General features: G+C 38.8%; 3 protein-coding genes across 8 annotated transcripts; 2 read left to right on the forward strand and 1 right to left on the reverse strand.

Moving 5' to 3' along the window:
* The first annotated feature begins 9,635 nt into the window (after window positions 1-9,635).
* Window positions 9,636-15,966, forward strand: LOC102804540 (carbohydrate sulfotransferase 14-like). The gene is made up of 3 exons (XM_006812650.3): window positions 9,636-9,744; window positions 12,144-12,217; window positions 13,183-15,966. Exons 1-3 carry the CDS (start codon window positions 9,639-9,641, stop codon window positions 13,924-13,926), a joined length of 924 nt encoding a protein of 307 aa, XP_006812713.1. The 5' UTR covers window positions 9,636-9,638; the 3' UTR covers window positions 13,927-15,966.
* LOC102804647 (uncharacterized) lies at window positions 14,700-106,667 on the reverse strand. Of its 5 annotated transcripts, none has more exons than XM_085506330.1 (27): window positions 106,476-106,667; window positions 72,009-72,292; window positions 71,429-71,636; window positions 70,062-70,178; window positions 68,189-68,290; window positions 67,517-67,773; window positions 65,603-65,860; window positions 64,905-65,235; window positions 56,253-56,400; window positions 55,763-55,965; window positions 55,459-55,640; window positions 55,002-55,193; window positions 50,897-52,258; window positions 50,240-50,441; window positions 49,069-49,157; window positions 44,942-45,249; window positions 44,712-44,851; window positions 40,704-44,396; window positions 39,999-40,153; window positions 36,473-36,496; window positions 20,839-21,046; window positions 20,243-20,263; window positions 18,650-18,670; window positions 18,424-18,520; window positions 17,103-17,176; window positions 16,554-16,668; window positions 14,700-15,998 (listed from the first exon to the last, which is right to left on the reverse strand). In XM_085506330.1, the coding sequence occupies exons 2-27, from the start codon at window positions 72,267-72,269 to the stop codon at window positions 15,905-15,907; spliced, it is 8,862 nt and encodes a 2,953-aa protein (XP_085362456.1). In that variant the 5' UTR covers window positions 72,270-72,292; window positions 106,476-106,667; the 3' UTR covers window positions 14,700-15,904. The 5 variants fall into 5 exon arrangements, with proteins under 5 accessions (XP_085362456.1, XP_085362455.1, XP_085362459.1 ...); XM_085506329.1 differs by having other exon boundaries at window positions 55,002-55,196; XM_085506333.1 differs by lacking the exon at window positions 50,897-52,258 and having other exon boundaries at window positions 55,002-55,196.
* Window positions 82,151-115,051, forward strand: LOC102806092 (uncharacterized). Of its 2 annotated transcripts, none has more exons than XM_085506336.1 (7): window positions 82,151-82,213; window positions 107,783-107,992; window positions 108,162-108,267; window positions 108,527-108,598; window positions 113,819-113,914; window positions 114,264-114,356; window positions 114,464-115,051. In XM_085506336.1, the coding sequence occupies exons 2-7, from the start codon at window positions 107,798-107,800 to the stop codon at window positions 114,583-114,585; spliced, it is 684 nt and encodes a 227-aa protein (XP_085362462.1). In that variant the 5' UTR covers window positions 82,151-82,213; window positions 107,783-107,797; the 3' UTR covers window positions 114,586-115,051. The 2 variants fall into 2 exon arrangements, with proteins under 2 accessions (XP_085362462.1, XP_085362461.1); XM_085506335.1 differs by having other exon boundaries at window positions 82,152-82,213; window positions 107,779-107,992.
* The last annotated feature ends 29,128 nt before the right edge of the window (window positions 115,052-144,179 follow it).

The following is a 144,179-nucleotide window of genomic DNA, read 5'->3' on the forward strand; positions in this document are numbered from 1 at the left end:
CACTCAATTAACTAAGTTGTTGATTTGTGATGGAATGCATGGTCATGTCTCACTATGACACATATTATTATCAGGTATGTGTGATATGTACATGTGATCAACTTTTCTATACATTACCAGTACAAGAGAAGTTGGTCAGAGCTTTGTTAAATAAAATATTTATTCAATTACCGGTACATAGTGGAATTTACAGTACATAGATGCTCATTTCAAATTGACCCTCCATATAGGTGCTTTGATTTCATTTAACATTGAGTACATCAGTGTATTTATCAATTATCAGTTAACAATTTATAACAATGTTGAAAAAAATGGTTTCTATATTTGTGCTGCTTGTTCTAATCGGCCGAGGCTTTTAATATTTGGCATATCCCACTGGCTGAGTTCTTACTTGCTTCATAGTCTCATTTCTACTGGCCAACAGAAATATATAACAGCCATTTTTGGAGTCCTTGGTGTTATACTTTAATATTGTCAACAATGTTAAAGGATAATTGTTGAATGAGATTCATCTCGTTTGAGATCGAGTACCAGAAAATATTTTTATGAATTTTTAGCACTAATATTAAACAATTAATTAAACAGAGCTTTCATTCATATTGTTACGTTCTCACTGTGTCGCAAAATATCTTTTTTTCAACTGAATCAGTAAAGTACATATGACAGCAGTTATGAATAATAATTAGAATAAGATATTTAAAATATCCTGCAAAACAATGATATCCACCATGAGCGATATCAGCACGTCCTCTAGTGGTGGCTGCTAAATACACAATCATTGCAAACCCCCCCCCCCCACAAAAAACAAAAAAAAACACTGGCTTGTGACTGCGAGAATATGTTTATCGGGGGTACCTCATCAACGAAAGCTAATATTTGCAATGGGGTCCCACAAGGGTCAGTCCTAGGTCCCACACTCTTTCTCATTTATATAAATGACCTACCTAATTCTTCAATTTTCTATTATTTCCATCTTCTCGCCGATGATTCCAATCTTTTTCATACTTATTCAGAAACAACAGGTGATATTGATCTTACTCTTGTGATATCAGAACCAAATAAGGTACAATTATGGTGCGACTCAAATAGATTAACGATCAACTGTAAAAAAAAACAAATTTCATTATTTTCAGGGGAAAAAAGGAAAACACCTTAATTAGACTGTCTGGCTTTGTTATTATCCAAGGAACTGAAATAAATGAGGTAGATGATGTTACATTCGTGGGGGAAAGTTTTAGATAAATGCCTTACTTGGACAAATCACATTAGTAAAATTAATAAACAGATCCGAATGAAATGTGGTATTTTATATAGACTCCGTCATATACAATGTATTACCCCTTAATGTTCTTTTGTACAATTCATTTATACTTCCCTATATCACTTATGGCTTAGAGGTTTGGGGTAGTACCTATTCCACGCATTTAAATTGTTTATTGGGTGCCCACTAGTATATAGTCCGTATAATGTAGTTTAAGCCACACAATGAAAATTCAGCTAATCGTTTTTCACACCTACATGTTCTTGATATTTCTAAACTTGATAAACTCTTAGTCGCTCTATTCATTCATAACCTTACTTATCAAGATTCACCCCATTCATTGTGTGATTACTTTCGACCACTTGAACATCACCACGACACTAGACAAAAACGCCAACAACATTTCTATCTTGACAGAGCTAACACAACGTCGGGACAGTTTGCTACTTACTTTACAGGAGCAAAAATCTGGAACAGTATCCCCCTCCACATATGATCAATACCTAATGTATCGAAATTTAGAAAACTTTTAAAATTACATTTATTGCATGAAAATAATTGAAGTTAATTATTAGCCATTATTTATTTCATTTATTCATTCTTTCCGGTCGCTGGGAGCATAGTGGTTGTCGCATCAGACTCATGATCAGTAGACCCAAGTTCAAATCCTACCTCGGGCTGAACATCAAAAGGGTCGACCCTTACTCAGGGTGAGTGTGCCACAGACTCAATGGGAAGGCCAATTCACTGGCCGAGATTCATTAACGAATGCAAAGTTGACCGGCCTTGGTTTGCAGCTAGTCTAGGGGAAGGCTAGGCCCATGTCCGACAACAGTGGTTTGCGACAGGAAGGGCATCCGGCAGTAAAAACCCCATGCCAAACAAAATACGATGCGGAAATATTATCCGCACCGGCGACCCCAGCAACTTGGAATAAAGCTGTAGAAGAAGAAGAAGATTCATTCATTCATTTATTTATTTATTCACTTACTACCTAAAATACTGCAAGTCCCTCACATACTTAGTTTTGTTTACAAAGGCTGGGCTCAGACAAGACTAGCTACATGAATAACTATTTTCTGAAGCCCCTTTCATCCATTTTCTGTGACATAGAATTGTATCATACCAAATATTGTATTTTTTACTTCTTACTTCAGGATAAATAAACGTATTATTATTATTATTATTATTATTATTATTATGATTATACTTTCCGTGATTCAGAAATCTGGCAAAGCCCTTGGCTGTTATGCAGGAAATGCCGCCCTCAAGCGACCGAATGCCACCACCTGTTGAATGATTTTATCTCTTGTACGTATTAATTATAAACTTTTTGGGGAATGAATATTTGGCCTTTTTGGCGTGTGTGCACCAAGATGGCGGAGACCCAGATGACTTCAACAGCATTTTATCTATTCAGTCTGAATGGTATATATTTATGCATGATCGGAATGCTATATGTGGGCTCACCGCCGCGGATTTACAGTGGACAATCTCAGCGACTTGCACAGCTATGTGGTTCAAGTCTAATTGCCTTGGGTTTAATTTCGTGGTTTGCTCGTAGTTGGCCACATGCGGCACACATTCTATCACCTGTGATGGGGTTCTACAATCTTGCTTACTGTATGTTTATCGGAGCTCTCCGTCAGGAATCAGCGAACAGTGACGACAAGTTCCAGGCCACAATGAGTGGTGTATTTGCTCTGCTATTTTCTTTATATGTAACTGGGTTTATGAAGTAGTCGTCAAAGCTGGCGGACTGTCACCACGTGACATTGTTGGATGTGTATGGAGTGTATGTGATTATCACTTGCAAGAACTGTGAACATCCGGGTACCATCAGCTCAGATACCTAAATCGTGATATATTGACAATAAAACAATGTAAGTCTGTTGAATGACGCGCGACCACTGGTACTAATGAGGCATATTGGTCGTATTGGAATCTGTCAAACATGGAATGGAACGAGTCATTGACACCAATATTTATCATCAATAATTTACAACCGAATGAACGTTCACGTGACGACGGCTATTTCAAGTTGCAAGATGAATATACATGTATAGAGTTTCACACTAAAATAAAATATAAACACATTTTCAAATGAATTTGGATAATTTGATGACTAGTTTCGGGGCTCTTCAAGCAAGCCGCCAATGACAATCAAATTCCATATTTGTGGTCACGTGATTAAGATTGAGCCTACGACACGATATAGTAATAAACAAGGAAGAAATTCGTTTTGTTGTGATAACATGCACATTTGTTTCTTGGCTAGATTGGTTTACAGTAAGTGGTTTGGTAAATTCACAATTGAAAGAGGAAATGCAAATTAGAAAACATTTGGGAAAAAATCTCAATGTACTACATTTACTAATGACAGAGAGGGCGTAGTGCTTATACGTGAGATGACAAACTGAACTAGGACAATGAAAAAAACACAAACGCGCAATGACTACCAACTAACATTTCCAGTTTTCACGTAAAGGCAGTGGTCGGCCAGGGCGGTCGTTGCGAAGCCTCGTGTTTGATCCATAGTATACAACGTGTGTAAATTAGTTTCCGTTTACTGCGACAGACGTTTGGTCTACGCCTTTTTCGTAATATACTAGACTTCGCAGCGAGCTGAAAATCAACTACATCGTCTATATAAAGAATGGATCATTAATTCCGCAGGGGTGGTAGGTTAGTATTTGATCACATGAACAAAACATATAGCTGTAAAGGAAAACAAAACAAAACAAGTGTCCGGTGAAAACTACAATAATAAAAAATGACTTTATTACACAACAATACATTCAGAGGATCTCTGATAAATCCCTCTGGTAAAACAAGAACTACAACATTTAAAACTGCAACAACTTATGAAATCACAGGGTACTACCGTTCTCGGGAGAAGTGCTTATCTAATAGTATCTATCAGGTTATTAGAAATAAACACAATCATATTTTTCGTCTTCATCAATATTGGATTGACATTTTTTGCATTTTTTCTCAGGTTCAATTTTAGGTTTATTTTTTCGACCCAATATTATTTTTCAGGTAATAATACTGTAAACCACTTTGTTGCTACTCGCTATTTTAGCGAATGCCAAAATTAGTAGAATCTTAATCTAACTAAAGTGCCAACAGTTTCATTGCAAAATAAAAAAAAATGAAAATTGACTCAAACTTTGTTTGCTACAAAATTGGAGTTCATTTCCAGAAATATTAAAGATTATAAAAAAAAAAGTGCAGAAAATTTGTGGGCAATTAAGTCTGTTGGTGAAAAGATTGATACAAAATTACGAGCCCAAAACTGTTTTTTAATGGTCTCAAACATATTTAATGGAGGAGACCATTTACAAGCTTGCTACGGCAGTATGCAGTTTACTTATGGTGTGTATAAAATGTATTTGTGGACATACACAAGACATTTCACAATATTTTTGAGTATTTCTTTTTTCAAAATTGTATGAAGAGGTGGTGGTAGATCAGAATATTGTCATACCACGCGATAAAAGTTGGCCCCACCCATTACCAAAATGAACTCATCCATGCTCTAGATCTCGAATAGTGAAGTGTTTCTGTGTTGCTGTTGTAAGGAATGGTAATAGCTTTTTATTCAACGCATTTACCAATTGTGTTGGAAATACGGTCATACCGCGGCCATGTCTGGTAAGTAGGGCAAGATGTACTGCTATCATAGCGTACTTGATGGCAAGATGTACTGCTATCATAGCGTACTTGATGGCAAGATGTACTGCTATCATAGCGTACTTGATGGCAAGATGTACTGCTATCATAGCGTACTTGATGGCAAGATGTACTGCTATCATAGCGTACTTGATGGCAAGATGTACTGCTATCATAGCGTACTTGATGCCAAGATGTACTGCTATCATAGCGTACTTGATGGCAAGATGTACTGCTATCATAGCGTACTTGATGGCAAGATGTACTGCTATCATAGCGTACTTGATGGCAAGATGTACTGCTATCATAGCGTACTTGATGCCAAGATGTACTGCTATCATAGCGTACTTGATGGCAAGATGTACTGCTATCATAGCGTACTTGATGCCAAGATGTACTGCTATCATAGCGTACTTGATGGCAAGATGTACTGCTATCATAGCGTACTTGATGCCAAGATGTACTGCTATCATAGCGTACTTGATGGCAAGATGTACTGCTATCATAGCGTACTTGATGGCAAGATGTACTGCTATCATAGCGTACTTGATGGCAAGATGTACTGCTATCATAGCGTACTTGATGGCAAGATGTACTGCTATCATAGCGTACTTGATGCCAAGATGTACTGCTATCATAGCGTACTTGATGGCAAGATGTACTGCTATCATAGCGTACTTGATGGCAAGATGTACTGCTATCATAGCGTACTTGATGCCAAGATGTACTGCTATCATAGCGTACTTGATGGCAAGATGTACTGCTATCATAGCGTACTTGATGCCAAGATGTACTGCTATCATAGCGTACTTGATGGCAAGATGTACTGCTATCATAGCGTACTTGATGGCAAAACAACCAGGGTCGTTCTCCGGGGTCGTTTATTGTAAGCACGGGTCGTTCTGTTTTTACTGCTTTTATTCGTCTTCCATATTTTATTCAGATGGTTGTCTGCATTGTATATTTTGGACATATATAATTTGCCAACCATGGGCAGTGTTTTATTTTCTGATGGTCCACAGTCGAGGGACGACTGTGAATGGCCCAACCCTACCCCCGAGCCGCCTGGGCCATATGTCGTCTGCGTGCGATGACGTCATTATAGCGCTAAGTATAGCTACAGGAGGGAAGGCCGATCTCTTAGCGAATGCTTATTCGACAGTGAATAAACTAGAGTGTATTGTAGAAGGGCAACCACACACGTGTTAAGGTTTGGGAGAATGGACCTCTATGAGACGAGGGCGATACTAGTAACTTGTTTGTTCCTAGCTGTGCAGCATGGTATGGGCACATGAACTATAAGTTTTTATCGGTTGTCTTCTGCATTGTTCTCCCAGAATAGGGTAACAGGGGCACATTGTGATTGTCATTGTAATTTCGGAATGCCTTTTTATGTCGGTCAGTTAGTATGATAATTTTAACATATATATATTGTCAATCATTGTTTACTGTATATACTGCAGAAATCGAAATAAAATTAGGGAATTAGTGCAATTGTTGAACTTCCTAATGAAAGCTTCTAAACTGCTTGGCATACGTTCTATGCCACAATAGTATCATAAAATGTATTTTCTCTTTAATTTCCTCTTGCTATCAAATGCCCGGTTTTACATGTGACTAGGGGGGTATGGATGACTTCTTTCTCTGGTTACTTTATTAACTGAAAACAATACACAGTCACCCCAAAACCTGTCATATGATAAACAAATTTTATTTATTGTTTACTAGAATTCTCTAAGATACTGATTAAGCTACCGGTAATACTCTCCCTAGTATATTATTAGACCAGCTGTTACTGGAAATATAAAATTTGGGCTAAATAGAAAAATATTATACAAATAATTCAGGTTTGTGAATTCTTATTTTGAATTATGAAACCATTTTACCAACTGAATATTATATAAATATTTGTTTAGCATTTTCACAATAGTGGATACAATATGGTCAGAGATTAAGAGACCATTCAATTTACTCACTGGCTTGTCATTAATGTTGAATTTTTGTTTCATTGTTTTTTTTCTATTAATAATATGGACATATTTGGAAAAAAAACAAATGTTGTTGTTGTCACAAACAATTTAGTAAATAAAAAATTGATTTTAGTTTGTCAAATTGGAGAAGCTTATTTCCTAGAAAATTACCCCTACCCCACCCATAATTTGTGGTTCTGTATAATACAACAAAAATGTATTTGACTGATGTAATCTACATTGAGTCAATTCAGCTTTAATGGTGGTGATGTGACATGTGATGGTATGAATGTGACATGTGATGGTATGAATGTGACATGTGATGGTATGAATGTGACATGTGATGGTATGAATGTGACATGTGATGAATGTGACATGTGATGTGATGAATGCGACATGTGATGGTATGAATGTGACATGTGATGTGATGAATGTGACATGTGATGGTATGAATGTGACATGTGATGGTATGAATGTGACATGTGATGGTATGAATGTGACATGTGATGTGATGAATGTGACATGTGATGGTATGAATTTGACATGTGATGGTATGAATGTGACATGTGATGGTATGAATTTGACATGTGATGGTATGAATGTGACATGTGATGTGATGAATGTGACATGTGATGGTATGAATTTGACATGTGATAGTATGAATGTGACATGTGATGGTATGAATGTGACACATGATGGTATGAATGTGACATGTGATGGTATGAATGTGACATGTGATGGTATGAATGTGACACATGATAGTATGAATGTGACATGTGATGGTATAAATGTGACATGTGCTGTGATGAATGTGACATGTGATGGTATGAATGTGACGTGATGGTATGAATGTGACATGTGATGGTATGAATGTGACATGGGATGGTATGAATGTGACATGTGATGGTATGAATGTGACATGTAATGGTATGAATGTGACATGTGCTGGTATAAATGTGACATGTGATGGTATGAATGTGACATGTAATAGTATGAATGTGACATGTGATGGTATGAATGTGACATGTGATGGTATGAATGTGACATGTAATAGTATAAATGTGACATGTGGTGGTATGAATGTGACATGTGATGGTATGAATGTGGCATGTGATAGTATGAATGTGACATGTGATGGTATGAATGTGACATGTGATGTGATGAATGTGACATGTGATGGTATGAATTTGACATGTGATGGTATGAATGTGACATGTGATGTGATGAATGTGACATGTGATGGTATGAATTTGACATGTGATAGTATGAATGTGACATGTGATGGTATGAATGTGACACATGATGGTATGAATGTGACATGTGATGGTATGAATGTGACATGTGATGGTATGAATGCGACACATGATAGTATGAATGTGACATGTGATGGTATAAATGTGACATGTGATGTGATGAATGTGACATGTGATGGTATGAATGTGACGTGATGGTATGAATGTGACATGTGATGGTGTGAATGTGACATGGGATGGTATGAATGTGACATGTGATGGTATGAATGTGACATGTAATGGTATGAATGTGACATGTGATGGTATAAATGTGACATGTGATGGTATGAATGTGACATGTAATAGTATGAATGTGACATGTGATGGTATGAATGTGACATGTGATGGTATGAATGTGACATGTAATAGTATAAATGTGACATGTGGTGGTATGAATGTGACATGTGATGGTATGAATGTGGCATGTGATGGTGTGAATGTGACATGTAATGGTATGAATGTGACATGTGATGGTATGAATGTGACATGTGATGGTATGAATGTGACATGGGATGGTATGAATGTGACACGTGATGGTATGAATGTGACATGTGATAGTATGAATGTGACATGTGATAGTATGAATGTGACAGTATAAATGTGACATGTGATGGTATGAATGTGACATGTGATGGTATGAATGTGACATGTGATGTGATGAATGTGACATGTGATGGTATGAATGTGACATGTGATGGTGTGAATGTGACATGTGATGTGATGAATGTGACATGTGATGGTATGAATTTGACATGTGATGGTATGAATGTGACATGTGATGTGATGAATGTGACATGTGATGGTATGAATTTGACATGTGATGGTATGAATGTGACATGTAATGGTATGAATGTGACACATGATGGTATGAATGTGACATGTGATGGTATGAATGTGACATGTGATGGTATGAATGTGACATGTGATATGAATGTGACATGTAATAGTATAAATGTGACATGTGATGGTATGAATGTGACGTGTGATGGTATGAATGTGACATGTGATGGTATGAATGTGACACATGATGGTATGAATGTGACATGTAATAGTATAAATGTGACATGTAATGGTATGAATGTGACATGTGATGGTATGAATGTGACATGTAATAGTATAAATGTGACATGTGATGGTATGAATGTGACATGTGATGGTATGAATGTGACATGATGGTATGAATGTGACATGTGATAGTATGAATGTGACATGTGATGGTATGAATGTGACACATGATGGTATGAATGTGACATGTAATAGTATAAATGTGACATGTGATGGTATAAATGTGACATGTGATGGTATGAATGTGAAATGTGATGGTATGAATGTGATCAAAATTTGCCCTGCAGCATAAATCTTTGTAATTCAATAATCTGTATTTATCTTTCAAGTACATGTATGAATGATGCAAAAACATCTTGGTGACAAGTGAACACCATGGCAGTGTTGCCATTTGAAGCACGTAATGGCGGCAGATTTTGTTTGCTGATGTTGTTAGGTATGACGATGGGAGTCTTCATGATGATCTATATTTCAATGTCAGGTGAGTTCACTAATATGTTCTGTTGTCCCTTCATTTCCATGGCATTTTCACAAAATTAATCAGGTTTGTCTGTCGAAAATGGCCTTGGCACTAAAATGTATCTTCTGAACACAGTAACACAAGTGATTAGGGAAGCAGTGCTATTAAGGTGGTGAGAAAAGAATTTGGTGACGTTTTTAAATAAAGCATTCTCTGATTGTTGTCTCATTCAAATCTGTAAATTAGTGTATATGTTCCAAAAGCCTAAGTATAGAGGGGCAAGTTCGCACAAACTGGACAGTCATTGTTTGCATAATTATCACATAACAACAAAAATGGCGAATCTTGTAAAAATGACTAAATTCGTGGACTTTCAGGGTGAAATTTGCGTTGATAATAAATTTATTTTTCTATCCCCTAATTATTTCATACTTGGCACCTTCAACAGACTATTAGTCAAAGTACTTTCTTTTAAAGTATTTTATGCATTTTGCACCATCATTATCTTGTGAACGACTATGGAAGTGCCTGAATGCACTAAGTTTGACGGCGATCCCAATAAGACATGCTCAATCAAAACCTAAAGTCGAGAAAATGTGTAAAGACTGTTTAGGATAATAAAATACTGCAGATTTGAACAATTCTCCAATTTCATCCAATTTGTAAGGTACTGGATGCAAGTTTGATCCATGTACGCTAATATATACGGTGGTGAAATGCGATCCTATAGCATTGATCAGAGTTATGTCATTATCATGTTTAATTCGGAAGAATCAGTAGTCAAAAAATAGAATAGCAACAAGCGTAGAACTGTTGTGGTAATACTGTTGCAATGCAATGAAGTAGTAACTTGAAATCATTAAAAGTCATTGAAAAATATCATAAAATTAATGCAGTTGGTTTTTTTTTTTTTGTGCCAGGCGACAGTCTCGGACATTGAATGTCACTGTTGTCTCTCCTGACTTTTTTTTTGTATGTGCAAATTGCAAGTGCTAGTGATGACACATAGTGCATTTTTGCCACAGAAGTCATATTCATATTTGGGACTACACAGGGCTGTGTGGCCATCTCTCTATAAAATAGCAATTTTAACGCGCTATCCTGGCGTCAACCAGGCTCGGTCGAACACAGGCACCTGCGTTCCCTCAAAGTCGCATTTGTGAGTGAATGTATCTCCCATTGAATCTGTGGCACACTCACCCAGGGTAGGGGTCGACCCTTTTTGATGTTCAGCCTAAGGTAGGATTCGAACTTGGGTCTACTGGTCATGAGTCTGATGCGACAACCACTAGGCTACCAGTGACCGGTAATGCAGTTGGGGTTAAAAAGACCTTTATCGCCTGCAAATGTTGTCGTTATTTCTCGTAGATACTAACTTATTACGGAACATAATTTGAAATTCTGCAAATTGGTAAAAAAAGTCAGATTGTTAATATAAACATTGATGCAAATTATCTTTGTTATGGTGCCATATTTTCAACATTATTTAAATATATTTTATTTCACTTATCGATGTCTTCAACATGTGTTTTTATAGTGTAAAATCATAATGCATTCAAAACATACTTTATAAATGTGCAAGACACCGAAAATATTTGTTGGTAATTTTATAAACTGGCTTGGCAATTCCTAGCCCAATTAGATAGTGTCACAGCATTCCGGCTATTTTTTTTAGCAAATCCAGAATCACTCTTGATAATTTTGTTTCTATAGCATGTGTACTATGATTGTATTTGATGTTTTGATAATCCAAATCCAAATAATACATACAATGAACAAAAATACCCATAAAATATTAATAAAAGAATTTATTATATAACCTGGACAAAAGAAAGCATTATTTTTCCCTTGTCATAATGATGCATTTTCCCTGATTAGTGTAACTTCATGTGGAAATCCTAATAAATATATGAGACTTAAAGTTACAACTGGCGGTTGAATTCATTAATTCAGTCCAGCAGTTAAATAGGTTATTTATTAGAGACATCCGGGAACCAAAATTTGCAATGTATACCACTATGGCTATGAAAAATCAGCAATAATAGCCAAGGGGATGAGGGACTGAATTTCAAAAACATATTTTATATACAAATATATAATTTTGATTAGATTATATATATTTATATTTGTTAAGAGAAATCATGGTTGTTAATCATTTCAAATACATAGTTTCATTCATACTGACGAGAACGCAATCAAATAAAATGTTCATAAGCATTGAAAATTATATGATCATGATGACTTTGTTAATCTGACTGATAGCAACAAACCAAATGTACCAAACTGAATAAATCACTTGTCGGTGTTTGTGTGGGATTATTGTCTATCTCTGTTTTCTATGTTCTGTAACAAATCTTTCCATCCAAAGGCTCAAACCAAGTTTTATTTCATTTTACTGATATTTCAATTTTCTTTAATAGATCATGAGACACCCAAGCCTAGAAGCAGAGTAACATTAAATCACATAAAGACAACTAACATAATGGATGTAAAGGTGAAAAAGGATTTATCTGATGATCAGTTTGATACCATTTGTGCACAGCTCAATTCTTAGCACAAGCTTAGAGGTTAATTGTAGTCAATGTTCATTTAGAAGATTATATTTATAACTATTCATTTCAGTATGCCATTTCTTACACTTCCCATTGGAATTCAGTGTATTGTCAAGTTAAGGTTGGGAGAATTACACTTCCCATGGAATTCAGTGTATTGTCAAGTTAAGGTTGGGAGAATTACACTTCCCATGGAATTCAGTGTATTGTCAAGTTAAGGTTGGGAGAATTACACTTCCCATGGAATTCAGTGTATTGTCAAGTTAAGGTTGGGAGAATTACACTTCCCATTGGAATTCAGTGTATTGTCAAGTTAAGGTTGGGAGAATTACACTTCCCATGGAATTCAGTGTATTGTCAAGTTAAGGTTGGGAGAATTACACTTCCCATGGAATTCAGTGTATTGTCAAGTTAAGGTTGGGAGAATTACACTTCCCATGGAATTCAGTGTATTGTCAAGTTAAGGTTGGGAGAATTACACTTCCCATGGAATTCAGTGTATTGTCAAGTTAAGGTTGGGAAAATTACACTTCCCATGGAATTCAGTGTATTGTCAAGTTAAGGTTGGAAGAATTACACTTCCTATGGGAATTAAGTGTGTTGTGAAGTTAAGGTTGGGAGAATTACACTTCCCATGGGAATTCAGTGTTTTGTCAAGTTAAGGTTGGGAGAATCACACTTCCCATGGGAATTCAGTGTATTGTCAAGTTAAGGTTGGGAGAATTACTCTTCCCATGGGAATTAAGTGTGTTGTGAAGTTAAGGTTGGAAGAATTACACTTCCCATGGGAATTCAGTGTGTTGTAAAGTTAAGGTTGGGAGAATTACACTTCCCATGGGAACTCAGTATATTGTACCAATATATTTGAGTATGATTTCAAATTATTACTGTGTTTTTTTACATTCAGAGAGAAACTAACGTAAGCAGAGAAGTCCCCAATCATACCTACATGGACAGACTGAATTTAGTAGAATCCAATTGTAATACACCTACAGTGGAACTGCCAGTGTATAAACTCCAACAACTTATTGTTGATGATGAATATAAATTCATATACTGCTGGATTCCAAAAGTTGCGAGTGGAAACTGGAAAGTGGTATTAAAGAACCTAAAAGAATTTTACACCAATAAAGACTGGAAACCAAATTTACGAGATCGCAATATGGGTCTACCAACACTGAACAAGTATTCATCAGTGGGGATAAAGACCCGCTTGAAAAGTTATTATAAATATGTGTTTGTACGTCACCCTTTAGAAAGGCTGCTATCGGCTTATAGGGATCGCTTTGAGAGACGAAGGACAAACATAAGCAGATTGCCTATTACAAATTTAAGTAGCTTTGTTAACTATATTAAGGATACAATGAATATTCACTGGAGTCCAATGACAGACTTATGTGATCCATGTGATATTAAGTTTGATTTTATTGGACATTTTGAAACTCTCAGAAAGGATGTAGACTATCTTTTAAATTTATTCAATATAAGTTCTGTTGCGAGTTTCCGATCTGTTAGTAGCTATGCTACCAACAGTTCTGATCAATCACTGCTACATAAATACTATTCATCTCTGTCAGAGGATGACATGCTCTTTTTACAAGGTCTTTATGCAAAAGATTATCAACTTTTTGGATATGATCCTCAAATCTGAACAAGATCAATTTTGGATTTTAAATCTTTTCTTAGAATAATTCTGAATGTGTGTTTTGTTCTGAAACCTATAAAGCTGTGATAAATGGCATAAATGGTTGTAATGCTATGCAAATATTACAAGCAGACAATCACACTGCACCATGTTAGTATTAATAACACCATAATGTGTCAGGATATTTTGTATTCTTTCTACCTAACAGTGATGTATTGTTTGCAATACATTTATTTTAAATTATTATTTGAATCAAGGAACATCTCAAGTAGCAGATGAATTTAGTTCCAGACAAAGAAGCCTGATCTGCATTGAGTCATAATAGAAAGTAGCCAATCAGTAAATCCACTACTTTTTGCAATGATAACTGCACATAAATGAAAAAAAAAAAAAAATGGTTGACCAACTGCCAAAACATTAGTAAATGTTTCTGTAAATATCTTCAGTGATTCAATACCAATACGTGTTTAGTTTCTCACAATTTAATTTCATTGTATTAGCATTCAAAGCTATAAAAATGAATCATGTGTTTGATTTGGTCAGTAAATGTTAGGGTCTGGGTCATTAGTCTTGCAAAAATCAAGTGGTGAGGCATTTAAAAAAAAATATTTGACAGAGCAAAAATATCACAAGTTTAATCAAGAAAGGGTGTCAGAAGTTGGTAATGAAGTGGCTTATATAAAATTACTATTATCAAATTCCATTTCAGATAATGTTAGTGAAATTATTGAATTAATCAGTCTGGAACACAGCACAATCTTGAATTAATCAGTCTGGAACACAGCACAATCTTCTACTTTTATTGTACAATAATGCAATTTACATTGTAAATATTTTTTTTTACAAAAAATGGCAACAAACAGTTTGAAATAATTTTGTGGGGACAAATGGTAGGTACTTAGGCCATCATAAAATAACGTTGCAAATAAGGAAAGACAATGCCCAAATAAGGAAATACAAATTTGAAAGTATACACAATTTAAAACACACAAATACACTTTATATTAAATGTAAATCTAGATAAACTACATAGCGTTATTAAAAGCCATAACCTGTCTGAATTAAACTGTTTTTCCAGACAATTCTCAATTTATAAAAAAAAATCTTTTGGTGTTCATTTCAAACACATTACACAGTTACCTTCAGTCTGATTAAAATTAGATCTTAGTTTGGGCTTTTTTATTTTCATTCAATATGTATTTATTTTTTCATATATTTCTATTTTATTTTGTTTCAATTTATTATTTTCTAACTGATTTTGGCTTTTGCAATTACCAAAACTTGACCAGTAAATAAATTGAAATAAAATATATGGGAAAAAAAGTTAATCAAAAAGTTTAATCAAATTGAGATTATTTGAAACAAGTATATTGGCAGTGAGGGTGAGATGACTGGAAGTAGTATGCTAGATTATTGTAAAATACATGATTGAATAGCTCATTAAGAACATTCATAAATTCAAAATTACTATTTCTTTCATAAAAGCATTGTTAGTCGCTAAGCTTGTTTTCACTAGTATTGTTAAAATATAAATAATTAGCACCACACTTTTCACTAGTAACTATAACAATGTGTTACAGATAAGATTCAACCACAAGGACATTTGAATCTATGCTTAATTAATATTTGTGCTCTGAGGTGTGCCCTCTGTGGCTGGGGTGAAACAGACTGTAGAGGGCGCCATATACCAGTTAGGTGTGACATGAGTAAAATCAACATGCATAAATTAAGAGAAACGCACATTATTACGAAAGTCTCTTAAGCTGAAAAATTTATCTTTAACAAAACCACTTCTGAGAAAAAAAATAGATTAAAAAAAATGGATATTTGAAAAATCACAAAAATGTCCTATTTTTCAAATTGACATACATGTATGAGTACATATATATGCCTTCTATAACAAAACCAATCACTGAATTGAAACATCACATGACAACAATCAGCCAATCATGCAACAACTGCAGTCATACTATTATGTAAATATTCACTGCTCTTCAATGCTCTGCTTTTTCTCTGAAGTAATATTAAATCCTTTTTTCAACATAACAGTCTCAATACTTTTGTCTTGGTCTTTTTCTCTGTAGCAAACAAACAAACACATAAATTATACAGTAGGCCACTCACAAAGCAAGCTCTATAGATAACATGTATATATTGAAGAGTGTGGAAGGAATCTATATACCCTAAGAGTTTGAAAACAGTAAATGGGTGGCACCACTTTGTTTCACAAATTATTCAAAGTGAGACGGCTCATTCATGATAAAGCACCTTCAGAATTTGGTTCAATAATATGGCAATCATTTTCTGGCAACGGACTGAGAATAGTTCAACTTTGAATAGTGTTTTGGGTCATTTCGACCAGCAGTGACACGTGAATCATGCGAATAGTTACGTCAGTTCTATTTTTAGTAACTCGATAAACTGCTCGGCTGCATGCCAGGCATTGCCTGCTATATGTAATTACACATGTACCAACATTCTCCACTTCATCTTGTATTTAAAAAGCTGTGTGGATAACTCTGAACATTTCTATAACATTCTAAGAAATTCAATTAATATACATGAAAATTGCGGCACAAAAACTAGCATGACAAATTATGGAGTTGATAGATTAAGTGTGGTATGTGACATACTTTAGTCGTTCCTCCTCCAACAAAGCAACAAGTGCATCTCTTTGTTCAACAACTTCTAACATCTCAGCCAACAATTTTTTCTCTTCATCTAATTCCTTTTTGCTTTTCTTGGAATCTGAAACGAACATACAAGAGGTTACCAAAGCCTTTGGACATGATTTGACTTACTGTCAGATAACATCGCAACACAGCATTCAACTATTCATCCACAAACGTTTTTTGATCACTGGTAGTGGTAATCCAACGTTGGTTGAACACCAAAAAGGGTCTATCTCTACCCTGGGTGAGTGCGCCACAGACTCAATGGTTAGTCCAAATTCACTGGCAGAAATTCATTCGCTTTGTGTTTCAAAGAAAAAACAACACCGGCATGCAATGGCTGAAACTGTAATTAGGCACAAACATATTATTTAAAAAGCAAAACACATAACCCATGACTCTTTGGAAAAGAATGATGGAATGTTTGATTTATATCTTTACAGAATTGTAAACCATAGTCAAGGAACTGAACAATAGAAATAATATTTGAACCAATCTAATTGTACTCACCCTGTGTGGACATTTTGTCTCTCAATTCTTGTTGTAATCTACTGTGTCTGTCTTCTAACTCCAATTCTTTGGCTCTGTCAAATAAAGGATTGGAAAAAACAGTCATGTTGTTGCACGTGACCATCTGATGTTGCACATATCCATCTGATGTTGCACATAGCCATTCGATGTTGCATATAGCCATCTGATGTTGCACATAGCCATCTGATGTTGCACATAGCCATCTGATGTTGCACATAGCCATCTGATGTTGCACATAGCCATCTGATGTTGCACATAGCCATTCGATGTTGCACATAGCCATTCGATGTTGCACATAGCCATCTGATGTTGCACATAACCATCTGATGTTGCACATAGCCATCTGATGTTGCAGCCGTCTGATGTTGCACATAGCCGTCTGATGTTGCACATAGCCATCTGATGTTGCACATAGCCATCTGATGTTGCACATAGCCATCTGATGTTGCACGTAGCCATCTGATGTTGCACGTAGCCATCTGATGTTGCACATAGCCATCTGATGTTGCACATAGCCGTCTGATGTTGCACATAGCCATCTGATGTTGCACGTAGCCATCTGATGTTGCACGTAGCCATCTGATGTTGCACATAGCCATCTGATGTTGCACATAGCCATCTGATGTTGCACATAGCCATTCGATGTTGCACATAGCCATCTGATGTTGCACATAGCCATCTGATGTTGCACATAGCCATCTGATGTTGTACATAGCCATCTGATGTTGTAGCCGTCTGATGTTGCACGTAGCCATCTGATGTTGCACGTAGCCATCTGATGTTGCACGTAGCCATCTGATGTTGCACATAGCCATCTGATGTTGCACATAGCCATCTGATGTTGCACGTAGCCATCTGATGTTGCACGTAGCCATCTGATGTTGCACATAGCCATCTGATGTTGCACATAGCCATCTGATGTTTTAGCCGTCTGATGTTGCACGTAGCCATCTGATGTTGCACGTAGCCATCTGATGTTGCACGTAGCCATCTGATGTTGCACGTAGCCATCTGATGTTGCACGTAGCCATCTGATGTTGCACGTAGCCATCTGATGTTGCACATAGCCATCTGATGTTGCACATAGCCATTCGATGTTGCACATAGCCATCTGATGTTGCATATAGCCATCTGATGTTGCACATAACCATCTGATGTTGCACATAGCCATCTGATGTTGTACATAGCCATATGATGTTGCACATAGTCATCTGATGTTGCATATAGCCATTCGATGTTGCAAGTAGACATCATGTTGTAGTTATTTAGTGTTTGTTGACATGAAAATGATAAGACTCACCTTATAGATAATTCTTGTTCAACTCTGACCAAAGCATTCTTTTCATTCACTAATGTGAACCATTCCTGCATCAAAACTGTTTCATCTTTTTCTCCCACTGAAAAAAATGAGAATGTAATGTTTCCAAAATAAAAAAAAATATGAAATCATGTGGATATCTCCAAACACGGACATGTCAAAACACACAGGCAGATAGGGAACTGATAGAGATAGAAAGAGAACTCACCAGGTGAAGAAGGTACTTCATCTTTATATATAGAAAAGGCAAATAGAAATGAACAGAAATTTAAAGAAATAATATTGAAATGACAACAACAATGAGAGAACATGGATAGCCATAGAAATTGTGGATTGGATTGCATGTACAAGAATACTTTAATCATAATTTTGTAATTTATATAATGCTTATTTTTTTACAACATGACTACATATTGTACTCTATCACATGTTTATCACATTAGTGTTACATCATATACTGCCTGAATGTTGTCCCAAGCTTCCGGGGGTTATATATGGTCTAATAACCACAGATTATTTTGGCAAGCTCAAGTATGTATTTTCGAAATTATTATTCAGTTATTAGGAATTTAAAAAAAACCTAATGAATTTAAGAAATTATTACGAACAAGCAGAATCACCACACAGCGCATGCAAAATGTTCTTGTGAAATAGAAGTGTGGAGTGAACAAAATTAGCATATGAGAAGAGCACAATGATATATTATATTAGTATTCGGTATTATTAGTTTCACTTTTAACAAGGTATTGTTTCATTTTTTTGGAATGTGGAATAATGATTTTGATGAATATATAATCCCATGATATTTTCTCAGTTTGGCATCAGGAGACATGTGTGATTATTGCCATGGTAACCCAAGGCTTGGATTGATACACTGGCAGTAATTATTCATGTCTGCTAATGGCAATTTAAAAGAAAATATCGTGGGATTATATATAAATATACACCTCAATATAACCCATTCTTTACAAGTTGACTACACATTATACTCTATATACACCTCAATATAACCCATTCTTTACAAGTTGACTACACATTATACTCTATATACACCTCAATATAACCCATTCTTTACAAGTTGACTACACATTATACTCTATAGACACCTCAATATAACCAATTCTTTACAAGTTGACTACACATTATACTCTATATACACCTCAATATAACCAATTCTTTACAAGTTGACTACACATTATACTCTATATACACCTCAATATAACCAATTCTTTACAAGTTGACTACACATTATACTCTATATACACCTCAATATAACCAATTCTTTACAAGTTGACTACACATTATACTCTATATACACCTCAATATAACCAATTCTTTACAAGTTGACTACACATTATACTCTATATACACCTCAATATAACCAATTCTTTACAAGTTGACTACACATTATACTCTATATACACCTCAATATAACCCATTCTTTGCAAGTTGACTACACATTATACTCTATATACACCTCAATATAACCCATTCTTTGCAAGTTGGCTAAACATTATATTCTATATTCAAACAAACTATTTTAGAGTTATACATGTGATAATATTCAAACGTGACATCCAAATTTATTCCTGAAGAAGAGTTTTATGGACATTGAGCATACACACAGAATGTGAATATTTAAAACCTTTAATTAGCTAATTTAATTAGCATAAACAAAATGGTGGATTTGATGACATACTCTAACAAGTACATCATTTGACACCAGTCATTGGCTGCATATATAGCCATATAAATGTTCAAATCAAGGATATAATTTAGATATTGTGTTTTGAGTACTCACCAGGTGAAGAAGATACTTCATCTTTATATTTTGAAAAGGCAAATATACATGAAAGTTAAAAATGCGATAAACAGGAATTTCAGAAAATGAAATGGAAATATAAAAGAATGGGTGGACATGACTAAGGACAATGTTTACAACTCAGTTTGCAATGGCAGAAAGTACTGAGATATAGAAGAGGAAAGGCACTTTAAATGCAAACAAGAACCATGCATCAATTTGTAATTATGAAAAAAACATTGGAAAAAATGTGTATTAATTAACTATTAATTAATGGTTATCAAATATTACAATATTCTAATGAAGAGGAATTCCCATAGAGTATGTACTATAGAGAGTGAATGTTCTAACTATGAAATGATTGGGTCTCTGAAAGTGTAAAACAAATGATTTTCCATGCAGTGTCTTTGAGATAATCAATCTTAACACATTGTTGATTACTGCCATCTATAACCTGAATTAGAATTAGAAAAGATTTACAAGTACACTGTAGACAAAATATTAAAGTAGTGATTTTAAATAATCACAATTTGAGTGACAGATGACACCAATCACAGGTATGAATGTGCCTGCTGTTTATGTGATAAATTACAAACCTGACTCGCCCCGTAATGTCTTCTCAACTTCAACACCTCTTACTTCTAACTGTTTTTGTTTGACTTCCACCTCCTGTAACTGTCGTTGTATCTCTTGTGCCAGTCGTAACCGTTTTAGCTCCTCTTGTCTATGCTGTTTTTTAACAGCTTTCTGCACCCTTTTTGTTAACTTGGCATTCACCTCAGAGTCAGAAAGCTGTGGTTTGCCCTAAGTGTAGAAAATCAAATAAGTCAGTAATTCCATTTCAGTAAACAAGCCTCTATACTTTTTCAACAACTGGGACCTATAGTAAAGAGCGTTACATCAATTTATGGTTATAAATACTGGACAATGAATTGATAATAAAAAAGTATTGAAATATTTTTTCCTATGCAGCATTGTCTATATCTCATGTCTCCATCTGAATCTACATAGCAATGTCTCTATGTCAAGTCTCTATCTGCCCCTGTGCAGCATTGTCTCTATGTCAAGTCTCTATCTGAACCTGTGCAGCATTGTCTATCTGAACCAGTGCAGCACTGTCTCTATGTCAAGTCTCTATCTGAACCTGTGCAGAATTGTCTCTATGTCAAGTCTCCATCTGAACCTGTGCAGCATTGTCTCTATGTCAAGTCTCCATCTGAACCTGTGCAGCATTGTCTCTATGTCAAGTCTCTATCTGAACCTGTGCAGAATTGTCTCTATGTCAAGTCTCTATCTGAACCTGTGCAGAATTGTCTCCATGTCAAGTCTCCATCTGAACCTGTGCAGCATTGTCTCTATGTCAAGTCTCCATCTGAACCTGTGCAGCATTGTCTCTATGTCATGTGTCCATCTGAACCTGTGCAGCATTGTCTCTATGTCTAGTCTCTATCTGAACCTGTGCAGAATTGTCTCTATGTCAAGTCTCCATCTGAACCTGTGCAGCATTGTCTCTATGTCTAGTCTCTATCTGAACCTGTGCAGCATTGTCTCTATGTCATGTGTCCATCTGAACCTGTGCAGCATTGTCTCTATCTGACCTGTGCAGCATTGTCTCTATGTCAAGTCTCCATCTGAACATGTGCAGCATTGTCTCTATGTCAAGTCTCCATCTGAACATGTGCAGCATTGTCTCTATGTCAAGTCTCCATCTGAACATGTGCAGCATTGTCTCTGTTAAGGCCAAATCAACATTTTAATGTGTATTTAATTGCTATTATATATTTTGTATTTACTGCATGCTATGCTATATATTATTCACTGTAAACTTGGATAAATTCCATGTGGCGAATAGCGCCACCCAGAGTTATTTGTGAAAGTTATTAATAGTATTAAGGTCAGTTCTTATCTGAGATTAAAAACTGATGAGTTGGCAGTGTGACTCAGCTAACTGTACGGTACGGATGTACGCTTTTGAGGTCCATCAATACCTTGATATTGCAAACTGTTTCACTTGGAATTGATTGGCTAGGAAGGTCTACAAACACGGTGAGTGTTTAATGAATCACATGTGTTCTTTTGGCAGTTTAATTTTAGTGCCATTATGGTGCAAATATATCGTACACTGTTTACTGTGCCATCACATTGATTTTTAAGTGTAAATAACTTCACTATAGCCAGAACAACCAAGATTTCAGTATAGATTTGAATAAGTTTGAATAAGTTTGAATAAGTTTTATTATACTCGTTTAGTTTGCATAGTTTATGTTAGGAAACTTTGTTCGTTTCAAGTACAACCATTGTTAGTGTACTAGTTGCACTGTCTATTTCTCAGAGCTATTTATAGAACTTAAACTTGTCCATGCATGCATATAGATATTAGGTTACTTGGAAGAGTCATTTCACTCATATTACAATTATACAGTGTCTTCGTTTAAGACAGGCTGAGCATTATAAGCCATGAAGTACTATGTGTATTTTTAGATATTTTACACTGTGTGTACATCACTAGAAATGTATTTGCTTTATTTTATCATTGTATGTGTATTTATTATTTTGTTTGTGTTACATTTCAGTTAATCGTCATTCTACATTCTTTGTATGGAATAAAGAGTCGTGATACAGAAAACAGACTTTTGTTCAATTAGTGTGGAAGAACGCATTGGTGAGGGGATGACTTCCTGGTGTAATCAATACATAGTGGCAAGCTTATTCACTGTGTCAGCCATTAATTAGGCGTTATACGGGACCAGTAAAACTTGGAGTTTGCTTGTGCACTACAGTCTCTATGTCAAGTCTCCATCTGAACATGTGCAGCATTGTCTCTATGTCAAGTCTCCATCTGAACCTGTGCAGCATTGTCTCTATGTCAAGTCTCTATCTGAATCTGTGCAGCATTGTCTCTATCTGAACCTGTGCAGCATTGTCTCTATGTCAAGTCTCCATCTGAACATGTGCAGCATTGTCTCTATGTCAAGTCTCCATCTGAACATGCGCAGCATTGTCTCTATCTGAACCTGTGCAGCATTGTCTCTATGTCAAGTATCCATCTGAACCTGTGCAGCATTGTCTCTATCTGAACCTGTGCAGCATTGTCTCTATGTCAAGTCTCCATCTGAACATGTGCAGCATTGTCTCTATGTCAAGTCTCCATCTGAATCTGTGCAGCATTGTCTCTATCTGAACCTGTGCAGCATTGTCTCTATGTCAAGTATCCATCTGAACCTGTGCAGCATTGTCTCTATCTGAACCTGTGCAGCATTGTCTCTATGTCAAGTCTCCATCTGAACATGTGCAGCATTGTCTCTATGTCAAGTCTCTATCTGAATCTGTGCAGCATTGTCTCTATCTGAATCTGTGCAGCATTGTCTCTATCTGAACCTGTGCAGCATTGTCTCTATGTCAAGTCTCCATCTGAACATGTGCAGCATTGTCTCTATGTCAAGTCTCCATCTGAACATGTGCAGCATTGTCTCTATGTCAAGTCTCTATCTGAATCTGTGCAGCATTGTCTCTATCTGAACCTGTGCAGCATTGTCTCTATGTCAAGTCTCCATCTGAACCTGTGCAGCATTGTCTCTATGTCAAGTCTCTATCTGAACATGTGCAGCATTGTCTCTATGTCAAGTCTCTATCTGAACCTGTGCAGCATTGTCTCTATGTCAAGTCTCCAACTGAACCTGTGCAGCATTGTCTCTATGTCAAGTCTCTATCTGAATCTGTGCAGCATTGTCTCTATCTGAACCTGTGCAGCATTGTCTCTATCTGAACCTGTGCAGCATTGTCTCTATGTCAAGTCTCCATCTGAACCTGTGCAGCATTGTCTCTATGTCAAGTCTCTATCTGAATCTGTGCAGCATTGTCTCTATCTGAACCTGTGCAGCATTGTCTCTATGTCAAGTCTCCATCTGAACCTGTGTAGCATTGTCTCTATGTCAAGTCTCTATCTGAATCTGTGCAGCATTGTCTCTATCTGAACCTGTGCAGCATTGTCTCTATGTCAAGTCCCCATCTGAACATGTGCAGCATTGTCTCTATGTCAAGTCTCCATCTGAACATGTGCAGCATTGTCTCTATGTCAAGTCTCTATCTGAATCTGTGCAGCATTGTCTCTATCTGAACCTGTGCAGCACTGTCTCTATGTCAAGTCTCCATCTGAACCTGTGCAGCATTGTTTCTATGTCAAGTCTCTATCTGAACATGTGCAGCATTGTCTCTATGTCAAGTCTCTATCTGAACCTGTGCAGCATTGTCTCTATGTCAAGTCTCCAACTGAACCTGTGCAGCATTGTCTCTATGTCAAGTCTCTATCTGAATCTGTGCAGCATTGTCTCTATCTGAACCTGTGCAGCATTGTCTCTATCTGAACCTGTGCAGCATTGTCTCTATGTCAAGTCTCCATCTGAACCTGTGCAGCATTGTCTCTATGTCAAGTCTCCATCTGAACCTGTGCAGCATTGTCTCTATGTCAAGTCTCCATCTGAACCTGTGCAGCATTGTCTCTATGTCAAGTCTCCATCTGAACCTGTGCAGCATTGTCTCTATGTCAGGTCTCTATCTGAACCTGTGTAGCATTGTCCATCTGAACCTGTGCAGCATTGTCTCTATGTCAAGTCTCTATCTGAACCTGTGTAGCATTGTCTATCTGAACCCGTGCAGCACTGTCTCTATGTCAAGTCTCTATCTGAACCCGTGCAGCACTGTCTCTATGTCAAGTCTCTATCTGAACCCGTGCAGCATTGTCTCTATCTGAAACTGTGCAGCATTGTCTCCATCTGAACCTGTGCAACATTGTCTCTATGTCTAGTCTTTATCTGAACCTGTGCAGCATTGTCTCTATGTAAAGTCTCCATCTGAAACTGTGCAACATTGTCTCTATGTCTAGTCTTTATCTGAACCTGTGCAACATTGTCTCTATCTGAACATGTGCAGCATTGTCTCTATCTGAACCTGTGCAACATTGTCTCTATGTCTAGTCTTTATCTGAACCTGTGCAGCATTGTCTCTATGTAAAGTCTCCATCTGAAACTGTGCAACATTGTCTCTATGTCTAGTCTTTATCTGAACCTGTGCAACATTGTCTCTATCTGAACCTGTGCAACATTGTCTCTATGTCTAGTCTTTATCTGAAACTGTGCAACATTGTCTCTATGTCTAGTCTCTATCTGAACATGTGCAGCATTGTCTCTATCTGAACCTGTGCAACATTGTCTCTATGTCTAGTCTTTATCTGAACCTGTGCAGCATTGTCTCTATGTAAAGTCTCCATCTGAAACTGTGCAACATTGTCTCTATGTCTAGTCTTTATCTGAACCTGTGCAACATTGTCTCTATCTGAACCTGTGCAACATTGTCTCTATGTCTAGTCTTTATCTGAAACTGTGCAACATTGTCTCTATGTCTAGTCTCTATCTGAACATGTGCAGCATTGTCTCTATCTGAACCTGTGCAACATTGTCTCTATGTCTAGTCTTTATCTGAACCTGTGCAGCATTGTCTCTATGTAAAGTCTCCATCTGAAACTGTGCAACATTGTCTCTATGTCTAGTCTTTATCTGAACCTGTGCAACATTGTCTCTATCTGAACCTGTGCAACATTGTCTCTATGTCTAGTCTTTATCTGAAACTGTGCAACATTGTCTCTATGTCTAGTCTCTATCTGAACCTTGCAACATTGTCTCTATCTCAACATGTGCAGCATTGTCTCTATCTGAACCTGTGCAACATTGTCTCTATGTCTAGTCTTTATCTGAACCTGTGCAACATTGTCTCTATCTGAACCTGTGCAACATTGTCTCTATGTCTAGTCTTTATCTGAAACTGTGCAACATTGTCTCTATGTCTAGTCTCTATCTGAACCTTGCAACATTGTCTCTATCTCAACATGTGCAGCATTGTCTCTATCTGAACCTGTGCAACATTGTCTCTATGTCTAGTCTTTATCTGAACCTGTGCAGCATTGTCTCTGTCATGTGTCTATCTGAACCTACATAGCATTGTCTTTATGTCAAGTTTCCATTTGAGCCTTTTCATTCATTATTAGATTTCACATCTCATATGTAATTTAAAAGTGCATCCAATTAAAGGCACATGGAAGCCATATATGTTGGTTAGACCTAACTACTAGAATAGAATTCAATAATTTACAAAAATACATGAATGTGATTTGAAATTCATTCTATTCTATCTTTTAAAAAGGGCATTTCCACAAGTACATAAAGTTTGGAGCGAGCAAATACAGTACTGTTGACTACTCACCCTGTTACAAAAAACTAAAGCATTATGTGCAAATACACTGTGCAGATTAGCGTGCAATAGACATGCAAAAGACAGACAAAATGCATCTCATCACATCATTGATTGTTGGTATAGTTTGGATTTGCATCACCTGACTGCAATAAGTGAATGAAGGTTAGTCAAACAGTGTTTTCAAGTCCTCATTCCTCCATTAAAACAGCATGACAAATAATGAATTTCTTAGACATAGTTGGCAAAACCTGCTAAACCTTTCATTCCATCTATCATGTTGTCTTGCACTTAATTTCTATTAATTTGTATAACTGACCATACCTGTTGAAAAGGCAGTTGGCCACTCACGTGTCTTTAGTAAAGTGTACAGACTTTGAAGAGTACACAACCAACACATTCTGTAAGGGTAAAATCTCTTCACAGTCACAAGTTCATTGACAGTGATAACCTACATTCAACCCAATTGTCATACATGTCAAAGGTCACTTTAAGGTCAGTGTTTCTTCGCTGTCAGCAAACCAAATGACATATACATACGCTGTTCATGATTAGATATAAACTAAATAATATCATCAACATACAGCTCCAAAGTCAGAAGAATTCTTATGTCAACAATAAAATACAGGTGAATGGTCACCTCAAAGTCAGCTATACACAAACTAAATTGACCCACATGTCAAACCATGTAAATAGAATATAAGCAAACCACAACTTTAGCATCCCACTTTCTGTGGTATCAGCAAACATGTCTAGTCACATGCTTTCAGTCATCTTTCTGTGCAATCAGCTAGTATGTCTAGTCACATGCTTTCAGTCGTCTTTCTGTGCAATCAGCAAGCATGTCTAGTCACATGCTTTCAGTCATCTATCTGTGCAATCAGCAAGCATGCCTAGTCACATGCTTTCAGTCATCTTTCTGTGCAATCAGCTAGTATGTCTAGTCACATGCTTTCAGTCGTCTTTCTGTGCAATCAGCAAGCATGTCTAGTCACATGCTTTCAGTAATCTTTCTGTGCAATCAGCAAGCATGTCTAGTCACATGCTTTCAGTCATCTTTCTGTGCAATCAGCAAGCATGTCTAGTCACATGCTTTCAGTCATCTTTCTGTGCAATCAGCAAGCATGCCTAGTCACATGCTTTCAGTCATCTTTCTGTGCAATCAGCTAGTATGTCTAGTCACATGCTTTCAGTCATCTTTCTGTGCAATCAGCAAGCATGTCTAGTCACATGCTTTCAGTAATCTTTCTGTGCAATCAGCAAGCATGTCTAGTCACATGCTTTCAGTCATCTTTCTGTGCAATCAGCAAGCATGTCTAGTCACATGCTTTCAGTCATCTTTCTGTGCAATCAGCAAGCATGCCTAGTCACATGCTTTCAGTCATCTTTCTGTGCAATCAGCTAGTATGTCTAGTCACATGCTTTCAGTCATCTTTCTGTGCAATCAGCAAGCATGTCTAGTCACATGCTTTCAGTCATCTTTCTGTGCAATCAGCAAGCATGTCTAGTCACATGCTTTCAGTCATCTTTCTGTGCAATCAGCTAGTATGCCTAGTCACATGCTTTCAGTCATCTTTCTGTGCAATCAGCTAGTAAGTCTAGTCACATGCTTTCAGTCATCTTTCTGTGCAATCAGCAAGCATGCCTAGTCACATGCTTTCAGTCATCTTTCTGTGCAATCAGCTAGTATGCCTAGTCACATGCTTTCAGTCATCTTTCTGTGCAATCAGCTAGTATGTCTAGTCACATGCTTTCAGTCATCTTTCTGTGCAATCAGCAAGCATGCCTAGTCACATGCTTTCAGTCATCTTTCTGTGCAATCAGCAAGCATGCCTAGTCACATGCTTTCAGTCATCTTTCTGTGCAATCAGCTAGTATGCCTAGTCACATGCTTTCAGTCATCTTTCTGTGCAATCAGCTAGTATGTCTAGTCACATGCTTTCAGTCATCTTTCTGTGCAATCAGCTATTATGCCTAGTCATATGCTTTCAGTCATCTTTCTGTGCAATCAGCAAGCATGCCTAGTCACATGCTTTCAGTCATCTTTCTGTGCAATCAGCTAGTATGTCTAGTCACATGCTTTCAGTCATCTTTCTGTGCAATCAGCAAGCATGCATAGTCACATGCTTTCAGTCATCTTTCTGCGCAATCAGCTAGTATGTCTAGTCACATGCTTTCAGTCATCTTTCTGTGCAATCAGCAAGCATGTCTAGTCACATGCTTTCAGTCATCTTTCTGTGCAATCAGCTAGTATGTCTAGTCACATGCTTTCAGTCATCTTTCTGTGCAATCAGCAAGCATGCCTAGTCACATGCTTTCAGTCATCTTTCTGTGCAATCAGCAAGCATGCCTAGTCACATGCTTTCAGTCATCTTTCTGTGCAATCAGCTAGTATGTCTAGTCACATGCTTTCAGTCATCTTTCTGTGCAATCAGCAAGCATGCCTAGTCACATGCTTTCAGTCATCTTTCTGTGCAATCAGCTAGTATGTCTAGTCACATGCTTTCAGTCATCTTTCTGTGCAATCAGCAAGCATGTCTAGTCACATGCTTTCAGTCATCTTTCTGTGCAGTCAGCAAGCATGTCTAGTCGCATGCTTTCAGTCATCTTTCTGTGCAATCAGCTAGTATGCCTAGTCAGATGCTTTCAGTCATCTTTCTGTGCAATCAGCAAGCATGCCTAGTCACATGCTTTCAGTCATCTTTCTGTGCAATCAGCTAGTATGCATAGTCACATGCTTTCAGTCATCTTTCTGTGCAATCAGCTAGTATGTCTAGTCACATGCTTTCAGTCATCTTTCTGTGCAATCAGCAAGCATGCCTAGTCACATGCTTTCAGTCATCTTTCTGTGCAATCAGCAAGCATGCCTAGTCACATGCTTTCAGTCATCTTTCTGTGCAATCAGCTAGTATGCCTAGTCACATGCTTTCAGTCATCTTTCTGTGTAATCAGCTAGTATGTCTAGTCACATGCTTTCAGTCATCTTTCTGTGCAATCAGCAAGCATGCCTAGTCACATGCTTTCAGTCATCTTTCTGTGCAATCAGCTAGTATGCCTAGTCACATGCTTTCAGTCATCTTTCTGTGCAATCAGCTAGTATGCCTAGTCACATGCTTTCAGTCATCTTTCTGTGCAATCAGCTAGTATGTCTAGTCACATGCTTTCCGTCATCTTTCTGTGCAATCAGCAAGCATGCCTAGTCACATGCTTTCAGTCATCTTTCTGTGCAATCAGCAAGCATGCCTAGTCACATGCTTTCAGTCATCTTTCTGTGCAATCAGCTAGCATGCCTAGTCACATGCTTTCAGTCATCTTTCTGTGCAATCAGCTAGTATGTCTAGTCACATGCTTTCAGTCATCTTTCTGTGCAATCAGCAAGCATGCCTAGTCACATGCTTTCAGTCATCTTTCTGTGCAATCAGCTAGTATGCCTAGTCACATGCTTTCAGTCATCTTTCTGTGCAATCAGCTAGTATGTCTAGTCACATGCTTTCAGTCATCTTTCTGTGCAATCAGCAAGCATGCCTAGTCACATGCTTTCAGTCATCTTTCTGTGCAATCAGCTAGTATGCCTAGTCACATGCTTTCAGTCATCTTTCTGTGCAATCAGCTAGTATGTCTAGTCACATGCTTTCAGTCATCTTTCTGTGCAATCAGCAAGCATGTCTAGTCACATTCTTTCAGTCATCTTTCTGTGCAATTAGCAAGCATGCCTAGTAACATGCTTTCAGTCATCTTTCTGTGCAATCAGCAAGCATGCCTAGTAACATGCTTTCAGTCATCTTTCTGTGCAATCAGCAAGCATGTCTAGTTACATGCTTTCAGTCATCTTTCTGTGCAATCAGCTAGTATGTCTAGTCACATGCTTTCAGTCATCTTTCTGTGCAATCAGCAAGCATGCCTAGACACATGCTTTCAGTCATCTTTCTGTGCAATCAGCTAGTATGCCTAGTCACATGCTTTCAGTCATCTTTCTGTGCAATCAGCAAGCATGCCTAGTCACATGCTTTCAGTCATCTTTCTGTGCAATCAGCTAGTATGCCTAGTCACATGCTTTCAGTCATCTTTCTGTGCAATCAGCAAGCATGCCTAGTCACATGCTTTCAGTCATCTTTCTGTGCAATCAGCTAGTATGTCTAGTCACATGCTTTCAGTCATCTTTCTGTGCAATCAGCAAGCATGCCTAGTCACATGCTTTCAGTCATCTTTCTGTGCAATCAGCAAGCATGCCTAATCACATGATTTCAGTCGTCTTTTAGAAAACACACAATAGAAACTAAATTGCAAGACCAGCAACAATGTTGTGTTTGTTTTTACTTAGAAGACAATAGCAATGTAGACATCTGAGACAGAGATTGCAGACATTAGAGATAGTATGTATTGTGATAACAAGTTATGGCATAAACAATCTAGCATTCTTCACTTATAGACAGTCAGGTGGAAATACACAAAATTGTGTAAATGTAGAGTAACTGATTTAACAAGATGACTTTTAGTTAATTGTTATTATCATCATTTTGATTAATATATTACTTTTGTCATCATTCATGAAAGTCATTCAATAGTGTTTGAACATGATGAGTTGATTTCACAAAATACACACAACAATGTGACAGTTCTGCAATTCAAAATATAAGACATTACAATATCACAAAATCAATTAATCATACAAGGAAACATAGCAATGGAAAATGAGCAGAACAGTTCAGAGATCAGAAATCAAAGTGCACAATATTGCACTATAATTATGTATTTCAATTCCTAAGGCCAATCAAACAAATAATATTTTCATAAGTTAGTTGAGGGTTATATATAATGTTAACTCTCATTGTTTGAAGAGAGGAAATAGATAAAGGCAGGTAACAGAGCAGCTAAGATGATAATGGATAAAAGTAGGTTACAGTGTCACCATGATGAAAATAGCTAAGGTAGGTTACAGTGTTGCCATGATGAGAATGGCTAAAGGTAGGTTACAGTGTAGCCATGATGAGAATGGCTAAAGGTAGGTTACAGTGTAGCCATGATGAGAATGGCTAAAGGTAGGTTACAGTGTAGCCATGATGAGAATGGCTAAAGGTAGGTTACAGTGTAGCCATGATGAGAATGGCTAAAGGTAGGTTACAGTGTAGCCAAGATTAGAATGGATAAAGGTAGGTTACAGTGTTGCGATGATGAGAATGGCTAAAGGTAGGTTACAGTGTAACCATGATGAAAATGGCTAAAGGTAGGTTACAGTGTCACCATGATGAAAATAGCTAAGGTAGGTTACAGTGTTGCCATGATGAGAATGGATAAAGGTAGGTTACAGTGTAGCCATGATGAGAATGGCTAAAGGTAGGTCACAGTGTAGCCAAGATTAGAATGGCTAAATGTAAGTTACAGTGTTGCCATGATGAGAATGGATAAAGGTAGGTCACAGTGTTGCCATGATGAGAATGGATAAAGGTAGGTTACAGTGTTGCCATGATGAGAATGGATAAAGGTAGGTTACAGTGTTGCCATGATGAGAATGGATAAAGGTAGGTTACAGTGTTGCCATGATGAGAATGGATAAAGGTAGGTTACAGTGTTGCCATGATGAGAATGGATAAAGGTAGGTTACAGTGTAGCCATGATGAGAATGGATAAAGGTAGGTTACAGTGTTGCCATGATGAGAATGGCTAAAGGTAGGTTACAGTGTTGCCACGATGAGAATGGCTAAAGGTAGGTTACAGTGTTGCCATGATGAGAATGACTAAAGGTAGGTTACAGTGTAGCCATGATGAGAACAGATAAAGGTAGGTTACAGTGTAGCTATGATGAGAATGGATAAAGGTAGGTTACAGTGTAGCCATGATGAGAACGGATAAAGGTAGGTTACAGTGTAGCCATGATGAGAACGGCTAAAGGTAGGTTACAGTGTAGCCATGATGAGAATGGCTAAAGGTAGGTTACAGTGTAGCCATGGATGAGAATGGCTAAAGGTAGGTTACAGTGTAGCCATGATGAAATGGCTAAAGGTAGGTTGCAGTGTAGCCATGATGAAATGGCTAAAGGTAGGTTGCAGTGTAGCCATGATGAGAACGGCTAAAGGTAGGTTACAGTGTAGCCATGATGAGAATGGCTAAAGGCAGGTCACAGTGTAGCCATGATGAGAATGGCTAAAGGCAGGTCACAGTGTAGCCATGATGAGAATGGCTAAATGCAGGTCACAGTGTAGCCATGATGAGAATGGCTAAAGGCAGGTCACAGTGTAGCCATGATGAGAATGGCTAAAGGCAGGTCACAGTGTAGCCAAGATGTGAATGGCTAAAGGCAAGTCACAGTGTAGCCATGATAAGAATGGCTAAAGGTAGGTCACAGTGTAGCCAAGATGAGAATGGCTAAAGGTAGGTTACAGTGTAGCCAAGATGAGAATGGCTAAAGGCAGGTCACAGTGTAGCCATGATGAGAATGGCTAAAGGCAGGTCACAGTGTAGCCATGGTGAGAATGGCTAAAGGCAGGTCACAGTGTAGCCATGATGAGAATGGCTAAAGGCAGGTCACAGTGTAGCCATGATGAGAATGGCTAAAGGCAGGTCACAGTGTAGCCATGATGAGAATGGCTAAAGGCGGGTAACAGTGTAGCCATGATGAGAATGGCTAAAGGTAGGTCACAGTGTAGCCATGATGTGAATGGCTAAAGGTAGGTTACAGTGTAGCCATGATGAGAATGGCTAAAGGCAGGTCACAGTGTAGCCATGATGAGAATGGCTAAAGGCAGGTTACAGTGTAGCCATGATGAGAATGGCTAAAGGTAGGTTACAGTGTAGCCAAGATGAGAATGGCTAAAGGTAGGTTACAGTGTAGCCAAGATGAGAATGGCTAAATGTAGGTCACAGTGTAGCCATGATGAGAATGGCTAAACGTAGGTTACAGTGTAGCCAAGATGAGAATGGCTAAAGGTAGGTCACAGTGTAGCCATGAGAATGGCTAAAGGTAGGTCACAATATAGCCATGATGAGAATGGCTAAAGGTAGGTCACAGAGTAGCCATGATGAGAATGGCTAAAGGTAGGTCACAGTGTAGCCATGATGAGAATGGATAAAGGCAGGTCACAGTGTAGCCAAGATGAGAATGGCTAAAGGTAGGTTACAGTGTAACCATGATGAGAATGGCTAAAGGCTGGGCACACTGTAGCCATGATGAGAATGGCTAAAGGTAGGTCACAGTGTAGCCATGATGAGAATGGATAAAGGCAGGTCACAGTGTAGCCAAGATGAGAATGGCTAAAGGTAGGTTACAGTGTCACCAAGATGAGAATGGCTAAAGGCAGGTCACAGTGTAGCCATGATGAGAATGGTTAAAGGCAGGTCACAGTGTAGCCAAGATTAGAATGGCTAAATGTAAGTTACTGTGTTGCCATGATGAGAATGGATAAAGGTAGGTCACAGTGTAGCCAAGATTAGAATGGCTAAATGTAAGTTACAGTGTTGCCATGATGAGAATGGATAAAGGTAGGTTACAGTGTTGCCATGATGAGAATGGATAAAGGTAGGTTACAGTGTAGCCATGATGAGAATGGCTAAAGGTAGGTTACAGTGTCACCAAGATGAGAATGGCTAAAGGCAGGTCACAGTGTAGCCATGATGAGAATGGCTAAAGGCAGGTCACAGTGTAGCCAAGATTAGAATGGCTAAATGTAAGTTACAGTGTTGCCATGATGAGAATGGATAAAGGTAGGTTACAGTGTTGCCATGATGAGAATGGATAAAGGTAGGTTACAGTGTTGCCATGAGAATGGATAAAGGTAGGTTACAGTGTTGCCATGATGAGAATGGATAAAGGTAGGTTACAGTGTTGCCATGATGAGAATGGATAAAGGTAGGTTACAGTGTTGCCATGATGAGAATGGATAAAGGTAGGTTACAGTGTAGCCATGATGAGAATGGATAAAGGTAGGTTACAGTGTTGCCATGATGAGAATGGCTAAAGGTAGGTTACAGTGTTGCCATGATGAGAATGGCTAAAGATAGGTTACAGTGTTGCCATGATGAGAATGGCTAAAGGTAGGTTACAGTGTTGCCATGATGAGAATGGCTAAAGATAGGTTACAGTGTTGCCATGATGAGAATGACTAAAGGTAGGTTACAGTGTAGCCATGATGAGAACAGATAAAGGTAGGTTACAGTGTAGCCATGATGAGAATGGATAAAGGTAGGTTACAGTGTAGCCATGATGAGAATGGCTAAAGGTAGGTTACAGTGTAGCCATGATGAGAATGGCTAAAGGTAGGTTACAGTGTAGCCATGATGAGAATGGGTAAAGGCAGGTCACAGTGTAGCCATGAGAATGGGTAAAGGCAGGTCACAGTGTAGCCATGATGAGAATGGCTAAAGGTAGGTCAAAGTGTAGCCATGATGAGAATGGCTAAAGGTAGGTTAGTGTCACCAAGATGAGAATGGCTAAAGGCAGGTCACTGTGTAGCCATGATGAGAATGGCTAAAGGCAGGTCACAGTGTAGCCATGATGAGAATGGCTAAAGGTAGGTCACAGTGTAGCCATGATGAGAATGGCTAAAGGCAGGTCACAGTGTAGCCATGATGAGAATGGCTAAAGGCAGGTCACAGTGTAGCCATGATGAGAATGGCTAAAGGCAGGTCACAGTGTAGCCATGATGAGAATGGCTAAAGGCAGGTCACAGTGTAGCCATGATGAGAATGGCTAAAGGCGGGTAACAGTGTAGCCATGATGAGAATGGCTAAAGGTTGGTTATAGTGTAGCATGATGAGAATGGCTAAAGGTAGGTCACAGTGTAGCCATGATGTGAATGGCTAAAGGTAGGTTACAGTGTAGCCATGATGAGAATGACTAAAGTTAGGTCACAGTGTAGCCATGATGAGAATGGCTAAAGGCAGGTCACAGTGTAGCCATGATGAGAATGGCTGAAGGTAGGTTACAGTGTAGCCATGATGAGAATGGCTAAAGGTAGGTTACAGTGTAGCCAAGATGAGAATGGCTAAAGGTAGGTTACAGTGTAACCATGATGAGAATGGGTAAAGGTAGGTCACAGTGTAGCCATGATGATAATGGGTGAAGGTAGGTCACAGTGTAGCCATGATGAGAATGGCTAAAGGTAGGTTACAGTGTAGCCAAGATGAGAATGGCTAAAGGTAGGTTACAGTGTAGCCAAGATGAGAATGGCTAAAGGTAGGTTACAGTGTAGCCAAGATGAGAATGGCTAAATGTAGGTCACAGTGTAGCCATGATGAGAATGGCTAAACGTAGGTTACAGTGTAGCCAAGATGAGAATGGCTAAAGGTAGGTCACAGTGTAGCCATGATGAGAATGGCTAAAGGTAGGTCACAATATAGCCATGATGAGAATGGCTAAAGGTAGGTCACAGTGTAGCCATGATGAGAATGGATAAAGGCAGGTCACAGTGTAGCCAAGATGAGAATGGCTAAAGGTAGGTTACAGTGTAACCATGATGAGAATGGCTAAAGGCTGGGCACACTGTAGCCAAGATGAGAATGGCTAAAGGTAGGTTACAATGTAGCCATGATGAGAATGGCTAAAGGTAGGTTACAGTGTTGCCATGATGAGAATGGGTAAAGGTAGGTCACAGTGTAGCCATGATGAGAATGGGTAAAGGTAGGTCACAGTGTAGCCATGATGAGAATGGGTAAAGGTAGGTCACAGTGTAGCCATGATGAGAATGGCTAAAGGTAGGTTACAGTGTTGCCATGATGAGAATGGCTAAAGGTAGGTTACAATGTAGCCATGATGAGAATGGGTAAAGGTAGGTCACAGTGTAGCCATGATGAGAATGGGTAAAGGTAGGTCACAGTGTAGCCATGATGAGAATGGGTAAAGGTAGGTCACAGTGTAGCCATGATGAGAATGGGTAAAGGCAGGTCACAGTGTGGCAGTGTGATGATAATGACAATTGTAACAACTTATACTTTGTGAATTACTGTACACAAACAAAGGAAAAGCAAAGCAAAGGATGACAACACCCATGATACCTTGCATTTCTTGGGCTTAAAGATCTGCAGAAAGAGCATATGGATTATTATTATTAAGAATCTCCATGCACGAATGTTATATGGCATAGTCTAGGGCAGCAGAAGTTGGCAAAATGTTTATATAAGAGCAATAATGCAGCAACAGAATGGAATAGATTTATTACCATACAACAGTTTAATAGTTACATGATGCACACTTCTCTCAGCCAAATACCACATTTGATTCACACAAGGGTGTGGCTTGGGTGACAACATCACATGATTCACACACTCATTTCTAACTCAATATATATTTGGGTGAGGCACAAACACCACATGATTCACATACTCATTTTTAACTCCATATATACTTGAGTGACGCACAAACACCACATGATTCACACACTCATTTCTAACTCAATATATATTTGGGTGAGGCACAAACACCACATGATTCACATACTCATTTTTAACTCCATATATACTTGAGTGACGCACAAACACCACATGATTAACACATTCATTTCTAACTCAATATATATTTGGGTGGGGCACAAACACCACATGATTCACATACTCATTTCTAACTCAATATATATTTGGGTGACGCACCAATACCACATGATTCACATACTCATTTTTAACTCCATATATACTTGAGTGACACACAAACACCACATGATTAACACATTCATTTCTAACTCAATATATATTTGGGTGGGGCACAAACACCACATGATTCACATACTCATTTTTAACTCCATATATACTTGAGTGACGCACAAACACCACATGATTAACACACTCATTTCTAACTCAATATATATTTGGGTGAGGCACAAATACCACATGATTCACACACTAATTTCTAACTCAATATATATTTGGGTGAGGCACCAATACCACATGATTCACATACTCATTTTTAACTCCATATATACTTGAGTGACGCACAAACACCACATGATTAACACACTCATTTCTAACTCCATATATACTTGAGTGAGGCACAAACACCACATGATTAACACACTCATTTCTAACTCCATATATACTTCGGTGGGGCACAAACACCATATGATTCACATATTACTCATTTCTACCTCATTATATACTTGGGTGGGGCACAAACACCACATGATTCACATATTACTCATTTCTACCTCATTATATACTTGAGTGGGGCACAAACACCACATGATTCACATATTACTCATTTTTAACTCATTATATACTTGGGTGGGGCACAAACACCACATGATTCACATATTACTCATTTTTAACTCATTATATACTTGAGTGGGGCACAAACACCACATGATTCACATATTACTCATTTCTACCTCATATACTTGAGTGGGGCACAAACACCACATGATTCACATATTACTCATTTTTAACTCATTATATACTTGGGTGGGGCACAAACACCACATGATTCACATATTACTCATTTCTACCTCATATACTTGAGTGGGGCACAAACACCACACGATTCACATATTACTCATTTTTAACTCATTATATACTTGGGTGGGGCACAAACACCACATGATTCACATATTACTCAGTTCTAACTCATTATATACTTGAGTGGGACACAAACACCACACGATTTACATATTTCTCATTTCTACCTCATTATATACTTGAGTGGGACACAAACACCACATGATTCACATATTACTCAGTTCTAACTCATTATATACTTGAGTGGGACACAAACACCACACGATTCACATATTTCTCATTTCTACCTCATTATATACTTGAGTGGGGCACAAACACCACATGATTCACATATTACTCATTTTTAACTCATTATATACTTGGGTGGGGCACAAACACCACATGATTCACATATTACTCAGTTCTAACTCATTATATACTTGAGTGGGACACAAACACCACACGATTCACATATTTCTCATTTCTAACTCATTATATACTTGAGTGGGGCACAAACACCACATGATTCACATATTACTCAATTTTAACTCATTATATACTTGGGTGGGGCACAAACACCACATGATTCACATATTACTCAGTTCTAACTCATTATATACTTGAGTGGGGCACAAACACCACATGATTCACATATTACTCATTTTTAACTCATTATATACTTGGGTGGGGTACAAACACCACATGATTCACATATTACTCAGTTCTAACTCATTATATACTTGGGTGGGGCACAAACACCACACGATTCACATATTACTCATTTCTAACTCATTATATACTTGAGTGGGGCACAAACACCACATGATTCACATATTACTCATTTTTAACTCATTATATACTTGGGTGGGGTACAAACACCACATGATTCACATATTACTCAGTTCTAACTCATTATATACTTGAGTGGGGCACAAACACCACATGATTCACATATTACTCATTTTTAACTCATATACTTGGGTGGGGCACAAACACCACATGATTCACATGTTACTCATTTCTAACTCATTATATACTTGGGTGGGGCACAAACACCACATGATTCACATGTTACTCATTTCTAACTCATTATATACTTGAGTGGGGCACAAACACCACATGATTCACATATTACTCATTTTTAACTCATTATATACTTGGGTGGGGTACAAACACCACATGATTCACATATTACTCAGTTCTAACTCATTATATACTTGGGTGGGGCACAAACACCACACGATTCACATATTACTCATTTCTACCTCATTATATACTTGAGTGGGGCACAAACACCACATGATTCACATATTACTCATTTTTAACTCATATACTTGGGTGGGGCACAAACACCACATGATTCACATGTTACTCATTTCTAACTCATTATATACTTGGGTGGGGCACAAACACCACATGATTCACGTATTACTCATTTTTAACTCATTATATACTTGGGTGGGACACAAACACCACATGATTCACATATTACTCATTTTTAACTCATTATATACTTGGATGGGGCACAAACACCACATGATTCACATATTACTCATTTCTAACTCATTATATACTTGGGTGGGGCACAAACACCACACGATTCACATATTTCTCATTTCTAACTCATATACTTGGGTGGGGCACAAACACCACATGATTCACATATTACTCATTTTTAACTCATATACTTGGGTGGGGCACAAACACCACATGATTCACATGTTACTCATTTCTAACTCATTATATACTTGGGTGGGGCACAAACACCACATGATTCACGTATTACTCATTTTTAACTCATTATATACTTGGGTGGGACACAAACACCACATGATTCACATATTACTCATTTTTAACTCATTATATACTTGGATGGGGCACAAACACCACATGATTCACATATTACTCATTTCTAACTCATTATATACTTGGGTGGGGCACAAACACCACACGATTCACATATTTCTCATTTCTAACTCATATACTTGGGTGGGGCACAAACACCACATGATTCACATATTACACATTTTTAACTCATTATATACTTGGGTGAGGCACAAACACCATATGATTCACACACCATAATACATAATCATACCTTTAGTTTTTTGGTGAATGATTTTTTCTTGGATTTTTTCTTTTCAGTTGATAGTGGTGGTACCATTCCAGAAAGATCTTCGATGTCACTGGATGTAGAAGATGCACCTTGATCTCCAGTACTAACTATACTGCCACTGCCATCACCCTTCGTATCTTAAAAACAATGATAGATATTACTTTTCAATTTAGCAAGACTGTTATATTGTATCTTTAAGTTATGTTATCAACAATTCATTCCGGTACATGACATTTGTCATTGTTAGGACAGCAAGAATGAAATGAGTCAGCCATTTTGAATCACAACTGTGCGAAACAAATGCATGTTTATATGTGTGACATGATTTATAATGTACAATTTATGTTTTTATGTTTGATTGCATCAGTCAAGGCATGCAAAATGCATCAGGAAATAGCCTTTTCAAGTGATGTGATTGATCATGGCATGCCTAAGATAATGGGGAGACGCATGAAGGTCATTCTGTAAGTACTTGTCATAATTTACGTTAATGAGCACTGCGGGCTCCATTCATGACACATAAACTAATTCTATTATAAATATTACAAGTACTTCTCCTCTATAATCAATATGCTAGTACATGTACAATGAACACCAAAGAAACAAATTGGCAGCTTCACAGAGTTGGCAGATGTAAATCTATGAAAAATGAATTATGCAAATTGGTATTGGTTTAAATAGACTTACCTGGTCTTGGGGGAAGTGGCCTTGGTTTGTAACTACCACTTGTTTGTACCTTGGGCTTCACAGAGGGTTGATCCATTAATACACAATCATCAGAAAGTAGATCATCTGACATATCAAGTTTAGCAAGAGGTGCTAGCACTTTCTTCTCTGGCGACTTCTCTCTTGTATTCTCATTCTTCTTTTTGTTATTCATTTTGCTTTTAGAACTCTCCTTCACAAGACTAGTGTCAGGTTTGCTTTTTGATGGACTTTTAGACTTGCCATCCAAATCAATTTTTTTGATTTCATCTTTGAGTTTTTTAAGAGTATTACCCTTTCTTTCCTTTGGTGACTTAGGGGATTTTCCATCAGCAGATCCACAAGCTTTTCCTGTACTAGATAATTTTTTCCCAGCTTTCTTAGGACTCTTGTTGAATTCCACTTCCTTATCACCAGGAGAAACCGTGACAACAGGAGATGAGTCTCTGCTTCCTTTTTTACTTGGTAATTGGTCAAATGTTTTTTTCTCTTTTCTAATTTCATGTTTTGGTGTCTTTGACTTAGTTACTCCACCTTCATCTGACTTCACAGCTCCCTTAAGTGCTGATGGAGCTACTGGAAGAGGTCGATATTTCAAGGCAGATTCTGACTCTTTCCTCTTTTCTTCAACCTTTGCTTTAGCCGTACCTTTGTAGACAGTATCACCTTTAGCAGACAAGGTGTCACACTTTGCAGCCGATGACTCATCATTAACATCTGAGGCAACATATTTTTTAGCCTTACCTTTGACTTTCTTCTCAGTCCTAGCTTTGTCTGATTTTTTATTGACAACTTCAGCTGATCTATTCTCTTTCACAAATATATCATCAAACGAATCAACATGCATTTTCTTTTTTTGGTGCTTCTTTTTTGTCTTCTGGGTTTCTTTCTCTTTTACCTCAAGGATGGGCATTTCATCCTTTGTCCCAATTTTCATTTCATCCTTTGTCCTAATTTCCATTTCATTCTTTGTCTTAGTTTTCATTTCATCCTTTGTCCTAATTTCCATTTCATTCTTTGTCTTAGTTTCCATTTCATTCTTTGTCTTAGTTTCCATTTCATCCCTACTCTGCACATTGTTTCTCTGATCTTTGAGTTCTACTGTAGGAAAGAGTTTTGACTCATCTCCAGGAGTCCTTGGCAGTGTATCTTCATCTCCCCCTGCATCCCGTGTACTCTGGTATTCCAGTTCCTTAGCATACATTTCTAAGGTCTCACGGATGGAATCATTTGAGTCTGAATCTGTACTCATAATAGAGATATTCAGATCCTCATTTATACAGTCAATATTTTCCAATGATATAACTGATTCAGGCCGAGATGAATGTTCCGTGGACATTGTTGATGTTCTGTCTGTCTTGTCAAGGGATTCAAAAAATGTGTCACCATAATTAAGGCTACTATCTGGAGTGGCATATATATTGCTAGAGTCTTCACATGTACTATTAAAAGAAACGTCAAGGTCTTGAATAGTTGCTGAGTCTGTTGTCTGGCCAGCAAGTGATATGTTACAAAAACTTTCTTCCACTTCACTCTCCTTTTCAAAGTCACAAATACTAGGAATATCATGTGAAACCAAAGAAGGATCTGAACATGAAATTATTGCAAAATCAGAAGAAACACTTTCAAGTGTTCTTACTTTCCGGACAGTAATATTCCTAGCATCAATGTTCAGTTCAGGAGTGCATTCAGGGGTGTTCACATAAGACTTGTTTTCTAAACATTCTACACCCATTTCTACTTCTTCATCTGATACTGCAAACCTCTCTTGATTACCTGCTACATCATCATCTATTACAACAAAGCTAGTAAATGAATCATCTATTACAGCCTCCTTGTCCTCTGTATTCTCACACATAGATTTCAGACTTTGAATCTCAGCTTTTATAGTATCATCTTTGATATCTTCATCCATCAATTGTGACTTTTCTCCAACTGCCAAATCCTGCTTCTCATCAGCTGTGAGTATCTCTGCTGAATCACCAATGCTTTGTTGATACCTAAATATGTCCTCAATCTTTTTCTCATCAACTGGTGACTCCGTAGTCTCTATTCTAGCTAAAGTTTCTCCATATACATCTGCCAGATTCTGTTCATAAGATTCTACATGCTCAGTATCATGGTTCACTACATTTCCATTAGGTTTATCCTCTCTTGGTGTAAAGCATGCTAACTCTTCGAAGTCTTTCTCCCTGTCCACAGCATCCATGGTGTCATTACTTGTTAGATCGTCTTTCTCTGAAACACTCTCAGATTGGTCATCAATATATGCCAAGGTTGCTCCATATATTTCAGCTATGTTAGCTTCATCAGAATCAGAACTTTTCTCGATCTCATCAATACCATTCAATTGTTCTACATGAACTGTGTCTTGCTTTTCATCCAGTGAATCTTTCTTTGTATTGTCACTATTAATAGCAACCACACCATCGGTAACATCAATTAAAGCATTACCATTGTCAACAATAACTTCCTGTTCAACTACATTATTTATCAAATCATTATCAACAACTTTGTGTTTAACAACATCATCTATATCATTTATCAAATCATTATCATCATCAGCATTATCAACAGCTTTGTGTTTAACAACATCATCTATATCATTTATCAAATCATTATCATCTTTATCATCATCAGCATTAAGAACAGCTTCTTGTTCAACAACATCACCTAAATTTGTTTTTGATTCTTTCAGTAATGTTTCCTGGTGCAAATTATGAGATACTTTATCCTCCACAATAGGTACATCTAATATACCAGTCTTATCAGTGGCAGAATTCCATTCTAAAGTTTCTATTTCATCTTCAAATGCATCCAGAGAACCTGTTTCATCAAATTTGTGATCTTCATCCACATCTTCTTCAAAATCATCTTCATATTCCTCTTCAATGTGACAGGTATTCACAGGAACTTCACCTAATTCATTTTCCTCAATCTCGTCCATTAAAATCTCTCCTTCCTCTAAATCTTGGACTTTCAACTCATCATCATTCATCATCAAAGTAGCAGCCTCTTTTTCTTCTACCTCAATTACACTTACCAAGTCACCCTTTGGTAGTTGTTCTTTTATAATTTCTTCTTCTTCAGTCACTTTATCAACAAGTACCACTTCTTCCACAGTTTCAACAGAAGTGTCTTCATCATCAATATCGGGTTTGACTTTCTCTGCTGTCATATCTTCAGCTTTGATTATGTGAGCTTTGACGAGGTCTTCTTGTGATGGTAATGGAGGAATAGGAGGTGGTTTTTCTTCCTCAAGACTCACGGTTTTAGGAGTCTTTGATGGTAATCGTCTACGTCCCCACATTGAATGATCTGGAGGCTCTGGATTGCTCAGCCACTGCAATTTTAAGCTGGTCATGCTAGCAACAAATCCCTGATGGTCAAATAGTTCTTCAGGTGAGTCCTTGTTCTGAGGCTCTGGCTGCGGTTCAGTCTGCTGAATTTCAGGAAATTCTTGTTTTGTCAACGATTCTGACAGTGGTTGCAATTCTTCATTAGAAGAATCAGCAGCTTCTGGTGTTTTTTCTCCTTCTGCATCTGACTCTATGTTATTCACTTCATTCTCTGCCATTACATTTTCTTTTGGGCTCTCTGGTTCCGTCCAAGCAAGATTTCTCGAGTCAACTTCCACTGGAACCATTTCTCCATCACTAAGATCGTCATCAGATTCTGTTTGAATAAATAAATTGGATGATGGATATATAAATGGCTTGATAGCTAAGCTCACCACTACCTCAACGACTTAATGGCTTAGGTTTGAGAAAATATCCTGTTAATCTCACTACAACCTAAATGGCTTAAGTCTTTATATCATGCTAATCTTAATATTTCGTATTAGACAAATTCACTATCTGAATGGCTTAATGACTTAAATCATAGTATCTTCTAATCTCACCACATCATCAAGGCATACATCCTGTTATTCTCACCACTACAATAATGAAATAAAGGTTAAATTCAAGGTATATATTCTACTAGTCTCACCATAATCATAATCATCTTCTTCATAATCATTATCACTTTCATCCCACGAATAGTCATCATCATCAGACAAATCCCATTGCGGTGATTTCTGCCAATGATCAGAATGCTCAGCTGGTATTGCAACAGGTTCAATGTCAAATCTACAAAATAAAAGTAAACAGAGTTGTCACCCACTGGCAGCCATTTCAGTAATTACATAAAATTAATGGTATAAGCAAATATTTACTCACTCCACATCTGAATCATCACTAGATGAGCTCTCATCATACTCTGTCATTTCATGAACAGATGCTGCATCTCCATAGTTATAATTGGAAATCTCTTCCTCAGACATCTGACTACGCTGTAAAGTACCATCGAGTGTGGAATCCAAGAAGATGCGTTCTGGTGTGCAGTTAGACAATGACTCCCAGGACCGGTTCAGATGGTCAGGTGTGCCGCGAGATTTCTTCTCTAGTGGCCCATCAAGTTCAGCCAGCCATGACTGTTTATCAGGTGTTGTGGTCACTAGAACTGGTGGTGAGTCTGGAAGGTTCTCCTGTTAAAATGACATGAATACTGTGTTATGACATCACAGTCCATACAAATATGAACACTGTGGTATGACATCCCAGTCCATACAAATATGAACACTATGGTATGACATCACAGACAATACAAATATGAATACTATGGTATGACATCACAGTCCATACAAAATTGAACGCTGTGGTATGACATCACAGCCCATACAAATATGAACACTGTGGTATGACAACACAGACCATACAAATATGAACACTGTGGTATGACAACACAGACCATACAAATATGAACACTGGTATGACATCACAGACCATACAAATATGAACACTGTGGTATGACAACACATACCATACAGATATGTACACTGTGGTATGACAACACAGTCCATACAAATATGAACACTGGTATGACATCACAGACCATACAAATATGAACACTGTGGTATGACAACACAGACCATACAAATATGAACACTGGTATGACATCACAGACCATACAAATATGAACACTGTGGTATGACAACACAGACCATAGAAATATGAACACTGTGGTATGACAACACGTACCATACAAATATGAACACTGTGGTATGACAACACAGACCATAGAAATATGAACACTGTGGTATGACAACACGTACCATACAAATATGAACACTGTGGTATGACAACACAGACCATACAAATATGAACACTGTGGTATGACAACACGTACCATACAAATATGAACACTGTGGTATGACAACACAGACCATACAAATATGAACACTGTGGTATGACATCACAGACCATACAAATATGAACACTACGGTATGACATTACAGACCATACAAATATGAACACTGTGGTATGACATCACAGACCATACAAATATGAACACTACGGTATGACATTACAGACCATACAAATATGAACATTGTGGTATGACATCACAGACCATACAAATATGAACACTACGGTATGACATTACAGACCATACAAATATGAACACTGTGGTATGACATCACAGACCATACAAATATGAACAATGTGGTAGGACATAAAAGACCATACATATATGAACACTGGTATGACATCACAGACCATACAAATATGAACACTGGTATGACAACACAGACCATACAAATATGAACACTGTGGTATGACATCACAGTCCATACAAATATGAGCACTGTGTTGTGACATCACAGTCCATACAAATATGAACACTACGGTATGACATTACAGACCATACAAATATGAACACTGTGGTATGACAACACAGACATACAAATATGAACACTGTGGTATGACATCACAGCCCATACAAATATGAACACTGTGGTATGACAACACAGACCATACAGATATGAACACTGTGGTATGACAACACAGACATACAAATATGAACACTGTGGTATGACATCACAGCCCATACAAATATGAACACTGTGGTATGACAACACAGACCATACAGATATGAACACTAGTATGACATCACAGTCCATACAAATATGAACACTGTGGTATGACATCACAGCCCATACAAATATGAACACTGTGATATGACAACACAGACCATACAGATATGAACACTAGTATGACATCACAGTCCATACAGATATGAACACTATGGTATGACATCACAGACCATACAAATATCAACACTGTGGTATGACATCACAGTCCATACAAATATGAACACTGTGGTATTACATCACAGTCCATACAAATATGAACACTGGTATGACATCACAGTCCATACAAATATGAACACTGTGGTATGACATCACAGCCCATACAGATATGAACACTAGTATGACATCACAGTCCATACAGATATGAACACTATGGTATGACATCACAGACCATACAAATATCAACACTGTGGTATGACATCACAGTCCATACAAATATCAACACTGTGGTATTACATCACAGTCCATACAAATATGAACACTGTGGTATGACATCACAGTCCATACAAATATGAACACTGTGGTATGACATCACAGTCCATACAATTATGAACACTGTGGTATGACATCACAGACCATACAAATATGAACACTGTGGTATGACATCACAGTCCATACAAATATGAACACCGTGGTATGACATCACAGTCCATACAATTATGAACACTGGTATGACATCACAGTCCATACTAATATGAGCACTGTGTTGTGACATCACAGTTCATACAAATATGAACACTGTGGTATGACATCACAGCCCATACAGATATGAACACTAGTATGACATCACAGTCCATACAGATATGAACACTATGGTATGACATCACAGACCATACAAATATCAACACTGTGGTATGGCATCACAGTCCATACAAATATGAACACTGTGGTATTACATCACAGTCCATACAAATATGAACACAGTGGTATGACATCACATCCATACAAATATGAACACTGTGGTATGACATCACAGTCCATACAAATATGAACACTGTAGTATGACATCACAGTCCATACAAATATGAACACTGTGGTATGACATCACAGTCCATACAATTATGAACACTGTGGTATGACATCACAGACCATACAAATATGAACACTGTGGTATGACATCACAGTGGATACAAATATGAACACCGTGGTATGACATCACAGTCCATACAATTATGAACACTGTGGTATGACATCACAGTCCATACAAATATGAGCACTGTGTTGTGACATCACAGTTCATACAAATATGAACACTGGTATGACATCACAGTCCATACAAATATGAACACTGTGGTATGACATCACGTCCATACAAATATGAACACTGTGGTATGACATCACAGTCCATACAAATATGAACACTGTAGTATGACAACACAGACCATACAAATATGAACACTGTGGTATGACATCAGTCCATACAATTATGAACACTGGTATGACATCACAGTCCATACAAATATGAGCACTGTGTTGTAACATCACAGTTCATACAAATATGAACACTGTGGTATGACATCACAGCCCATACAGATATGAACACTAGTATGACATCACAGTCCATACAGATATGAACACTATGGTATGACATCACAGACCATACAAATGTCAACACTGTGGTATGACATCACAGTCCATACAAATATGAACACTGTGGTATTACATCACAGTCCATACAAATATGAACACTGTGGTATGACATCACAGTCCATACAAATATGAGCACTGTGTTGTGACATCACAGTTCATACAAATATGAACACTGGTATGACATCACAGTCCATACAAATATGAACACTGTGGTATGACATCACGTCCATACAAATATGAACACTGTGGTATGACATCACAGTCCATACAAATATGAACACTGTAGTATGACATCACAGTCCATACAAATATGAACACTGTGGTATGACATCACAGTCCATACAATTATGAACACTGTGGTATGACATCACAGACCATACAAATATGAACACTGTGGTATGACATCACAGTCCATACAAATATGAACACCGTGGTATGACATCACAGTCCATACAATTATGAACACTGTGGTATGACAACACAGACCATACAAATATGAACACTGTGGTATGACATCAGTCCATACAATTATGAACACTGTGGTATGACATCACAGTCCATACAAATATGAGCACTGTGTTGTAACATCACAGTTCATACAAATATGAACACTGGTATGACATCACAATTCATACAAATATGAACGCTGTGGTATGACATCAGTCCATACAAATATGAATGCTGTGGTATGACATCACAATTCATACAAATAGATACAAATATAAACACTGATATTTATACCATAAATACAACAATTGTGGCAAGCCAATGTGTAGATTTATCTACCTTAGCCCCTAATTCCATCATTCTTCTTTTTCTTGGTCCTCCATCTGCTGCCTTGCTATACTTGAAATGGGGTCTGCAGTAAAAACGACCTAAAATATAAGATGAAAACTGATTTTTTTAAGTAAGGTATATTGCATCACAATTGATTGAAGAAAGCTTAGAAAGAAGTCCCGTGTGCTGATGATATTGGAAGCAGGGAGTGAAATAAGAAATACTGACAGTATATACTCTATGCATAATCATATATGCAGAAGAGTTACACTTTTTTTCCATAATTACATCTAAAATACATATGTATTTTAAAACATTGACCTCTGACCCAGCAACCTTTTTTGCAAAGCATATCGTTTGTTTGTTATGGTCAAAGTAGAAACAAGAATTTGATATTTTTTTTAATGGAACACTGATAAATCATATCAGAAATAATTATTCCTTGAATTGTTGACTCAAAATAGGTTCTGGATTTAATTTTATGAACAAGTCATGAAACCAATCCTCAACCTTCATTACACCTGTAGATGAAACACATTCTGCCACAAATTTGGCAACAAATCCTACACAGAATTAAACTGCAATAGTAAACATTCTTTCAGTTTATTTATCACTGTCTTCCGTTCCATTATCTTGATGTATGGCTTATTCTGTTGAATGGTACTTGAGAAACAAATCAAAATGCTTCAAATTGGCTATTTAATGTGGAAATTAGGTAATTAATATGCACAGATTGCAATCAAAAACTAATCAGGTGAGTGAATTAACCCTAAGTTTATATGTACTAAGTTTCATTGAAATCTGTTTAATAGTACTTGAGAAACAATTTAAAATGCTTAAAATTGGCTAATTAATATGGAAATTAAGTACTGTAAAAGCGTTAATTATTCACTGGGTTTTAATTTTGCTGACTGGAAAATGCGCTAAATTAAACCCAGTGAATATGTAAAATTTAGCATAGAATACATTATCTTAATGATAAAACCGTAAATTTAAAATCCACTGAATATGCCTGAAATAGTAAATCAGCAAAATTTAAACCCAGTGAAAATTAGTCATTTTACAGTAATTAATATGCACAGACTGGTCTTATTCACACTCATTATATGGCTAAACAGATGACAACTGACTGACCTAACAAAGTCTCATTAGGTAGCAAATAAATTAACTAGTGACTGACCTTCCAACTTATTCTCATTAGGTGGCATATAAAATGCATAGTTTCCAATTCGCAATGTAGTATTACAATATGAACACTTGAAACATCCACGATGAAAGAAAAGACCTTCAGCACTGAGTCGCTCCATGACATAAACTCTTTTACAACAGAAGAAGCAGATGTCACTTCCTCCTGCACTGCTACCAGTAAACTGCTTGGATTTCTATGTAAACATAAAGATCACAGAGAAGCAGTTAGACAACTTGTTACATTGTTACCAATAATAGCAATGATCAAATCTCATCAATGAGACACTTTTTTCATCTTGGAAAATACATAACAATGACATAATTTGCATAAATTATCATTTAAAAAAGTAGTGTATGGAATTTATTCAATGGAGTTAGAGGAAGCAGGTACATGTATCAAGCAACAATTCAGTAAAGAATAGGTATTGGAAGAGGCTTATCATGGCACACATATCAGCACATGCCAAGCAGAAAGATAAAAAGCAAACAGAAACATAATTATAAATTACTTGATGTTTAAAACTGGAATGTCAGTGCACAACACCAGACTAGTCAGAGGTCAGAGGATTCCCACAATGCAACATTCACAAGTAAAATAAGTGGAGGATGCATACAAAATAACTAAACACCTGAATGGGATATTACTTACTGGTTGTTGGGAACCCCACCAAGATGTTCTTTGCTTTGGTTCTTTTTGTTGGTCCTCAGCCCGAGTGCTCTTCAATCCAGCTATGTCACGAAACTTAGAAAAGAGCATTCTGTCTGCAATGTTAAGTTCTGTAAGAGGTTCATCTTGATTGTCGTCTTTCGAAGTGTTATCTTCTTCAACAGGTTGAAATCTTGCCATTAGAATATCATAAATTGAGCCTACACCAGTAGTTACATTTGTCTTCTCAGGTTGTTTCTGTCTTTCTTGCATGTCAGACAAGAAACGATCTGTTGTCTCCTGTAACTGTCCTTCAGATATCTGCGTTATTTTTTTGGGTTCAGCTGTTTGTTTAGCCATTTCTTCCACCTTGGCAAGTAACTGATATGTCATAAACTGTACTTCAGTAGATGATGCAGAACTAGCAGATTTTGACTTTTCAATCGATGGGTTAGAAATCTGCTCAAATTTGTTCAAAATCTGGCCGGCCATATCATGTACCTGTCTGTGTGACAGAGCACCTGTATCAACTGGTTTTTTAGCACCATGTGTAGCCCGTTTTGGTGGTTCTTTAATTGTTGGTTTCTCTCCAGATAGTTCTTTAAATTTTGCTTGTAGTTGTTGAGCCTTGACACTGACACTCTTTTTACTGGGTGTAACCTGTTGAGCTGCTTCTTTCTCGATGGCAATCTGTTGGCATTGCTCAAGTAAATGTTCAGCCATTCTGTTAATATGTCCGGTAGGTTCACTACAGGTATGTTGTTGTCTTTGTTTTTCTTTAAATTGTGTCAATAATGTGTCAGACATTGCTTTTATATGGCTTAATGATCGCCTCCTATCGAGCACCAGCTCAGGATGCTGTACTGCTGTCATGGCAGCAAATTTGTTATGAAGTTCTTCCGCAAGTTCTTTGATTTTACCCTGCTGTTGGGGACTTACTTGAGGGCGCTGTTCACCTGCAACTGGTTTAGGAGACATACTGGTGATATCTTTAAAGTTGTTTTCCAGTTTAACAGCCATATCTTTGATATGGTAATGAGTGGACACACTAATTTGTGGCTTGTCTATTGGTTCAATGTCAGCTGACTCACAACCAGCAAGCCTATTGAATTGATCCTGTAATAATGTAACCATTTCCTGTACTTGATCACCATATCTTGGCTCCATTTGACTGCTATCTGCTTTCTGAAAATGTGCTCGTAGCTGCTCAGCCATATCCTGTATCTGTTTGTTTTTACTTGTCATTGATCGCTTTCCCTCTAATTGGGACTGATGTTTCTGTCCAGCCAATACCTCAAACTGTTCATATAACTGCTCTGCCATTGTGTTGATAGGGCTTGAATGGGATGATCCAACAACAAATGACTGGTGAAAAAAAACAGTATCCTTAACATACAGGAAATTAAAAAAACTATTCTAAGCTACCACAATCATGGACACTGTAGGGTTCTATAGTGCGCCATGACAACAATGGCTACCTCATGACAACAACAATGGGTTTCACTGGACAACAACAATAGTTCCCTCACAACTCTATTCTGCCCCAAAAATATCACAACACATAAAACCAAAGATACTATCAGACAAGAGTTAAACCTTTCAACACTAAACACCAGTAAAGAAAAACCTGATTCAACAATTTGATTCAACCAGTGCAATGAAACTGTCTAAACTAAACACTAGTACAATGAAACCTGTCTATACTAAACACCAGTACAATGAAACCTGTCTAAACTAAACACCAGTACAATGAAATCTATCTATACTAAACACCAGTACAATGAAACCTGTCTATACTAAACACCAGTACAATGAAACCTGTCTAAACTAAACACCAGTACAATGAAACCTGTCTATACTAAACACCAGTACTCAGGCTGAGTACAATGAAATCTGTCTATACTAAACACCAGTACAATGAAACCTGTCTATACTAAACACCAGTACAATGAAACCTGTCTAAACTAAACACCAGTACAATGAAATCTATCTATACTAAACACCAGTACAATGAAACCTGTCTATACTAAACACCAGTACAATGAAACCTGTCTAAACTAAACACCAGTACAATGAAACCTGTCTATACTAAACACCAGTACTCAGGCTGAGTACAATGAAATCTGTCTATACTAAACACCAGTACAATGAAACCTGTCTATACTAAACACCAGTACAATGAAACCTGTCTAAACTAAACACCAGTACAATGAAATCTATCTATACTAAACACCAGTACAATGAAACCTGTCTATACTAAACACCAGTACAATGAAACCTGTCTAAACTAAACACCAGTACAATGAAACCTGTCTATACTAAACACCAGTACTCAGGCTGAGTACAATGAAATCTGTCTATACTAAACACCAGTACAATGAAACCTGTCTATACTAAACACCAGTACAATGAAACCTGTCTAAACTAAACACCAGTACAATGAAATCTATCTATACTAAACACCAGTACAATGAAACCTGTCTATACTAAACACCAGTACAATGAAACCTGTCTAAACTAAACACCAGTACAATGAAATCTATCTATACTAAACACCAGTACAATGAAACCTGTCTATACTAAACACCAGTACAATGAAACCTGTCTAAACTAAACACCAGTACAATGAAACCTGTCTAACTAAACACCAGTACAATGAAACCTGTCTAACTAAACACCAGTACAATGAAACCTGTCTATCTAAACACCAGTACAATGAAACTTGTCTAAACTAAATACCAGTACAGTGAAACCTGTCTAAACTAAACACCAGTACAATGAAACCTGTCTAAACTAAACACCAGTACAATGAAACCTGTCTATCTAAACACCAGTACAATGAAACTTGTCTAAACACCAGTACAATGAAACCTGTCTATACTAAACACCAGTACAGTGAAACCTGTCTAAACTATACACCAGTACAATGAAACCTGTCTATACTAAACACCAGTAAAATGAAACTTGTCTAAACTAAACACCAGTACAATGAAACCTGTCTATACTAAACACCAGTACAATGAAACCTGTCTAAACTAAACACCAGTACAATAGAACCTGTCTATACTAAACACCAGTACAATGAAACCTGTCTAAACTAAACACCAGTACAATGAAACCTGTCTAAACTAAACACCAGTACAATGGAACCTGTCTATACTAAACACCAGTACAATGAAACCTGTCTATACTAAACACCAGTACAATGAAACCTGTCTATACTAAACACCAGTGCAATGAATCCTGTCTAAACTAAACACCAGTACAATGGAACCTGTCTATACTAAACACCAGTACAATGAAACCTGTCTAAACTAAACACCAGTACAATGAAACCTGTGTATCTAAACACCAGTACAATGAAACTTGTCTAAACACCAGTACAATGAAACCTGTCTAAACTAAACACCAGTACAATGAAACCTGTCTATACTAAACACCAGTACAATGAAACCTGTCTAAACTAAAACAAAAGTACAATGCAGTGCAGTGTCTAAATTAAATAAGAAACCCCGACTAAATTAAACACCCGTAATAAGAACGCTATAAAAACTAAACTGATGCGGAGAGTTAGGGTTGGTGAGGGAGAAGATAATTTTGGAAAGGGGAGGTGGTTTTGAAAGGGAAGTGAAATCTCAATAGTGTATCTATTTTTTTATGGAACATATTAGTGCACATTGGAATAGAGATTTACAAATTGTTACACGGAAACTACAATAGGCTCTGCACTTAAGTACTAGTATTAAAGGTGTGATTCTAATAAAAAAAATACGGTACATGTACTTCTATTGATGGTGTGCTTCTAATGGAGAAAATACTGTAACTAGATTAAAACGAACTATATGATATTGATGGAGGTGTACATAACATTCCAGTTTGATGTCCATTTTAAGATGATATGTTGGTCATAATTTTGAAATGCTTTTAAAAATGAGTGCTTACTATTAACTATTGGTGCTGGAAGAAGGTGCAAGAAATGAAGTAGAGAATCTTATATAGTTAACCAACCTGTAGAGATAATAAAATGGTCCATACATATACATGTACGCCAGAAAATATATGGAACACAGCATTTATTTTGGGGGTGGTAGATCGATAGTGTACTTACAGGTCTATTGACAGCTTTACTAGGGGTCTGTTTGACTCCAGCTATCTCTTGGAATTGTGCAAACAAGCTATTCGCCATTGCACTGACTTTATTGGCTCCTCTAACACCCACATTAAGGTCTTCTCTCTTATCCCACAGCTTGGCTTCATTCTCTGCATTGAGTAAGTCTTCATGATAACGACGAGCTATTTCCTGCTAGTGGGAATAATGCAGAAATATCAAAACACATGTCAGAACAACAGGATTAGATGTAGGATTTTGGTAGCACTGTATACTGTGACCGTATTTCACAACACTCCATTCCATTCTATTCAATTCTATTCAATTCCATTCAGCAATAGCATTCAGCAATGCCATAACTCATAACATAGCAATGACTCAGAAATGCAACAACTGAGCAATGTCTTGATAATTTAGATAACTTTGATTGGCTAAAAGACAAGAGAATCTCACATACCCTCCTTCTACTCCCGCCAGCAGGACTTTTTCGTTGATTTTCTTTTTCTTCTCGATTACCATAATCCTTCTCTCTTCTAGGTGATTTCTTTTGAGACAACTTTTTATTTAATCTAGTGAGAAGAGATAATCGCTGTGCTTTGCGACCGGGGATGAATTCTTCTTCTGGAAGGTCAACTTGTTCTGAAAGCATAATGACATTGTGAGTTTGGGAAGAGAAACTTTTGAGTACAGTTGTAGATTTCACCAGTTGTACATGTACTTGAAGCAGCCTAACACACACACACACACAGACTGGTACTTACTGACAGTTTCTAATGGTAGTTCATCTTTGAATATTTCATAAAATTGTGACAAATAAGCGACCATAGTAAGCTTATCTGGTTGACTTAAGGAGGCCATTTCTTTACCAGTCATTACTGGTGTTATACCAAACTCTCTCTCAGCGATATCAAATGCCAACTGGTTGTTTTCAGCAACCTCTTCTGCCTTCAGGCATTCATAATTTCTGTAATATGTAAAATATAACCATATTTCAAAAGAAAGTAGGTTTAATGTACAAATATTTCAAAACCATGTGCCCCCATATATCAACAATGAACATTTATTACAAGTTTCTGCAGCCAACAAAGATTTTTACAGCCGTTTTTTGTTGTTGTAAATAGTGTACATTGTATGTGTATGAATGGGGCTAGGCTACCTTCATTAAACAAGGTCTACTAAATAATTAAATAATAAATATATAACATTAAGAGAAATGCATTTGATAGTCAGCTAAAGACCTAACATACTTACATAAGATCAGGTCTAAATCTTTGTATAATTGCACATAAGAGAAGACCATTCTTCCAAGATGATGTAATGTTATCTACTTGTATACCAGGATAATTCTCAACAGCCTTCTGACACCACAATAATAGTTTACTACTACGAACCACGGAACCTACAAATAATCAAATCAAATAAATAATAACATAATATGCACAGTCATACAAGGTTACTCGATTTGATCTATGTGTTTAGAGAATAACTCAATATTCACAGTTAATCCATGGCTCTACAATTGCCACTAGTTAATCTATGGCTCTAGAATTGCCACTAGTTAATCCATGGCTCTAGAATTGCCACTAGTTAATCCATGGCTCTAGAATTGCCACTAGTTAATCCATGGCTCTAGAATTGCCACTAGTTAATCTATCACTCTAGAATTGCCACTAGTTAATCCATGGCTCTAGAATTGCCACTAGTTAATCCATGGCTCTAGAATTGCCACTAGTTAATCTATCACTCTAGAATTGCCACTAGTTAATCTATGGCTCTAGAATTGCCACTAGTTAATCCATGGCTCTAGAATTGCCACTAGTTAATCCATGGCTCTAGAATTGCCACTAGTTAATCCATGGCTCTTAAATTATGTGCATTAAGGTAGTTTTTGACAAAATTGGTCATGAATCGCATGACAATGTTCATTAGTTTATTACTATGTACAGTTAAGTTTTTTGAGAAATAATATTTCTTGAAAATTGCTATTTTTAGAACAATTCCATAGAACACAATGTTAAAGAAAAATTGCATTTTTTGACACTTTTTAAAACCAAGATTTTTAAAATAATTCAGAACAAAAAGTTCTCCATTATTAACAATATATGATTTTTTCAGCCGATGTCACCAGCCTAGATTTTGAGATATTGCATAATATCTCTGCCATAGGAACCTATGGTAAAAGTATTATGATAGTGCCAAAATGGTGACTTTCCACTAAAATACAACCATCAATTTCTTGAAAATAAGGCTGGTGACCCTAAACTTTTTTTAAGTCAATATCCTTATATTGCCTTGGAGTACAGTTTATTGCAAAATGAATAAATTCTGGGTTTTTAAATTTATGAGTAGGCTTCTACCTTAAGGTTCAATGTTGTCAAGTTTGAATGCCATTGATCCAAGCACAGCCAAGAACCTGTTCCGGAATAGCAGAAATTAATGTATTTTTAGTCAAAAATGGCTGCCAGCTGGAAATCTTGAATTGAACAAATGCATGTGTATATTTGTGGTATAATGTATTTATTTGAAGCAGATTGGGCTAGTCTAAGACACACTTATAAATGCAGAGGTGAATCTACAAATTCACATTTTAGACTCATCTTAATGGTGTTTAACAATAATGTACTGCACACAGATTGGATAGGAAAGTTGATTATAGTTACTGTAGTGTGCATGCCTGCAGGTGGATAGAATCAACTACAGATTCATTAAGGCAATTAAGACCATTAATGTCATTGCGATCAAAAATGTACCATCTATTTTGTCAATCCAAAACCCAACTGGTGGACATGTACTAATGCATAGTACACACTAAGTTGATGAATGTTTAAGTTGATACATACTTTATTTTAGTTCATTTGTCAGAAACCACACAACACCAGTGAATGAGAATAATAATTACATAATGATATGTCCAAATATTCACAATGGTATGTGATCAATGACAGTAAGTGTCATTATAAACAAGCCATGCATGGATGGCACAGTCCCCGTTAGTTATCAAATTTAAGATATATAGTTTTGTTTAAGTAATATAGCTGGAATATAACCATGTCAGGAATATGATTTTTTAACATTAAAATGATTGACATTTGTATCTGATCGTCAAACAAGTACTTGTCCATATTGAGAGATATTGCTCTGGAACAGTATTCAAAATCAGCCATTTTGAATACATGTATATATATAACATGATGTATAACGAATATAATCAGTCAAAGCATTTAAGAGATATGGCTCTAAAAGCCCAATCATTAAAACAAAATGGCCGCCAGTCAGCCATTTTGAATCCAATCTGAAAAATAAAATGACGTGCATCAGGAACCCGTAATGTCTAATGTATGTACCAAGTTTGAACGAAATCCATCCATAAATGCCAGAAATGCTTGATATTTGATGATTTTCTAGCACAAAAATGACCACCATTCGGCCATTTTGAATAGGATCGTCAAACCAATATATCTGTTTATCTATGACATGATGTATAATGAATATTTAAAATTTGAATGTAATCAGTCAAAACAAGTCGGAGATATGGGTCCAGAAGCCCATTCATTAAAACAAAATGGCTGCCAGACAGCCATTTTGAATCCGATCTGAAAAATAAATGATGTGCATCAGGAACCTGTAATGTCTAATATATGTACCAAGTTTGAACGAAATCCATCCATAAATGCCAGAAATGCTTGATATTTGATGCTTTTTAGCACAAAAATGGCCACCATTTGGCCATTTTGAATAGAATCGTCAAACCAATATATCTGTCCATCTATAACATGAAGTATAATGAATATTTAAAATTTGAACATAATCAGTGAAAGCAAGTCAGAGATATGGCACGAGAACCACATTCATTACTACAAAATGGCCGCCAGTCGGCCATTTTGAATCTTATCTGAAAAACAAAATTATTTGCATCAAGGTCCCATAATGTCTAATGTATATACCAAGTTTGAACAAAATACATCTGTAAACAGCCGAGAAATGCTTGATTTTTAGGATTTTTAGCACAAAAATGGCCGCCATTCGGCCATCTTGAATCAGATCGTGAAACAAATTGACGTGCATATGTATAATATCATGTATGATGTATATGTGAAGTGTGATTGTGATTGGTTCAGGCATTTCTAAGATACAGGTTCGGACGCACGCACAGACACACGCACACACGGAGGTTAAAACATAAGTCCCTGTTTTCGGACTGCGTCCGAACGGGGACTAATAAAAAGAACTACACAATAAGACGACAATGATTTGAGATTTATTTTAGTTTCTGCAGCAACAATAATCAATTATAATAAATTAGTTCATTTGTTTTTTGTATACATTACATGTTTTCTCAAAGCATGCACATGTTAGTTACCTTACTGAATAAATGCACTGAAATCAAAACTGTTTAAGTTTACTGACGTATATTAATTTAATGTTAGAAAACAGTCTTGTACATGCACAAAATAATTACTTAACATTGTTTATAAATATATATAATAATAATAATAATTTCATTTATTACATTATATAAAATGTACAACGTGATATCAAAAATACAATAAAAACTAAATAAATTATAATTACAGAGAGCATATCAAAATGAATCAATCATTGAATCCTTCTGCTTGAAAGCTTTATAAACACATTGACATAGGTTCAAAAACTGTGTTGTGGGGTGTTTAGAGTAAAAAGTACATCTTTTGGTAAATATATTTTGCTAATGTTTGAATGAGTAGGCAGATAAAAAGAAGATAGTATTTGTTCTCTTCATTTTGACAAACAATGTTGTACACAGATTACATTCCAGTTTGTCTTCCCGATGGAAATATAGAGCAACGGAAAAAGCAAACAAGTGAATGAAGAAATAATTACATGCAAAAATATTCCTGGTGCAAGCAAACATTTAAAGATAAAATACAATTTCAGTTTTATTGACATGATAGTTTTTCACTCTTGTTTTCCAATGTCTAAATGTACTAAAAGAAGATATTGCCAACTGCTTGAGAAATGCAGACATGTCCACCTGTCATATTTATCATGAAAACAGTAAATTTTGAATTGATGTTACCATGCGTGTATAACTATAGTATCTTAATTACGCAGCATAATCTTTGCTGGTTTTGCATCTGAAGCAACCTGATACAGAAACACATACAGCACTTCAAAGTGTAAATAACAATGGGAAGTCAACCATATTCACCAGTCACAAAGTAGTCATCTACATCATTTTATTTTAAATGAATTGTAATATCCTCATACATTTTTTGTATCTCTTACCTGTATGACAGTTTACATTGAACTTTAAAAGAAGTAATTAATAAATCATTTGGCAAAATTCATCATGAGCTTTATTTCCGTGGCTGGCTAAGTTTTATAAATATAGGACAACAGCTTGTATCAAGTAAAGACTACAAACCATTCATTTGTTCAGTCTATCAATATAATAAAATTCAAATAAAATTCAATTGTTCATCTGAGTCACATTACATGCATGAGGAAAGTCTTGTTGAGTCTATCTAACAAGACATGAATGTCATAGTCCCCTTCATTTAATTATAAAATACTCATGTTGAAATAATACATAATGAAAACAATTGAATTAATACATTGTATGTACTCTATGTAGGTACAACTCATCATAAAGTGATTTCCCTTAATCTGATAACTGAAAACTTTCATTGACCCGGGTCCAAAATCTCACAGTACACAAGTGCAACCAAACTACATGTATGTCTCATACATGTACATGCTCAAGAAACTGCATTCATAAATCTGAGTAAACCTTGATGTACCTTTAATAACAACTTGACATCTTCAGGTCAAGTGACTAATTCTGGTCTTTGTATATTACCAGGACCTGGGTCTGTTTCAGTATCACCACTAAAATTCCCATCAAAATGTAGTCCTGGCACCCCTCTACAATTTCCACTGAGATTGGTAATGGTATGACCCATCTGTCACTGATTCAGATCAAGGTCATGACCAGGTCATGGCATCACTAAAAACCCTAGCATTACAATCTAAGCTAATTATTTATTCTGAGCATGCTCAGTTGTTCTCTCAGTGGTGTTGGGAGAGGTAGTTTTGGATGAAAATCATGAAAAGGGAAATAAGAAAATATAGTCCGCCTTTCAGGCTGCGCCTGAAACGGGGACTAATTATTAGTGATTGGCATGAAGTAGATGCTTAGAATAATCACACTTACAGTAATTGAAAATGAAACGTCTCTCACTCTGTCTGTTAGTTGGGCTCCATCATCATGAACCATACGATCTGTCACTAACTCATATCCATCATCATGACCCACAGAATCTGTCACTAACTCAAGTCCATCATCATGACCCACAAGATCTGTCACCAAATCATGTCCATCATCATGACCCACAGGATCTGTCACTAACTCATGTCCATCATCATGACCCACAGAATGTGTCACTAACTCATGTCCATCATCATGACCCACAGAATGTGTCACTAACTCATGTCCATCATCATGGACCACAGGATCTGTCACCAAATCATGTCCATCATCATGACCCACAGGATCTGTCATTAACTCAAGTCCATCATCATGACCCACAAGATCTGTCACTAACTCATGTCCATCATCATGACCCACAGAATCTGTCACTAACTCATGTCCATCACCATGACCCACAGAATGTGTCACTAACTCAAGTCCATCATCATGGACCACAGGATCTGTCACCAAATCATGTCCATCATCATGACCCACAGGATCTGTCATTAACTCAAGTCCATCATCATGACCCACAAGATCTGTCACTAACTCATGTCCATCATCATGACCCACAAGATCTGTCACTAACTCATGTCCATCATCATGACCCACAGAATGTGTCACTAACTCATGTCCATCATCATGACCCACAGAATGTGTCACTAACTCATGTCCATCATCATGGACCACAGGATCTGTCACCAAATCATGTCCATCATCATGACCCACAGGATCTGTCATTAACTCAAGTCCATCATCATGACCCACAAGATCTGTCACTACCTCATGTCCATCATCATGGACCACAGGATCTGTCACCAAATCATGTCCATCATCATGACCCACAGGATCTGTCACTAACTCAAGTCCATCATCATGACCCACAGGATCTGTCACTAACTCATGTCCATCATCATGACCCACAAGATCTGTCACTAACTCATGTCCATCATCATGACCCACAAGATCTGTCATTAACTCAAGTCCATCATCATGACCCACAGGATCTGTCACTAACTCATGTCCATCATCATGACCCACAAGATCTGTCACTAACTCATGTCCATCAAAATGACCCACAGGACCTGTCACTAACTCAAGTCCATCATCATGACCCACAGAATGTGTCACTAACTCATGTCCATCATCATGACCCACAGGACCTGTCACTAACTCATGTCCATCATCATGACCCACAAGATCTGTCACTAACTCATGTCCATCATCATGACCAACAGAATGTGTCACTAACTCAAGTCCAACATCATGACCCACAGGATCTGTCACTACCTCATGTTCATCATCATGACTCACAGGATCTGTCACTACCTCAAGTCCATCATCATGAACCATAGGATCTGTCACTACCTCAAGTCCATCATCATGGACCACAGGATCTGTCACTAATTCATGTTCATCATCATGACCCACAGGATCTGTCACTAACTCAAGTCCATCATCATGAACCACACGATCTGTCACTACCTCATGTTCATCATCATGACTCACATGATCTGTCACTACCTCAAGTCCATCATCATGGACCATAGGATCTGTCACTACCTCAAGTCCATCATCATGGACCACAGGATCTGTCACTAATTCATGTTCATCATCATGACCCATAGGATCTGTCACTAACTCAAGTCCATCGTCATGACCCACAGAATGTGTCACTAACTCAAGTCCATCGTCATGACCCACAGAATGTGTCACTAACTTATGTCCATCATCATGAACCATAGGATCTGTCACTACCTCAAGACCATCATCATGACCCACAAGATCTGTCACTATCTCAAGTCCATCATCATGAAGTGTAGGATCTGTCACTGCATCAAGTCCATTATCATGACCGATAGGATCAATCCCTACCTCAAGTTTTTCAACATGACCTGCATGATCCGTCACTAACTCAAGTCCATCATCATTATACACAGGTTCTGTCACTAAGTCATGCTTATCATTGTGAGACATTGGTTCTCGTTTAATAGATCTATCCACAATAAATTGTTCACAACTTTCAACACTGTCAAAAGATTCGCATTCATTTTCTAATTTCAAGTCTTTTATTCTTGGCCATAGTTGTGATGCCTTCTGTAAAACATTCTCCTCATCTTTGCCATTCTTCTTTTCACAATTCCACAAGTTGTTAGTGAATCTTTGATACGGAAAGTATGGAAAAGGATAAATTGGTTCCAATCCTTCATCTTTCAGCCAATACCGAGATCTTCTTTTCTTGATGGTTTCTTTCTTTATTGGTTTAACAATCTTGAATTCATCAACACTCTGCAATGCTGCTTCAGCATTGTCTGTTAAGTTCATCTGTTCATGCAAAGTCTCAAATATTCTGCACTTTAAAAAACAATTGTTTATGTCTTTGTCATTCAAAGCCATATCAGCAGAGCTACTAGATAAGGAACGTTTATCCATATACTTTGTGGTAGTTGGGTTGATACTAACATGTGATAAATTTTGCACCTTGCTGTGAAACTCATTATTTAGCTCTTGAAAGAACTTCAGAGCTTGAGAGGGTTGACTAAATCCACAATAATCCTCCCCTTTGTCTACCATCATTTCCCCATTGCCATGGTTACAGCCAACAACATCCTCCTCCTCATCAGTGTCAGGATAATCTTCATCTATTTATAAAGATTTAGCAACTTGATTATTGATGTCTTGTGAATGATGTGAAAGCTTAGTTAGAATGCCCAAATATGGTTGGAATGCCCAAATATGGTTGGAATGCCCAAATATGACAATCAGAGTCGTGGTAATAATTAACAACAGTCTTCAATTGGAGTATACAATAAGCTACATGTATGAGTTGATTTACCTGAATGAAGATGCACTTAATGAGACACCAATTGGCTACTCAGACAAAATGAGACAACAGAGTAGAGTAGCTGCTGAATAGATGATACAGTAACAGCATGGCTCCTGGCTGGATAAAATGATGCAGTAACAGTGTAGACAGACAATTTGCTGGCTTCGGTCTGAATTCTCAGATAAAATGATGCAGTAACAGTGTAGACAGACAAGCTGCTGGATTTGGTCTGAATTCTCAGATAAAATGATGCAGTAACTGAGTAGACAAACAAGCTGCTGGATTTGGTCTGAATTCTCAGATAAAATGATGCAGTAACTGAGTAGACAAACAAGCTGCTAGATTTGGTCTGAATTCTCTGATTAAATGATGCAGTAACAGTGTAGACAGACAATTTGCTGGCTTCGGTCTGAATTCTCAGATAAAATGATGCAGTAACAGTGTAGACAGACAAGCTGCTGGATTTGGTCTGAATTCTCAGATAAAATGATGCAGTAACTGAGTAGACAAACAAGCTGCTGGATTTGGTCTGAATTCTCAGATAAAATGACGCAGTAACTGAGTAAACAAACAACATCCTGGCTTTGGACTGAATAGGCAAACAACGTATGGTCTGAACACACTTTGATAAAGTGACACAATAACTGAGTACACAAACATTGTGCTGGCTTAGAACTGAGAATATGTTATGTTATGAGAAGATTATTAAAACCATTATGGTATGTGAGACTATGTCATGGTACACTGAAACTATTAATCTGGCATTTGTATGTCAACAATATGTGAAAATCAAACTGAATTCATAACATTGAATCAAAACTAAAAAAAAATTGTCATGTATACTAACCTTTTCGCTGTACCTTGGTTTTCACTTTTTCTAACTTGAGAGACTCCAACCTAACGTCTGTTCCATCATCATACAGACTTAAAACAGACTCTGGATCAACTGCTTTCATATTCAAATTTGGGTATCGACTTCGTGGATCAATAGTGTACTGGTGGAAGTTTTTGTGTAGGTTTTCTGGCGTTGTTTGAGCAAGAAGTCGATATATGCTTTCTCTTTCTGCAAGTACTTCCAGTGGAGTCTTTCTTCCCGAGGCCCAACTCTTTATCATCCAGGCAGTGTCAAAAACACCTAGGAAGCCCCGAGCACATCCAGATCCTGTCGGCCAAAATGGCTGCAAAAAACAATACAAATAGTTTTATCGAATTTATAGTCCAGACATTGCAACATTTCGTTTTAAGTATACTATTGAGCTGATTGATATGAGTGAATTCATGGATTAGTACTGTTTACAAACCCAAATTGAGTGAATAATTCAGCCAAAAATGACTATCAACCAGCTATCAACTATCAACCAACTCTATGAATACAGTGTATGTGATACCAGGTGATTACCTTTTTATCACATGACAAAAAGACAGAGAAATCCTAATTTTATGAAACTAAGCATAGGATTCATATGCTAGCTGCATTTACAGCTGGTGATAGTTATTGATAGTCTGTGATAATATCTAATCTACACTAGGTATACTGGTACTTACCTCTAGTAAACTATCACCAACAAGCGCTACCAATAATTGACATCCATTTCGTTCCACCACTCTGGCAGCAGTCTCAGCAGCAAACATAGATGTAAAATCAAACATAGCAACATCTGGTAACCCATAGTGATTTAAAGCAAAGTCTAATCTTGGAAGTTTGTGATTAGATGAAAAATCTGCTGCTTCTCTTGCATATTGTAATAAAGCTTCCTGGCTGATATTTTCAGGCGACAGAAGTGACTCTGTGTCTGTATAATCCTATTAAGACAAGCACAATACATTAGTTGAGATAGATACATGTACATGTAGATATCTTATTCTAAAAACTTATTCATGGAGCAATTTTGATGACTCTCCATGACTTTCACCGTTTGAAATTTGAACAAGCCATGCATGGATGACACAGTCCCCGTTAGTTATCAAATTTAAGATATATAGTTTTGTTTATAGTAATATAGCTGGAATATAACCATGTTAGGAATATGATTTTTTAATATAAAAATGATTGACATTTGTATCTGATCGTCAAACAAGTACTTGTCCATATTGAGAGATATTGCTCTGGAACAGCATTCAAATCAGCCATTTTGAATACATGTATATATATATATAACATGATGTATGACGAATATATAAAATTTGAATATAATCAGTCAAAGCATTTAAGAAATATGGCTCTAGAAGCCCAATCATTAAAACAAAATGGCCGCCAGACAGCCATTTTGAATCCGATCTGAAAAATAAATGATGTGCATCAGAAACCTGTAATGTCTAATATATGTACCAAGTTTGAACGAAATCCATCCATAAATGCCAGAAATGCTTGATATTTGATGATTTTTTAGCACAAAAATGGCCACCATTTGGCCATTTTGAATAGGATCATCAAACCAATATATCTGTCTATCTATGACATGATGTATAATGAATATTTAAAATTTGAACATAATCAGTGAAAGCAAGTCAGAGATATGGCACGAGAACCACATTCATTAAAACAAAATGGCCGCCAGTCGGCCATTTTGAATCTTATCTGTAAAACAAAATTATTTGCATCAAGGTCCCAAAATGTCTAATGTATATACCAAGTTTGAACAAAATCCATCTGTAAACAGCTGAGAAATGCTTGATTTTTAGGATTTTTTAGCACAAAAATGGCCGCCATTCGGCCATCTTGAATCAGATCGTAAAACAAAATGATGTGCATCAAGGTCCTATAATGTCTAATGTATATACTAAGTTTGAACATAATCCATGTGTAAACAGCCGAGAAATGCTTGATTTTTAGCACAAAAATGGCCGCCATTCGGCCATCTTGAATCAGATCGTGAAACAAATTGACGTGCATATGTATAATATCATGTATGATGTATGTGTGAAGTTTGATTGTGATTGGTCCAGGCATTTCTAAGATACAGGTCCGGATGCACGCACGGATGCACGCACGCATGGACGCACGCACATACTGACACACGGACACACAGAGGTTAAAACATAAGTCCCCGTTTCCGGACTTCGTCCGAACGGGGACTAATTAATCACTAAAATACAACTTTTTTTTAATTTAAAATTGCATCACATCTAATTATAGATAAAGACTTAAAATGTTGGCAAAACATGAAGTATTTGTCATTACATTGGCTCACTGTAGGATCTTTTAGGATCTCTGATTTTACCCCAGGGCTGCCACCCCCTTCCCTCAGGAGTATATACACTATGGGTTCTATGATCTCTTCCTCAGCAGCACATTGTTCCAGACATTTTAACATCTGCGAAACAGTGACACTTTATTTAGATGCTATTTATGATGACATTGAAGACATACATATCATAGCTTAAAGTCTAAATAAATAAATGTGTTGTGTCTGTAGGTTGTAAACTAATCAAAGCTGTGCTTGGCAGAATTTCACATACCTCTAACAAAACTCCCTTCTCCAGTAGACTTTGTTTCTTTGCTGTCATCACAAAGTAATGCGTCTCATCTTTATAGTACACAATGTTCTCAAGGTCTATAAGAGTCTGTGCTTTCAAATCTTGAAAGAATTTCTGATTAAAGATGTAAGCCACACCACTGATTTCTTCCACACGTTGCTCAGCAAGGGTGAATCGGTTGATAAAATTAGCGGTGATTGCAATTGCAAGTTTACCTCGAAATTCTTTCCTCTTAAACCCTGTTAACAATAAAATAATATATACCTTGATTTAATTTTGTATGAGAAAGCTGAGAGGGATTAATATGGCGAACAATTTATGATAAGGTTGTTGCAAATAAGGTTGTTGCAAATATGGTCTGGATTTTAAGTATAATTTGTCTCTGTTTATTTTAACACCTCTTGTCATTTTTATCATTTTGTTTTATTGTGAAAACCACACATAGATCTGACCAACTCCCGGCTGGGTCTTGTTTGAACGTCACAATTGTGATGTTTCAAACAACAAAGCCTCTTAAATGATAACTACATGATATGATAACTTTACATTAGTGACACAAATCTGAATAAAATGCTAATGAGATCCCCTACTAGAGTTAGTCCGATGTATGTAAGTGGTTAACCAGCTCATTCAATACATGTGGTTTTTGCATACCTCCCAGTGTATTCCTTTTCCCATCAGCACCAATCAAGACATCAAACTCGTAGTCTGCTACAGGGTGGCTTGATGGTGATACCAAAGCCTTCCATCCAATCCCTGAATACAAATTAACATCATAATTTGTTTTCAAAAATGTTTTTTAGAATTAATTTAATACATATAGTCTACACAACAATCATTATTGGCAATAAATATGGATTTATGAAACAATACATCAAACAAGCAGCCTCTCGGCTGAGATAGCTCCGCTGTTAGCAATGCACATGGCAATTAAAGAACAGAAGATATCATTAGAAAATGAACAAATCTGAGAGAGGTCCACATGTAGTACCTATATATGTAATATCAAAGCAATTGGACTTGCGGTTTTCAACAAGAAGTCGAAAATATCACTTTTTACCAAAAATTACAAAAATATTCACCGAAATTAGAGAATTAAAGATATCATTACAAAATGAACAAATCTGAGAGAGGTCCACATGTAGTACCTATATATGTAATATCAAAGCAATTGGACTTGCGGTTTTCAACAAGAGGTCGAAAATATCACTTTTTACCAAAAATTACAAAAATATTCACCAAAATTAGAGAATTGAAGATATCATTAGAAAATGAACAAATCTGAGAGAGGTCCACATGTAGTACCTATATATGTAATATCAAAGCAATTGGACTTGCGGTTTTCAACAAGAAGTCGAAAATATCACTTTTTACCAAAAATTACAAAAATATTCACCGAAATTAGAGAATTAAAGATATCATTACAAAATGAACAAATCTGAGAGAGGTCCACATGTAGTACCTATATATGTAATATCAAAGCAATTGGACTTGCGGTTTTCAACAAGAGGTCGAAAATATCACTTTTTACCAAAAATTACAAAAATATTCACCAAAATTAGAGAATTGAAGATATCATTACAAAATGAATAAATCTGAGAGAGGTCAACATGTAGTACCTATATATGTAAATATCAAAGCAATTGGACTTGCGGTTTTCAACAAGAAGTCGAAAATATCACTTTTTACCAAAAATTACAAAAATATTCACCAAAATTAGAGAATTAAAGATATCATTACAAAATGAACAAATCTGAGAGAGGTCCACATGTAGTACCTATATATGTAATATCAAAGCAATTGCACTTGCGGTTTTCAACAAGAAGTCGAAAATATCACTTTTTACTAAAAATGACAAAAATATTCACCAAAATTAGAGAATTGAAGATATCATAATGAAATGAACAAATCTGAGAGAGGTCTACCCAAGGTACATATACACCAAGTATCAAAGCATTCAGGCTTGTAGTTTTCAAGAAGAAGTCGAAACATTGACACGGACGACGGACAATCACTCATATGATAAGCTCCGCTCGACAAAGTCGACAACGGAGCTAAAAAGGAAACTTTGTCACCTGCCTATTGAAATTCAAAAATGGAAAACTGAATGATTTACATGTATGATTGTTTTATAGTTTTTTTTTGTTAAGTTGTATGTTTCCTTTTAAGCCATTTTAAAGTCTAATAAATTACTATTTTTACAAAGTTGATAATTTTAGTATTCACTAATTTCTTTACTTTCAACAACTGACAACAATGGCCACATTACAGAAGATATCATTCTTTTGTATGCTGTTTATTGTGAATGCTCCAAGACTGATCACCTCATTTTCTACTAGTGTACTAATGCACACATTGTTCTACTTACAGTACATGTACGTGTGTAAACATACATTGTCACATGTATATTATTATATGTCCATTGTATCTAGTTGAAATCTCTATATGACTATGGATTTTGGATTAATGTATGTATGTCAGTGCTCCTTATTTTACAATAAAATTAAAAGAGACTACATGTACATACTTTGTTCTTCCTGTTCTTCTGGAGGTTCCAGCAATCCTTCAAATGTTACATTTCCATGAACTTCAACACCGTATAATAGGGATACCTTCAGTAATATACACTGTAACTGTCGAATACCTAAAAATCAGGAAAATACACTGTAACTGCCGAATACATAAATATCAGAAAAATACACTGTATCTGTCGAATACCTAAATATCAGAAAAATACACTGTAACTGTCGAATACCTAAATATCAGAAAAATACACTGTAACTGCCGAACACCTAAATATCAGCAAAATACACTGTAACTGTTGAATACCTGAATATCAGAAAAATACACTGTAACTGTCGAATACCTAAATATCAGAAAAATACACTGTAACTGCCGAATACATAAATATCAGAAAAATACACTGTAACTGCCGAATACCTAAATATCAGAAAAATACACTGTAACTGTTGAATACCTAAAAATCAGGAAAATACACTGTAACTGCCGAATACATAAATATCAGAAAAATACACTGTAACTGTCGAATACCTAAATATCAGAAAAATACACTGTAACTGTCAAATACCTGAATATCAGAAAAATACACTGTAACTGTCAAATACCTAAATATCAGAAAAATACACTGTAACTGCCGAATACCTAAATATCAGAAAAATACACTTTAACTGTCGAATACCTAAATATCAGAAAAATACACTGTAATTGCCGAATATCTAAATATCAGAAAAATAACAGCTGAAATATCAGAAACACTTTAACTAACAAATATCTAAATATTAGAAACACTGTTGCACTTTGGTAAATAATGAGAATAAACTTTTTTCCACATGATAAAGTATTCTTTTGTGTAAAATAGTAGCAGGTATATCCAATGAGTAACGATTGCTGCCTCATAGTAGCAACAGTTTGAATATACAGTACAATTTATGTGTAACTCAACATTTAACCATCAGCATTCTGTTTAGCACTTTTATAAAAAAACCATTAGCTAAATAACTATATCCCAATTAAAATAAATGCACTATGATCTTCCTTACACATGTAGGTCAAGTTCACCAGTGGTAGTGCAAGTCAATACCAACAGCAAGTCGTTTTTTTAAATATTATTTTCTTTTATGTTATTCACATGTTTCATCTTCAATAAAATTTCAGAAATATGACAATACACACACACGCACACACAGAATTGAAATTACTTACAGTAGTCTAAAAACAGAAATGAACACAAATTCAGAAATGTTATGAATGATCATAAAACACAAAGTGAGATTAACACTACTACATTGGAGTTTGTTAAAAGTCATTGAAAATCATTAACATTCATTGAAGAATATTAAAGATCATTGAATGTTGCTAAAAGTCATTACTTACTGATGTGTTCAATTGAGCCAGCACAAAATTTGCCGTAAAATTTTTTGGCAGCCAAACTTTTTAGATCTTCAATAACATAAGGCCACAGATGAAGTACATTGTTCCTGGAAAATCTATCTCTTTTCTCTACGACGACAACTTTAGCACCAAGAAGGGAGGCTTCAATAGCAGTACGTAAACCACATGGACCACAACCAATCACAAACACCTGCAAACAAACATCATATTTAGAGGTTACACAGAGTAACAAAATACATGACTTTAGAGGTCACAGAGAATGCCAGGATGTGTCACCTTTAGAGGTCACAGAGAATGCCAGGATGTGTGACCTTTAGAGGTCACAGAGAGTACCAGGATGTTTGACCTTTTGTGGTCACAGAGAATACCAGGATGTATGACCTTTAGAGGTCACAGAGAGTACCAGAATGTGTGACCTTTTGTGGTCACAGAGAGTACCAGGATGTGTGACCTTTTGTGGTCAAAGAGAGTGCCAGGATGTGTGACCTTTAGAACTCATGCATAATGATTATAAATCTTGAACTATGACCCCTGCAATGGTGATAAATATGTACTGATATACCTTAGTATTGGCACATGCTTTTCCTCTCTTGTATTCTTTATGTGAAGCCCTTTTATCTAATTTATTCCATAGTGTCTTTGCTTTCCATGATGTCAATCTGTTCTTCAGAAATGGATAACATGACTTGAAATCATCTGGCTGGATTTGCAGGAAGTCACATAATTCTTTAAAAGTATTGAGGATTGTACGGAATGTGTTTGCATGTACAAACTGTTCAAACAAACAATCGCCATAATTTGTTTCATCCTCTCTGTACTGCATACTGACTGTGTTACTGCTACCACCTGAAATAAAAATTGTCATCTGTCAGTATACCCTATCCCAACATGCAACAGATCAGTCAGACTGATGTGTTTTTATGCTATTAGTGTGTATATGAGTATGGTCCAAGTTTAACTTAACATTTAGCTACTAAGGTAACATTAAGCTGCTTGAAAGCTACATATAACTTACAAACTGCTGTACATGTACATATATATTTAAAATGTGCTGCACAACAACTACCGTATTACCCCGGGCACGCGCCCCTCCCTGGGCAAGCGCCCACCCCCCTGTTTTCACAAAAGTTACATGTTGGGGACATCCTCGGTTAAACGCCCAGGGTGATTTTTAGCCAAGAATTAGGTCAACAATAAAGTTTTATTTGTCAAAAACGAACGCGTTTGATTTATTTAAATAGTGTGTTTGTTACGGTAGTTCTCTTTTTGGAGTGTGTGGTGGCCCTGAAAAGGGCCGTTTTGTTTGTGTTTTTACGTAAAAACTCATTGGAAGAGCATCGCCAGGCGATGGACGCGGGGCTCTTTGGCAACGACCAAAAACGTATCCGTGTCCAGCCATTGGTTGGTCACGTAGAGGTCAAAATACACGTTCTATTTTTACGCGTTAAGTTTGGCTCTTCCGTTTCACGCCCTCCGGAATATTCTACTTTCGCAGGTTTTTCGAAAAACGTCGAAAAAACACAAGAATTAGTGGAAATGTTTCTATTTGGGGCGGATTATTGATAGAGGATAATGTCGTTATTACAAAAATGCCGAAAAACCGTGAGTTTTTGCCTTAGTTTTTTTATCGGCGAAAAACTGCGAACTCGGCAAATTTGGTTGCACAACTTCCCTCTATCATATACACCCAGCGACATCGATGCCAGCTGACTGTGAACGGGAGCTAGCACTTTTGAGACATTGCTACTTTCTTTCCATCCCTCATCACAGCTATGGCATTACGGTCATGTGGATTATTTTTCTGTCGTTGAAGAAAAAAACATTTTGCCGACCTCAAGTCCATTACGATAACCATAATGAGGCATGCCGACGGTGGGAACTTGTTGCATCATAATTTTGTCATGTGTGTGGGTGCGTGAATAAATCATGTTAATGAGGTCGATCAGAGTTTATTTTTAGTTTGTTTTTTATGTATCGCCATTTGGATATGTTTATGTATTCACATTAGTTTGTAAACATTTCACATCAGTAATAAAAGGTTTATTTGTTTCATAACCCTGTCTGCTATTCTTCAGTAATTACGATGCGATGTATCAATTATGCTAATGAGGTCATCGCCATCTTGGATTACAAGCGGTAGTTTTTCCCGGCCGTTTCGACTTTCACTGATCACGGTTACTAAAAAATTAACCGTGCATTGATTACAATACTTACCATATTTTGTAGCCAATTTCAGTGAGTAATACAACTTCATTCGCTGACATAAAACAAGTTTTATTCTTGAAATTCGACCCTGTGTCTTAGTGTTCCCACAGATCTTGACCGAGTGCTCACGTTTATTGAAACCTCACATAAATCAAGAAATAAGTACGTGTACAAAGTGTACGAAAGCATTCCTTTATTTGACCTTATCATACGATCACAAAAACAACTTTTTAAAATCTTTTTTGGGGTGGTCCTCGGGTAAGCGCCCACCCCCAATTTTTCCCGATTTTGTACGTTCAGGCCCCTGGGCGCGTGCCCGGGGTAATACGGTAACTCCCTCAGACTCTACTAAGTAATATGGTATGTGCTGCACAACAACTAACTCCCTCAGACTCTACTAAGTAATATGGTATGTGCTGCACAACAACTAACTCCCTCAGACTCTACTAAGTAATATGGTATGTGCTGCACAACAACTAACTCCCTCAGACTCTACTAAGTAATATGGTATGTGCTGCACAACAACTAACTCCCCCAGACTCTACTAAGTAATATGGTATGTGCTGCACAACAACCAACTCCCTCAGACTCTACTAAGTAATATGGTATGTGCTGCACAACAACCAACTCCCTCAGACTCTACTAAGTAATATGATATGTGCTGCACAACAACTAACTCCCTCAGACTCTACTAAGTAATATGGTATGTGCTGCACAACAACTAACTCCCCCAGACTCTACTAAGTAATATGGTGATGATTAAGTAATTTGGGTTTATATACACTTCTATTGGAGATGCACTTCTTAGAGTTAATATGGTAATTACAACAAAAGACATTCTGTTTTCAGATTTTTAGACAAACACAGGTACATGTACATATACCATGTATTGATAAACATAAATCAGAAATGTGACACCGATACTGTTTTAGTAAATCTATTTTTGAAGTACCACCTAATGTGTATGGATGTATCAGGTTATTACTGACATACAATATCCATGTTATATAAGAACCACACACTGGATAAACAGGCTTCAGGTTTCACATAGGATATAACATAAACTGTGTTAAACTCAAGATCCCTCACAGAATATAACATGAACTTTGTTAAACTCAAGGTCTCTCACAGAATATACTGTAGTTGTCCGGGTAAGACCAGAAATTTCACAAAAATTGACAAAACTGCGTAAAATTAACCCCGGTTTTGACAAATATCGGATCAACAGTCATACATGAACAATAATAATTTACGAATTTACACAGTAAAAATTACGAAAGTTCATAGTAGTTTGAAAAAATTCATTGCCATCTTCGTCAAACTTAAAACCCTCAAAGTTCAAGTCGGCGTCACTGTCACTGTCTAACAAAATCCCTACAGCTTCGTTCTAAAGTTCGTGGATGTCATCGCACACAATTTGGACTTAGCACTTTTAATCCACGGATTTCGCTGTCTGTCAGCTTGGCATGTCTAATCACAATAAAGAGACAAGAAAAATGGGGTCGCGTCTCCTTTACTGATTGGCTAAGAATGACATCACTACTTGTGTTTCATCATAGAGGTCAAGTCATCGGCGTGACATTGCAAAATTACTGGCCCCAGTTATGGACTCGCAAGCTGCTACCAAATATTTTATAAAGCAAAAACAACCTGCTTTCAACCACTATCCCAGGTACGGGTTGCTACAATATTGCAACATTGGTTTCAACAAGTGCGACGCTTGCTTTGCGGCTTTCGATACTTTAAGATATGTTTGAATCGTTTCTAAAGAAACACAAACCAAACGGCCCTTTTCAGGGTCACGACGTATTTCTGCAAGAGAACTACCGTTTCTGCTTTATTATACATTTTTCTGATAAAAAAATCTTGAAACATAACTGTAAATTACGTAAACAGCAATGCCCTGAAGGCAGAACGTCTAATTACCTATTTTGCTGTCACGGCTATTTAACGTTCACCCCTTGTTTTACATTTATTTTTCAAGACTTTTTATCAGAATCACAACAGACTGCAAGGAAATCAACTGTTAATACAACAAACAAAAATAGATTTTTTTTATTTTTTTTATTACAAGTGTAGAAAAAGACTCCCTGGGCGTAATATGCCAGGACAATTTCTTTATTGTATCAAAATTGGGGATGGGTGTTTGTCCATGCATGTGTTAAACAGAATATAACATCACAAGTCCCCAAACAATATAATATATTACAAATTTTTGCTGCAAAACTCTGACTAAAATTTTGTTTTAGAAATAAGAGAGTACTACAAGTGTATGAATCCTGGTTTTAATGAGAAGCAAAAAATATCAGTTTTTACCAAACACAAATAAATAGAAATCTAAGTCACATGTATTTGTGGCAGACAGTGCCACCAAGTGGCCATTTGATAACATACTGTAGATTGACATTGAAACTACCATTGCATTTAAAATGTACTAGTATAACTGAGAGAGATTTAGCATAGAACCAGATGTGACCACAATATAACAACACAAAGCTATACATGTACATATAATAATTGTTATAAATAGCATCAATTATTCGCATACCTGTACCAGGACAATGCTTCAAACGAATGACTCACTCAAGTAACACCAACCATATGCATAAGCCAATCAATACAAAGGCCAAGTTCATTAGGTCAAATAAAAATAAAAATACTAGTTAGGAAGAATTGTATTTTTTATTTCTCCACTAAGTTGCACTCTCAACTTATTGGTGGAACATAATCATGGTTTCACTACAGATGATTTTCTGTTTTCATCTATGGGAGTTGAATATGTTATTATAGTATGAAAGTTGTACACATATATACAGGTGTAACAATGAAATTGTTCACATAAACATGATATTAGAAAGCACTTCTTTCTAAGGGTACAAATAATGGAGTTCATCATCATTAAACAAGAAGCTTTTCAGCTGATATACATGTAGCTCTGTGGTCTCATCCATAATGTCCATAATTAGTTTATAATACGAATTTATATAAAAATTAATAAAAGCAAAATAAAAAACATACACATAGAAATGCATACAGAATGCAAAAACTCACTATATGTGCTTCGCATATATGTGTGGTTCCACTAACCATACCATACCTACAAATTATTGTCTATCCTAAACTTTTTTGTAGTCAAACAATATTCCAATGAGACTTGAATAAACTGCATTGATTATCAAAAATGTTGACCAAAGAGGGAATGTATCATTAAACATAGTGCAAAGTACCCGGGGGGGGGGGGGGGGTAAATGATATTTGTCATATTAAAAAGTGTATGTTATAGCATAGACCTTAGTAAAAGGTCTATGGTTATAGAAAGAACATAATTTATATTTTTAGGCTTAACAGTAAACGCTAGAAATACATTATTATATAAACTAGTAGCTTCGCGGTGAGTGGCTTTCGCGGTAATTGGGTTTCGTATCTGGTGGGTTTCGCGGGGAGTAGGGCTTTGTCCCAGTAGCTGGTCCTTACATCCTTGTTGAGAATTGAAGTTTTATGTTTCTTTAACAACTGGCACTATTCTGGGAATACCATCCTAGCAGGAGTTCCAAAATAAGACATGTGCTCTGATAATGCCTCTAGTTTCAAAGACCAATAAACATTACCATTATGATATTATTGGTGTTGCAAAGGATAGTTGAATATTGTTTATTGAAATTAATAATCCCCATAACCGTTTTCCAATATAGATAAATTGTAGTACGTAACAAACTGTATAACTCAGTCTCAACAATGAAATAAAGGAATGTATACATTTACACTATTTACACTAATTTATTATACTTTTATTGCTACTGTACTGATAGAAATACTGTATTTCTAAAGATGCAATAAATATTATTATTATTATTATTATTACTAATGCATTGCAATACAACTAATTCAAATTGAAAGAAATTACAATATAAAGTATTCATCAGTAATACTTCTCAAAGGCGTATTTTGCGGTCAGTGTTATTTACGAAAATATTTGTTTATAATTTTATAAACTTGCTTGGCAATACCCACCCCAAGTAGATATAATGTGTACATATTTTAATAAATAAAGATATACTAACAAAAATGAAATATAAATTATTTCATATTTTATTATATAACCTGCACAGCAGTAATCAATATTTTTCCTTGCTAGAATGATGTGTAACTTCATACGGGAATCCTGATAAAGTTCACAACTGGCGATTTAGCAGTATTAGGGATTGTCAACTACCCGTGAATTTGATTACCTAACATGTTTAGGTTCATGCGCTGCAAGTTGCAGAGCACGTACCTAAGCCCCCCCCCCAAGCAAATAATTAAGCTAAGGCGGTTTCGATATCGAAATCAAGAAACTCTCCGATTTGACACAATCTGGGAAGTTCGAATTACTAAATGAAGTACAGGACGACGAAGCTTAAATATCCAAGAACCAACACATACCAAAAATCTCAAAAGTGAATATTCGTGGTGTATTTTAATTCTAATCGGACCGGAAGTGAGAATTTGTTAGTACTCTCAATAACATATTGGCGATCCGCTCCGCTAGGATTGCCCTTAAAATGTGTGTGTGTGTGATTTTCAGTGTTTTCACGTATTATTTCTTCTGTGATTTATTTTGGCTTGGCCGATTTTGCTCAAAATTGGCAGGTAGGTCACACCTTCACCCTAGTTATTGGAAAAAAACTTTGGCCCACCGTTGCCATAACAACAGCCAAAAAAAAAGATTTTTGATTAGCTTCGCCCCAAATGTATCTCCTCCTACAAATTCAGAATAAAACACCTCAGACATTGTTCATTCTACTCAGCTTGAGTGTGGGCACAAAATTACTATTTGAATTTTTGGTATCTTTTTTCATTACCGAGAAATTTGACCCCAAAGTTGGGGTTACAGTTCACCAAGAATTGCTTTTTAACTCTTCTGTGATTTTTTTGGCTTGGCTGATTTTGTTCATACTTGACAGGCAGGTCGTACCGCCACTAATTGGAATACTTTCGCCCAAATTTATTACTTATTAGCAGTCTTGTAATAGCAGTGTTTAAATGGTCATGCTTTTTATTTTGGCTACGTTGCCTGCACACCGGTAAGAGATCACCGGCGCTAATTTTTAGCTCCATAATACAGCCCAGAACACGTCAGAATAGTAAAAACAAGCAGCCTCTCGGCTGAGATAGCTCCGCTGTTAGCAATGCACATTTCAATTAAAGAACAGAAGATATCATTAGAAAATGAACAATATGCATAGTATCAATGCAATGGGACTTGCTGTTTTCAACAAGAATTCAAAAATATCATTTTTCACCATAAATGATTGTGGTTTTTAACAAGAAGAAAATATCACTTTTTACCAAAAATGACAAAAATATTCACCAAAATTAGAGAATTAAAGATATCATTACAAAATGAACAAATCTGAGAGAGGTCCACATGTAAGTATCTATATATGTAATATCAAAGCAATTGGACTTGCGGTTTTTAACAAGAAGTTGAAAATATCACTTTTTACCAAAAATGACAAAAATATTCATCAAAATTAGAGAATTGAAGATATCATCATGAAATGAACAAATTTGAGAGTGGTCCACATGTAGTACCTATATGGTATGTAATATCAAAGCAATTGGACTTGCGGTTTTTAACAAGAAGTTGAAAATATCACTTTTTACCAAAAATGACAAAAATATTCACCAAAATTAGAGAATTGAAGATATCATTACAATATGAACAAATCTGAGAGAGGTCCACATGTAGTACCTATATATGTAATATCAAAGCAATTGGACTTGCGGTTTTTAACAAGAAGTCGAAAATATAACTTTTTACCAAAAATGACAAAAATATTCACCAAAATGAGAGAATTGAAGATATGATCATGTAATGAACAAATCTGAGAGAGGTCTACCCAAGGTACATATACACCAAGTATCAAAGCATTCAGGCTTGTAGTTTTCAAGAAGAAGTCGAAAAAGTAAAACATTGACACGTACGACGACGGACAATCACTCATATGATAAGCTCCGCTCGACAAAGTCAACAGCGGAGCTAAAAAGTCAGCTAATGTCAGTTGCCTGTGCCATGAGAGCCGGCCACAGAACCAAAACAATCTGTCAGCCTTCGCCGCCCACAGCATCGATATGATTTTATATTGCATAGAAATGAACACTAAATGCTGTCGAACCTGAAACAAAAGTAACCGTCCGATCTAAACGACCTGAGTCTATGAAAATCGAGTCTTATCTCCTTTGCGTTTCCGATCGACAGAAAGTCGGGGCCAATCTACCATGAGTGTTTGCTTATCATCAATTCACAAAGGTCAAAAACGTTTTTAAATGTGAATTTAACGACGAACGTTTTTGAAACGAATCAATGTTCTGGTTATCTCTGGTGCGACTGCAGTCTTTGGAACAAACTTGAGGGAATGTAAAACGCAATTTATGGTACGCGACTTAAAAATGCAATTTACACGTGAATTTCCCAACAAAGGTTTAAATGTTTTAGTTGTATGTGGTGTGGCACTCGTGTGGAAAGCTGTCGAATAAAATGGCCACAACCTTTGAACGCATTGTTATGCTAATTTGATTTCCAGCATGTTAGTTGACAAAGAAATGAAAGATTTCTTGAATTTTCGGCGATAGCTACGTGGATTTGAACCAAAATGTTATCGGCAAGGCTCAGAATGTGACAGTGACAGCCACTGAAACGTAATTGAAGGCAAATGAACACGTCAAGCAAAAAAGACTTTTTCCAGTCGTAGCGTAAAATGGAGGCACATACCATTTTGACTCTTGAGGGGAATGGAAATCAGTTGATTTGAGGGTGTCACAATAAGCGAGGGAGTAAATCGTACGAAAAAAATGAAGACCTTGAACGTACTTTTTGGACTTTAGTACGTCATTTTTGTTTGATTACCTAACGTTTTTAGGTTCATGTACTGTAAGTTACAGAGCACATACCTAAGCGACCGTCCCTCAGCAAATAATGAAGCAAAGGCATTTTCGATGTCAAAATCGCGAAACTCTCCCTTTTTACGCAAACTGGGAAGTTCGAATTACTAAACGAAGTACAGGACGACGAAGCTTAGATATCCAGGAACCAACACATACCAAAAATTATATCTCAAAAGTGAATATTCGTGGTGTATTTTAAGTCTAACCGGACCATAAGTTGGAATTCGTTAGTACTCTAAATATCCAAATATATTTTAGTATAAGGTAGTAACAACCTACATGTACATGTACTAGTAGATTTGTATATCAGTATAAGATTTCAATATCAAAATTATGCAAATTAGAGTTGTCTGAGCATAACTTAAAACTTAGCTGGCTTTCAAAACTGCCACATATCTAAATAGTTTAGAATAATTTGCCTAAATACATCTCATATTATTAACATTGCTAAATACTACAAAGACTACCGTATTTATCCGGGTATAAGCCCAGGGTCCTGAACATGGAAAATTGCCAAAAAACAGGGGTGGGCGTTTGCAAAAATTGACAACACGCAGATCGAACTTCGGCAACAGAAATAAATGAACAATATGCAACATTAGAAGTAAAACAAAACTAATGTATTGCTTATAATGTGACAAATAAACCAGAAATAATAAAAATCGACAGTGAGGAATCATTTGAATGAGGATTTTCCCGCCGACAAACAAACACTCCCAATACGTGTGAACTCAAAATAAATTAAAATGTCAGGGGTTAAACTGCGTAAAATGATTTTCGGTCTCGACAAATTACGAATCAACTGTCATACAAGATCAATAATAATTTACAAATTTACACAGTAAAAATTATAAAAATTCATAGCTGTTTGAAAAAACTTCTCAGATCTTTATTTGTACGTTCATTGCCATCTTCGTCAAACTCAAAACCCTCAAAGTCCAAGTCGGCGTCACTGTAGCCGTCAAACAAAATCCCTGCAACTTCTTCCTGAAGTTATAGATTCGCAAGCTGCTACCAAATATTTTATAAAGCCATAATAACGTGATTTCAACCACTCTCCCAGGTACGGGTTGCTACAATATTGCAACATTGGTTTTTTTGTCGACGACGCTAAAGCCGAACGAGTCCGACACTTGCTTAGCGGCTCTCCTTATACGATTTGCTTGAATCGTTTCTAAGGAAGCACAAACCAAACGGCCGGCCCTTTTTAGGGCCACGACATATTTCAAAAAGAGAACTACCGTTTCTGCTTTAATATATATTTTTATAGACTTGCTGACTGTTATGATTCTGAAAAAAAATCTTGAAAAATAAATGTAAATCAGCAGTGAACGCGCTGCCCTGAAGGCAGAAAGCCAAATACCTATTTTGCTGTGACAGCTATTTCGTGTTCATCCCTTGTTTTACGCAATTAACAATTATATTTAAAGAATTTTTATAAGCATCACGACAGACTTCAAGAAAGTCAACTGTTAATACAACCACAGTCAACAAATAGAAAATAGTTTTTTGTTATTTTTTGTGTAGAAAAAGACCCCCTGGGCGTGTGCCCGGATATGACCTCAACTTCTTTATTGTGTCAAAAGTGGGGGGTGGGCGTTTGCCCCGGCATAGGCTCTTACCCGGATAAGTACGGTAAGTTAAAATTATTCACTTTCAAAATTGAAACTTTTTATGAAAAGCCTTAGCTTGAAAGTTATTTGCGACCAGACTGTACTACAGCTGTATATATATATATAAGCACAAATTACCACCAATAGTACTACAAAAACTAGTCATGTTTGTGTATTGAAATCTGTAGAGTAGTTCTTGTACACTGTATTTCTTCTGTACAACTATGCAGTAAATGTGTACTGATACACATCACTAGTAACCCTATAGATAGATCCTGTAAAACTAGACATGTTTTGACTAGTGCATATTACATTATATAGCTATGCATATCAAATAGCTGTGTCTTGAAGGTTTGTACATTGTAAACCACTAAACACTAGGCTTTTCATTTTTTTTTTAATTTCTGGAAGTTAAATTTTTCAACTTTTGTACTAAATTTAAACAAAATTGAGAAAATGTGTCAAAATAAAAAAATAAGTGAGAGTCATATTAGCTAATTTATAGAATTCAAGAAAAGTAGCATTATCAACAATTGGGCTGGAATGTGTACATGTACATGTACAAATAATGTTTTAAAAATCAGTTGATATTACAAATCAGTGGTATCATAAAACAAATCTGACCCGGGGTTCATATCAGGTATCAAAATAATCAGAAAGGTACATAATTTTTTTCTTCTTCTCAAAATGACAAAAATAATTACTAAATATAGCTGCATAGCAGCAATCACCGGTTTTCAAGACCATGGCACATGGCCAAGTCACATGCAATGCTTGGCCATGTATGACTGTTTGCAATAGCCCTGATAATTAACGTTGGTCCCATGTTTGTATATGTGATAGTGTTCGAGATATTATAGCCATGCATATTTAATGAGTTCCATGACCATATATAGTCATCGGGTATGTTTGTCAATTCTCTTGTCCAATGTCTTCAATATAGCATTGGTTCAATGTTCCTACTTGTAACAGTGCCTAAGATATTAGAGATTTGCATATTTAATGAGTTCTATGACCATATATGGTCATTTAAAATGTTGGTCAATTCTTTTGTCCAATGCCTTCAGTATAGGTTTGGGTACATGTCTCTATCTTTAAAAGTGCTCGAGATATTATGGATATGCATATTTAATGAGTTATATGACCATATATGGTCATCGAATGTGTTGGTCAATCCTTTTGTCCAATGTCTTCAATATAACATTGGTTCCATGTTTGTGTTTGCAATAGTGCCTGAGATATTAGAGACATGCATATTTAATGAGTTCTATGACCTTATATGGTCATCGAATGTGTTGGTCAATTCTCTTGTCCGAAGTCTTCAATATAGGTTTGGATATATGTCTCTATCTTTACAAGTGCTCGAGATATTATGGATATGCATATTTAATGAGTTCTATGACCATATATGGTCATCGAATATGTTGGTCAATTCTCTCGGCCAATGTCTTCAATATAGCGTTGGTTCCATGTTTGTACTTGCAGTAGTGCCTGAGATATTAGAGACATGCATATTTAATGAGTTGCATGACCATATATGGTCATCCAATTTTTTGGTCAACTCTCTTGTCCAATGTCTTCAATATAGCGTTAGTTCCATGTTTGTATATACAATAGTTCTCAATATATGTCAATTCAATGTGTATCGTATATGGGCCCTCCCCCCTTTCCCATAATGCAACATTGCTGACTATTTTATATAAAATGTGAAAAATATTCATAAATCAACTGCTCCAAAACTATTGGTCGCACTTTCATGATTCTTTGATTAATCTGTAGTATGTATGATGTTCTTCAAAATTATGGCGTGGAATTTTGATACGATCAAAATTATGCAAATGAGATGCAAAACAATATTTCAGAAAATTCTAGAAAAAAAGTCACATGACCGTTCAACTTTTTTTTCATGAAATACGTAGCTCTAGGGTGAATGCTTCTTTTAAGCGAAAGTTTGAGACTCCTAGACCCTCAGAAAGGTGTTTAAATGAGCATGCCATTTTTTGCCTAAAATTCAAAATGGCCGCCGTACCACGTGACCAATATGCGTCATCTTAGGATATGCACTAGATCTCATCAAACTTAACAAACTTGTGAAAAAATTTTCCAGATATGTGCAACGGTGTTCGAATGGCGCTTAGCAAAAAATCTGGCGGAATAATAATAATAATAATAATAATAATAATAATAATAATAAATATAGCTGCATAGCAGCAATGACCGGTTTTCAAGACCATGGCACATGGCCAAGTCACATGCAATGCATGGCCATGTATAACTGTTTGCAATAGCCCTCAAAATTAACGTTGGTCCCATGTTTGTATATGTGATAGTGTCCGAGATATTATAGCCATGCATATTTAATGAGTTCCATGACCATATATAGTCATCAGGTATGTTTGTCAATTCTCTTGTTCAATGTCTTCAATGTAGCACTGGTTCCATGTTCCTACTTGCAACAGTGCCTAAGATATCAGAGACATGCATATTTAATACCATATATGGTCATCTACTATGTTGCTCAATTCTCTTGTCCAATGTCTTCAATATAGTGTTGGTTGCATATCTATACATGCAATAGTGTCCGAGATTTTAGGGACAAGCATATTTAATGATTTCTATGACCATATATGGTTATTGATTGTGTTGGTCAATTCTCTTGTTCAATATCTACAATATAGTGTTGGTACTATGTTTGTACTTGCAATAGTGCATGAGATATTAGGGACTTGCATATTTAATGAGTTCTATGACCATATATGGTCATTTTATATGTTGGTCAATTTTTTTGTCCAATGCCTTCAATATAGGTTTGGGTACATATTTATATCTTTAAAAGTGATCGAGATATTATGGATATGCATATTTAATGAGTTCTATGACCTTATATGGTCATCGAATATGTTGGTCAATTCTCTCGTCCAATGTCTTCAATATAGCATTGGTTGCATGTTTGTACTTGCAATAGTGCCTGAGATATTAAAAACATGCATATTTAATGAGTTATATGACCATATATGGTCATTTAAAATGTTGGTCAATTCTCTTGTCCAATGTCTTCAATATAGGTTTGGGTACATGTTTATATCTTTCAAAGTGATCGATATATTATGGATATGCATATTTAATGAGTTCTATGACCATATATGGTCATCCAATATGTTGGTCAATTCTTTTCTCCAATGTCTTCAATATAGCATTGGTTCCATGTTTGTACTTGCAATAGTGCCTGAGATATTAGAGACATGCATATTTAATGAGTTCTATGATCATATATGGTCATCAACTATGTTGATCAATTCTTTTGTTCAATATCTACAATATAGCATTGGTTCCATGTTTGTACTTGCAATAGTGCATGAGATATGAAAGACATGTATATTTAATGAGTTATATGACCATATATGGTCATCCAATGTTTTGGTACATTTTCTTGTCCAATGTCTTCAATACAGCGTTAGTTCCATGTTTGTACTTGCAATAGTGCCTGAGATATTAGAGACATGCATATTTAATGAGTTCTATGACCATATATGGTCATCAACTATGTTGATCAATTCTTTTGTTCAATGTCTTCAATATAGCATTGGTTCCATGTTTGTACTTGCAATAGTGCCTGAGATATGAAAGACATGTATATTTAATGAGTTATATGACCATATATGGTCATCCAATGTTTTGGTACATTTTCTTGTCCAATGTCTTGAATACAACGTTAGTTCCATGTTTGTACTTGCAATAGTGCCTGAGATATTAGAGACATGCATATTTAATGAGTTGCATGACCATATATGGTCATCCAATATTTTGGTAAATTCTCTTGTCCAATGTCTTCAATATAGCGTTAGTTCCATTCTTGTATGTGCAATAGTTCTCAATATATGTCAATTCAATGTGTATCATATATGGGCCCTCCCCCCTTTCCCATAATGCAACATTGCTGACTATTTTATATAAAATGTGAAAAATATTCATAAATCAACTGCTCCAAAACTACTGGTCGCACTTTCATGATTCTTTGATTAATCTGTAGTATGTATGATGTTCTTCAAAATGACGGCGTGGAATTTTGATACGATCAAAATTATGCAAATGAGATGCAAAACAATATTTTAGAAAATTCTAGAAAAAAAAGTCACATGACCGTTCAACTTTTTTTTCATGAAATACGTAGCTCTAGGGACAATGCTTCTTTTAAGCGAAAGTTTGAGACTCCTAGACCCTCAGAAAGGTGTTTAAATGAGCATGCCATTTTTCGCCTTAAATTCAAAATGGCCGCCGTACCACGTGACCAATATGCATCATCTTAGGATATGCACTAGATCTCATCATACTTAACAAACATGTGAAACAATTTTCCAGATATGTGCAACGGTGTTCGAATGGCGCTTAGCGAAAAAATCTGGCGGAATAATAATAAAAAACAATATAGCTGCGTTGCAGCAATGTCGGGTTTCGAGCCCACTGACTTATTAGCAGCGTTCCAAAATCAGCATCATTGACAATAATATATTAAAGGAAATTGCATGGCCTTCATACTAAACATGTTACATGTTCCTGTCTGTAACAGTGCTTAAGGTATTACAATCTTGCATATTTAATGATGTCACATGACCATATATGGTCATCTGATATTTTTTGTCAGCTCTGTTGTGCAATAACTTCAATATTGCATTGGTTGCATGTTCCTATCTGTAACAGTGCTTGAGATATAACATTTATGCATATTTGATGAGGTCACATGACCATATATGGTCATCACATTAGTTAGTCACATCTCTTGTTCCATAGATTCGATATTGCACAGGTTGCATGTTCCCGTCTGTAATAGTGCTTGAGTTATTACATTTATGCTTATTTGATGAGGTCACATGACCATATATGGTCATCGGATATGTTAGTCACTTCTGTTGTGCAATAGCTTCAATATTGCACTGGTTGCATGTTCCTATCTGTAACAGTGCTTGAGATAATTCAATTATGCATATTTAATGAAGTCACATGACCATATACGGTCATCACATTAGTTACTCACATCTCATGTCCCACAGCTTCGATTTTGCACAGGTTGCATGTTCATGTCAGTAACAGTGCTTCAGATAATTCAATTATGCATATTTAATGAAGTCACATGACCATATATGGTCATCACATTAGTTAGTAACATCTCGTGTCTTATAGCTTCGATATTGCACAGGTTGCATGTCCCTATCTGTAACAGTGCTTGATATTTTACATTTATGCATATTTAATGAGATCACATGACCATATATGGTCATCTTGTTTGTTAGTAGAATTTCATGTACCATCACTTCAATATTGCACTGGTTGCATGTTCCTATCTGTAACAGTGCTTAAGATATTGCAATTATGTCTATAAAATGAGGTCATGTGACCATATAAAAGAACAAAAAAATATGAAAAAACATTCTAAAATCTTCTTATAAAAAACGGCTTTTCGCCTGGACTTCCATATTTTGGAATTAAATACTATGTCATATGATCTTTCAAAGTTATTCAGGGTTAGTTGATTTGTCGAAAATTATGCAAATGAGATGCAAAACAAAATTTAAAAAAATTCTAAAAAAAAAAGTCACGTGACCGCTAAAGTTTTTTTTGATGAAATTTGTAGCCCTTGTCGCACTGCTACTATCATAAAAAAATTGGAGCACTCAGACCCTCAGAAAGGTGCGCAATTCGGCATTGAAAATTTCGCCTTTAATCCAAGATGGCGGCCTGGTCATGTGACCTATGTGTCTGAACTTAGGATATGCACCAGATCTCATACAGCTTTACCATTGTGGCAAGTATGGAACTGATCGGTCCAACGGTGTTGACATAAAGCGTGACCAAAAATTTAGGCGGAAGAATAATAATAATAATAATAATAATAATAATAAATATAGCTGCGTTGCAGCAATGTCGGGTTTCGAGCCCACTGACTTATTAGCAGCGTTCCAAAATCAGCATCATTGACAATAATATATTAAAGGAAATTGCATGGCCTTCATACTAAACATGTAGCATGTTCCTGTCTGTAACAGTGCTTAATGTATTACAATCTTGCATATTTAATGATGTCCCATGACCATATATGGTCATCGGATGTTTTTGTCAGCTCTGTCGTGCAATAACTTCAATATTGCATTGGTTGCATTTTCCTATCTGTAACAGTGCTTGAGATATAACATTTATGCATATTTGATGAGGTCACATGACCATATGTGGTCATCACATTAGTTAGTCACATCTCTTGTTCCATAGATTCGATATTACACAGGTTGCATGTTCCCGTCTGTAACAGTGCTTGAGTTATTACATGTATGCTTATTTGATGAGGTCACATGACCATATATGGTCATCGGATATGTTAGTGACTTCTGTTGTGCAATAGCTTCAATATTGCACTGGTTGCATGTTCCTATCTGTAACAGTGCTTGAGATATAACATTTATGCATATTTGATGAGGTCACATGACCATATATGGTCATTGGATGTGTTAGTCACTTCTGTTGTGCAATAGCTTCAATATTGCACGGGTTGCATGTTCCTATCTGTAACAGTGCTTGAGTTATTACATTTATGCATATTTGATGAAATTACATGACCATATATGGTCATCACATTAGTTAGCCACATCTCTTGTCTCATAGCTTCGATATTGCATAGGTTGCATGTCTCTATCTGTGATTCTGCTTGAGATATTACAATTATGCATATTTAATGACGTCACATGACCATATACGATTATCACATTAGTTACTCACATCTCATGTCCCACAGCTTCGATTTTGCACAGGTTGCATGTTCATGTCAGTAACAGTGCTTGAGATAATTCAATTATGCATATTTAATGAAGTCACATGACCATATATGGTCATCACATTAGTTAGTCACATCTCTTGACCCATACCTTCGATATTGCACACGTTGCATGTCCCTAACACTTGCAGTGCTTGATATATTACATTTATGCATATTCAATGAGGTCACATGACCATATATGGTCATCTTGTTTGTTAGTAAAATTTCATGTACCATCCCTTCAATATTGCACAGGTTGCATGTTCCCGTCTGTAACTGTGCTTGAGTTATTACATTTATGCATATTTGATGAAGTCACATGACCATATATGGTCATCACATTAGTTAGTCACATCTCGTGTCTTATAGCTTCGATATTGCACAGGTTGCATGTCCCTATCTGTTACAGTGCTTGATATATTACATTTATGCATATTTAATGAGATCACATGACCATATATGGTCATCTTGTTTGTTAGTAGAATTTCATGTACCATCACTTCAATATTGCACTGGTTGCATGTTCCTATCTGTAACAGTGCTTGAGATATTGCAATTATGTCTATAAAGTGAGGTCACGTGACCATATAAAAGAACAAAAAAATATGAAAAAACATTCTAAAATCTTCTTATAAAAAACGGCTTTTCGCCTGGACTTGCATATTTTGGAATTAAATACTATGTCATATGATCTTTCAAAGTTATTCAGGGTTAGATGATTTGTCGAAAATTATGCAAATGAGATGCAAAACAAAATTTAAAAAAAATTCTAAAAAAAAAAGTCACGTGACCGCTAAAGTTTTTTTTTATGAAATTTGTAGCCCTTGTCGCACTGCTACTATCATAAAAAAATTGGAGCACTCAGACCCTCAGAAAGGTGTGCAATTCGGCATTGAATATTTCGCATTTAATCCAAGATGGCGGCCTGGTCATGTGACCTATGTGTCTGAACTTAGGATATGCACCAGATCTCATACAGCTTTACCATTGTGGCAAGTATGAAACTGATCGGTCCAACGGTGTTGACATAAAGCGTGACCAAAAATTTAGGCGGAAGAATAATAATAATAATAATAATAATAATAATAATAAACGGAACAATTACAAAAGGGTTTCGACCAAATGGGCTCGAAACCCTAATAAACGGAACAATTTCAATAGGGTTTCGACCAAATTGGCTCGAAACCCTAATAACGATTACAATAGGTTTCCAAGACATGTGTCTTGAAAACCTAATAATAATAAAAAACATAACAATTACAAAAGGTTTCCAAGACATGTGTCTTGAAAACCTAATAAATATAGCTGCATAGCAGCAATCACCGGTTTTCAAGACCATGGCACATGGCCAAGTCACATGCAATGCATGACCATGTATGACTGTTTGCAATAGCCCTGAAAATTAACGTTGGTTCCATGTTTGTATGTGTGATCGTGTTCGAGATATTATAGTCATGCAAATTTAATGAGTTCCATGACCATATATAGTCACCGGGTATGTTTGTCAGTTCTCTTGTCCAATGTCTTCAATATAGCATTGGTTCAATGTTCCTACTTGCAACAGTGCCTAAGATATTAGAGACTTGCATATTTAATGAGTTCTATGACCATATATGGTCATTTAAAATATTGGTCAATTCTTTTGTCCAATGCCTTCAGTATAGGTTTGGGTACATGTCTCTATCTTTAAAAGTGCTCGAGATATTATGGATATGCATATTTAATGAGTTCTATGACCATATATGGTCATCCAATATTTTGGTCAATTCTCTTGTCCAATGTCTTCAATATAGCGTTAGTTCCATGTTTGTATGTGCAATAGTTCTCAATATATGTCAATTCAATGTGTATCGTATATGGGCCCTCCCCCCTTTCCCATAATGCAACATTGCTGACTATTTTATATAAAATGTGAAAAATATTCATAAATCAACTGCTTGAAAACTACTGGTCACACTTGCACGATTCTTTGATTAATCTGTAGTATGTATGATGTTCTTCAAAATTATGGCATGGAATTTTGATACGATCAAAATTATGCAAATGAGATGCAAAACAATATTTCAGAAAATTCTAGAAAAAAAAGTCACATGACCGTTCAACTTTTTTTTCATGAAATACGTAGCTCTAGGGCCAATGCTTCTTTTAAGCGAAAGTTTGAGACTCCTAGACCCTCAGAAAGGTGTTTAAATGAGCATTCCATTTTTCGCCTTAAATTCAAAATGGCCGCCATACCACGTGACCAATATGCGTCATCTTAGGATATGCATTAGATCTCATCAAACTTAACAAACATGTGAAAACATTTTCCAGATATGTGCAACGGTGTTCGAATGGCGCTTAGCGAAATATCTTGCGGAATAATAATAATAATAATAAATATAGCTGCATAGCAGCAATGACCGGTTTTCAAGACCATGGCACATGGCCAAGTCACATGCAATGCATGGCCAGGTATGACTGTTTGCAATAGCCCCCAAAATTAACGTTGGTCCCATGTTTGTATATGTGATAGTGTCCAAGATATTATTGCCATGCATATGTAATGAGTTATATGACCATATATAGTCATCAGGTATGTTTGTCAATTCTCTTGTCCAATGACTTCAATATAGCATTGGTTCCATGTTCCTACCTGCATCAGTGCCTAAGATATTAGAGGCATGCATATTTAATGAGTTCTATGACCATATATGGTCATCTCATATGTTGGACAATTCTCTTGTCCAATGTCTTCAGTATAGGTTTGGGTACATGTCCCTATCTTTAAAAGTGCTCGAGATATTATGGATATGCATACTTAATGTGTTCTATGACCATATATGGTAATCGAATATGTTGGTCAATCCTTTTGTCCAATGTCTTCAATATAGTATTGGTTCCATGTTTGTGCTTACAATAGTACTCGAGATATTAGAGACATGCATATTTAATGAGTTGTATGACCATATATGGTCATCGACTGTGTTGGTCAATTATCTTGTCCAAAGTCTTCAATATAGGTTTGGGTACATGTTTCTATCTTTAAAAGTGTTCGAGATATATGGATATGCATATTTAATCAGTTCTATGACCATATATGGTCATCGAATATGTTGGTCAATTCTCTCGTCCTATGTCTTCAATATAGCGTTGATTCCATGTTTGAACTTGCAATAATGCCCGAGATATTAGAGACACGCATATTTAATGAGTTATATGACCATATATGGTCATACACTATGTTGATCAATTCTTTTGTTCAATGTCTTCAATATAGCATTGGTTCCATGTTTATACTTGCAATAGTGCCTGAGATATTAAAGACATGCATATTTAATGAGTTACATGACCATATATGGTCATCCAATATCTTGGTCAATTATCTTGTCCAATGTCTTCAATATAGCGTTAATTCCATGTTTGTACTTGCAATAGTGCCTGAGATATTAGAGACATGCATATTTAATGAGTTGCATGACCATTTATGGTCATCCAATATTTTGGTCAATTATCTTGTCCAATGTCTTCAATATAGCGTTAGTTCCATGTTTGTATATGCAATAGTTCTCAATATATGTCAATTCAATGTGTATCGTATATGGGCCCTCCCCCCTTTCCCATAATGCAACATTGCTGACTATTTTATATAAAATGTGAAAAATATTCATAAATCAACTGCTCCAAAACTACTGGTCGCACTTCCATGATTCTTTGATTAATCTGTAGTATGTATGATGTTCTTCAAAATTATGGCGTGGAATTTCGATACGATCAAAATTATGCAAATGAGATGCAAAACAATATTTCAGAAAATTCTAGAAAAAAAAGTCACATGACCGTTCAACTTTTTTTTTCTGATATACGTAGCTCTAGGGCCAATGCTTCTTTTAGGCGAAAGTTTGAGACTCCTAGGCCCTCAGAAAGGTGTTTAAATGAGCATGCCATTTTTTGCCTAAAATTCAAAATGGCCGCCGTACCACGTGATCAATATGCGTCATCTTAGGATATGCACTAGATCTCATCAACCTTTACAAACATATGAAAATTTTTTACAGATATGTGCAACGGTGTCGAAATGGCGCTTAGCGAAAAAATCTGGCGGAATAATAAAAAACATAACGATTACAATAGGTTTCCAAGACATGTGTCTTGAAAACCTAAATATAGCTGCATAGCAGCAATCACCGGTTTTCAAGACCATGGCACATGGCGAAGTCACATGGAAAGCATGGCCATATATGACTGTTTGCAATAGCCCTGAAAATTAACGTTGGTTCCATGTTTGTATATGTGATAGTGTCCGAGATATTATAGCCATGCATATTTAATGAGTTGCATGACCATATATAGTCATCGGGAATGTTTGTCAATTATCTTGTCCAATGTCTTCAATATAGCATTGGTTCCATGTTTGTGCTTGCAATAGTGCTCGAAATATTAGAGACATGCATATTTAATGAGTTCTATGACCATATATGGTCATTTAAAATGTTGTTCAATTCTTTTGTCCAATGCCTCCAGTATAGGTTTGGGTACATGTCTCTATCTTTAAAAGTGCTCGAGATATTATTGATATGCATATTTAATGAGTTCTATGACCATATATGGTCATCTCATATGTTGGACAATTTTCTCGTCCAATGTCTGCAGTATAGGTTTGGGTACATGTCCCTATCTTTAAAAGTGCTCGAAATATTATGGATATGCATATTTAATGAGTTTTATGACCATATATGGTAATCGAATATGTTGGTCAATCCTTTTGTTCCATGTCTTCAATATAGCATTGGTTCCATGTTTGTGCTTGCAATAGTGCTCGAGATATTAGAGACATGCATATTTAATGAGTTGTATGACCATATAAGGTCATTGACTGTGTTGGTCAATTCTATTGTCCAATGTCTTCAATATAGCATTGGTTCCATGTTTGTACTTGCAATAGTGCCTGAGATATTAAAGACATGTATATTTAATGAGTTCTATGACCATATATGGTCATCCAATGTTTTGGTCAATTTTCTTGTCCAATGTCTTCAATACAGCATTGGTTCCATGTTTGTACTTGCAATAGTGCCTGAGATATTAGAAACATACATATTTAATGAGTTGCATGACCATATATGGTCATTCAATATTTTTCTCAATTCTCTTGTCCAATGTCTTCAATATAGCGTTAGTTCCATGTTTGTATGTGCAATAGTTCTCAATATATGTCAATTCAATGTGTATCGTATATGGGCCCTCCCCCCTTTCCCATAATGCATCATTGCTGACTATTTTATATAAAATGTGAAAAATATTCATAATTCAACTGCTCCAAAACTACTGGTCGCACTTTCATGATTCTTTGATTAATCTGTAGTATGTATGATGCTCTTCAAAATTATGGCGTGGAATTTTGATACGATCAAAATTATGCAAATGAGATGCAAAACAATATTTCAGAAAATTCTAAAAAAAAAAGTCACATGACCGTTCAACTTTTTTTTCATGAAATACGTAGCTCTAGGGCCAATGCTTCTTTTAGGCGAAAGTTTGAGACTCCTAGACCCTCAGAAAGGTGTTTAAATGAGCATGCCATTTTTTGCCTAAAATTCAAAATGGCCGCCGTACCACGTGACCAATATGCGTCATCTTAGGATATGCATTAGATCTCATCAAACTTTACAAACATATGAAAAAATTTTCAAGATATGTGCAACGGTGTTCGAATGGCGCTTAGCGAAAAATCTGGCGGAATAATAATAATAATAAATATAGCTGCATAGCAGCAATCACCGGTTTTCAAGACCATGGCACATGGCCAAGTCACATGCAATGCATGGCAATGTATGACTGTTTGCAATAGCCCTCAAAATTAACGTTGGGCCCATGTTTGTATATGTGATAGTGTTCGAGATAATATAGCCATGCATATTTAATGAGTTCCATGACCATATATAGTCATCGGGTATGTTTGTCAATTCTCTTGTCCAATGTCTTCAATATAGCATTGGTTCCATGTTCCTACTTGCAACAGTGCCTAAGATATTAGTGACATTCATATTTAATGAGTTCTATGACCATATATGGTCATTTAATATGTTGCTCAATTCGTTTGTCCAATGCCTTCAATATAAGTTTGGGTACATGTCTCTATCTTTAAAAGTGCTCGAGATATTATGGATATGCATTTTTAATGAGTTCTATGACCATATATGGTCATTGACTGTGCTTGTCAATTCTTTTGTCCAATGTCTTCAATATAGGGTTGGTACCATGTTTGTACTTGCAATAGTGCAGAAGATATTAGAGACATGCATATTTAATGAGTTCTATGACCATATATGGTCATCAAATGTGTTGGTCAACTCTCTTGTCCAATGTCTTCAATATAGGTATGGGTACATGTCTATATCTTTAAAAGTGATCAAGATATTATGGATATGCATATTTAATGAGTTCTATGACCATATATGGTCATCGAATATGTTGGTCATTTCTTTTGTCCAATGTCTTCAATATAGCATTGGTTCCATGTTTGTACTTGCAATAGTGCCTGAGATATTACAGACATGCATATTTAATGAGTTGCATGACCATATATGGTCATCCAATATTTTGGTCAATTCTCTTGTCCAATGTCTTCAATATAGCGTTAGTTCCATGTTTGTATGTGCAATAGTTCTCAATATATGTCAATTCAATGTGTATCGTATATGGGCCCTCCCCCCTTTCCCACAATGCAACATTGCTGACTATTTTATATAAAATGTGAAAAATATTCATAAATCAACTGCTCCAAAACTACTGGTCGCACTAGCATGATTCTTTGATTAATCTGTAGTATGTATGATGTTCTTCAAAATTATGGCGTGGAATTTTGATACGATCAAAATTATGCAAATGAGATGCAAAACAATATTTCAGAAAATTCTAGAAAAAAAAGTCACATGACCGTTCAACTTTTTTTTCATGAAATACGTAGCTCTAGGGCCAATGCTTCTTTTAAGTGAAAGTTTGAGACTCCTAGACCCTCAGAAAGGTGTTTAAATGAGCATGCCATTTTTCGCCTAAAATTCAAAATGGCCGCCGTACCACGTGACCAATATGCGTCATCTTAGGATATGCACTAGATCTCATCAGACTTTACAAACATGTGCAAACATTTTCAAGATATGTGCAACGGTGTTCGAATGGCGCTTAGCGAAAAATCTGGCGGAATAATAATAATAATAATAATAAAAAACATAACAATTACAAAAGGTTTCCAAGACATGTGTCTTGAAAACCTAATAATAATAATAATAATAAAAAACATAACAATTACAAAAGGTTTCCAAGACATGTGTCTTGAAAACCTAATAATAAAAAACATAACAATTACAAAAGGTTTCCAAGACATGTGTCTTGAAAACCTAAATATAGTGAAATAATGATATCATCATGAAAACAACAAATCTGACAGAGGTTCCTCCCAAGGTACATGTACCTGCATATCAAGTATCAAAGCAATCAAGCTTGCCATTTTCAAAAACAAAACAAAAAATATAACTTTTTACTCAAAATTACAAAAATATAATATTTACTAAATATGAAGAAAGAATGATATCACAATCTGATAGAGATCCTACTAGATCCTATATTAAGGTAGGTGGAAAAAAAGTTTTCAAGGAATGGTTAAAGCAAAAGTAGACAGATGCAGGATGGAATAGGCTATCACATATCTTCATATACATGGACATCTTCACTTCACTATCATAAGCTATGTGTCAACAAATAGCAATGCTAACAACAAGACTGCCAGTTGACCATGACATGCTATATAGCAACTCACCATATGTGAAACTTAACTTAAATGAAATTAATTGGTTAGTCTGTATTAACCATCCAGAACTTATTAATTCCAAATGACTGGTCATCAACTGTATTAACCAACCAGGTCCCAATTCAATAAAGTTATAAAGTTATTAACCAATAAGTCCTAATTCCATATAACCGATTATTACCTGTAATAATCAACCAGGTTCTATTAAAAAAAAACTAGTCATCAACTGTATTGACCAACCAGGTTCTAATACCACATAACTAGTCATTAACAATACTAACCAACCTGGCCCTAATTCAAACATGGATACCCATAAATTCTATAAATAGTTACAGTGCATTCAAATTGTATATATAATTATAATAATTACAAACATTAATTATTTGATGTCCACATAAAATTAAATATATTAACACTGCTGTATTAGGGGCATACATGTACAACTGCAGTACGGTCTCCAATGACCAAAACCTATAAATGAAATTTCTGACCCACATGTGAATTCTTATTTATAAATTGATATTTTCCAGAATATACGAATACATTTTTTTTTTGTACAAGTTATTATCTCCATGTAAAATTAAATTTCAAATTCAATCTTCAAACATCAAACATGTAGCCAGAATATAGATGTGAGGAACGAATGTGAATTTGGAAAAACTACTATCCATTCTTACCATACTGACAGTGTAGGTCTGTCTATTCTGACAGTGTAGGTCTGTCTATTCTGACAGTGTAGGTCTGTCTATTCTGACAGTGTAGGTCTGTCTATTCTGACAGTGTAGGTCTGTCTATTCTGACAGTGTAGGTCTGTCTATTCTGACAGAGTAGGTCTGTCTATTCTGACAGTGTAGGTCTGTCTATTCTGACAGTGTAGGTCTGTCTATTCTGACAGTGTAGGTCTTTCTATTCTGAAAGTGTAGGTCTGTCTATTCTGACAGTGTAGGTCTGTCTATTCTGACAGTGTAGGTCTGTCTATTCTGACAGTGTAGGTCTGTCTATTCTGACAGTGTAGGTCTGTCTATTCAAACAGTGCAGGTCTGTCTATTCTGACAGTGTAGGTCTGTCTATTCAGACAGTGTAGGTCTGTCTATTCTGACAGTGTAGGTCTGTCTATTCAGACAGTGTAGGTCTGTCTATTCTGACAGTGTAGGTCTGTCTATTCTGACAGTGTAGGTCTGTCTATTCTGACAATGTAGGTCTGTTTATTCTGATAGTGTAGGTCTGTCTATTCTGACAGTGTAGGTCTGTCTATTCTGACAGTGTAGGTCTGTCTATTCTGAAAGTGTAGGTCTGTCTATTCTGACAGTGTAGGTCTGTCTATTCTGACAGTGTAGGTCTGTCTTTTCTGACAGTGTAGGTCTGTCTTTTCTGAAAGTGTAGGTCTATCCATTCAGACAGTGTAGGTCTGTCCATTCAAACAGTGTAGGTCTGTCCATTCAGTCAGTGTAGGTCTGTCCATTCAGTCAGTGTAGGTCTGCCCATTCTGCTCGTGTAGGTCTGTCTATTCTGACAGTGTAGGTATGTCTATTCTGACAGTGTAGGTATGTCTATTCTGACAGTGTAGGTATGTCTATTCTGACAGTGTAGGTCTGTCTACTCTGATAGTGTAGGTCTGTCCATTCAGACAATGTACATGTAGGTCTGTCCATTCAGTCAGTGTAGGTCTGTCCATTCAGACAATGTAGGTCTGTCCATTCAGTCAGTGTAGGTCTGTCCATTCTGCTCGTGTAGGTCTGTCTATTCTGATAGTGTAGGTCTGTCTATTCTGACAGTGTAGGTCTGTCTTTTCTGAAAGTGTAGGTCTATCCATTCAGACAGTGTAGGTCTGTCCATTCAGACAGTGTAGGTCTGTCCATTCAGTCAGTGTAGGTCTGTCCATTCAGTCAGTGTAGGTCTGCCCATTCTGCTCGTGTAGGTCTGCCTATTCTGACAGTGTAGGTCTGTCTATTCTGACAGTGTAGGTCTGTCTATTCTGACAATGTAGGTCTGTTTATTCTGACAATGTAGGCCTGTTTATTCTGACAGTGTAGGTCTGTCTATTCTGACAGTGTAGGTCTGTCTATTCTGACAGTGTAGGTCTGTCTATTCTGACAGTGTAGGTCTGGCCATTCTGACAGTGTAGGTCTGTCTATTCTGACAGTGTAGGTCTGTCTATTCTGACAGTGTAGGTCTGTCTATTCTGACAGTGTAGGTCTGTCTATTCTGACAGTGTAGGTCTGTCTTTTCTGAAAGTGTAGGTCTATCCATTCAGACAGTGTAGGTCTGTCCATTCAGACAGTGTAGGTCTGTCCATTCAGTCAGTGTAGGTCTGTCCATTCAGTCAGTGTAGGTCTGCCCATTCTGCTCGTGTAGGTCTGTCTATTCTGACAGTGTAGGTATGTCTATTCTGACAGTGTAGGTATGTCTATTCTGACAGTGTAGGTATGTCTATTCTGATAGTGTAGGTCTGTCCATTCAGACAGTGTAGGTCTGTCCATTCAGACAGTGTAGGTCTGTCCATTCAGACAATGTAGGTCTGTCCATTCAGACAATGTAGGTCTGTCCATTCAGTCAGTGTAGGTCTGTCCATTCAGTCAGTGTAGGTCTGTCTATTCTGACAGTGTAGGTCTGTCTATTCTGACAGTGTAGGTCTGTGTATTCTGACAATGTAGGTCTGTCTATTCTGACAGTGTAGGTCTGTCTATTCTGACAATGTAGGTCTGTCTATTCTGACAGTGTAGGTCTGTGTATTCTGACAATGTAGGTCTGTCTATTCTGACAGTGTAGGTCTGTCTATTCTGACAATGTAGGTCTGTTTATTCTGACAATGTAGGCCTGTTTATTCTGACAGTGTAGGTCTGTTTATTCTGACAGTGTAGGTCTGTCTATTCTGACAGTGTAGGTCTGTCTATTCTGACAGTGTAGGTCTGTCTATTCTGACAGTGTAGGTCTGTTTATTCTGACAATGTAGGTCTGTCTATTCTGACAGTGTAGGTCTGTCTATTCTGACAATGTAGGTCTGTTTATTCTGACAATGTAGGCCTGTTTATTCTGACAGTGTAGGCCTGTTTATTCTGACAGTGTAGGTCTGTCTATTCTGACAGTGTAGGTCTGTCTATTCTGACAGTGTAGGTCTGTTTATTCTGACAATGTAGGTCTGTCTATTCTGACAATGTAGGTCTGTTTATTCTGACAATGTAGGTCTGTCTATTCTGACAGTGTATGTCTGTTTATTCTGACAATGTAGGTCTGTCTATTCTGACAATGTAGGTCTGTTTATTCTGACAATGTAGGTCTGTTTATTCTGACAGTGTAGGTCTGTCTATTCTGACAGTGTAGGTCTGTCTATTCTGACAGTGTAGGTCTGTCTATTCTGACAATGTAGGTCTGTTTATTCTGACAATGTAGGCCTGTTTATTCTGACAATGTAGGTCTGTTTATTCTGACAATGTAGGCCTGTTTATTCTGACAGTGTAGGTCTGTCTATTCTGACAATGTAGGTCTGTTTATTCTGACAGTGTAGGTCTGTCTATTCTGACAGTGTAGGTCTGTCTATTCTGACAGTGTAGGTCTGTCTATTCTGACAGTGTATGTCTGTTTATTCTGACAGTGTAGGTCTGTCTATTCTGACAATGTAGGTCTGTTTATTCTGACAATGTAGGTCTGTTTATTCTGACAGTGTAGGTCTGTCTATTCTGACAGTGTAGGTCTGTCTATTCTGACAGTGTAGGTCTGTCTATTCTGACAGTGTAGGTCTGTCTATTCTGACAGTGTAGGTCTGTCTATTCTGACAGTGTAGGTCTGTCTATTCTGACAATGTAGGTCTGTCTATTCTGACAATGTAGGTCTGTTTATTCTGACAGTGTAGGTCTGTCTATTCTGACAGTGTAGGTCTGTCTATTCTGACAGTGTAGGTCTGTCTATTCTGACAGTGTAGGTCTGTCTATTCTGACAGTGTAGGTCTGTCCATTCTGACAGTGTAGGTCTGTCCATTCTGATAGTGTAGCTCTGTCCATTCAGACAGGGTAGGTCTGTCCATTCTGACAGTGTAGGTCTGTTTATTCTGACAGTGTAGGTCTGTCTATTCTGACAGTGTAGGTCTGTCTATTCTGACAGTGTAGGTCTGTCTATTCTGACAGTGTAGGTCTGTCTATTCTGACAGTGTAGGTCTGTCTATTCTGACAGTGTAGGTCTGTCTATTCTGACAGGTAGGTCTGTCTATTCTGACAATGTAGGTCTGTCTATTCTGACAATGTAGGTCTGTTTATTCTGACAGTGTAGGTCTGTCTATTCTGACAGTGTAGGTCTGTCTATTCTGACAGTGTAGGTCTGTCTATTCTGACAGTGTAGGTCTGTCTATTCTGACAGTGTAGGTCTGTCCATTCTGACAGTGTAGGTCTGTCCATTCTGATAGTGTAGCTCTGTCCATTCAGACAGGGTAGGTCTGTCCATTCTGACAGGGTAGGTCTGTCCATTCTGACAACGTGACTGGTTGACACACAGTACAAAGGATCTCCTTGAAGTCAAATATACTGCTGGTAATATAGGTCAATGCATGTAACTACATGTACATGTACCACTACTGTTTGCTATCATTCATAAGGCCACTTTATCTTAATGATAAGATACAAGGGACAGGTTGGAAAATAAAAGTGCCTGACCAATGGATGATGTACTTGCTCTTAGCATTATTTGAAATACAATAGGTTTCAAAAACTCTTTAAGCAATTTTATGTTGACAAATTAGGAACACAGGACTGCCCGTTTGACCGGTATATATGGCTTTATTCACCTGTACTTAGGAACAGGACACCTGTGTATTTACCTGTCTCAGCTAGTGTTCAGGACGGTGGATAAGCCGCAATATTATTATTTCAACCTTTGGAAATAATATGTCATATGTCACTCCAAGTGTTTTGAATGATCAATGATTGAATTTGTTTTCATGAAGAACAACATTTTGAATCATTCTCTGATATTGAAAAAATACTAGTATCCAATCTATTTATGTCATCTTGGTGCATGTTGTTATGTCTTTAACTTCTTAACTTTTTGTGGTAAGATAACAAAGTTTGGTAACTATGAACTATTAGAATAAGGTATGATAAAAGTGAAAAATAACAAGTATTCTATTTGGATTAGCTTACAAAAACTTATTTTGTCAACATCTTAAGGAGACATATAATTTAATTTATACATAAGGGTGGATGGATGTAATTACATTTCAATCAAAAAGTCATATTTTGGTTATTATCTCAAATTGGGGACAGACAGTAGCTAGAATTATTCTTCATGATTGGAAACAGTTGTAAATCTAATTATAATTATAAATTTCTGTAAAAAGTATTTGTATGGATAAGACCAAAAATGATGTACCAACCCTTTGACAATGCACAAGATTCATTCCAATGAACAACCAATAAGCTGTATTATGTGATCCGAAACCTATATTATTTACACATGACTGACTAATCATAATAGATACTCATTCACGTCTTGTCTCTATGAATGAAATCTGCATGACCTTTTTCAATAGCATGTATTATATAAGAACTCAATATCTACTTTACATACCAGGGTTTTTACTGGTAATATACAACCTATGTAAGCTAACTGTGATGACATAAACTCACGTTGATAATTATTTCAGTTTTTATTTGCAATATTTTGAATAATAAATAAACAAAAGTTTTAAAAAGAGATGAAATTATCGTAAATCAAATATGTTTCTAACCAATGGCATCACAATATGTAGTGAATTCTTAGAAATGAAATATACATGTTTTGCTAATATATAAGAACATTAGCAAACCAGTCTGAGTCTGACATTGACTAGCTCCTTTACATTTGTCATTTTTCAATTTCCAGGAAAATATTTATCACATACATGTATCATATCACTTCCACACCATTGCAGTTAAATTAATTTATTTTATCATAAAGCACTTAATATTTACTGATAGGAATGTTTGTGATTTGGTAATTCTGTGGCGTTCATGGAGACAAAATTACGGGAAAGTCATGGACACTTCCTGTCATAGAACTCCAGACAAAATTTCACTGCTACATGTATAAAATAACATGATTTTCAATGCCTTGAAAAATTCGCAAACATTTAAAAAAATTGTCCAAATTGCATGATTAGATACAGTACAGTCTGGGCATAACCTTCCAAGCAGACTTTACTTTTTCATAAAAAAAAAAGTATCATTATCATCAATAATTGATCATGTGCATAAATTTGACTTCATTTTCAGCAATGGTGCACTACAAAAATTATCATAATAAACAAAACTCATGATTTTATAACTTAATCAGTGTGTGCATATCGAATATTAATATTTTAGAATATAAATAATTGTATAGCTTAGATCTTTAAAAAACGGTTAATGTGAACAAGGACTCATTAAAAAATAAAATAAATTTAGTCAGTTAGAAACTTTTCTGGGCCAAAAAATCCTACCCCCCCCCCAAATATTTAAAAGAATTTATTTTTATCTGATTTCAATTTTTTGATGCCCTCTCTTGAACAGATTACTCTGCTCAACCTGGTAGATTTGTGGTGACTCTCTATTAGGTAAATGATAGAATGACTGTGATTTTGCATTTCGACATGACTGGAGATATAGTATAATTGTAAGTAGATTCCACTGAAAAGGTTGTGTTCATTATTGGTTCCTATGTAGCACCACAAGATGGGATAAAGGCCACACAGAAAACATACAGCTATAGGCAGTATATACATAATGGCTTAATGTGAGAGACTGACATGGTTGTATATATGGCTTATCACTGGAAAGAAGCAGTTTATGATTTGAAGGCATGGGTCTCAGTACTCTTGACAACGGTGACAATACAAATACCCTTTTATGGTGTTTAGTTGAAGGCCTTTATAAATAAGAGATACCAATATGGCGTTTAGAGATGTACATCGTAACATGTAGTGAATTCTGACTACTGGTAGATATATTTCCAGTTGTAGCTGTCACTTAGCAACCAACTTACTACCAACATAATGTACTATATCTACTGAGTACCTTCACAATAAATGGCGTATGTTATAACTACAACTATACCATGTCTTATAGGATGGATGACTTCACAAACACAAAACCAAGTCAAAAAAAAACTCGCAAGTTTGTTACAACACTATAAAGAAGACTGGAAACTTCATAAATAACTCATTCACGAAATTAAATAAAAACTTTATTTGAGATTTAAACATAACTGCATAAGTTATAGTAGTGAAAATGCTTACAAAATGTCTTGTAGTTTACAATTTTAATTTTACTCATTCCTATTTATTACTATTAAATGATAGAAACATCTAAAGATGTAAAATAAATGATTACGTGGGTGAAATATAGAAAAATTGGGTAATCATAGAAGCTGGTTTGAAGTTGGCCGTTAGTGATTTTAATACAAACTGTTTGATAGACCAACGCTCACAAAAACATTGTGCCCTCCCTCCCCCAGAAGTGTCCATGTACATGTATACATCAATAACCTCTTATTTCTAATCTCAAAGCGATGTATAGTCTAGTATCTTCAGTGTACCTTTGACACTGTCTTGCAATGCAAGGATGCAAAATTTCAGTTTCGATGCATTCTAAAACGGCTGAGACAAATGTTTGTTTATAAACATTTAGCCCCAATCCTGATCTTGACATTGATTGGTGATGAACCTGTCAATCATTGCATCACTACTGAACCCAGACCAATGACAATCATTAATGTTGCAAGAGGGCATGTACATGTACTAGAGTCACAAGTGTCTTTTGTTTATGGTTTGCCATTTATACTACATGTACCATAATATTTTATTTTATTGAAAAAACACAACAAATAAACAAACAAGAGACTGTTAGCAAGTCTACTACATACATGTACATGTATGCATTTGGGCAAGGGGAATACATGTACATGTCCTGATTTGAAGTTAGGTGATTAGGTGTCATCAGGAGCATCAGTTTGAGTCACACACGCAGTACACGTTTTTTTTTTATTTGACATAGAATTTACCATGCCGTTTATTCAATGTTATTTACTTGTTTTACTATCTATGTCAGCAGCTACCTGTACATGTACTATGAGTTTACAGTTATTTCTCATTACTTATTTACATACAATAATACTTTATTAAGGTGACTGCACAAATACATGTGCATATAAGAGAGGGGATACAGTTACAGTTTTTCTTAGGGTCCAGTCGAGTATGGATTATGAAATGTTCAGAATTTGTGCGACAATGTGGCACGTTTGATTATACAAATTTCTAAAACGTCACTGACAACAAATAAAATAGTGAATATAAAAATGAATATATTAGTTTAACTCAGTGACCTTTTTTCATAATAAAGTTAATCTGTCAAACACATTTACAATACTACACCATTGCTGGAAATCAATTCCAGAACATTGCTGATGAAACACATTTTCATCGCCAGCACCCTGGTTGTACCACATCTCCTCAAAGCCATAACTAAAAAGTATTCCTTCCAATTATTTAACTCAGCATTACTTGTTTGAATTAGCTAATGTGTGTTGACAATTGTACAGTATAGCATTGATATACATAATGATTTGGGTCCATTTTGAGTATTTTCAGCCAATATTTCATCATTCTAACTAATCAAAAAGAATACATAGTGGGACAACCAATTTCTGTATGGATTACCAGTGTATTAGGCATGTAAAGCACAAATTTACAAAATTCAATGTAAATATTTTCAACAGCTGGAGAATAAGAATGACCCTAAATTTCACTTCCGCAATGCATTATTGGAACAATTATTTTTGTCAAATATTTTAAAGCAAAGAGAAATTGGCACTGAGCCTATTCTACCATCCACGAGTGCATGGAACACTTTTGAAGTCTTGCTTTGCTTGATATTGTTAGCACACTGACTAAGAACGACGTAGTGAAAGTTTTATTCTCAAATAAACATAATACGACACTACTGCAATTATTTTTCAATCATAACCTCACTATTTGTATTTTTGTAGCATTTCTTCTTTTCTAAAAAATGACATTGGTTTTGTCTAAAGTAACTCTCGAAGGATAATTATCACAATATGATTTAATGTAATCCAATTGCATTGTAAGACATCAAAACTAAATCATCCGCAAAAAAAGATACGCTGTAAAATGACTTAATTAAACCAACAGAACAACCATCTTAGAAGTGCGCCAGACTGAACCTCTACGTGAGGGTCATTGATAAAATAAAGAAAACAAAAAAGGGTGAATACAGCCTTGTATCGTAAACGACATCAACACTTTGACCACTTTGACCACTTTGACAACCTTACACGTTACTTAGTACGTGACTGCACCTACGTATCAAATGTCAAACAATATCAGCAAGGGCACGGCACCCGAGGCAAGTACTGGATAAATGACCAGAACAGTTTCTTGTCAGCAAAACTAAGGCTGTGTTATAGGCTAAACGAGGTTTGGATAAAGAATACTGTGACCAGTAGATGGATCTGCGTGCACGTCACCCACGCACCGCGACATACGTAACATAACAGCTGATAACTCTTGTACCAACCGACAATACTTGAATAGATATACGGTTTGTAAAACACAAACGACGATAATAATATCTTTGTCGCGTATAAAATAGTCACATTTGTCTATATTCTAAATAGTCTTCCGGTCAGTCACAACGTAATGTGCGTTGTATTTCAAAACATTACTGTACATACCTAAATACGAACGTTATCTTCGTTTTTGTGGAATTTCAGTACATCGGTGAAGATCCATTCGACACTCGACAAAAGTTGGTACTGGTGGAAAGATGTGTATGTCAAAACATTGAAAGATAACAGACAGTCGGCAACTGAAATCTCCAGTAATCTTTCAAACCCTAGTTTTAATATATATCCGCCATTTTGCTTATTTGCATAGGTGAGTCATTCATAAACGGCTCTTCCGTTGTGTAAGTTGACACCCGACTGATGAGGGCGCTGGCCTCACCGTCGTTGAGAACTTAAACAATTTCAAAACTCAAAACCGAATTGAAACATTCTCTTTCAAGTATTGAGAACTCATTCAACTTATTTTGCAATTCATAAGTGAATCCATATAAAGTAAAACCATATAAACATCAAATATGAACAATAACGTACAGTGTTTCTGGGATGGCAGACAGGTGTTGTATTATCTCGTGTCACGTGATTGCACATATGTACTGTGTACTATTATCTCACATCGCAGAAAAACCTAGTGTCCTTTTATGGAAGTTATCATATTGTCAATATCATGATCAAATATTCTGAAAGAAGAAACAATACCCATATTTGGACCACGGACCATCGACAAACAGTGAGAGTCGGGGTAATTTAGAGAAATCAGCTTATATGGTGTGCAATGCGAGTGACGACCTTATGTAAACACCATATTATTGGAACTGACCAAATTTGGGCTCGAAAAACACACTATAGTATAGTATATGACGAAGGCTTTACTGAATAAAAATAGTCATTCTCTGGATTGTCAATAAAAACGTTGTTTTTCAATTGAAAAAGCAATATTTTTGATATGAATTTGATATAACCCGTACGACCATAACGTGCAGCCGACCATCAATGTGATTGAACGGGGAGGGGTGTCCCAGACAAAACGTCATCCTGCTGACACTTAACACATTACATTACAACATGACAGTTGTAGTACGAGCCGTAGTTGTAATTACATGTAATGTTGGTTTACCATGCCAGTTGTTAACTTCGCACATAATGTGAGTTGGAGACGAGATCTTTTCAAACTTCAACTCAGTAAACTCATCTGCTTTGATTGCCGTTGATTTTGATATACATGTATATATTAGGGCTACCAGTTTCATACATAACACAAAACAAAAGAAAATACAAGTTTGTCGACAGAGGGCGCTATGTTCGGAGTTCCCATGCGTAGCGTGTTCTAAAGTTCCACAACTGAGTCGCACAATCAAGCATAGTGACACGCAGTAAAGTAAGGCTTATTCATGTTGCAATACGTCCTTGACAGGCAGCTACTGCAAAAAAAGATGTTTCGAGGCAGACCAACTTCTGTTTCCGTGTCTGAAACAAGTAACCGACTGGCTGTCGGTGGGGACACGCCAGATGACAAGGTGGCCCACTCATCTGGTGACTCCGATGATCAGACGCTAGTCAAACCAAAAAATGAGAACAATCGCCTTCTGTATACCAGAAAGCAATACAAGAAACTTACACTAAAACTGGTTAGTATGGTTATTGTTTACATTATTCAAAACTGAATATTTTTGTTCTATCGTTCACCATATTCGCCCACAGTCTCAACTACTTTCGAAGTAAGAATTTGTTAAATACTGGTCAGAAATACTATTAATGACGTTATTGTTGACAGTGTCTTACTTTGTGTTCCAACAGATCTCATTAAGTGAGGAATACCACAAAAAAATGTACGAATTGAATGTAATGCGTGGTATGATAAAACGTTTACTTGCCAACAATCGCTTTCAGCAAAGAAGGTTACGTAAGTCTACGCCGAGTTCTTACTTACTTACTTACTTACTTACTTACTTACTTACTTACTTACTTACTTACTTACTTACTTACTTACTTACTTACTTACTTACTTACTTATTTACTTACTTACTTATTTACTTACTTTTTATTTATTTATTTATTTATTTATTTATTTATTTATTTATTTATTTATTTATTTATTTATTTATTTATTTATTTATTTATTTATTTATTTATTTATTTATTTCTGTTTGTCTCGTTTTCAGGCCTGTCTTCACAACTTGAAAACGTTCAACTGAAAAGAGAAACATGTACTACCAGGAAACAGAAAAGTAAAGGTAACATAACCAAAGTTATTTATCACTTTTTAAGGTAGAGATGCAGTTTACCTGGCAGGTATTTTAATTAGTTAATTAGGAAACCAAGATGACCTCCGTTGTCCACAAAACTATATATTTTCGGAAAGCTTATTGTATGAATTTTAAAATTTTGTTAGTATTTTTTTGTTATGGACACTGTAATTTGAAATATGCACAAAAATGTGCTTTTTTGGTCAAAAGTGATTTAAAAAAATAGCTTCTAAACCATGCTTCTGTTTCCTGTCAAAATTGGTTTACGGGTATATCTGTTTACTGTGAAGAAAGTGCCGTCTTGAAAACTGTCTACCAGTTGTCAATTTTGCAGGGCAGCAGCTCAAATTTCACTACTTCAAGTTTATGCATAAATTAACACCCAGGCTAGTTGTCTGTACGATTGTTGTAACACTGTTCAACCAAAAACAATGCCCCGACGGCGTTTTCAAAACAAAAGGTCAAAGCGTCTAGGAGCTATTTTAAGTTATTTAAGTTCTTGGATGTGCATCTATATTTTAAAATCGTCTTTTGAGTATGTTCCACTATTCACAATTCTACAAAATTTTAACAGTCTATAGCCAAGACTGTTTGAATAATAAAAAGCAAGAAAAAAAAATTTCACTCCCAAGTGCCCACAAACCTGCATCTCTACCTTAAATCTTATTGTTTTTAGTAACAATTCGGTTTAATCGGCACGCGTTCAAATAACGCGTTGGCGAGTCTCACTAGGTTCTTTCCAACATGGCTATGTGCCCTCCACCAATCAGATCGCCGGATTCACGATTAATATTCTCTGAATAAATTGAGAGAAGTTAGTTAGAACATGGCTTTGTCAGCTGATCTTGATTGACAGTACCGCGTAAAACAAAAATAAAATTGAATAAATTGTTGCAAATTGTTGCCATGTTAGAAGCTGGTTATTTTATAACATATACGTAGTCGATTTCACCAATTTTTTTGGTAAATTTTCTACAAACCCAATTGTGGTTACTGCGTGAGTAACTCTTATTGTGCAGATGAATACTGGGCGGATGACAAGATCAGAAAAAAAGGACCCGGATGTAAACTAGTTGCATCTTCTCACTACTATCCTGCTACTCCCTCTACAGCTTGGCTACTCCCTCTACAGCTTGGCTACTCCACAGCTTGGCTACTCCCTCTACAGCTTGGCTACTCCCTCTACAGCTTGGCTACTCCCTCTACAGCTTGGCTACTCCCTCTACAGCTTGGCTACTCCCTTTACAGCTTGGCTACTCCCTCTACAGCTTGGCTACTCCCTTTACAGCTTGGCTACTCCCTCTACAGCTTGGCTACTCCCTTTACAGCTTGGCTACTCCACAGCTTGGCTACTCCCTCTACAGCTTGGCTACTCCCTCTACAGCTTGGCTACTCCCTCTACAGCTTGGCTACTCCCTCTACAGCTTGGCTACTCCCTCTACAGCTTGGCTACTTCCTCTACAGCTTGGCTACTCCCTCTACAGCTTGGCTACTCCCTCTACAGCTTGGCTACTCCCTCTACAGCTTGGCTACTTCCTCCACAGCTTGGCTACTCCCTCTACAGCTTGGCTACTCCCTCTACAGCTTGGCTACTCCCTCTACAGCTTGGCTACTCCCTCCACAGCTTGGCTACTCCCTCCACAGCTTGGCTACTCCCTTTACAGCTTGGCTACTCCACAGCTTGGCTACTCCCTCTACAGCTTGGCTACTCCCTCTACAGCTTGGCTACTCCCTCTACAGCTTGGCTACTTCCTCTACAGCTTGGCTACTTCCTCTACAGCTTGGCTACTCCCTCTACAGCTTGGCTACTTCCTCTACAGCTTGGCTACTCCCTCTACAGCTTGGCTACTCCCTCTACAGCTTGGCTACTCCCTCTACAGCTTGGCTACTCCCTTTACAGCTTGGCTACTCCCTCTACAGCTTGGCTACTCCACAGCTTGGCTACTCCCTCTACAGCTTGGCTACTCCACAGCTTGGCTACTCCCTCTACAGCTTGGCTACTCCACAGCTTGGCTACTCCCTCTACAGCTTGGCTACTCCACAGCTTGGCTACTCCCTCTACAGCTTGGCTACTCCCTCTACAGCTTGGCTACTCCATAGCTTGGCTACTCCCTCTACAGCTTGGCTACTCCACAGCTTGGCTACTCTCTCTACAGCTTGGCTACTCCCTCTACAGCTTGGCTACTCCCTCCACAGCTTGGCTACTCCCTCTACAGCTTGGCTACTCACTCTACAGCTTGGCTACTCCCTCCACAGCTTGGCTACTCCCTCCACAGCTTGGCTACTCCCTCTACAGCTTGGCTACTCCCTCTACAGCTTGGCTACTCCACAGCTTGGCTACTCCCTCTACAGCTTGGCTACTCCACAGCTTGGCTACTCCCTCTACAGCTTGGCTACTCCACAGCTTGGCTACTCCCTCTACAGCTTGGCTACTCCACAGCTCGGCTACTCCCTCTACAGCTTGGCCACTCCCTCTACGGCTTGGCTACTCCCTCTACAGCTTGGCTACTCCATAGCTTGGCTACTCCATCTACAGCTTGGCTACTCCACAGCTTGGCTACTCTCTCTACAGCTTGGCTACTCCCTCTACAGCTTGGCTACTCCCTCTACAGCTTGGCTACTCCCTCGACAGTTTGGCTACTCCCTCTACAGCTTGGCTACTCACTCTACAGCTTGGCTACTCCCTCCACAGCTTGGCTACTCCCTCCACAGCTTGGCTACTCCCTCCACAGCTTGGCTACTCCCTCTACAGCTTGGCTACTCCCTCTACAGCTTGGCTACTTCCTCTACAGCTTGGCTACTTCCTCTACAGCTTGGCTACTCCCTCTACAGCTTGGCTACTCCCTCTACAGCTTGGCTACTCCCTCTACAGCTTGGCTACTCCCTCTACAGCTTGGCTACTCCCTCTACAGCTTGGCTACTCCCTCCACAGCTTGGCTACTCCCTCTACAACTTGGCTACTCCACAGCTTGGCTACTCCCTCTACAGCTTGGCTACTCCCTCTACAGCTTGGCTACTTCCTCTACAGCTTGGCTACTTCCTCTACAGCTTGGCTACTCCCTCTACAGCTTGGCTACTTCCTCTACAGCTTGGCTACTCCCTCTACAGCTTGGCTACTCCCTCTACAGCTTGGCTACTCCCTCTACAGCTTGGCTACTCCCTTTACAGCTTGGCTACTCCCTCTACAGCTTGGCTACTCCACAGCTTGGCTACTCCCTCTACAGCTTGGCTACTCCACAGCTTGGCTACTCCCTCTACAGCTTGGCTACTCCACAGCTTGGCCACTCCCTCTACAGCTTGGCTACTCCCTCTACAGCTTGGCTACTCCCTCTACAGCTTGGCTACTCCATAGCTTGGCTACTCCCTCTACAGCTTGGCTACTCCACAGCTTGGCTACTCTCTCTACAGCTTGGCTACTCCCTCTACAGCTTGGCTACTCCCTCCACAGCTTGGCTACTCCCTCTACAGCTTGGCTACTCACTCTACAGCTTGGCTACTCACTCTACAGCTTGGCTACTCCCTCCACAGCTTGGCTACTCCCTCCACAGCTTGGCTACTCCCTCTACAGCTTGGCTACTCCCTCTACAGCTTGGCTACTCCACAGCTTGGCTACTCCCTCTACAGCTTGGCTACTCCACAGCTTGGCTACTCCCTCTACAGCTTGGCTACTCCACAGCTTGGCTACTCCCTCTACAGCTTGGCTACTCCACAGCTCGGCTACTCCCTCTACAGCTTGGCCACTCCCTCTACGGCTTGGCTACTCCCTCTACAGCTTGGCTACTCCATAGCTTGGCTACTCCATCTACAGCTTGGCTACTCCACAGCTTGGCTACTCTCTCTACAGCTTGGCTACTCCCTCTACAGCTTGGCTACTCCCTCTACAGCTTGGCTACTCCCTCGACAGCTTGGCTACTCCCTCTACAGCTTGGCTACTCACTCTACAGCTTGGCTACTCCCTCCACAGCTTGGCTACTCCCTCCACAGCTTGGCTACTCCCTCCACAGCTTGGCTACTCCCTCTACAGCTTGGCTACTCCCTCTACAGCTTGGCTACTTCCTCTACAGCTTGGCTACTCCCTCTACAGCTTGGCTACTCCCTCTACAGCTTGGCTACTCCCTCTACAGCTTGGCTACTCCCTCTACAGCTTGGCTACTCCCTCTACAGCTTGGCTACTCCCTCTACAGCTTGGCTACTCCCTCCACAGCTTGGCTACTCCCTCTACAACTTGGCTACTCCACAGCTTGGCTACTCCCTCTACAGCTTGGCTACTCCCTCTACAGCTTGGCTACTTCCTCTACAGCTTGGCTACTTCCTCTACAGCTTGGCTACTCCATCTACAGCTTGGCTACTTCCTCTACAGCTTGGCTACTCCATCTACAGCTTGGCTACTCCCTCTACAGCTTGGCTACTCCCTCTACAGCTTGGCTACTTCCTCTACAGCTTGGCTACTCCCTCTACAGCTTGGCTACTTCCTCTACAGCTTGGCTACTTCCTCTACAGCTTGGCTACTCCCTCTACAGCTTGGCTACTCCCTCTACAGCTTGGCTACTCCCTCTACAGCTTGGCTACTTCCTCTACAGCTTGGCTACTCCCTCTACAGCTTGGCTACTTCCTCTACAGCTTGGCTACTCCCTCTACAGCTTGGCTACTTCCTCTACAGCTTGGCTACTCCCTCTACAGCTTGGCTACTTCCTCTACAGCTTGGCTACTCCCTCTACAGCTTGGCTACTCCCTCTACAGCTTGGCTACTTCCTCTACAGCTTGGCTACTCCCTCTACAGCTTGGCTACTTCCTCTACAGCTTGGCTACTCCCTCTACAGCTTGGCTACTCCCTCTACAGCTTGGCTACTCCCTCTACAGCTTGGCTACTTCCTCTACAGCTTGGCTACTCCCTCTACAGCTTGGCTACTTCCTCTACAGCTTGGCTACTCCCTCTACAGCTTGGCTACTCCCTCTACAGCTTGGCTACTCCATCTACAGCTTGGCTACTCCCTCTACAGCTTGGCTACTCTTAGACCTTAGATGTCTTCCAGCTAGTTATATCAATTGTTCTGGAACTAGTTACGTAATAAATATATATTATCTAGAACAAACCAAAGAAACTTTATTCAAATGAAAAACCCTAAGTTTAGGATATCGAAAAAAACGATTCTTTGCCATGGTAACCGGTTTCTAACACTAATGGATAATTCATAATTTTGTTGAAAGATCACCTCGAAGACGCGGAGTTTGAGATAAAAGTTTGGAGACTACGAGAAGAAAATGAAAGACTTTGGAAGAAAGTAGAGCACCTTGAACAAACTAGTAAGTATAATTTCAATTGTCATCGCGTATTTTACATGTGTTGTATACGTCGCTATGAGTCCCATATCGAATAGAACGCTGCATAACGACCATTGCCCTTTAATGTGTTGGAAGTGACCATTATGTGATGGAGGAAACACTATGTGATGGGAGTGTCTTACTATGTAGTGAGCGGCGAACTTTGTGTTGAGAGGGGCACACTTTGCGATGGGAGTGTCTCACTTTGTGATGGGAGGGGCTCACTATGTAGTGAGGGGAGAATTTTATGATGGGAGGGGCACACTTTGTGCAACCAGTGTGTCTAATCTGCAACAAAACACACTCAAATATGACATATTGTTTGTTACAGAACGTGAGACTCCTGATAACGCTGCAGCTATAGACGACATGATGCTGAATTTTGCCCAATTACTTGGCGTACACGCATGTGAACGCAGTGATGGTAACTACTATACATAATTGAATATAATTTGAATATATACATTTATGCACATAATATTGAAATCACAGGATGTATAATAAACTTATATGGTCTTATTTACTTTGCAGCAATCTCTTTCAGTAAAATGATGATGGACAAATTTATCGACGACAATACATGGACGGACGATGACGTCATACTGTGGAAGGGGTACACATACAAAAGAGATGACACCATACTCACGCCATAGACAAAACAAAACTATTTCTGTAAAAAGGTCATTATTTATAAGTAATAAACTGTGTTTACCAAGCTTGTGTTAGAGTGCATGCACATTGTAACTGTTTTGTTCTCCAGTGTTTACCGTACTTCGTAAAATGTAATTACTTTTGTACAGTATCCATGGATACGGTTTTAATTATGTTCTATATATTTTGATAATATTACATTTTGTTCTTGTAACAATTTACGTCTCCATCACGCAGTAAATGTGTATACCGTAAATCAATGATTTCATTTGGTTTTACCAATGCAATACGCGCTTCACAATTATTCTGGAAATATTCCTCCCACCTTCATTTGGTAAGTTGGATTGCTGTTTCCAAGGCGACCAAACTCCAGACCTGTTTCCATTTTTACAATTATCGGCAATATTACACTTTTATATTGTCTTGGGTTGCGGAAGAACTTTTGAAATAAAATTTGATTTATTAGAACCCCCCCTCTGTTTTTCCTCATTTAATGACATGATGCAAACGCGTATGGCGATAAAATCAGCACATGGCGATAAAATCAGCGTTTGTTGGCGAAATCAGCGTATGGCGGTAAAATCAGCGTATGGCGATAAAATCAGCGGATGGCGAGAAAATCAGCGTATGGCGATGAAATCAGCGTTTGGCGGTAAAATCCAGCGTATGGCGGTAAAATCAGCGTATGGCAATAAAATCAGCGTATGGCGATAAAATCAGCATATGGCGATGAAATCAGCATTTGGCGGTAAAATCAGCGTATGGCGGTAAAATCAGCGCATGGCGATAAAATCAGCGTATGGCGATACAATCAGCGTATGGCAATACAATCAGCGTATGGCGATAAAATCAGCGTATGGCGGAATGTTCGGTCACCTGGATCACACTTTTCTGGTTACAGACAGTTCTTTTGTACATTCATCAAGAAGAACCCCGATTGTGACATCATTTAAAGTCAAGCAACATTGTTAGAGGCGAATGACTAGACAAGACTACAATTCATAGTGAAAACAACTCCGCCATTGTATTCTAGTCTCCCAGTGCGTGTGCGGGATATACAATTACGTCACTCAACGACGTTACTACTAACGTTTCATATCCGTTCTGATCATTGTCTCGTTTCATATGTGTAACAATGAGAAGATCACAGTGAAAGACTAAAAATGGGACATCCACAATACCTATATCAATAACAGTTGTACGTAGAACTAATGAATATATTTATTGTCTACCAATATAGTTACAATTTCTGGAATACATTATTAGTATTAACCGTTTTACTAGTACAAACATCGAATGGAAACATTTACTTGTGAAACATACTGGTCGAACGTTAAATCATAATAAACTGTTGTATAATGTGTTCTATGTTGAACTGAGTAGTTACATCCAAGTATGGAGTATATGCCAGTGTTAGTACAACCAATCAATCACACAGTAGGTGCCTTTAAATCCGCCGATAAAAGGAGTAGTTTGATGACAGACCTATAAGAAACAATCTACAATAAGTATAATAATATTATGAAGTTAAAATTACAAACTACATTTTATTGGTTATTAGATTGTTATTCAATATAGAAGTATAATAGACATAAGTTTGAGATTAGTCTGGGTATATTCCGAGGTACGTATGGTCACATCTCTAAGGTCAGTCTGGGTATATTCTGAAGTACGTCTGGTCACATCTCTGAGGTCAGTCTGGGTTTATTCTGAGGTACGTCTGGTCACATCTCTGAGGCCAGTCTGGGTATATTCTGAGGTACGTCTGGTCACATCTCTGAGGTCAGTCTAGATATATTCTGAGGTACATCTGGTCACATCTCTGAGGTCAGTCTAGGTATATTCTGAGGTACGTCTTGTCACATCTCTAAGGCCAGTCTAAGTATATTCTGAGGTACGTCTGGTCACATCTCTGAGGTCAGTCTAGGTATATTCTGAGGTACGTCTGATTACATCTCTGAGGCCAGTCTGGATATATTCTGAGGTACATCTGGTCACATCTCGAAGGCCAGTCTAAGTATATTCTAAGGTACGTCTGGTAACAACTCTGAGGTCAGTCTAGGTATATTCTGAGGTACATCTGGTCACATCTCTGAGGTCAATCTGGGTATATTCTGAGGTACATCTGGTAACATCTCTGGGGTCTGTCTGGGTATATTCTAAGATACGTCTGGTCACATCTCTAAGGCAGTCTAAGTATATTCTGAGGTACGTCTGGTAACATCTCTGAAGTCAGTCTGGGTATATTCTGAGTTACGTCCGGTCACATCTCTGAGGTCAGTCTAGGTATATTCTGAGGTACGTCTGGTCACATCTCTGAGGTCAGTCAAGGTATATTCTGAGGTACGTCTGGTCACATCTCTGAGGTCAGTCTGGGTATATTCTGAGGTACGTCTGGTCACATCTCTGAGGTCAGTTTAGGTATATTCTGAGGTACGTCTGGTAACATCTCTGGGGTCAGTCTGGGTATATTCTAAGGTACGTCTGGTCACATCTCTAAGGCCACTCTGGGTATATTCTGAAGTACGTCTTGTCACATCTCGGAGGCCAGTCTGGGTACATTCTGAGGTACGTCTGGTCACATCTCTAAGGTCAATCTGGGTGTATTTTGAGGTATGTCTGGTCACATCTCTGAGGCCAGTCTGGGTATATTCTGAGGTACGTCTGGTCACATCTCTGAGATCAGTCTGGGTATATTCTGAGGTACGTCTGGTCACATCTCTGAGGTCAGTCTGGGTATATTCTGAGGTACGTCTGGTCACATCTCTGAGGTCGGTCTAGTTATATTCTGAGGTACGTCTGGTCACATCTCTGGATATATTCTGAGGTACATCTGGTAACATCTCTGGGGTCAGTCTGGGTATATTCTGAGGTACGTCTAGTCACATCTCTAGGGTCAGTCTGGTTATATTCTGAGGTAAGTCTGGTAACATCTCTGAGGTCAGTCTGGGTATATTCTGAGGTACGTCTGGTCCCATCTCTGAGGTCAGTCTAGGTATATTCTGAGGTACATCTGGTCACATCTCTGAGGCCAGTCTGGGTATATTCTGAAGTACGTCTGGTCACATCTCTGAGGTCGGTCTAGGTATATTCTGAGGTGCGTCTGGTCACATCTCTGGATATATTCTGAGGTACATCTGGTAACATCTCTGGGGTCAGTCTGGGTATATTCTGAGGTACGTCTGGTCACATCTCTGGGGTCAGTCTGGGTATATTCTGAGGTAAGTCTGGTAACATCTCTGAGGTCAGTCTGGGTATATTCTGAGTTACGTCTGGTCACATCTCTGAGGTCAGTCTGGGTATATTCTTAGGTACGTCTGGTCACATCTCTGAGGTCAGTCTAGATATATTCTGAGGTACGTCTGGTCACATCTCTGAGGCCAGTCTGGGTATATTCTGAGGTACGTCTGGTAACATCTCTGAGGTCAGTCTAGGTATATTCTGAGATACGTCTGGTCACATCTCTGAGGTCAGTCTGGGTATATTCTGAGGTACGTCTGGTCACATCTCTGAGGTCAGTATAGGTATATTCTGAGGTACGTCTGGTCACATCTCTGAGGTCAGTCTGGGTATATTCTGAGGTATGTCTGGTCACATCTCTGAGGTCAGTCTAGGTATATTCTGAGGAACGTCTGATCACATCTCTGATGTCAGTCTAGGTATATTCTGAGGTACATCTGGTCACATTTCTGAGGTCAGTCTGGGTATATTCTGAGGTACATCTGGTAACATCTCTGGGGTCAGTCTGGGTATTTTCTAAGGTACGTCTGGTCACATCTCTAAGGCAGTCTAAGTATATTCTGAGGTACGTCTGGTCACATCTCTGAGGTCAGTCTGGGTATATTCTGAGGTACGTCTGGTCACATCTCTGAGGTCAGTCTGGGTATATTCTGAGGTATGTCTGGTCACATCTCTGAGGTCAGTCTAGGTATATTCTGAGGAACGTCTGATCACATCTCTGATGTCAGTCTAGATATATTCTGAGGTACATCTGGTCACATTTCTGAGGTCAGTCTGGGTATATTCTGAGGTACATCTGGTAACATCTCTGGGGTCAGTCTGGGTATTTTCTAAGGTACGTCTGGTCACATCTCTAAGGCAGTCTAAGTATATTCTGAGGTACGTCTGGTCACATCTCTGAGGTCAGTCTGGGTATATTCTGAGGTACGTCTGGTCACATCTCTGAGGTCAGTCTGGGTATATTCTGAGGTACGTCTGGTCACATCTCTGTGGTCGGTCTAGGTATATTCTGCGGTACGTCTGGTCACATCTCTGGATATATTCTGAGGTACATCTGGTAACATCTCTGGGGTCAGTCTGGGTATATTCTGAGGTACGTCTGGTCACATCTCCGGGGTCAGTCTGGGTATATTCTGAGGTAAGTCTGGTAACATCTCTGAGGTCAGTCTGGGTATATTCTGAGGTACGTCTGGTCACATCTCTGAGGTCAGTCTGGGTATATTCTGAGGTACGTCTGGTCACATCTCTGATGTCAGTCTAGATATATTCTGAGGTACGTCTGGTCACATCTCTGAGGCCAGTCTGGGTATATTCTGAGGTACGTCTGGTAACATCTCTGATGTAAGTCCGGGTATATTCTGAGGTGCGTTTGGTCACATCTCGGAGGCCAGTCTGGGTACATTCTGAGGCACGTCTGGTCACATCTCTAAGGTCAATCTGGGTGTATTCTGAGGTATGTCTGGTCACATCTCTGATTCCAGTCTGGGTATATTCTGAGGTACGTCTGGTAACATCTCTGAGATCAGTCTGGGTATATTCTGAGGTACGTCTGGTCACATCTCTGAGGTCAGTCTGGGTATATTCTGAGGTACGTCTGGTCACATCTCTGAGGTCGGTCTAGGTATATTCTGAGGTACGTCTGGTCACATCTCTGGATATATTCTGAGGTACATCTGGTAACATCTCTGGGGTCAGTCCGGGTATATTCTGAGGTACGTCTGGTCACATCTCTGTGGTCAGTCTAGGTATATTCTGAGGTACGTCTGGTAACATCTCTGATGTCAGTCTGGGTATATTCTGAGGTGCGTTTGGTCACATCTCGGAGGCCAGTCTGGGTACATTCTGAGGTACGTCTGGTCACATCTCTAAGGACAATCTGGGTGTATTCTGAGGTATGTCTGGTCACATCTCTGAGGCCAGTCTGGGTATATTCTGAGGTACGTCTGGTAACATCTCTGAGATCAGTCTGGGTATATTCTGAGGTACGTCTGGTCACATCTCTGAGGTCAGTCTTGGTATATTCTGAGGTATGTCTGGTCACATCTCTGAGGTCGGTCTAGGTATATTCTGAGGTATGTCTGATCACATCTCTGGATACATTCTGAGGTACATCTGGTAACATCTCTGGGGTCAGTCTGGGTATATTCTTAGGTACGTCTGGTCACATCTCTGGGGTCAGTCTGGTTATATTCTGAGGTAAGTCTGGTAACATCTCTGAGGTCAGTCTGGGTATATTCTGAGGTACATCTGGTAACATCTCTGGGGTCAGTCTGGGTATATTCTGAGGTACGTCTGGTCACATCTCTGGGGTCAGTCTGGGTATATTCTGAGGTAAGTCTGGTAACATCTCTGAGGTCAGTCTGGGTATATTCTGAGGTACGTCTGGTCACATCTCTGAGGTCAGTCTGGGTATATTCTGAGGTATGTCTGGTCACATCTCTGATGTCAGTCTAGATATATTCTGAGGTACGTCTGGTCACATCTCTGAGGCCAGTCTGGGTATATTCTGAGGTACGTCTGGTAACATCTCTGATGTAAGTCCGGGTATATTCTGAGGTGCGTTTGGTCACATCTCGGAGGCCAGTCTGGGTACATTCTGAGGCACGTCTGGTCACATCTCTAAGGTCAATCTGGGTGTATTCTGAGGTATGTCTGGTCACATCTCTGATTCCAGTCTGGGTATATTCTGAGGTACGTCTGGTAACATCTCTGAGATCATTCTGGGTATATTCTGAGGTACGTCTGGTCACATCTCTGAGGTCAGTCTGGGTATATTCTGAGGTACGTCTGGTCACATCTCTGAGGTCGGTCTAGGTATATTCTGAGGTACGTCTGGTCACATCTCTGGATATATTCTGAGGTACATCTGGTAACATCTCTGGGGTCAGTCCGGGTATATTCTGAGGTACGTCTGGTCACATCTCTGGGGTCAGTCTGGTTATATTCTGAGGTAAGTCTGGTAACATCTCTGAGGTCAGTCTGGGTATATTCTAAGGTACGTCTGGTCACATCTCTGAGGTCAGTCTTGGTATATTCTGAGGTACGTCTGGTCACATCTCTGAGGTCGGTCTAGGTATATTCTGAGGTATGTCTGATCACATCTCTGGATACATTCTGAGGTACATCTGGTAACATCTCTGGGGTCAGTCAGGGTAAATTCTTAGGTACGTCTGGTCACATCTCTGAGGTCAGTCTAGATATATTCTGAGGTACGTCTGGTAACATCTCTGAGATCAGTCTGGGTATATTCTGAGGTACGTCTGGTCACATCTCTGAGGTCAGTCTTGGTATATTCTGAGGTACGTCTGGTCACATCTCTGAGGTCGGTCTAGGTATATTCTGAGGTATGTCTGATCACATCTCTGGATACATTCTGAGGTACATCTGGTAACATCTCTGGGGTCAGTCTGGGTATATTCTTAGGTACGTCTGGTCACATCTCTGGGGTCAGTCTGGTTATATTCTGAGGTAAGTCTGGTAACATCTCTGAGGTCAGTCTGGGTATATTCTGAGGTACGTCTGGTCACATCTCTGAGGTCAGTCTAGATATATTCTGAGGTACGTCTGGTCACATCTCTGAGGCCAGGCTGGGTATATTCTGAGGTACGTCTGGTAACATCTCTGAGGTCAGTCTAGGTATATTCTGAGGTACATCTGGTCACATCTCTAAGGCCAGTCTAAGTATATTCTGCGGTACGTCTGGTCACATCTCTGGATATATTCTGAGGTACATCTGGTAACATCTCTGGGGTCAGTCTGGGTATATTCTGAGGTACGTCTGGTCACATCTCTGGGGTCAGTCTGGGTATATTCTGAGGTAAGTCTGGTAACATCTCTGAGGTCAGTCTGGGTATATTCTGAGGTACGTCTGGTCACATCTCTGAGGTCAGTCTGGGTATATTCTGAGGTATGTCTGGTCACATCTCTGATGTCAGTCTAGATATATTCTGAGGTACGTCTGGTCACATCTCTGAGGCCAGTCTGGGTATATTCTGAGGTACGTCTGGTAACATCTCTGATGTAAGTCCGGGTATATTCTGAGGTGCGTTTGGTCACATCTCGGAGGCCAGTCTGGGTACATTCTGAGGCACGTCTGGTCACATCTCTAAGGTCAATCTGGGTGTATTCTGAGGTATGTCTGGTCACATCTCTGATTCCAGTCTGGGTATATTCTGAGGTACGTCTGGTAACATCTCTGAGATCATTCTGGGTATATTCTGAGGTACGTCTGGTCACATCTCTGAGGTCAGTCTGGGTATATTCTGAGGTACGTCTGGTCACATCTCTGAGGTCGGTCTAGGTATATTCTGAGGTACGTCTGGTCACATCTCTGGATATATTCTGAGGTACATCTGGTAACATCTCTGGGGTCAGTCCGGGTATATTCTGAGGTACGTCTGGTCACATCTCTGTGGTCAGTCTAGGTATATTCTGAGGTACGTCTGGTAACATCTCTGATGTCAGTCTGGGTATATTCTGAGGTGCGTTTGGTCACATCTCGGAGGCCAGTCTGGGTACATTCTGAGGTACGTCTGGTCACATCTCTAAGGTCAATCTGGGTGTATTCTGAGGTATGTCTGGTCACATCTCTGAGGCCAGTCTGGGTATATTCTGAGGTACGTCTGGTAACATCTCTGAGATCAGTCTGGGTATATTCTGAGGTACGTCTGGTCACATCTCTGAGGTCAGTCTTGGTATATTCTGAGGTACGTCTGGTCACATCTCTGAGGTCGGTCTAGGTATATTCTGAGGTATGTCTGATCACATCTCTGGATACATTCTGAGGTACATCTGGTAACATCTCTGGGGTCAGTCTGGGTATATTCTTAGGTACGTCTGGTCACATCTCTGGGGTCAGTCTGGTTATATTCTGAGGTAAGTCTGGTAACATCTCTGAGGTCAGTCTGGGTATATTCTGAGGTACGTCTGGTCACATCTGTGAGGTCAGTCTAGATATATTCTGAGGTACGTCTGGTCACATCTCTGAGGCCAGGCTGGGTATATTCTGAGGTACGTCTGGTAACATCTCTGAGGTCAGTCTAGGTATATTCTGAGGTACATCTGGTCACATCTCTAAGGCCAGTCTAAGTATATTCTAAGGTACGTCTGGTAACATCTCTGATGTCAGTCTAGGTATATTCTGAGGTACGTCTGGTAACATCTCTGATGTCAGTCTGGGTATATTCTGAGGTGCGTTTGGTCACATCTCGGAGGCTAGTCTGGGTACATCTCTGAGGTCAGTTTTGGTATATTCTGAGGTACGTCTGGTCACATCTCTGATGTCGGTCTAGGTATATTCTGAGGTATGTCTGATCACATCTCTGGATACATTCTGAGGTACATCTGGTAACATCTCTGGGGTCAGTCTGGGTATATTCTTAGGTACGTCTGGTCATATCTCTGAGGTCAGTCTAGATATATTCTGAGGTACGTCTGGTAACATCTCTGAGATCAGTCTGGGTATATTCTGAGGTACGTCTGGTCACATCTCTGAGGTCAGTCTTGGTATATTCTGAGGTACGTCTGGTCACATCTCTGAGGTCGGTCTAGGTATATTCTGAGGTATGTCTGATCACATCTCTGGATACATTCTGAGGTACATCTGGTAACATCTCTGGGGTCAGTCTGGGTATATTCTTAGGTACGTCTGGTCACATCTCTGGGGTCAGTCTGGTTATATTCTGAGGTAAGTCTGGTAACATCTCTGAGGTCAGTCTGGGTATATTCTGAGGTACGTCTGGTCACATCTCTGAGGTCAGTCTAGATATATTCTGAGGTACGTCTGGTCACATCTCTGAGGCCAGGCTGGGTATATTCTGAGGTACGTCTGGTAACATCTCTGAGGTCAGTCTAGGTATATTCTGAGGTACATCTGGTCACATCTCTAAGGCCAGTCTAAGTATATTCTAAGGTACGTCTGGTAACATCTCTGATGTCAGTCTAGGTATATTCTGAGGTACGTCTGGTAACATCTCTGATGTCAGTCTGGGTATATTCTGAGGTGCGTTTGGTCACATCTCGGAGGCCAGTCTGGGTACATTCTGAGGTACGTCTGGTCACATCTCTAAGGTCAATCTGGGTGTATTCTGAGGTATGTCTGGTCACATCTCTGAGGCCAGTCTGGGTATATTCTGAGGTACGTCTGGTAACATCTCTGAGATCAGTCTGGGTATATTCTGAGGTACGTCTGGTCACATCTCTGAGGTCAGTCTTGGTATATTCTGAGGTACGTCTGGTCACATCTCTGAGGTCGGTCTAGGTATATTCTGAGGTATGTCTGATCACATCTCTGGATACATTCTGAGGTACATCTGGTAACATCTCTGGGGTCAGTCTGGGTATATTCTTAGGTACGTCTGGTCACATCTCTGGGGTCAGTCTGGTTATATTCTGAGGTAAGTCTGGTAACATCTCTGAGGTCAGTCTGGGTATATTCTGAGGTACGTCTGGTCACATCTCTGAGGTCAGTCTAGATATATTCTGAGGTACGTCTGGTCACATCTCTGAGGCCAGTCTAGGTATATTCTGAGGTACGTCTGGTAACATCTCTGATGTCAGTCTGGGTATATTCTGAGGTACGTCTGGTCACATCTCTGAGGTCGGTCTAGGTATATTCTGAGGTATGTCTGATCACATCTCTGGATACATTCTGAGGTACATCTGGTAACATCTCTGGGGTCAGTCTGGGTAAATTCTTAGGTACGTCTGGTCACATCTCTGAGGTCAGTCTAGATATATTCTGAGGTACGTCTGGTAACATCTCTGAGATCAGTCTGGGTATATTCTGAGGTACGTCTGGTCACATCTCTGAGGTCAGTCTTGGTATATTCTGAGGTACGTCTGGTCACATCTCTGAGGTCGGTCTAGGTATATTCTGAGGTATGTCTGATCACATCTCTGGATACATTCTGAGGTACATCTGGTAACATCTCTGGGGTCAGTCTGGGTATATTCTTAGGTACGTCTGGTCACATCTCTGGGGTCAGTCTGGTTATATTCTGAGGTAAGTCTGGTAACATCTCTGAGGTCAGTCTGGGTATATTCTGAGGTACGTCTGGTCACATCTCTGAGGTCAGTCTAGATATATTCTGAGGTACGTCTGGTCACATCTCTGAGGCCAGGCTGGGTATATTCTGAGGTACGTCTGGTAACATCTCTGAGGTCAGTCTAGGTATATTCTGAGGTACATCTGGTCACATCTCTAAGGCCAGTCTAAGTATATTCTGCGGTACGTCTGGTCACATCTCTGGATATATTCTGAGGTACATCTGGTAACATCTCTGGGGTCAGTCTGGGTATATTCTGAGGTACGTCTGGTCACATCTCTGGGGTCAGTCTGGGTATATTCTGAGGTAAGTCTGGTAACATCTCTGAGGTCAGTCTGGGTATATTCTGAGGTACGTCTGGTCACATCTCTGAGGTCAGTCTGGGTATATTCTGAGGTATGTCTGGTCACATCTCTGATGTCAGTCTAGATATATTCTGAGGTACGTCTGGTCACATCTCTGAGGCCAGTCTGGGTATATTCTGAGGTACGTCTGGTAACATCTCTGATGTAAGTCCGGGTATATTCTGAGGTGCGTTTGGTCACATCTCGGAGGCCAGTCTGGGTACATTCTGAGGCACGTCTGGTCACATCTCTAAGGTCAATCTGGGTGTATTCTGAGGTATGTCTGGTCACATCTCTGATTCCAGTCTGGGTATATTCTGAGGTACGTCTGGTAACATCTCTGAGATCATTCTGGGTATATTCTGAGGTACGTCTGGTCACATCTCTGAGGTCAGTCTGGGTATATTCTGAGGTACGTCTGGTCACATCTCTGAGGTCGGTCTAGGTATATTCTGAGGTACGTCTGGTCACATCTCTGGATATATTCTGAGGTACATCTGGTAACATCTCTGGGGTCAGTCCGGGTATATTCTGAGGTACGTCTGGTCACATCTCTGTGGTCAGTCTAGGTATATTCTGAGGTACGTCTGGTAACATCTCTGATGTCAGTCTGGGTATATTCTGAGGTGCGTTTGGTCACATCTCGGAGGCCAGTCTGGGTACATTCTGAGGTACGTCTGGTCACATCTCTAAGGTCAATCTGGGTGTATTCTGAGGTATGTCTGGTCACATCTCTGAGGCCAGTCTGGGTATATTCTGAGGTACGTCTGGTAACATCTCTGAGATCAGTCTGGGTATATTCTGAGGTACGTCTGGTCACATCTCTGAGGTCAGTCTTGGTATATTCTGAGGTACGTCTGGTCACATCTCTGAGGTCGGTCTAGGTATATTCTGAGGTATGTCTGATCACATCTCTGGATACATTCTGAGGTACATCTGGTAACATCTCTGGGGTCAGTCTGGGTATATTCTTAGGTACGTCTGGTCACATCTCTGGGGTCAGTCTGGTTATATTCTGAGGTAAGTCTGGTAACATCTCTGAGGTCAGTCTGGGTATATTCTGAGGTACGTCTGGTCACATCTGTGAGGTCAGTCTAGATATATTCTGAGGTACGTCTGGTCACATCTCTGAGGCCAGGCTGGGTATATTCTGAGGTACGTCTGGTAACATCTCTGAGGTCAGTCTAGGTATATTCTGAGGTACATCTGGTCACATCTCTAAGGCCAGTCTAAGTATATTCTAAGGTACGTCTGGTAACATCTCTGATGTCAGTCTAGGTATATTCTGAGGTACGTCTGGTAACATCTCTGATGTCAGTCTGGGTATATTCTGAGGTGCGTTTGGTCACATCTCGGAGGCTAGTCTGGGTACATCTCTGAGGTCAGTTTTGGTATATTCTGAGGTACGTCTGGTCACATCTCTGATGTCGGTCTAGGTATATTCTGAGGTATGTCTGATCACATCTCTGGATACATTCTGAGGTACATCTGGTAACATCTCTGGGGTCAGTCTGGGTATATTCTTAGGTACGTCTGGTCATATCTCTGAGGTCAGTCTAGATATATTCTGAGGTACGTCTGGTAACATCTCTGAGATCAGTCTGGGTATATTCTGAGGTACGTCTGGTCACATCTCTGAGGTCAGTCTTGGTATATTCTGAGGTACGTCTGGTCACATCTCTGAGGTCGGTCTAGGTATATTCTGAGGTATGTCTGATCACATCTCTGGATACAATCTGAGGTACATCTGGTAACATCTCTGGGGTCAGTCTGGGTATATTCTTAGGTACGTCTGGTCACATCTCTGGGGTCAGTCTGGTTATATTCTGAGGTAAGTCTGGTAACATCTCTGAGGTCAGTCTGGGTATATTCTGAGGTACGTCTGGTCACATCTCTGAGGTCAGTCTAGATATATTCTGAGGTACGTCTGGTCACATCTCTGAGGCCAGGCTGGGTATATTCTGAGGTACGTCTGGTAACATCTCTGAGGTCAGTCTAGGTATATTCTGAGGTACATCTGGTCACATCTCTAAGGCCAGTCTAAGTATATTCTAAGGTACGTCTGGTAACATCTCTGATGTCAGTCTAGGTATATTCTGAGGTACGTCTGGTAACATCTCTGATGTCAGTCTGGGTATATTCTGAGGTGCGTTTGGTCACATCTCGGAGGCCAGTCTGGGTACATTCTGAGGTACGTCTGGTCACATCTCTAAGGTCAATCTGGGTGTATTCTGAGGTATGTCTGGTCACATCTCTGAGGCCAGTCTGGGTATATTCTGAGGTACGTCTGGTAACATCTCTGAGATCAGTCTGGGTATATTCTGAGGTACGTCTGGTCACATCTCTGAGGTCAGTCTTGGTATATTCTGAGGTACGTCTGGTCACATCTCTGAGGTCGGTCTAGGTATATTCTGAGGTATGTCTGATCACATCTCTGGATACATTCTGAGGTACATCTGGTAACATCTCTGGGGTCAGTCTGGGTATATTCTTAGGTACGTCTGGTCACATCTCTGGGGTCAGTCTGGTTATATTCTGAGGTAAGTCTGGTAACATCTCTGAGGTCAGTCTGGGTATATTCTGAGGTACGTCTGGTCACATCTCTGAGGTCAGTCTAGATATATTCTGAGGTACGTCTGGTCACATCTCTGAGGCCAGTCTAGGTATATTCTGAGGTACGTCTGGTAACATCTCTGATGTCAGTCTGGGTATATTCTGAGGTATGTCTGATCACATCTCTGGATACATTCTGAGGTACATCTGGTAACATCTCTGGGGTCAGTCTGGGTATATTCTTAGGTACGTCTGGTCACATCTCTGGGGTCAGTCTGGTTATATTCTGAGGTAAGTCTGGTAACATCTCTGAGGTCAGTCTGGGTATATTCTAAGGTACGTCTGGTCACATCTCTGAGGTCAGTCTTGGTATATTCTGAGGTACGTCTGGTCACATCTCTGAGGTCGGTCTAGGTATATTCTGAGGTATGTCTGATCACATCTCTGGATACATTCTGAGGTACGTCTGGTCACATCTCTGGGGTCAGTCTGGTTATATTCTGAGGTAAGTCTGGTAACATCTCTGGGGTCAGTCTGGGTATATTCTGAGGTAAGTCTGGTAACATCTCTGAGGTCAGTCTGGGTATATTCTGAGGTACGTCTGGTCACATCTCTGAGGTCAGTCTGGGTATATTCTGAGGTACGTCTGGTCACATCTCTGAGGTCAGTCTAGATATATTCTGAGGTACGTCTGGTCACATCTCTGAGGCCAGTCTGGGTATATTCTGAGGTACGTCTGGTAACATCTCTGAGGTCAGTCTAGGTATATTCTGAGACACGTCTGGTCACATCTCTGAGGTCAGTCTGGGTATATTCTGAGGTACGTCTGGTCACATCTCTGAGGTCAGTATAGGTATATTCTGAGGTACGTCTGGTCACATCTCTGAGGTCAGTCTGGGTATATTCTGAGGTATGTCTGGTCACATCTCTGAGGTCAGTCTAGGTATATTCTGAGGAACGTCTGATCACATCTCTGATGTCAGTCTAGGTATATTCTGAGGTACATCTGGTCACATTTCTGAGGTCAGTCTGGGTATATTCTGAGGTACATCTGCTAACATCTCTGGGGTCAGTCTGGGTATTTTCTAAGGTACGTCTGGTCACATCTCTAAGGCAGTCTAAGTATATTCTGAGGTACGTCTGGTCACATCTCTGAGGTCAGTCTGGGTATATTCTGAGGTACGTCTGGTCACATCTCTGAGGTCAGTCTGGGTATATTCTGAGGTATGTCTGGTCACATCTCTGAGGTCAGTCTAGGTATATTCTGAGGAACGTCTGATCACATCTCTGATGTCAGTCTAGGTATATTCTGAGGTACATCTGGTCACATTTCTGAGGTCAGTCTGGGTATATTCTGAGGTACATCTGGTAACATCTCTGGGGTCAGTCTGGGTATTTTCTAAGGTACGTCTGGTCACATCTCTAAGGCAGTCTAAGTATATTCTGAGGTACGTCTGGTCACATCTCTGAGGTCAGTCTGGGTATATTCTGAGGTACGTCTGGTCACATCTCTGAGGTCAGTCTGGGTATATTCTGAGGTACGTCTGGTCACATCTCTGTGGTCGGTCTAGGTATATTCTGCGGTACGTCTGGTCACATCTCTGGATATATTCTGAGGTACATCTGGTAACATCTCTGGGGTCAGTCTGGGTATATTCTGAGGTACGTCTGGTCACATCTCTGGGGTCAGTCTGGGTATATTCTGAGGTAAGTCTGGTAACATCTCTGAGGTCAGTCTGGGTATATTCTGAGGTACGTCTGGTCACATCTCTGAGGTCAGTCTGGGTATATTCTGAGGTACGTCTGGTCACATCTCTGATGTCAGTCTAGATATATTCTGAGGTACGTCTGGTCACATCTCTGAGGCCAGTCTGGGTATATTCTGAGGTACGTCTGGTAACATCTCTGATGTAAGTCTGGGTATATTCTGAGGTGCGTTTGGTCACATCTCGGAGGCCAGTCTGGGTACATTCTGAGGCACGTCTGGTCACATCTCTAAGGTCAATCTGGGTGTATTCTGAGGTATGTCTGGTCACATCTCTGATTCCAGTCTGGGTATATTCTGAGGTACGTCTGGTAACATCTCTGAGATCAGTCTGGGTATATTCTGAGGTACGTCTGGTCACATCTCTGAGGTCAGTCTGGGTATATTCTGAGGTACGTCTGGTCACATCTCTGAGGTCGGTCTAGGTATATTCTGAGGTACGTCTGGTCACATCTCTGGATATATTCTGAGGTACATCTGGTAACATCTCTGGGGTCAGTCCGGGTATATTCTGAGGTACGTCTGGTCACATCTCTGTGGTCAGTCTAGGTATATTCTGAGGTACGTCTGGTCACATCTCTGATGTCAGTCTGGGTATATTCTGAGGTGCGTTTGGTCACATCTCGGAGGCCAGTCTGGGTACATTCTGAGGTACGTCTGGTCACATCTCTAAGGTCAATCTGGGTGTATTCTGAGGTATGTCTGGTCACATCTCTGAGGCCAGTCTGGGTATATTCTGAGGTACGTCTGGTAACATCTCTGAGATCAGTCTGGGTATATTCTGAGGTACGTCTGGTCACATCTCTGAGGTCAGTCTTGGTATATTCTGAGGTACGTCTGGTCACATCTCTGAGGTCGGTCTAGGTATATTCTGAGGTATGTCTGATCACATCTCTGGATACATTCTGAGGTACATCTGGTAACATCTCTGGGGTCAGTCTGGGTATATTCTTAGGTACGTCTGGTCACATCTCTGGGGTCAGTCTGGTTATATTCTGAGGTAAGTCTGGTAACATCTCTGAGGTCAGTCTGGGTATATTCTGAGGTACGTCTGGTCACATCTCTGAGGTCAGTCTAGATATATTCTGAGGTACGTCTGGTCACATCTCTGAGGTCAGTCAAGGTATATTCTGAGGTACGTCTGGTAACATCTCTGATGTCAGTCTGGGTATATTCTGAGGTGCGTTTGGTCACATCTCGGAGGCCAGTCTGGGTACATTCTGAGGTACGTCTGGTCACATCTCTAAGGTCAATCTGGGTGTATTCTGAGGTATGTCTGGTCACATCTCTGAGGCCAGTCTGGGTATATTCTGAGGTACGTCTGGTAACATCTCTGAGATCAGTCTGGGTATATTCTGAGGTACGTCTGGTCACATCTCTGAGGTCAGTCTTGGTATATTCTGAGGTACGTCTGGTCACATCTCTGAGGTCGATCTAGGTATATTCTGAGGTATGTCTGATCACATCTCTGGATACATTCTGAGGTACATCTGGTAACATCTCTGGGGTCAGTCTGGGTATATTCTTAGGTACGTCTGGTCACATCTCTGGGGTCAGTCTGGTTATATTCTGAGGTAAGTCTGGTAACATCTCTGAGGTCAGTCTGGGTATATTCTGAGGTACGTCTGGTCACATCTCTGAGGTCAGTCTAGATATATTCTGAGGTACGTCTGGTCACATCTCTGAGGTCAGTCTAGGTATATTCTGAGGTACGTCTGGTAACATCTCTGATGTCAGTCTGGGTATATTCTGAGGTGCGTTTGGTCACATCTCGGAGGCCAGTCTGGGTACATTCTGAGGTACGTCTGGTCACATCTCTAAGGTCAATCTGGGTGTATTCTGAGGTATGTCTGGTCACATCTCTGAGGCCAGTCTGGGTATATTCTGAGGTACGTCTGGTAACATCTCTGAGATCAGTCTGGGTATATTCTGAGGTACGTCTGGTCACATCTCTGAGGTCAGTCTTGGTATATTCTGAGGTACGTCTGGTCACATCTCTGAGGTCGATCTAGGTATATTCTGAGGTATGTCTGATCACATCTCTGGATACATTCTGAGGTACATCTGGTAACATCTCTGGGGTCAGTCTGGGTATATTCTTAGGTACGTCTGGTCACATCTCTGGGGTCAGTCTGGTTATATTCTGAGGTAAGTCTGGTAACATCTCTGAGGTCAGTCTGGGTATATTCTAAGGTACGTCTGGTCACATCTCTGAGGTCAGTCTTGGTATATTCTGAGGTACGTCTGGTCACATCTCTGATGTCGGTCTAGGTATATTCTGAGGTATGTCTGATCACATCTCTGGATACATTCTGAGGTACATCTGGTAACATCTCTGGGGTCAGTCTGGGTATATTCTTAGGTACGTCTGGTCATATCTCTGAGGTCAGTCTAGATATATTCTGAGGTACGTCTGGTAACATCTCTGAGATCAGTCTGGGTATATTCTGAGGTACGTCTGGTCACATCTCTGAGGTCAGTCTTGGTATATTCTGAGGTACGTCTGGTCACATCTCTGAGGTCGGTCTAGGTATATTCTGAGGTATGTCTGATCACATCTCTGGATACATTCTGAGGTACATCTGGTAACATCTCTGGGGTCAGTCTGGGTATATTCTTAGGTACGTCTGGTCACATCTCTGGGGTCAGTCTGGTTATATTCTGAGGTAAGTCTGGTAACATCTCTGAGGTCAGTCTGGGTATATTCTGAGGTACGTCTGGTCACATCTCTGAGGTCAGTCTAGATATATTCTGAGGTACGTCTGGTCACATCTCTGAGGTCAGTCAAGGTATATTCTGAGGTACGTCTGGTAACATCTCTGATGTCAGTCTGGGTATATTCTGAGGTGCGTTTGGTCACATCTCGGAGGCCAGTCTGGGTACATTCTGAGGTACGTCTGGTCACATCTCTAAGGTCAATCTGGGTGTATTCTGAGGTATGTCTGGTCACATCTCTGAGGCCAGTCTGGGTATATTCTGAGGTACGTCTGGTAACATCTCTGAGATCAGTCTGGGTATATTCTGAGGTACGTCTGGTCACATCTCTGAGGTCAGTCTTGGTATATTCTGAGGTACGTCTGGTCACATCTCTGAGGTCGATCTAGGTATATTCTGAGGTATGTCTGATCACATCTCTGGATACATTCTGAGGTACATCTGGTAACATCTCTGGGGTCAGTCTGGGTATATTCTTAGGTACGTCTGGTCACATCTCTGGGGTCAGTCTGGTTATATTCTGAGGTAAGTCTGGTAACATCTCTGAGGTCAGTCTGGGTATATTCTGAGGTACGTCTGGTCACATCTCTGAGGTCAGTCTAGATATATTCTGAGGTACGTCTGGTCACATCTCTGAGGTCAGTCTAGGTATATTCTGAGGTACGTCTGGTAACATCTCTGATGTCAGTCTGGGTATATTCTGAGGTGCGTTTGGTCACATCTCGGAGGCCAGTCTGGGTACATTCTGAGGTACGTCTGGTCACATCTCTAAGGTCAATCTGGGTGTATTCTGAGGTATGTCTGGTCACATCTCTGAGGCCAGTCTGGGTATATTCTGAGGTACGTCTGGTAACATCTCTGAGATCAGTCTGGGTATATTCTGAGGTACGTCTGGTCACATCTCTGAGGTCAGTCTTGGTATATTCTGAGGTACGTCTGGTCACATCTCTGAGGTCGATCTAGGTATATTCTGAGGTATGTCTGATCACATCTCTGGATACATTCTGAGGTACATCTGGTAACATCTCTGGGGTCAGTCTGGGTATATTCTTAGGTACGTCTGGTCACATCTCTGGGGTCAGTCTGGTTATATTCTGAGGTAAGTCTGGTAACATCTCTGAGGTCAGTCTGGGTATATTCTAAGGTACGTCTGGTCACATCTCTGAGGTCAGTCTTGGTATATTCTGAGGTACGTCTGGTCACATCTCTGATGTCGGTCTAGGTATATTCTGAGGTATGTCTGATCACATCTCTGGATACATTCTGAGGTACATCTGGTAACATCTCTGGGGTCAGTCTGGGTATATTCTTAGGTACGTCTGGTCATATCTCTGAGGTCAGTCTAGATATATTCTGAGGTACGTCTGGTAACATCTCTGAGATCAGTCTGGGTATATTCTGAGGTACGTCTGGTCACATCTCTGAGGTCAGTCTTGGTATATTCTGAGGTACGTCTGGTCACATCTCTGAGGTCGGTCTAGGTATATTTTGAGGTATGTCTGATCACATCTCTGGATACATTCTGAGGTACATCTGGTAACATCTCTGGGGTCAGTCTGGGTATATTCTTAGGTACGTCTGGTCACATCTCTGGGGTCAGTCTGGTTATATTCTGAGGTAAGTCTGGTAACATCTCTGAGGTCAGTCTGGGTATATTCTGAGGTACGTCTGGTCACATCTCTGAGGTCAGTCTAGATATATTCTGAGGTACGTCTGGTCACATCTCTGAGGCCAGGCTGGGTATATTCTGTGGTACGTCTGGTAACATCTCTGAGGTCAGTCTAGGTATATTCTGAGGTACATCTGGTCACATCTCTAAGGCCAGTCTAAGTATATTCTAAGGTACGTCTGGTAACATCTCTGATGTCAGTCTAGGTATATTCTGAGGTACGTCTGGTAACATCTCTGATGTCAGTCTGGGTATATTCTGAGGTGCGTTTGGTCACATCTCGGAGGCCAGTCTGGGTACATTCTGAGGTACGTCTGGTCACATCTCTAAGGTCAATCTGGGTGTATTCTGAGGTATGTCTGGTCACATCTCTGAGGCCAGTCTGGGTATATTCTGAGGTACGTCTGGTAACATCTCTGAGATCAGTCTGGGTATATTCTGAGGTACGTCTGGTCACATCTCTGAGGTCAGTCTTGGTATATTCTGAGGTACGTCTGGTCACATCTCTGAGGTCGGTCTAGGTATATTCTGAGGTATGTCTGATCACATCTCTGGATACATTCTGAGGTACATCTGGTAACATCTCTGGGGTCAGTCTGGGTATATTCTGAGGTAAGTCTGGTAACATCTCTGAGGTCAGTCTGGGTATATTCTGAGGTACGTCTGGTCACATCTCTGAGGTCAGTCTAGATATATTCTGAGGTACGTCTGGTCACATCTCTGAGGTCAGTCTTGGTATATTCTGAGGTACGTCTGGTCACATCTCTGAGGTCGGTCTAGGTATATTCTGAGGTATGTCTGATCACATCTCTGGATACATTCTGAGGTACATCTGGTAACATCTCTGGGGTCAGTCTGGGTATATTCTGAGGAACGTCTGATCACATCTCTGATGTCAGTCTAGGTATATTCTGAGGTACATCTGGTCACATTTCTGAGGTCAGTCTGGGTATATTCTGAGGTACATCTGGTAACATCTCTGGGGTCAGTCTGGGTATTTTCTAAGGTACGTCTGGTCACATCTCTAAGGCAATCTAAGTATATTCTGAGGTACGTCTGGTCACATCTCTGAGGTCAGTCTGGGTATATTCTGAGGTACGTCTGGTCACATCTCTGAGGTCAGTCTGGGTATATTCTGAGGTATGTCTGGTCACATCTCTGAGGTCAGTCTAGGTATATTCTGAGGAACGTCTGATCACATCTCTGATGTCAGTCTGGGTATATTCTGAGGTGCGTTTGGTCACATCTCGGAGGCTAGTCTGGGTACATCTCTGAGGTCAGTTTTGGTATATTCTGAGGTACGTCTGGTCACATCTCTGATGTCGGTCTAGGTATATTCTGAGGTATGTCTGATCACATCTCTGGATACATTCTGAGGTACATCTGGTAACATCTCTGGGGTCAGTCTGGGTATATTCTTAGGTACGTCTGGTCATATCTCTGAGGTCAGTCTAGATATATTCTGAGGTACGTCTGGTAACATCTCTGAGATCAGTCTGGGTATATTCTGAGGTACGTCTGGTCACATCTCTGAGGTCAGTCTTGGTATATTCTGAGGTACGTCTGGTCACAAATCTGAGGTCGGTCTAGGTATATTCTGAGGTATGTCTGATCACATCTCTGGATACATTCTGAGGTACATCTGGTAACATCTCTGGGGTCAGTCTGGGTATATTCTTAGGTACGTCTGGTCACATCTCTGGGGTCAGTCTGGTTATATTCTGAGGTAAGTCTGGTAACATCTCTGAGGTCAGTCTGGGTATATTCTGAGGTACGTCTGGTCACATCTCTGAGGTCAGTCTAGATATATTCTGAGGTACGTCTGGTCACATCTCTGAGGCCAGGCTGGGTATATTCTGAGGTACGTCTGGTAACATCTCTGAGGTCAGTCTAGGTATATTCTGAGGTACATCTGGTCACATCTCTAAGGCCAGTCTAAGTATATTCTAAGGTACGTCTGGTAATATCTCTGATGTCAGTCTAGGTATATTCTGAGGTACGTCTGGTAACATCTCTGATGTCAGTCTGGGTATATTCTGAGGTGCGTTTGGTCACATCTCGGAGGCCAGTCTGGGTACATTCTGAGGTACGTCTGGTCACATCTCTAAGGTCAATCTGGGTGTATTCTGAGGTATGTCTGGTCACATCTCTGAGGCCAGTCTGGGTATATTCTGAGGTACGTCTGGTAACATCTCTGAGATCAGTCTGGGTATATTCTGAGGTACGTCTGGTCACATCTCTGAGGTCAGTCTTGGTATATTCTGAGGTACGTCTGGTCACATCTCTGAGGTCGGTCTAGGTATATTCTGAGGTATGTCTGATCACATCTCTGGATACATTCTGAGGTACATCTGGTAACATCTCTGGGGTCAGTCTGGGTATATTCTTAGGTACGTCTGGTCACATCTCTGGGGTCAGTCTGGTTATATTCTGAGGTAAGTCTGGTAACATCTCTGAGGTCAGTCTGGGTATATTCTGAGGTACGTCTGGTCACATCTCTGAGGTCAGTCTAGATATATTCTGAGGTACGTCTGGTCACATCTCTGAGGCCAGTCTAGGTATATTCTGAGGTACGTCTGGTAACATCTCTGATGTCAGTCTGGGTATATTCTGAGGTATGTCTGATCACATCTCTGGATACATTCTGAGGTACATCTGGTAACATCTCTGGGGTCAGTCTGGGTATATTCTTAGGTACGTCTGGTCACATCTCTGGGGTCAGTCTGGTTATATTCTGAGGTAAGTCTGGTAACATCTCTGAGGTCAGTCTGGGTATATTCTAAGGTACGTCTGGTCACATCTCTGAGGTCAGTCTTGGTATATTCTGAGGTACGTCTGGTCACATCTCTGAGGTCGGTCTAGGTATATTCTGAGGTATGTCTGATCACATCTCTGGATACATTCTGAGGTACATCTGGTAACATCTCTGGGGTCAGTCTGGGTAAATTCTTAGGTACGTCTGGTCACATCTCTGAGGTCAGTCTAGATATATTCTGAGGTACGTCTGGTAACATCTCTGAGATCAGTCTGGGTATATTCTGAGGTACGTCTGGTCACATCTCTGAGGTCAGTCTTGGTATATTCTGAGGTACGTCTGGTCACATCTCTGAGGTCGGTCTAGGTATATTCTGAGGTATGTCTGATCACATCTCTGGATACATTCTGAGGTACATCTGGTAACATCTCTGGGGTCAGTCTGGGTATATTCTTAGGTACGTCTGGTCACATCTCTGGGGTCAGTCTGGTTATATTCTGAGGTAAGTCTGGTAACATCTCTGAGGTCAGTCTGGGTATATTCTGAGGTACGTCTGGTCACATCTCTGAGGTCAGTCTAGATATATTCTGAGGTACGTCTGGTCACATCTCTGAGGCCAGGCTGGGTATATTCTGAGGTACGTCTGGTAACATCTCTGAGGTCAGTCTAGGTATATTCTGAGGTACATCTGGTCACATCTCTAAGGCCAGTCTAAGTATATTCTAAGGTACGTCTGGTAACATCTCTGATGTCAGTCTAGGTATATTCTGAGGTACGTCTGGTAACATCTCTGATGTCAGTCTGGGTATATTCTGAGGTGCGTTTGGTCACATCTCGGAGGCCAGTCTGGGTACATTCTGAGGTACGTCTGGTCACATCTCTAAGGACAATCTGGGTGTATTCTGAGGTATGTCTGGTCACATCTCTGAGGCCAGTCTAGGTATATTCTGAGGTACGTCTGGTCACATCTCTGAGGTCAGTCTTGGTATATTCTGAGGTACGTCTGGTCACATCTCTGAGGTCGGTCTAGGTATATTCTGAGGTATGTCTGATCACATCTCTGGATACATTCTGAGGTACATCTGGTAACATCTCTGGGGTCAGTCTGGGTATATTCTTAGGTACGTCTGGTCACATCTCTGGGGTCAATCTGGTTATATTCTGAGGTAAGTCTGGTAACATCTCTGGGGTCAGTCTGGGTATATTCTGAGGTAAGTCTGGTAACATCTCTGAGGTCAGTCTGGGTATATTCTGAGGTACGTCTGGTCACATCTCTGAGGTCAGTCTGGGTATATTCTGAGGTACGTCTGGTCACATCTCTGAGGTCAGTCTAGATATATTCTGAGGTACGTCTGGTCACATCTCTGAGGCCAGTCTGGGTATATTCTGAGGTACGTCTGGTAACATCTCTGAGGTCAGTCTAGGTATATTCTGAGACACGTCTGGTCACATCTCTGAGGTCAGTCTGGGTATATTCTGAGGTACGTCTGGTCACATCTCTGAGGTCAGTATAGGTATATTCTGAGGTACGTCTGGTCACATCTCTGAGGTCAGTCTGGGTATATTCTGAGGTATGTCTGGTCACATCTCTGAGGTCAGTCTAGGTATATTCTGAGGAACGTCTGATCACATCTCTGATGTCAGTCTAGGTATATTCTGAGGTACATCTGGTCACATTTCTGAGGTCAGTCTGGGTATATTCTGAGGTACATCTGCTAACATCTCTGGGGTCAGTCTGGGTATTTTCTAAGGTACGTCTGGTCACATCTCTAAGGCAGTCTAAGTATATTCTGAGGTACGTCTGGTCACATCTCTGAGGTCAGTCTGGGTATATTCTGAGGTACGTCTGGTCACATCTCTGAGGTCAGTCTGGGTATATTCTGAGGTATGTCTGGTCACATCTCTGAGGTCAGTCTAGGTATATTCTGAGGAACGTCTGATCACATCTCTGATGTCAGTCTAGGTATATTCTGAGGTACATCTGGTCACATTTCTGAGGTCAGTCTGGGTATATTCTGAGGTACATCTGGTAACATCTCTGGGGTCAGTCTGGGTATATTCTGAGGTACGTCTGGTCACATTTCTGAGGTCAGTCTGGGTATATTCTGAGGTACATCTGGTAACATCTCTGGGGTCAGTCTGGGTATTTTCTAAGGTACGTCTGGTCACATCTCTAAGGCAGTCTAAGTATATTCTGAGGTACGTCTGGTCACATCTCTGAGGTCAGTCTGGGTATATTCTGAGGTACGTCTGGTCACATCTCTGAGGTCAGTCTGGGTATATTCTGAGGTACGTCTGGTCACATCTCTGTGGTCGGTCTAGGTATATTCTGCGGTACGTCTGGTCACATCTCTGGATATATTCTGAGGTACATCTGGTAACATCTCTGGGGTCAGTCTGGGTATATTCTGAGGTACGTCTGGTCACATCTCTGGGGTCAGTCTGGGTATATTCTGAGGTAAGTCTGGTAACATCTCTGAGGTCAGTCTGGGTATATTCTGAGGTACGTCTGGTCACATCTCTGAGGTCAGTCTGGGTATATTCTGAGGTACGTCTGGTCACATCTCTGATGTCAGTCTAGATATATTCTGAGGTACGTCTGGTCACATCTCTGAGGCCAGTCTGGGTATATTCTGAGGTACGTCTGGTAACATCTCTGATGTAAGTCTGGGTATATTCTGAGGTGCGTTTGGTCACATCTCGGAGGCCAGTCTGGGTACATTCTGAGGCACGTCTGGTCACATCTCTAAGGTCAATCTGGGTGTATTCTGAGGTATGTCTGGTCACATCTCTGATTCCAGTCTGGGTATATTCTGAGGTACGTCTGGTAACATCTCTGAGATCAGTCTGGGTATATTCTGAGGTACGTCTGGTCACATCTCTGAGGTCAGTCTGGGTATATTCTGAGGTACGTCTGGTCACATCTCTGAGGTCGGTCTAGGTATATTCTGAGGTACGTCTGGTCACATCTCTGGATATATTCTGAGGTACATCTGGTAACATCTCTGGGGTCAGTCCGGGTATATTCTGAGGTACGTCTGGTCACATCTCTGTGGTCAGTCTAGGTATATTCTGAGGTACGTCTGGTCACATCTCTGATGTCAGTCTGGGTATATTCTGAGGTGCGTTTGGTCACATCTCGGAGGCCAGTCTGGGTACATTCTGAGGTACGTCTGGTCACATCTCTAAGGTCAATCTGGGTGTATTCTGAGGTATGTCTGGTCACATCTCTGAGGCCAGTCTGGGTATATTCTGAGGTACGTCTGGTAACATCTCTGAGATCAGTCTGGGTATATTCTGAGGTACGTCTGGTCACATCTCTGAGGTCAGTCTTGGTATATTCTGAGGTACGTCTGGTCACATCTCTGAGGTCGGTCTAGGTATATTCTGAGGTATGTCTGATCACATCTCTGGATACATTCTGAGGTACATCTGGTAACATCTCTGGGGTCAGTCTGGGTATATTCTTAGGTACGTCTGGTCACATCTCTGGGGTCAGTCTGGTTATATTCTGAGGTAAGTCTGGTAACATCTCTGAGGTCAGTCTGGGTATATTCTGAGGTACGTCTGGTCACATCTCTGAGGTCAGTCTAGATATATTCTGAGGTACGTCTGGTCACATCTCTGAGGTCAGTCAAGGTATATTCTGAGGTACGTCTGGTAACATCTCTGATGTCAGTCTGGGTATATTCTGAGGTGCGTTTGGTCACATCTCGGAGGCCAGTCTGGGTACATTCTGAGGTACGTCTGGTCACATCTCTAAGGTCAATCTGGGTGTATTCTGAGGTATGTCTGGTCACATCTCTGAGGCCAGTCTGGGTATATTCTGAGGTACGTCTGGTAACATCTCTGAGATCAGTCTGGGTATATTCTGAGGTACCTCTGGTCACATCTCTGAGGTCAGTCTTGGTATATTCTGAGGTACGTCTGGACACATCTCTGAGGTCGATCTAGGTATATTCTGAGGTATGTCTGATCACATCTCTGGATACATTCTGAGGTACATCTGGTAACATCTCTGGGGTCAGTCTGGGTATATTCTTAGGTACGTCTGGTCACATCTCTGGGGTCAGTCTGGTTATATTCTGAGGTAAGTCTGGTAACATCTCTGAGGTCAGTCTGGGTATATTCTGAGGTACGTCTGGTCACATCTCTGAGGTCAGTCTAGATATATTCTGAGGTACGTCTGGTCACATCTCAGAGGTCAGTCTAGGTATATTCTGAGGTACGTCTGGTAACATCTCTGATGTCAGTCTGGGTATATTCTGAGGTGCGTTTGGTCACATCTCGGAGGCCAGTCTGGGTACATTCTGAGGTACGTCTGGTCACATCTCTAAGGTCAATCTGGGTGTATTCTGAGGTATGTCTGGTCACATCTCTGAGGCCAGTCTGGGTATATTCTGAGGTACGTCTGGTAACATCTCTGAGATCAGTCTGGGTATATTCTGAGGTACGTCTGGTCACATCTCTGAGGTCAGTCTTGGTATATTCTGAGGTACGTCTGGTCACATCTCTGAGGTCGATCTAGGTATATTCTGAGGTATGTCTGATCACATCTCTGGATACATTCTGAGGTACATCTGGTAACATCTCTGGGGTCAGTCTGGGTATATTCTTAGGTACGTCTGGTCACATCTCTGGGGTCAGTCTGGTTATATTCTGAGGTAAGTCTGGTCACATCTCTGAGGTCAGTCTTGGTATATTCTGAGGTACGTCTGGTCACATCTCTGATGTCGGTCTAGGTATATTCTGAGGTATGTCTGATCACATCTCTGGATACATTCTGAGGTACATCTGGTAACATCTCTGGGGTCAGTCTGGGTATATTCTTAGGTACGTCTGGTCATATCTCTGAGGTCAGTCTAGATATATTCTGAGGTACGTCTGGTAACATCTCTGAGATCAGTCTGGGTATATTCTGAGGTACGTCTGGTCACATCTCTGAGGTCAGTCTTGGTATATTCTGAGGTACGTCTGGTCACATCTCTGAGGTCGGTCTAGGTATATTCTGAGGTATGTCTGATCACATCTCTGGATACATTCTGAGGTACATCTGGTAACATCTCTGGGGTCAGTCTGGGTATATTCTTAGGTACGTCTGGTCACATCTCTGGGGTCAGTCTGGTTATATTCTGAGGTAAGTCTGGTAACATCTCTGAGGTCAGTCTGGGTATATTCTGAGGTACGTCTGGTCACATCTCTGAGGTCAGTCTAGATATATTCTGAGGTACGTCTGGTCACATCTCTGAGGCCAGGCTGGGTATATTCTGAGGTACGTCTGGTAACATCTCTGAGGTCAGTCTAGGTATATTCTGAGGTACATCTGGTCACATCTCTAAGGCCAGTCTAAGTATATTCTAAGGTACGTCTGGTAACATCTCTGATGTCAGTCTAGGTATATTCTGAGGTACGTCTGGTAACATCTCTGATGTCAGTCTGGGTATATTCTGAGGTGCGTTTGGTCACATCTCGGAGGCCAGTCTGGGTACATTCTGAGGTACGTCTGGTCACATCTCTAAGGTCAATCTGGGTGTATTCTGAGGTATGTCTGGTCACATCTCTGAGGCCAGTCTGGGTATATTCTGAGGTACGTCTGGTCACATCTCTGAGATCAGTCTGGGTATATTCTGAGGTACGTCTGGTCACATCTCTGAGGTCAGTCTTGGTATATTCTGAGGTACGTCTGGTCACATCTCTGAGGTCGGTCTAGGTATATTCTGAGGTATGTCTGATCACATCTCTGGATACATTCTGAGGTACATCTGGTAACATCTCTGGGGTCAGTCTGGGTATATTCTGAGGTAAGTCTGGTAACATCTCTGAGGTCAGTCTGGGTATATTCTGAGGTACGTCTGGTCACATCTCTGAGGTCAGTCTAGATATATTCTGAGGTACGTCTGGTCACATCTCTGAGGCCAGGCTGGGTATATTCTGAGGTACGTCTGGTAACATCTCTGAGGTCAGTCTAGGTATATTCTGAGGTACGTCTGGTCACATCTCTGAGGTCAGTCTGGGTATATTCTGAGGTACGTCTGGTCACATCTCTGAGGTCAGTCTAGATATATTCTGAGGTACGTCTAATCACATCTCTGAGGCCAGTCTGGATATATTCTGAGGTACATCTGGTCACATCTCTAAGGCCAGTCTAAGTATATTCTAAGGTACGTCTGGTCACATCTCTGAGGCCAGTCTAGATATATTCTGAGGTACATCTGGTCACATCTCTGAGGTCAGTCTAGGTATATTCTGAGGTACGTCTGGTCACATCTCTGAGGTCGGTCTAGGTATATTCTGAGGTACGTCTGGTCACATCTCTGGATATATTCTGAGGTACATCTGGTAACATCTCTGGGGTCAGTCTGGGTATATTCTGAGGTACGTCTGGTCACATCTCTGGGGTCAGTCTGGGTATATTCTAAGGTAAGTCTGGTCACATCTCTGAGGTCAGTCTAGATATATTCTGAGGTACGTCTAATCACATCTCTGAGGCCAGTCTGGATATATTCAGAGGTACATCTGGTCACATCTCTAAGGCCAGTCTAAGTATATTCTAAGGTACGTCTGGTCACATCTCTGAGGTCAGTCTAGATATATTCTGAGGTACGTCTGGTCACATCTCTGAGGCCAGTCTGGGTATATTCTGAGGTACGTCTGGTAACATCTCTGAGGTCAGTCTAGGTATATTCTGAGGTACGTCTGGTCACATCTCTGAGGTCAGTCTGGGTATATTCTGAGGTACGTCTGGTCACATCTCTGAGGTCAGTATAGGTATATTCTGAGGTACGTCTGTTCACATCTCTGAGGCCAGTCTAGATATATTCTGAGGTACATCTGGTCACATCTCTGGGGTCAGTCTGGGTATTTTCTAAGGTACGTCTGGTCACATCTCTAAGGCAGTCTAAGTATATTCTGAGGTACGTCTGGTCACATCTCTGAGGTCAGTCTGGGTATATTCTGAGGTACGTCTGGTCACATCTCTGAGGTCAGTCTGGGTATATTCTGAGGTACGTCTGGTCACATCTCTGAGGTCGGTCTAGGTATATTCTGAGGTACGTCTGGTCACATCTCTGGATATATTCTGAGGTACATCTGGTAACATCTCTGGGGTCAGTCTGGGTATATTCTGAGGTACGTCTGGTCACATCTCTGGGGTCAGTCTGGGTATATTCTGATGTAAGTCTGGTAACATCTCTGAGGTCAGTGTGGGTATATTCTGAGGTACGTCTGGTCACATCTCTGAGGTCAGTCTGGGTATATTCTGAGGTACGTCTGGTCACATCTCTGAGGTCAGTCTAGATATATTCTGAGGTACGTCTGGTCACATCTCTGAGGCCAGACTGGGTATATTCTGAGGTACGTCTGGTAACATCTCTGAGGTCAGTCTAGGTATATTCTGAGGTACGTCTGGTCACATCTCTGAGGTCAGTCTGGGTATATTCTGAGGTATGTCTGGTCACATCTCTGAGGTCAGTCTAGGTATATTCCGAGGAACGTCTGATCACATCTCTG

The sequence above is a fragment of the Saccoglossus kowalevskii genome, chromosome 12 (genome assembly GCF_978046115.1).
Source record: "Saccoglossus kowalevskii chromosome 12, keSacKowa6.1, whole genome shotgun sequence".
NCBI classification, from domain to species: Eukaryota; Metazoa; Hemichordata; class Enteropneusta; family Harrimaniidae; genus Saccoglossus; species Saccoglossus kowalevskii.

What these genes read in the sequence shown, in the direction of transcription:
- LOC102804647 (XM_085506329.1), bottom strand. Translation starts at nt 72,269, where the DNA reads ATGCAGTACAGAGAGGATGAAACAAATTATGGCGATTGTTTGTTTGAA. An exon ending in GGTGGGGTTCCCAACAACCA is followed by an intron (nt 50,442 to 50,896) that starts GTAAGTAATATC and finishes ATGTTTACATAG; the next exon opens with AAATCCAAGCAGTTTACTGG. An exon ending in TTGGAGGAGGAACGACTAAA is followed by an intron (nt 15,999 to 16,553) that starts GTATGTCACATA and finishes TGTTTGCTACAG; the next exon opens with AGAAAAAGACCAAGACAAAA.
- LOC102806092 (XM_085506336.1), top strand. Translation starts at nt 107,798, where the DNA reads ATGTTTCGAGGCAGACCAACTTCTGTTTCCGTGTCTGAAACAAGTAAC. An exon ending in AGAAACTTACACTAAAACTG is followed by an intron (nt 107,993 to 108,161) that starts GTTAGTATGGTT and finishes GTGTTCCAACAG; the next exon opens with ATCTCATTAAGTGAGGAATA. An exon ending in CTTTCAGCAAAGAAGGTTAC is followed by an intron (nt 108,268 to 108,526) that starts GTAAGTCTACGC and finishes TCTCGTTTTCAG; the next exon opens with GCCTGTCTTCACAACTTGAA.
- LOC102804540 (XM_006812650.3), top strand. Translation starts at nt 9,639, where the DNA reads ATGGCAGTGTTGCCATTTGAAGCACGTAATGGCGGCAGATTTTGTTTG. An exon ending in GATCTATATTTCAATGTCAG is followed by an intron (nt 9,745 to 12,143) that starts GTGAGTTCACTA and finishes TTTCTTTAATAG; the next exon opens with ATCATGAGACACCCAAGCCT. An exon ending in CTAACATAATGGATGTAAAG is followed by an intron (nt 12,218 to 13,182) that starts GTGAAAAAGGAT and finishes TTTTACATTCAG; the next exon opens with AGAGAAACTAACGTAAGCAG.